At 50.6% G+C, this 111,970-nt stretch overlaps 1 protein-coding gene across 4 annotated transcripts; it reads left to right on the forward strand.

Annotated features, from left to right (window-relative positions):
* Nucleotides 1–1,222: 1,222 nt before the first annotated feature.
* Nucleotides 1,223–107,917, forward strand: LOC138822712 (peroxisome proliferator-activated receptor gamma). 4 transcript variants are annotated; one of them, XM_070015588.1, is made up of 9 exons: nt 1,249–1,325; nt 9,172–9,217; nt 20,171–20,254; nt 70,646–70,873; nt 72,216–72,385; nt 75,979–76,117; nt 84,155–84,354; nt 93,703–94,153; nt 107,464–107,917. In XM_070015588.1, exons 4-9 carry the CDS (start codon nt 70,654–70,656, stop codon nt 107,709–107,711), a joined length of 1,428 nt encoding a protein of 475 aa, XP_069871689.1. In that variant the 5' UTR covers nt 1,249–1,325; nt 9,172–9,217; nt 20,171–20,254; nt 70,646–70,653; the 3' UTR covers nt 107,712–107,917. The 4 variants fall into 4 exon arrangements, with proteins under 4 accessions (XP_069871688.1, XP_069871689.1, XP_069871690.1 ...); XM_070015587.1 differs by lacking the exon at nt 9,172–9,217 and having other exon boundaries at nt 1,223–1,325; XM_070015589.1 differs by lacking the exons at nt 1,249–1,325; nt 9,172–9,217; nt 20,171–20,254 and adding an exon at nt 22,950–23,107.
* Nucleotides 107,918–111,970: the final 4,053 nt, after the last annotated feature.

Raw genomic sequence — 111,970 nt, forward strand, 5'->3', positions numbered from 1 at the left:
GGGTGCATTGTGTGCATGTATGTGTGTGGTGTGAGTGTATATGTGGACACACGCATGTGTGTGCATGTGTGTATATGTGCACTGTGCACATGTGAGTGCATGTATGTGTGTGGGTGTGAGTGTATATGTGCACACGTGCATAATATGTATATATGTGTGCATGTGTGTATATGTGCATATGTGCATGTGTGTGCATGTGTGCATGTGTGAGTGCATTGTGTATATGTGTGCATGTGTATGTGTGCATGTGCATGTGAGTGCATGTGTGAGTGCGTGTGTATATGGTGTGGGTGGGAGTGTATGTGTGTGCATGCGTGTATGTGCGTGTGTGCATGTATATGGTGTGTGTGCGTGGGGTGTGTGTGCACGTGAGTGCATGTGTGTCTTTCTCCCTTCCGTACTGGAGGGAAGGGGAGCGCGCCCTTGGCTGGAGGCCGCAAGCCCAGACCGGACGCTCGGGCGGGAGCCTGTGACACGAGAGGGGGAAGCGGGGCTCGCGCTCCTGGACGTCGGGGTCCCCGGGGGTCCCCGGGCCTCGAGCGGCAGGGCAAGGCCCGCTCTGAGCTGAAGGCCGCGCGGCCCCGGCCCCGGCGTGGGGAGCAGTGCGGGAGGCGGCGGCTCCGTGCTGCGCCCCGACGTGATGTCCACGCCGATGCGGGCCCGGCGCGGGGGACCGTGGGGTCCCCGAGGGGAAGCCGGGCGCCCCCGACGGGCTTCGCTACCTGAAGACGGCGTCACCTCGCGGCCGTCCCGGGCCCGGCCGCGCGCCCCGCCGCGGGTCCCTCCCCGGGAAACGGGGCCGGTTCGGGGCCGCCTCCCAGCGGCGGGCGCGGGGAGCGGAGCGGCCCCGGCGGGCCCCGCGCCCTCCCGGCCCGGCGCTCGGGGCCGGAGCCGCCGCCCGGGGCGCTCGGGCCGCCCGCGGGGTCCCCGGGGCCGCCGCCGCCGCCGGTCAGAGCCGACGGGACCCCGGGCCGGGCGCACCGGGCTGGAGGACGGGGCCGGGCGTCCGGGGCGGGCGCGGGGCTGCGGCCCGGCGGGGGGCGGGGGAGGGCCGGCCGGCGTCACGTGGCGCCCGGGGCCGGGCGCGGGACCCCGCGGGGCCGGCGCGGAGGCGGGCGCGCGGCAGGGCGGCGGGGCGGCGGGGCGCCGGGTGCTGGGCGCCCGGTGCTCGGGGGAGGAGCCGAGGTGAGGAGGCCGAGCTGGGAGTCACCGCGCCGCGCGCCGCTTTTATATAAGGCCGGGCGCTAGGTACGGCGGGGCCTTCGCCGCGCGCAGCCCCGGCCGAGCCGCCCCGCGCCGCCCCGCGCCGCCCGCTCCGAGGCGAGGTGAGTGTGCGGCCGGCCCCGCGCCGCCCCGCGCCGCGCGCGCTCCGCCCCGCCCCGGGCCGGCGTCGGGGTTCCCGGGGCCCGGGACTGACGGGAGGGGCGCGGGACGAGGCTGTCCGCGGGGGGCGCGGCGCGGCGTCCCCGCGGCGGGTCGGGGCCGGGTGCGAGGTGACGCGGGGCCAGCCATCCCCGCGGCGGGCGGCGGGCGGCGGGCGGCGGGCGGCGGGCGGCGTCCCGGGCCGCGGGCATCAGGTGCGCCCGGCCCCGCCGCGCCCCGCGCCCCCCCGCGCGGCGGGAACCTCCCGCCCCGAGCCCTGGGCACTCGGGCTGTTTATCTCTCGGGACTGGGGGGTGGGGGGTCCGCGCTCGAGTCACTTTGGGGGGCAGTAGTAGTTCCGTCCCGTCCGTCCCTCGGTCCGCGGAGCGAAGGTGCGCCCCGTGCCCCGCGCCCCGCGCCCGCCCGCCCCGGGCTCGCCGCGCGCCCCGCCGTGCCCGCGGCCCCGGGTTCGAGTCCTGCCGGGACCCGACCGGTCCTTTGCTGATCACTGCCCTGGCCGCGGGAAGACCTGAGGCCGGGCCCGGGGGGTGGGGGGCGCTGCATCCCATCATCTGCTCCCCGGAGGGAACGCGCGACACCGGGGGACCCCGGCCGCGCTGGTATTCCTGTCTAGTTGTGGAAAACCTCTTGGCGTGGAAGGGCGCGTTTCCTAGCTCTGGTAGAAGTTGCCAGAAAGCGGGGCCACTGGGGAGCGGGGCCGGCCGGAGACGTTTTACATCCCAGAGAATGTCCTCCCCTTTTTATTCTTATTGTTCCTGCAAAATGCGCGCCGCCCGCCCCGTCCCGGCCGGCCCGGCCTCGGTCTGAAGACCGGTCCCCTCCATCACCCTGCGGGGACCGGCTTCCCGCAGGCTCGGGTCCCAACGCTGGATCCTGACATCCCTGAGACATTTGACGTTCACCCGGAGTGAGAGCTGGGCGCGGGGATTAGGAAAGTAGAAACTGATTGTTTTTAAGCAGCGAGCGGTCTGCATCTAAACCAATGTTTTCTCTTTTCTATAATTCTCTGAACACAAGGATGTTAACCTTTTAATTAGCCTTCATTGTCAAGATAGCTGTGGGTGTGGAAGTTGTGTAAAAGGATAACGCATTTTATTTTTAAGTCATAAAATGCTCAAGAACAGGCGGCTTTGCAGGGTAGGGGGAAAAAGTACATTAAGATAACATTTCCAAACGTTTAGTGTATTCTGGCCCCTAGTTTCACTTCTTTTCTAAGACCCCTGTCTGTGTTCCTAGTATATCTGACAGAACATAGTCATCCTAATCCTGGGATATTTTACTGAACTCATTCACTTGAGCCATACTGGTCGCAAGGTGTGGCAGAGGTACTGGGAATTCAGATTCCACTAAGCAAACACCAGCTGTAGAGGATTTTTTTTTTAAATTGCTAGTCAAGAAAACTTGATTTAAGTCATCAATCTGTAAGTGTAAACACATGCTTCTGTACAAAAGTGTGGAGCTGAATACCCTGCTTTTCTTAGTTTTATGTGGCAGATTTCTCCATGATCTGTTCCTTAATTCTCAACACCTCTAAGCAATGTAAGAGCTGCGACTTTGACCAATGGCAAAGGTCCTTTGACACTGATCTAAACAGACCCCATGAAAACCAGGGCCATCTACAGACACATATCTTCCAGGCTTCCAGCCTCTGGGTCTATCACTCTAGCTTGGAAGCATACAAGATCAAAAATATTAATTTTAAGATTATTTTCTCTCTTCCTGGAGGTGTTTTGTTTAAGTCGCGTATTTTCTCACAGCAGAAAGGTAGGCTTCCGAGAGTAATGCAGTATAGGTTTTAAATCGTAACAACGTGTCATGTTTTAACTTTTATTTGCTTTCACCAGAATTTGACTCAAATATTGGCTGTTTGTGGTGGCTGGGGGGGGGAGGAGGGAGAGAGTGGATTTTTTATGATAGATGTTAAGAAAGTACCACTGATAATAGTGTCTGCTTAAACTGTTACGTTAAGAAACAAGTTTATGTGTTCTGTAATTTCTCTTCAACCATAAATGTGCATCCATGAACATGTATGTCAGTGTTTCATTGCGAGTGTGAACGCTTGCGGTTGTTTGGCCGCGTGCATTCTTCCAGCGGGGAACACGGTGCTCACCTTTGTCACCTTTGGTTTCCTGGTTTGTGAGGTGGGAAAAACCATGCAGTTATTATCCTTTGCTTTTTTTGGGATGACTTTAAGACATTATCAGCTTCAATGATAAGAGCTTGGCCCTGAATTGAATTGAGCTACTATTCTAAAGATCGTGTGACACTGCTGTTTCCCCTAAAGCTCCCTTGGAGGAGAATCCTGTTCTCAGGGTGACAGTGCCCCGGCCGCCCTGTGTCAACACTGCCGCCCTGTGTCACCAGTTCATGAAGCCTTTCCTACTTCATGGTGACTTTGAGCAAAAATCAGTCAGTTGTCGGTCTTCTGTCTTTCACAAGCATGATGTGGGCACATCGACATGAATGTGTCTGAATGGTGCAGATGGTGCTCTTATTGAATAAAGCCGAGATCTTGGTGCATTTTTTACAGTGCACCATAAAAGATGACTCTCTGCTGTCCAGGAGCGAGTGTGCTTTACAGCCCGGCCTACGGTCCTTCTTTCGCACAGCGCTCTTCCTGGGCCCAAAGCCCTTGACTGGCGCCTGCTGATTCCAGTCAGCTCCCTTCCTTTCCACGGGCCCTGGCCCACAGCTGTTTTCTAGGGACTTGAAAAGTTCATGTGTCTTCTGCTCCCCATTCACTAATATGAAGTGGACAACCTCAGTTCCCCGAGCATTTTGTCCAAATAACACATGGGATTTCCTCCTTAGGAGCTGGGAGGTGACTGGGCGTTGTTCTTGAGATGGGGTCGGGAGCTCTGTACAGGCCGCAGGGCCTTGGACAGGGTGCGAGGCCTGTGCTGCCCTTGAATCCCTGGGCCTGCGCCACGGGGTGGAGCTGGCAGCCCCTCGGCTCTGGAACCGGGAGCTGCCAAGCCCACGCAGGGGCCAAGGGGAGAGGATGGGGAGGCCAAGGCCAGGGAAGGTGAAGCCAGGCTGGTGGGTGGCCAGGGTCTCCCCCTTCCTTGGGGGTGGGGAGCACCCCCTCAGCTACTTCCTTTTGGGGGAACCTCATGCCATGGGGTTCTTCTCCAGACATCATCAATCCCTGCAGTTTCCTTCAAGGACAGCAGAGCTTTTCAGACCTCCATGGATCCTGTTGGTCAGTTTCATCACATATCTGTTTAGGAAACATTTGCATTGATCTTTTTTTAATTTTAATTTTTAAAATCACATGTCTATTTCTGTTCATTATGTCTTGGGTGGTGGGGGTCACCGCCCAGACCTCGCACTGACCAAGTACCCCATGTTCTACCGTGCTGCCGGCCTGCTGGTCAGGCTCTGTGTTGCGGAGTTGTTCCCGGGTGCTGTGCGGTTTCACCCCGGTGCTGTGTGGTTTGAGGCAAGGGCAGGGTAGCCATGGCCGTGGTTCATTGCTTCACTTTTTTCTTTTAAAGCGACCTCAGTTTTTGTGCTCACCTGGCCTCTGGAGGGTCAGGTGCGCTGAGAAAGACCATCTGGCGAAGAAGAGTTCAGATTCAGATTAGCATAAGCCCGGCTGCTGCTGATAAGGAGGCAATGGGGGGTGGGGGAGATTCCCGGAGGAGATGGCCCGGGTCCTGGGCTCTGGCGGGTGTAGCACGGGGTGTAGCTGGTTACTGGGCCCTGGAACCAAGGTTGGTTTGGCTTTGCCTCTGTGGCTCTTTGCAATTCTTGGGCTGCTTGCAGCCCTTTAAAGCAGCCACTCGGTCGGCCCATGTCCTCTCCTCCCTGAGGAACTGCAGGAGCGGGGGAGCTCTGCCCCGCAGTTGGGGGGGGTGCGGTTACACAGCCCTTAGGACCCAGGGTGCTGAGGACACCTCACACTGAGGGCATGAGGTCAGCGAAGCTCTGGGAACACGACTTCTTTTCTTCACCTTGACCCAGCCCCTGGGGCCTCCATCCCACCTCCCCGTCACTGTCATCCAAAGGGCTACGAGTCTACCTCTGTAACACCGGACTCCCCACCGCGCCATCAGCAAAAACCTGAGAGTTGAATACTGGAGACAAAGCCTTTAAAAATAATCATAAAGGCCTTATTCCTTTAAGGAACACAGTCTCCGTCTTTGATCATTAGGAAATAGTGGGAAAAGAGGGGAAAATAAATTTAAAGTAACATTTCTCCCCATTTCCCCATGAAGCAAGTATGACAGCATATATGTGCAGTCTTTTTTTTCTCCTCCCCCCCAAATCAAGACAATATGCAAATGTTAGTCAAACTATTTAAGACCCCCAAAGGAAAAACAAGCCATTTGGAAATAGAAGTTAAGAGTTATAGGCTAGTCGATAGCTCTGTCTGTGTGTGTGTATGTGTGTGTGCGCGTGCCTGAGTGTGTGTGTGTGTGTGTGTGTGTGTGTGTGTGTGTGTGTGTGTGTGTGTGTGTGTGTATGTTTTATCAGTTGTGGGGCTTGAACTCAGGGCCTGGGTGCTATCTCTAGCTCTCTGCCCACAGCTAATGCTCTACTACTTTGAGCCACTGCTCCACCTCCCGTGTTTGAGTGGTTAATTAGAAATAAGAGTCTCACAGGGACTTCTCAACCCCAGGCTGGCTTCAAATTGTGATCCTCAGATCTCAGCTTCCTAAGTAGCTAGGATTATGACAGATGTGAGCCACCAGTGCCAGGCCTGGTAGATAGTTTATTTATTCAAGTACCACTTCACCAAGGCCCTTATTATCTGTGATGTTAGCCCGGCGGTGCTCAGGAGTGCATGCAGATGGAAATGAGAGGGTCTTCTCAGTCATTTCACCAAACAAAAAAAGTGTCTCCAATAACTCTAAAGCAGTGCTTAATCCCTTCACAGATCCATAGATCATAGAATTGTAGACAGGTGGGTTTTTTTCCCTTTTCTTTTACCTGAAAATAGGGCATGCCAGTATATATCTGTTGCCAATACATGCATAGGAGCCACCCAGAAAGCAAGCTCCTTCATCCCGTGACTCAGCTGGCTGGTAGTACTTAACAGATAAGCACCGGCTACCCTTGTGCCCGGTGACTAAGCTCATTTGCCATTCAGTTCTCTGCAGGAAGCTGCTGGTCTGCTGGTCTCTGCAGCTCAAGCAGAGATCCCAGGCTCGCCTGCTGAATGCTGTCCTTTCTCTGGCAGTTGATAATTACTGGTGTAAACAAGTTTTTGATTGCTTGGAAAAGTATACCCATATAAATTCTTTCCCTTGTTTTATACACTGGATAAGGTTTATAAAAGAGAGAGTAAACATATGAATGATATAAATGTAAGTGAAGTCGAAACTTCAAAAAATTATTTGCATATGTCAATATAATCCAGAAGAAGGAAGAAAATGCCCAGGCAGGCATTTGGCAGTGTGCGATTAGTGCATGTTTTCCCAAAGCATTTGGAGCTAGTTAGAGACATCCTGGTTTTATTTAAAGGCAATATAATATTTTTAAACTTTGTGTTCAACAAGGTTCAAATTTGTTGGCTTTTTAGGCCTGGGGAAGTTCAATGTCTGAGAACCACAGACAAATCAGTTTCTAGGTGCCATTCATCTGAGTTCTACGTGTTTGTGGTACGGCGTGCTGGTGTTTTGTTTTGTTTTTTAAGAATTAGGAAGTAGTCTGATGTGAGAGCTCTCGGAGTGTGGTGCTAGCCCCTGCTGTCCCAGCATCCTTTGGGAATTTGCTAGAAATGCCCCCACCTCAGGCCCACTGGGAGAGGACTCAGAGGATGGAGTCTCGTGGTCTTGGGTTCAGGGGTTCTGGTGTAGGGGACTGCTTTGGAATCCCAGAGAGTTTGGGGAGCCATTGTCAAGGCAATTAGTGTGGATTCTGTTTAGCAGGCCAACCCTGGTCTGTGGTTGCTGAATTTCTTCCCACCCATTCAATCTCTTGGGGCCACACTGCAAAACCACCCAACTGGCTCATCGTTTTATGACTTAGAAAAATCCAAGGCTGCCGTCCACAGGCTCCTGTGGGGCCAGCAGCTGGCTCATCCCGTGTCAGCCTCGGTGGTGCGTTTAGTCTTCTGTGGTCCTTAGGATTCCAGAGTCCCCATGCCAATGGCGATGGGGGATGGCTCAGAGCAAGGGTCTGAATGAGATGGGTTTTGAAGATGCCATTTATAAAGCTGGAATCCTGCTTAATAGAGGCATGATGTAGGCAGGTATGGTGGCTCCTGTCTGTAATCTGGGGACAGAGATCGGGAGCTCAGTGGTTCAAAGCCAACAAAAAGTTCCCAAAGTCATATCTCAGCGAATGAGCTGAGCGAGGTGGTGTGTGCCTGCAGGCCCAGCACTGTATAGTCAGAGATAAGTCCCTGACCAAAGCTCAAGACCCTGTCAGGAAAATAATTAAAGCAAAAAGGACTGAGGCCAAGGCTCAAGTGCCCTGTGCCTGTCTAGCAAGTCCCAAGGCCCCGAGTTCAATCCCCAGTACTGCTGCGAAAAAAAAGTAAAAAAAAAAAAAATTCTTTAAGTAGATTATATACCTTTCCTAGTGACGGCTGATAGGTTTTTATTTCCCCCCCTTGTCTAAAATTTTCTAATTTAGGGATTGGAGCTGAGGGTACAGCTGGGGGACAAAGCCCTAGCTTAACTCCTACTCACCTTTAAAAAAAAATCATGGATTAAGGAATCCGTATTCCTATATCTCTGATGTCACCAAGATTGCGCCTGCATAGAAAAGATTGGGCAATCTTATTGCAATATGTCCATGTACTCTGGTGCTACACCCCCACTTCTGGGACAGTTTCCAAAGGGCTGGAGGATATCGGAAAAAGGCATGTGCACAGCGACTTTCATTTAAAAAAAAAAAAAAAAAGACTTCGTGATAAGAAACCTCTATGTGAGCCAGGTATAGTAGTCTACACCTGTAATCTCAGTACCCAAGAGGCTGAGACCACAGGATCCCATGAGTTTGACCGCGTCAGCCTAGGCTACAAAGCAGAATCCTGTCTCAAAAACCAAAGGACTCCACCTTGGGCAATTACATAAATACTCCACCGTCAGAGACCGGTTAAATAAATTATCATGTATCACTCTGTGGGATGTTATACAATGTCTGTGATAACTTAGAAAACTACTAGCAACGCTGAAAGAATTAGGTGGGAAAAAAAGGAGGATTATAATGTATGTGTAGTATTGATTGTGACTTTTTTAAAAGGCATCTGGAGGAAATATACAAAATAGTAACAGTTAGATTCAAGTAGCCGGATACAGAGGGCTTTGTATTTTGTTCTTTCTTTCTTTCTTTTTTTTGAACTCTAGCCAGTGTTACATAAGTTACTTTTGTAATTAAAACATGCATGTATAGCTTTAATTTTTTTTAACTAAACATGAAGACTCTACAGAAGGAAAGTGTAAAGTCATGACCTGACATCTTTCCATTCTACCCAACCTTTATTTTGTACTTGACTTTGTTTCACATAATGGATTTGCCTGACTTTTTGCCTATTGGGGAAGGAAAGAAAACCTTAAAAACCCATCCTTCCCCTCACCCCCTCCAGCCTTTTTACGCCCAGCCACTTGTTAGTTAGGTTTGGTTTTGTTCTTCCCTAGGGCCTGTGATCTGTTTGACCTTTAGTACACACACTGGCATATAGAGCTCTTAAAAATGCTTCCTGAGTTACTTTCCTTTAAAGCCCTCTTCTTTTAATTTTTTTCTTTAAAAATATACATGTATCATACCCAGGATTTTTCCCCCCTATAATTAGTTGGCCTCATGATAGTTATTTGTTTTTCCAACTCCTGACAGGATTTGAACCTGCAATAAAGACTTCCCACCCACAGGAGAACGTCAGGTGAGCATCGTCCCTCACACTGTGTGGGGGTGGTTTGGAAAATAGTAGATTTAAATTAGGAAGTGATTAGGGGGTCTCCCCAAATCTGTGCGAACTGTGTAGAGTTGCCTATAGATTTCCTCGTCAACTGAGGACAGCATCGACCCTCACATTAGTTCTCTCTCCACTTATTTTCTTTGCATTGTTCTAGAAATCCCAGTGGGAAAATTAACAGCATTTGCCTTTGACCTAGGTTGGAGATTACGTTTTTCCCACTGCTTTCTTGGGCTTGCTTTTGTGACACTTTTGTGTCAGACTTATGTCTTAGTATCTTCTCTAGCTTGGCTTTTTTTTTTTTAAGGCCTTCAGATATTTTGTATCAGAGACATTGCCTCTTTCTTCTCTCTTCTGTCTGCCTCGTTGATGGCAGAGTTTCTGAGAGTTTAGTCCTTAGTATAAGATAATGCAGAGGACAACTCACAAAAGTGCTTCTAGTAAGATGATCATTCAAAGAACAAATGTAAACTCAATGCTTTTTATTTCTTTTTGGGGGGAGGGGCAGTTTCTTGGGACCAAACCTTAGGCCACAGATCACAAACGTTGGAGTCGTATCTGCAGGCCTGCACCCGTGTGAAAAGATTATTTGAGAACCAGGTTCTCAATGCCATTCCCAGGCTCTGTGTCCAGGAATCATCTGCCATTGCAGTTTTGTGTTGAACTTGACAAAATACTACGTTACTGACCACTTAGACATTGGTTCTGGTCGTGAATGGTGGAGAGAGAGGAAGGGGGTCTGGAGGAATTTCTATGAAATGAAGTGGATGAGTTTTCTCCCTCGGACAGGGCCTGGGGTGGATGTCAGCAGACTTTCAGATTTGGTGCTTTACGCCCGTTTGTTTACGTTATTGCACAAACTCCACGCTGAGTGAGTGGCCACTGGCAGTGTAGCACTGTGAATCCTCACCCAGGAACCAAAATCTGCCCATGGAGAACACAGCTGTGTAAGGGGGGGGGGTGGAGCTTCTAAGTCAGGAGAAGACAGCATCTCCCCGGGCCGGCCGAGCGGAGCCCGTGACCGAGCAACTGCACAGTGCAGCTGGGCACAATGAGCACATGTATTTACACCAACACTCAAGGCCGCCTGTTTGGATGCTTGCTGGTCCCCAAAATACACAACACGCAGATCACTGGGTTTAACTTTTTTTTTTTTTAATATAAAATCTGGCTGGTTTTCCTGGTGAATGCACTTTGGGTTGGAAACCACGAGCTTTTAACTCTGTTAAAAAAAAGCAAGCTGGTTTTCTTCTTAGCCTGGATAAAGCAGAATGCGAAGCCGGGTCCTCCCTGAGTTGCGGTCTCACGTCCGCTGTCTTCTGAAGGATGCACACGGGTTTGGAGATGGCTCGGTGTCTTGTGTTTTCTCAGTGTGGACATTTGTACCCTGTGGGCCGGGCGCCAGTGTGGCACGGCTGGCCACGCCCTGCCCCGGCCCTGCCCACTCCCCTCCCTCCCCCAAGGCCCCGCAGCACAGGGGCAGGTGCACAGTGCGGGTTTCCCACGGGGTCAGGGGAATCCCTGTCTCTTCCCTAAACTGCCCCCTGTAGTGCAAACTTACCTCTTAGATCCTGTTTCTACGACAGTCAGTCATATAGATCAATACCAGAAGAAATCCCCATCGTGCAGTTCTGAACCCGGGGCTTGGAGAGAAGGAAGAATGTTAATGATAGACTTGGGCCCGGCCGTGCTGGTCAGACGAACAGGTTTTCCGGCCCCTCACAGGCCCTCCGCAGCATCTGAGCGACTTCTGCTAAGTCCTCAGGCGGAGAAGAGTGGAGAGCTGGCACGGCATGGGGCGTGACGCGACGCACTCTCCGCGTGTGAAGTAGAAGGGGCTCCCTTTCCGTTTCCGTCGTGCGAGGTAAAACCCCTATGCTTTCACCCGCTCACTGATGCTTTCTGTGGATGACAAACACTGTCATCATCATTATTTTAACAGCTCATCTTTTCCAAGGACGAAACAGACTGATGTGGAAGAGCAAAGCGGATAAATGAGCCTCTTCCCTGCCCTGTGACGCCATGCCTCCCCCCCCCCCCGCCCCGCTGTGCCCGCTAGACGTGGGGGGGACCCTTCTCCCTCGGAGAGAAGGTAGCAGGGGAAGGGAGAGAGGGCTGGGCTGCGGGCTTTGCTCCTTTGATTATTGAGACTTCCTTTTCCTTAACGTGTAACCCCCTTCGCGCACTGCAGGGCACAGGAACGAAAAACATCTGTTCGGGCAAGTTCTAGGCTCAGAATGGGAAGCCGTGCTCTTTAGGTAGGAGCCTGGAACCTACATGAGTCCAAAGGGACACAAGTGAAAATGGGCTCAGGGCCAGGCAAGGCAGACTGCAGATTTCAAGGAGAATAAGATCCACGGCCGGGTGGGAAGGACAGGAAGAGAGAGCCTCGTACCCAAGACCTCAGGAGCTCAGACTACGACATTTAAGGATCTACAGAGGGCTGGGCGTTGGTGGCTCACACCTGTAATCTTGGCTACTCAGGAGGCTGAGATCTAAGGATTGTGGTTGGAAGCCAGCCTGGGCAGGAAAGGCCGGGAGATTCTTCTTTCCAATAAAATACTCAGAAAAGGCTGGAAGTGGTGCTGTGGCTCAAGTGGTAAAGCACTAGCTTTGAGCACAAAGAGGCCCAGGGACAGCACCCAGGCCCTGAGTTCAAGCCCCGGCATTGACAAAAAAAGAAAGAAAGAAAGAAAGTAGGAACCAGAGCTTGATTCTGTTGGTGTGAAATATCCTGAGCAAGTATTCCATGCAGATTGGGGGGGGGGGGCGGGGAAGCAGAAGCAGTGCCTGCTGGGAGCCTGCTGGGAGCCTGGGATTTCAAGATGGTTTGAAAACTTTGCAGAGGGCCCAAGTTTGCTAGGTGCTGGCTCAGCCCCGGCTTGCACATCCGTCAGATCTGATTGTCGTACATTGCACACATGTAGTGAATTCCTCATGCTGCCCTCCATAAACATGCACAACTGTTACATGTCAATTAAGAATAAAAGTAAATAAAATCAAAACTGGATATCACTTAAAAAAACTTTAAAAGTTCTGCCAATGGCTATAATCTTAACAGTAATCTTAACTACTCAGGAGACTGAGGTCCAGAGGATCTAAGTTCAAAGCTAGCCTGAGCAGAAAAATCCACAAGATTTCCATTTCTAGCTGGGCACCAGTGGCTCATGCCTATAATTCTTGTTACTGAAGAGTCTGAGAGCTGAGGACTGAAGTTCAAAGCCAGCCTAGGCAGGAAAGTCCATGAGACTCTTATTTCCAACTAACCACCAAAAAAGCCAGAAGTGAAGGAATGGCTCAAGTGGTAGAGTGCTGACCTTGAAGGAAAAAGCTCAGGAACTGTGCCCAGCCCTGAGCTCAAGCCCCAGGACTGACAACTCTCTCTCTCTCTCTCTCTCTCTCTCTCTCTCTCTCTCTCTCTCTCTCTCTCTCTCTCTCTCTCTCTCTCTCTCTCTCTCTCTCTCTCTCTCTGTCTCTCTCTCTCACACACACACACCTCTCTCTCTCTCTCTCTCTCTCTCTCACACACACACACACACACACACACACACACAGAGACTCCATCTCAAAAATAACCAACCAAAAAGCCAGGCTGAGGTGTGGCTTAAGAGATAGAAAACCTGCTGGCCAAGCAAACTTGAGGTCTTGTGTTAAAACCCCAGTATCTGAAAATAAACAAATGACAAATACTATTTATTCCCAGCTTGAGATAGTCAAAGAGGAAGGGAAAACCATTCCCAGTGTAATGAAGTAAGTCGTGTGGAAGGGTGGTAGGAGAGGCAGAGCTATGTTGGTGATGGAGGTTTGGAGACGGAGGTTTGGAGGTAGAGGCTTGGCTGGATGATAATGGATCCGGAATGCAGGGGGAGGAGAATTCCAGGTCTTCAGACCAGGGAGACGATTTCACCAGATTGTCCTGGCTGGCAGAGGTCTGTGGAGAAAGCAGCCTGGAAGTGGTTGCAGAACCTGTCCAGGGGGTGCAGAGGCCCTGCTGGCCCGCTGGGCAGCAGACAGGGTGATACCTTGCCTAGGGGTTCAGGTGTGATGGCTGCTGTGGCTTTGGCGTTGGCGACTTCCTGGCACAAGCAAGTGCACGGTCAAGTGCGTGATTTTGGCCTTTCATAAATGTCTCCAGAGTGGACTGAGAAGAAAGCTTCTCCCCCAGAGGGCTGCAGTGTCCAGCATGGATGGAGACATGGGGAGCTGTGTCCTGGGGGGGGCACGCTCACTCACCGTAGGGGCCCTTCGCCGTGTCACCCACTGTGCCGGACACACCCTGCGGCAGTGTGCAGGAGCCTGGCTTGGCTGGAGACGCCCACTCCCACAGAGGCCGAGGCCTGCGGGGGGGGCGCCTCCTGCAGCCTGCACCCACCGCCCCCCGCTTCCTTCACGACTCGCCATCTCACCGGAGCCTACGCTTCCGATCACTGTCATCAGTGTCTGTAATCACACCCATGTAAACGTGTGTGCACAAATCAGACTTTAGCCATCCCCTAACAGCTCCAGGATTTCTGTGCTTTTGCCTTTTGGGGGTCCCCGAGAAGCAGATCCAGGGCCTCCTGCAGGCCAAGCCCGCGTCGGGCCTCGGAGCCACGCCCCACGCCCCCTACTTCCTCAGCTCTTTTTAGAGAAACTACTATTTTCCATCACCTCCCGAGCGAGAGCCGTTTGCTTCCTTCCAATTTTAATATTTATAGAAAGTTCCCCTTGCACGTGACATGTGTCATAAGTCATGTAAATTTCTGCCGAGGTGTTACGCAAACCGCAGAAGTGCTGACCCTCAGTCCTTCGGCTCTGTGATGTAACGGCGTGATTGAACAAGACCTGGCGCGCCCGCCCACGCCAGCGTGTCTCTGGGCGCCATTTTGATGTGGGTAAAAGTTTAAGGGATTTGAATTATGCCACTGATTCGATGCCTGTGGTTACAGATGTCACACACTAGCGTTTGGACATACCACAGATCAACTGCCCTTCCTAGAAACTGGACCATCCAGACGCTCTTAGGCGGAGAAATTCTGGAATGTTCTTCAAAGAAGGGGCATTCTTTTTGTAAGGATTGTTGTAGTGTTTCAGGTGAAGGAAAATGTTATCCACAGAAAAAGAAAAAAATTCATTTCGTCTCAAGCCTAATAGAATATTTGACTTAAAGTAGCCTGCCTCATTCTAGTGATTAAACAGTGTATCCACATTGTTAGCCATGAGTGGAACATTGCTGTGTCTTGCTCCGGGCAGGCATGGTGTACCTGTGCAGTGGGCCTTCGGTGGACATGGTGTTGTTTGGAGATGTGAGGAGATGGTGCAAATCAAGGGAGGGAGTGTGGTTAAGTGGGAAGCGGGGGGGGTGGGGGGGGAGGAAGGTGACTAGCAAAGAGAGTTTAGAGACTAGCAAAGGTAGTTTCTGATGTAGCTCAGTGGCAAAGCGCTTGCCTAGCAAGTATAATGTCCTGGGTTTGATCTCCAGTACCAAAAAAAAAAGACAAAAAAAATACAGTTATATATATATATTTTTTTTTTAACCCAAACTATAGGTAGTTCTTACGTGTAATTACCACTGTGCACAATTTTTGGTGAAACATCTTTGATGTCTTCATTTCTACACAATGACAATAATGGCTAACTCGGATCTTGAATATTAAAAAAAAGGGGGTTTTATTTTTGGTTTTGGTTTTTTGTCAGAGCAGGGGCCTGTTGCTCACACCTGTAATCTTCGCTATTTAGAAGGCTGAGATCTGAGGATCATGGTTCAAGGCCAACCTGGACAAGAAAGTCTTGGGACTCTTAATTTCCAATTAACCACCACAAAAGCTGGAAGTGGAGCTGTGGCTCAAGTGATAGTTCACCAACCTTGAGGGGGGAAAAGCTCAGAGGGCTCAGGCCCCAGGACCAGCACAGGCGCAAAATACTTCTTTCCTCACAGTTGAGCCTCTGTCCCCCCCTTCCCCTCCCAGCCTGCTTTCCTCTCTCCTTCCTCCTCCTCTTCCCTTGGCTATCATTCCTACATTCTCTTCCCCTCCTGTCTGTGCCTGGTGCTTCCTAAACTCTGGGTTTTTTTTCCCTTTCTTTTCCTTTCCTGATGGAGCTCTTCTTTATTCTTGGCTTCTCAGCGGCTACCATGTCTCTCTCTGGCTAAACTTTCAATGCAAGAAATCCCATGTGTTTTCATCTGCTGACCAAACGAGCCATGGAGGGGATGTTTTTATTCTGGAAGGAACGTGAGCTCGCTCTCAGACGAAGCCCTGTTTGGTGGGAATCATTTATGATGGGTGTTGTGAGCGCCCTTGGGCCATGGATCCTCAACTGGCAGAAGGGGCGGAAGGCCTGGCAAAACCACAGCAAGTGCTGAGCCACCGACCTCCCCTTCTGCCCTCCTACCCGGCCCGGGACCCCGGCGGTGTGCCCTGCCCGCCCGGGTACAAGCGGCAGAATGCCGGGCCCCTTCTCAAGAACGCTGCTAACAACTAGCAGATGTCTAGCAAATCACTGTTGCGCCCCTACTTCCTATCGCCCCGCTCATTCTGCCTCCTAATCCTCAATAGCTTGCATAACTTGCTGGAATATTGTCACTTACTAGGGTTGTTAGTTAACAACGGATGCACTAATAGAACTGCATGCTTTCGTGGTGAGAGAATGCTTTCTTCCCATTCATTCTACCCTCTGGTCTGTTCTGCTGTGACACCCTTAGCTGGTGTCACTTAACTGTCTTCCTAAAGGACTTTCGTAATTAACTCAAGAGGCAGCTAGTGGTAGCTTGGGAACATAGTTTCTTTGTACTTTTCTGCATTAGTTTCTAGTAAAAGCACCCTGCATCCTTGAGAGTACCTTATTCGTCCTCAGCCGTGCACACACAGAATATATCCTAAGAGTCAGATGAAGGGAAAGGAAGGGAGAGGCAGGTGACAAACCAAGTTCTAAATGCAGTGTAAGCCCGGCTACTTTGTCTTGCGCAAGAGGCTAATTTTCCCAGAGTTTTCCATTCCCCAGATAACAATTGGGTCTACACAAGTGTAACCACGAGCAGATGTAACACAGGTTAGAACTAAACTCTGCAGCTCTGTTTTGTGTCTGGTCAACAGTGAGCGGTCCATAGTAACATGAGAGCCCAGCGCCTTCGTGCAGCCCATAGCCAGGCAGACCAGCCCGCTGCAGCTCCAGTGCCCCTTCAGAGCCAATCCACAAACAAAGCCAGAGTCCGCAGTGCCGAGACGCCTTGAGGCTGTGGTCTGTGTGGTCCCCATGCCTCGAGGGCCTCAGGGGCCCAGCTGTGCTGACAGTGCATGTGGTGCCTGAAACAGCCCAGCATGGAAGCATCAGCATCACAGAAACTGGCAGCGCAGAGAAGCAAGAGCAGGAGAGCCAGGAACACAATGGGGGGGGGGGCAGCGAAAAATCAAGGCGTCTAATGGCTTTAGACAATGTGTAGCTTGCTCTGGAAGGTGGGAAGGAAGACAGGTCGCAAAACCAGGGCAGAATGGGTGAAAGTGAAAAAGTGGAAAGTTTGAGACGAACCGAGTTAGGCAGACTGTTGGCGCTGGTTTTGATTCAGTGACAGGGCTTTCAGACGTACAGGGCTAATGTACTTTGTTAATCTCCAGAAATGAGCCATATATGCAAATGTATTTTCTGCCGAAACCTTTTCTGTTGGAAAAGGAACTTGTTATTTATAGACTGTACTTGGGAAATATCACTGGCACTATTTCGCAATGAACACTGTATTGGTGAAAAGTTCCAGATATTCTTGTTGCTAAAATGGTTTCGATTTTTAAAGACATACTGTCAAGAGTAAATGTGAATCCTTTTCCAAGGGCCTGGGGCACTATGGAGTAGAACCCAGGGCCTGGAGCTTGTAAAGCAAATTCTACCCCTGAACTATGTTCCTGCAACTCCACTGAGTACTCTGTGTGTGTGTGTGTGTGTGTGTGTGTGTGTGTGTGTACGCATGTGTGTGTGTGTGTGTGTGTGTGTGTGAGATAGTCATGTCACTTGTGCTGTGACATGTTTTCATAGATTTCTGATATTAAAAGTCCTTTGCCCTTCTCAGATAAATCCAACCTGATTTATGGTAGCGTGTTCATTTACTGTTGATTTCTTTCCTTAAGTATTTTTTTCTTGGATCTAAGTCAATATTGATAAGTAGGACTGATATTTTTCTGTGTTTTGGTCTGATTTTCATGTCACTATTATACTTTGGGAAACAGGTCATTCTATTTCTTTTACTCAGAAAGTTTGTATAATAAGAAAAGTATCTTTTCTGTGGAAATTCAGAAAACCCCCACTATGGGGTTACTATGGATAAATGTAAATAATTTCTTTTTTTATGGCAGTGCTGGGTTTGAATCCAGGCCTGTTCAGGACAGGGCAGTGCTCTACCAGTGCAGTACACCCCTAGCCCTTTGGGGAGTAACTTTTTTTATATTTCCATTTTGAATTATTTCTTATATTTCTTGAATCACTGTTTACCATGATTCCATCCCAGGCAAATTAATCTGAGTAACTACTGAGTAACTCAGTAACTGTGGGAGTCTGACCTCAGATTTGACATAGTTGAATGAGAAGCCAGAACAGCCCTGTGCCAGGTGGTGGGTTTTGTTTGAGTGGAGAACATTATTACCTTAAGCCCAGACTTGGGCTCCCAGGGACCCCGAGGGAGGTAGATCTGAAGAGGGTTAGCAGTGGAGAATGAGGAGCGCTGCAAGCCTCAGAAAAGGGGCTTTTTTCCTATCCTGGGATTTTCGATTTTAGGTATTTGGCCTGCCCTTCCTTGACGGACGGAACGGTTGTGAGTGTGGCCCTGGTGTGGGTGAGAGCGGGGACGGGACGGGAAGCGGGAGGAGAGGGAGGCTGCGGGAATCTCATTTTCTGTTGGAGCCAATTCTTGGAGATGCGAGCTAGGAGTTTCCACACAATCCTCACGCCCCTACAGTCTGCTTCTCTATGAATGTATTACAGAGAGCAAATGTCAGGGAGGGCTAGCGTGCCTTCACCTGAACCTGGAGTCCGTATTCTTCACAGGTTTCCAGTGGTGATTTCATTCAAACCTTTGTCTATGGGTACTGTTTTCTTTTGCGTTCACCTGTCGGAACCCTTTTGGTGGTTGCCTTAGATGCTCAGAGCATGCCCCCCCGCCCCCCGGCAGTGTCGTGCCTTGCATGTGGTTTCTGACACGGTTTTGGTGTGCGTGTGTCTTTCCCTTCCACGGACAAACAGTTTGTGCACATTGCTGTGGACAGCCAGAAAACCAAGCACACAGGCAGAAAGCCCTGACCAAGCGGGCCCCTCCAGCTCGCAGCCTCTCGTGTTAGCAATAGCAACGTGGGGGCCCCTGCGTCCGCAGTCTCAGGTAGCAGAATCATTTCTGTAAGTCCCAACTGTTCTAGAAGGCACAGAAATAGAGAACACACGACTGGAGTGCTGGGGTGGGAGGGCGGGGTGTCGGGGCTGCGTGCCAGGCTCCGGAGAAGGCCTTTGGCGGGGAGGCCGCTTCGTCTCGTGGCAAGCTCTGTCCCCGAGCCTTTGGGCACCACTCACCCGCAGGCTGCTTCCCGGCCTGCCCGCCGCGACTCCTCCGTGAGTCTCACCGTGTGGCTCACCGCCTCTCCAACCAGCTAGCATGGAAGGAGATGAAGGTTTTTTGTTTTGTTTTGTTTTGTTTTTTTGGTCCGGTCATGGGGCCTGAACTCTGGGCCTGGGCGCTGTCCCTCAGCTCTTCAGCTCAAGGCTAGCGCTCTACCACTTGAGCCACAGCGCCACTTCCGGGTTTTTTCTTTTTGCTTATGTGGTGCTGAGGAATCGAACCCAGGGCCTCACGCATGCAAGGCAAGCGCTCTACCACTGAGCCACCTTCCCAGCCCAAAGTGGAGGTTTTTTTTGTTTGTTTTTTTTTTTGAGTCCGGTCATGGGGCCTGAACTCTGGGCCTGGGCGCTGTCCCTCAGCTCTTCCGCTCAAGGATAGAGCTCTATCACTTGAGCCACAGCACCACTTCTGGCTTTTTTCTTATGTGGTGCCGAGGAATGGAACCCAGGGTCTCATGCATGCAAGGCAAGCGCTCTACCACTGAGCCACCTTCCCAGCCCCTGGAGATGAAGTTTTGTTTCAACACATATCAACACTGCAGTGTGTAACTTTTATTAAGTGTCTACCTTGAGTCAGGTGACTCGCACCTCTAATCCTAGCCATTCAGGAAGCAGAGAGTGGGAGACTTTGATTTGAGGTCACCCTAGGGATTAAGGCAGTCAGACCTCGTCTCAACCGCTCACTGGTCATGGTGGGGCAGCCTGTTGTTTCTAGCTACGTGGGAAAAACGAATAGGCGGATCACAGTCTAGGCTGGCTGGGATATAAACAGGAGAGAGCCTGTTTTATAAAGGGCTGAAGGCCTGACTCATATGCACAAGGCCCCAAGTTCAACCCCCAGTACCACTAAAAACCTTTCTTATTCTGTGTGTGTGTGTGTGTGTGTGTGTGTGTGTGTGTGTGTGTGTGTGTGTTTTAGGAAATGCAACCCAGGGCCCTTCTGCAATGCTAATCAGGTATTCTATTACTGAACTATACTCACAGTGATCAGATCTTTGATGTTACTAACCCCTTTAAGATCTAGTTTTTCCTAAGTCTGCACAATAATGTAGGTATTGTTATTAATTTGACTTATAAGATGGATGAAATTTAAAAAAAAAAAAAAGCTTTGCCTCATGTCAGTGACCCAAGTGGGAAGTTAATCTAATACATGCTCCTTCCATGAAATAATTCTGAGAAGACTCTCCAGCCTTGCATGAGTTATCATGAGTCATTTGGGCAAATAATCGGGATGAAATCCAACAGAGAAAATAAATTTATTTGTGCATGTACATTCTGGCAGCCTGGGTTATCCAAGGATTCTGAATATTGCGTGTATATTGAAAATCTTGTTTCTTTTCCATTGTTCAGCTCTGAAAAAGACGCCAACTGCGAATCACAGATCAACAACAAGAAAGCCATTCTATTCCCTGGAATAAGAATCACCTATTAACGGTAGGTAAATCAAAGTTATTATACTACATTTCTATTTAAAAGTATCTTCATTGGATTTTATGGTACAGTTTCTTAGGGGGCTTTTATTTTTTCCTGTCCTGACACTTTCTCTATGTAATTTGCTAATCAGCTGGAGTTCATGGAGTCATATTTGTCTAAGACAAAACAAAGATAGGAAAATGACCTAGACATGGAGAAATAACACACATCCTGAAAAAAATAAGTCTCGACTAAGTCTTGTGCATTCCTTTTGTTTTCGTACCCAAGGACTAATGGCAAATACATTCCTTCAGGTTCTTGTGATTGTTAGAATGAAATTGATCAAAATGACTATGGCTGCCTGGTCTCTGTAGGCCGTACATGCAGGATCTATGGCCAGGAAGTGACAGGTGAGTTTCACAGTATATAAGAAGAGTTCCATCCTGGAGGGGCGTTGCTGGGGAAGCTTGTACCCAGGCCGAAACTGCTGCTTCCTGAGACGCCATCTCAGAGGCCAGCTGGGGGCAAGGGCCCGGGAAGTCCACCGCTGAGAATGTAAACCTTTGGCCCCTGATCCCAGAGCTGTGTCACAGATCCCCACTGTGTCCGGGAAAGGCAGGGAGACACCAGTCACTCTTTGACATGGCTTGGGGACTACTGAGCGCCGTCAGTAAGGAAAGTCACAGAGTGGCTCATTTTCCTAAAACCACAGATAAAGAGATTCTGCAGCACTGAAAGAGGAATAACAGAAATGAATGCAGAGCGTGCACAAGTGTGCACAGATGTGCACGCAGTAAGGTGCCCAGGGAGGGATCCTGCCCCATCCCCGAGAGGCAGGGCCGAGAAGCAGGGCCCTCCCGATGACAAAGCAAAGCCAGACTGGTGGTTGTAAGGATATACTCAAGGGAGACAGATGAAGCCGGAAGAGCTCTCAGAGACCAGAGCTAGGACAACCTGACAACAGCACAGCTAACCAGCGGGGCACCAAGGGCACACACCTGGCATCCTGGCTACTCAGGAGGCTTAGATCTGAGAATGGCAGTTTGAAGCCAGCCGGGGCAAGAAAGTCCATGAGACTCTGTTCTCCAATAAACCACCAAAAGCCAGAAGTGGAGCTGTGGCTCGAGTAGTAGACCAGTAGTCTAAAGCTCAAAGATAGAACCCAGGCCAGAGTTCACAACTGACAAAAAGAAAAAAAAAATAACAAACTAACCAATATGATGGGATTATAAGTTTTCCAAATGAAATGTATCTATAAAGTTCAGACTGAGGCAAATAAATGAATGAATGAGTAGATAAACAAAGGTAGGGAGGAGAAAAACTCTTCTTTCGCAGAAAACTTAATAAACAGAAGAGGAACTCAGAAAACAGAATTGTCGGAGACCCAGAGCCACGCACGTGGCAGGCAGGATCCGCCCATCAATACTGAAATTAGAGGGCGGAGGAAAGTAAGAGACTTCCAGGGTATTTCCCCCAATGTGTCTTTGTTACAAAAGGGAAGAAACCTGGCAGACACCACCATGAAACCAGGCCACCAAGGTCAGCATCATGGTAACGAGATGTTTGAAAAGGCACCGCTGGCCTCTGCTGACATCCAGTGTGTGACTCTTGGGGCTAAGGGCCCCATCTCTGCTGTCTCTGTAACTCTGCGATCAGCCGTGTCTCATTCCAGAGGCAGTGGTGGTTGGGTATTTCGGCTGTGATGCTGGGGATAGCACCAGGGCCTGGTGGGGTCTTGATCACTGGTCCTCAGAGAAGGAATTCTCTTAAACTCACGGGAGGTGTGGTCCCTCCCTTGCCCCTGAATATTTCCCGAGCCCTTGTCCTTTGCCTCCTGGTCCTGGAGGTTGAACCTGGGGCCCCGGACATGCTAAGTGGGTGCTGGACCTCTGAGCCACACCGCTCCCCTTGACTTCTCTTCGCACACGCTGTTCCGCAGCCCGCTCTGCGCCCATCTGGCCTCCATGCGGCCATCAGCTATGTCCTATCCCAGCCTCTTGCCCAACCCCAGGGTGTGGGCAGGCACGTGGGGGTCAGGTGGAGCTCAGTGGTGGTGCATTTGCCTGGCACGTGGACCCCACCCACGCTGGTGGGCGGCCAGCTCCATCAGGCCCTGCCGCCGTGGGTCCCACCTTCTAGCAAAGATTTTAATTGGTGATCAATGGGATGCAGATGCTCAAACCACAACCGTGCGGGTGGTGGGATCCCACCGAGACACCCCCCCCCATCCACAGGCCGTTCCCCGGGGCACACTTTCCCCCAGAACTCAGTCAGTGGTCTTACATTTTCGTGGTGAGAGGGAAGGAAACAGTCATGGCGTGGGAGGCAGAAGGTGTGGGAAATTCCAGGAGGACAGGCAGGGCCGAGGGGACTTGGAGGCTTTAGGGGAAATCGATTTCAGCGGCCGGCGTGCTTACAATCCAATCTTAGAAACATTAGAAAGTTCAATGTTGGAAACACCTAAAGGTATTAGAGTTAGAAAGACTTGCCTAGCTCGCTCAAGGCCTCAGAATCAACAAAAAAGGGGAAGGGAAGGAGAGGGCAGGGCAGGGCAGGGCCGAGCTCTTAAAAGGGTGAGTATGTACTTCCACATCAGAATATGAGTGTCACAAACCCAGTTGTCTTGGCATAAGTAAACAATCCGTGTTTGGAATGTGACCCTGAATGTTTGGCGACTCTCCCGTGTGTTCGTCCGGGCTAGCGTGCTGCGTGGCCCTGGTGTGCATGCAAGGCAGGGGCGCAGGTCCACACAAGGCAATCAGCTTCCCAGAGGCAGAAGGCGGATGGTAACTGCAGAGGCTGGCCAAGGCGTGGAGACATAGGGGTGTTGTTACTGGCTTGTACGACCTGTGAGCGTCTCCGGGCTGCTTCAAGGTGAACGAATGAATGACGTGGTACATGTTGTCTTGTGTCTATGTTGCTTACAATACAAAGAAAAAGAATAATAGAAAAAGGACTGAGGTCTCTGGCAGCTTTAAATCTAGAGCCGATTCTCCGACATCGCTGGTCAGCTAGCGTGCGCACTGCCCGGTGGCCTCACCGGGAAGGGACAGGGCAGGGGCGCAGCAGGGCGGGTGGCTGCCCGGGTCACCTGCAGGGTTAATTTGTAACTAAGACCAATGACTCCGTAAAAGGAAGCAGAGCCACAGGAAACGCGTTCACTGATGGAAGGGAGAAAAGGGCCGAGATAAAAGAGCTCTGAACTTGCTTGATCCTGGTGGTTTTATGACAGGTGAATTACTAATAGGACACCCCATCTTTATCCTTTGTGTGCTCACTGGGGGGGGGGGCATCAGGCCCGCCTTCTGCTCCAAGCTCTCTGCCCTGCGCATTCACGAGGAAGCCTGGGCACAGATTTTACCTTAGAACTTGGGCTTCTGGGCTTGTTTTGGAGATGGGCCTCTTCCCCACCCCCAAGCCCCCACCCCCACCCCAGGCCTTTGCAGATGTGGAGTTCCTGGGCCTTACACGAATCTCTTCTGAAATAGTTTTCTTACTAAAAAGTTGGAGAAAGATGTTTAAGAAGGAGCGCAGCCACACGGCTCCGCCCGCAGTTTCTCCCGGCCCTGGGTGAGCGGATGCCCTGGCTCCTGGCTGCTGGTGGGGCGGCGGGCAGCGCCGCAGGGAGGCCTGGCCTCAGTTTCCCTGTTCCGGCCTGGCGGACACGGCGGCCCACACGTTCCTCTGTGTTGGTGACTTGCTCAGCCAGGCTTTAGGGGGTTCTACTCTTGTTTCCTAGCTGGAGATCGAATCCAGGCCCTCCTGCTTGCTAGGCAAGTGTTCTTCCACTTGAGCCATGCCCCCAGGGCTTTGGTTTTATATTTGTCTTTAAGAGCGGGTCTTATTAACTTTCTCTGGCCTGGCCTTGAGCTTCACATCCCTCTCTGAGAGCCAGGTACCTGTGGCTCACACCTGTCATCCCAGCTATTCAGGAGGCTGAGATCTGAGGATCACAGTTCAAAGCCAGCCTGGGTAGGAAAGTCTGTGTGAGATTCTTCTCTCCAATGAACCACCAGAAATGCCGAACTACAACTGTGGCTCAGGTTGTAGAGTGCTAAGCTTGCGTGGTAAAAGCTAAGGGACAGTGCCCAGTTCAAGACCAGTACCATAACACACACCGCCTTTCTCTTCTCTGCCTCCTCAGTTGCTGGAATGAGAGAGGTGCACCACCATACACAGCCAGGTTTGGATTTTGTATTTGTTTTCAGCTTGTTTGTTCTTTTGCTGTTCTGTGCTGTGGATATCTTGAGGCAGCTCATTTGTTTACTTGTAAAAATTGTTTTCTTCAGATAAATCTCCAGCAGAGGAATTTGTTAGTGAAAGTGCTTGAGCAATTATATTACTCTTGCTTTATTAGTTTTTATGACACTGAATTGGCCTGGGGCTATATTAGTAGCAAATGAACTAAACATACAAAACAGCAATGCGTTTAAATGCCTTCTGTTAATTTAAAATGAATCCTTGGCTTGTGCCCATCTGTCTGTCTGTCTGTCTGTCCATCCGTCTGTCTCTGTAGTAAGGGGAGGGAGGAGAACTTCATCCATCTGAGGATCAGTGAACACAGAAAATGTGGGTGGCTTACTGCTATGAAGTTTTTAAAAGACAACTTTCTAGCAAGGAAGCGTCACATAATTTCCTGAGAGGATGCAAGTTGAAATAAAATATGAAGACAGATTATACTGCAGGGCGCTCAGGACTCTTAAATCCTGTGTTGTGAATTAAGAGGAAGGAATAATGGCTTTTAAAATATAGTTTTTTTTTTTTAAGTAGGTCTTAGCCAGACTCTGGTGGCTCACGCCTGTCATCCTAGCTACTCAGGAGGCTGAGATCTGAGTTCAAAGCCACATGGGCAGGAAAGGCCCTGAGACTCTTATCTCCAATAAACCACCAGAAAACTGGAAGTGGTACCATAGCTCAAGTGGTAGAGGGCTAGTCTTGAACTGAATTGCTAAGGGACAGCGCCCAGGCCCAGAGTTCAAATCCCACGACCAAAAAAAAAAAAAAAAAAAAAAGGAGGACTTCATATAGATGGTTATAAGTCTAGTTTTTTTTTTAATTGTGAAAATACCGTACAGAGGGGTTGCAGTTACGTGAGCAAGGGAATGAGTGCATTTCTTATCAAGCATTGTTGCCTCCTCCTAAGTCTAGTTTTAAAATATTTTCTACAAGGCAGCACACGCCTTGTAGTGTAGTGTGCGTGGGGCTGACACAGAAAGGGCAGAGCTCCTGTCTGTTTAAAAAAAAAAAAAAAAAAGCTTTAAGTCAGCTATTTTGGGGGCTTAAGAGCGGAGTTTCGTGGTAGAGCATTTGCCGAGCGCGCGTGAAGTTCTGAGGTGATTAATCCCTTGAAACAATTCAAGTATTTTAAACTTTGTGCGTTAAATATTAGAGGTCATGATTTTAGAATGAAGCTAGTATAGTAGATGAGGAAGTTTGTGGTGAAAATGTATCACAACATGACGGAGGAAGACGGTAAATGATGCATGGCACTTTGAACCTGACCTGTTGAATGGCAACCGCTTGGTACAACCCCTTAAAGATAATAATAATACAATAAAAAGCTAAAACCGGAAACCTTTCAAAAAACGTCTTGAGCTAGGAGAAGCATTGTGGGTGAAACACTTTGCTTTTTCCTTTGGGCAAGGCGGTGGTGGAGTTTCAGCCTCATCATTATATCATCTGCCTTGTTCCTTTTCTCATGCCTGAGCTATGTAGCCTCGCTAGAGCATGCTGGGTAAATTGGCCACTTCCAGTAACTTCTGTGTTGCCCGTACTGTGTCTGAATTTGAACGCGTCTACATGGCGAGGCTTGGCGCTCAGAAGCCGCTCTGCTTCCTTGGAGAGGGAGGAAGGCCTGGTCGGCTTTCATTTTCGCTGTTTTAGTTTTAGTTTTGGTTTGGTTTGTTTCCTTTTGGTTTTTGGTTTTTAGGTGTTTGTTGGTTTTTTTTTTTTTTTTCCCTTTCAGCTCATGAACTCCTTGTTCTCCAGATCCTGTGATCTGAAGTCATTTAAATGAATTGGTATTTTTAAGCTTTTACACTCTCGGTGGGCAGGACATAGGAAATGTACGTGACGTAAACATCTGTGGTAATCTTTCGGAGTCATGAGACGAGGTCTCTGGTACAAGAAACAATTAGGAATAAATTTCAGGGAAATGCCAGAGCAGCACAGACTTGAGTTTTCTTTTGTTCGCGAGCGCGTGGCTTTCCTTTTCAAGCCCGGAACGCCTGGCCTGCTGTCCTCACGCCCGGGATCCACAGCCCCGGGTCGCCCACTGTGACTCGTCATTGCTATGTTCCTTATCTGCGAAGGAAGTGCGGCAGCTCCCACGGGGGAAATACCGCGCTAACTCCATCCTAAAATAAGAAATCTAAGGGAAAGGTCACATCCTAATAACTTGTGCAAACCGAAATTCCCAGGGAGCTCAGAAATCATCCTGGAGGAACAGAGCGCGAACAACGCGTTACTGGCCGTCCTCCGGGCCGGCCTGACACCGAAGCACCTTTGTACACGGAAGAAACCACTGGGGGAGAATGTACTTGACAAGGCCTCGTTTTTTGCTAGTAGTCAGTTGGGAATCTCCAGAGAAAGGCAGAATGGCTAGTAGACCACAGTAAGCTCTGCTTGTTGCTTCCACCGGAATATAAGAAAGTGTGACAATCAATGTATGTGACAACAAGACGTATTTCCTTACTACGATAAGAGAGGTTTGACGTTCAGCTTTATGCTGATAAGGACGTCTGGTTAGACTTTGAAAGAACCGGAACCACAGAACTCCAGAGAACTTCACTCTTTGGGGAGTCAGGCCTCTTGGTTGGGTGTCTCCTGTGAGTTAGCCTGCTCTTAACAACTTCAGGCCTCTGAGCACCGGTGGCTCACGCCTGCCAGTAACCCTAGCAATCGGGCAGGCTGAGATCTGAGGATCAAAGTTCAAAGCCAGCCTGGGCAAGAAAGTCCATGAGACTCTTATCTCCGATTAATCTCTTTAAAAAGCCAGAAGTGGGGCTGTGGCTCAGGTGGTAGAACACTACCCTTGAGGGGGAAAAAAATAAGCTCATGGACAGCACCTAGGCTGGAATTCAAGCCCCAGGACAGGCACACACACACACACACTCACACACACACACACACACACTCACACTCACACACACACACTCACACACACACTCACACACACTCACACACACACACTCACACACACTCACACACACACTCACACACACACTCACACACACACTCACACACACTCACACACACACACACACACACACACACACACACAAAACACCACCAAAAACCCAAAACAACAACAACAAAAAATGTCAGGACTATTTCCTTGTCTGTTTATCATGAGGATCAAATGAAAACAAATGCATAAAGGGCTTGGAAACATTTTACAGCATTGAGTGTCTTTGTGACAGCACCGCGATCATTGGCTTTACTTTTAAAATTCTTTTTCCAGTGAAGGAATCAGAATAGAGCAATGTTGGGGATTCCTGCTGTGGTCCCCAGGTCCCCGGCCTCCCCAGCCCTCACTGGGCAAAATCCAGGCCATTCTTGCAAGGATGCAGGGGAAGGAAATGACCCAGCACGAGCAGAGAGACCATGCGTTTACCCCGGTGCATTTACCACAAGAACTGGTGTTTCCAGCATGTGCGCAGCTCACTTTGAGATGTGCTGTGTTTTTAGAGAAACAGGTGTTGGTATTCCTGAATCTGCATAATGATTACACACTAAAGTTGACCAGAATGTGGTTTTTGTCTTTTGAACTACTGGTATTTACGTCCTTTGTGATAATAACATGTTTTTCAAATCATTCCTGCTGTTGTTGGCCAGGGTGAGAGCGCACTGAGTGATTGCTGACCTAGCTGTCCAAGGTACCTGGTTCCATCCCCAGCACCATAAAACACAAAACAAAAGAAAAAAACAAAGCCCCCAAAATAAACCCAACCACTTCATGCCCTACCTCCCAGGACCCAGTCTGTAGCAAGAGCTGTTTCTTGTAACTGCTTAGATAAGTCTGTAAGTATTTAGATATACCTGTATTATTTTTTTCACCTTTAGACTCTACCATACATATAGCATATAACAAAATTAAGTATAGTCTATTTTGGTTTGGAGGGGGGAATGTCGCTTCTACTTTCCATGTGTGAGGCCCTGGGTCCAATCTCCCCCCTAAGAAAAGTCCAGAACACCCAAAATAACAACAACGAGATACTAAAGAAAAGTAAAACGAAGCAGTTTCCTTGCTTGCTGGCCTTCTGCCCGCCTGCTCAGGAGAAGCCCCATGTGCACAGCGTGTGCTCTGTGTAAGAGTGTGGGCTTACAGACATGAGAACCTCGCCCCCCGCCCTCCCCCCACCCCCGCCATCCACACCTCCCTGAAGACCAGCTGGCCTGGACAGTAGCCGCTGGTACATGGCCAGGACTTGACTTCCCCCAGGTGATAGGAGGAAGTGGGGGAGGTCCTTGCCAAGCCCGGCTCTTCTAGGTGAGCAGATTTTCCTTAGTCCACGTCTGCGTCAGCTTCACTCAGTCTCCATCCCTCGCCCGAGCCTTCCCCATCATCCTTACACAGAGATCCTCATCCCAGACGTCAGATATCTATTGCTGCCGCCGGCTCCAAGCATTTCACACACAGGGGACTTCACCCCGGCTACAATCTTGGAGGATTTTGTTGTTGTTGCAAACACTGGAATTAAATCCATACCAAAAATACTTGGGTCCCTCCCTGGTGCTCTTTAAGGGTATAAGGTGTGAGAGTGAGGGCTAGCAGTTCACAGCCATTGATGGCTTTAACTTGATATAGCACCCGAAGGCAGGGCGCGGTCAGTCTCTAGCCCTGGGATTCTTTCTTTCTTTGAGTTTTTATTTGTGTTATTTATTAAAGGCATTTAAAAAAAAAATCTAGCCAAGCAAGCAATTTTGTGTTGTTTATTAGAGTCAACATCATTTTTCTATCTACTTTTATGTCTGTAGATAGAAAAAGACGAGACCCTTCGGCCAGTCCCTCCACAGATCACACTTATTGTACTCAGAAAATATCCTAGAAAAGTAAAATCAACATGGCCAATAAGTAATGACTTCACTGTCCCTCTTCTAGCTCCACATTTTCCACAGGTAGACAAAGTGGTCACCTAAGGACCACCCTTTCTTAATGTTTTAGCCATTGCAGACTAGAGCAACCTCGATCTTTTCTGAAGATATACTAATTCCATGGCTTTCTACATCAAAGGAAAACTGTTGCCTTCAGAGGTACCAAGGAAGTTTTGAGAACCTAATTCTATAAACAAAAATTTGTGGTTATTTATCTTTCTTCCCTTAATAAAAATTTCAAGGCAAACAAGCATGGTGGCTCACACCTGTAAATCTCAGCATTTGGGAGGCTGAGGGGAAAGGATCATGAATTTAAGGCCACGCAGAACTACACAGTGAATTAGAAGCCAATCTGCATTGCATAGCATGATGTCTCAAAGAAAACAAAAAACACACAATAACACTTACTTGGTAATCATGTACATATGCTATTGTGGGTTTTTTTGTTGTTGTTTGTTTTTGTTTTTTGGGGTTTCTTTTGTTGGTCGTGGGGCTTGAACTCTGGGCCTGGGCGCTGTCCCTCAGCTCTTCAGCTCAAGGCAAGTGCTCTACCACTTGAGCCACAGCCCCACTTCCAGTTTTCTAGTGGTTTATTGGAGATAAGAGTCTCATGGACTTTCGTGCCCGACTGGCTTTAAACCATGATCCTCAGATCTCAGCCTCCTGAGTAGCTAGGATTATAGGCGTGAGCCACTGGTGCCCGGCTTACTGTGTTGTTTTGAAAGCAAGAATACTTTCATTAGGTAATAGTTACCCAGGAAATATTTATTAGGTGAATGGAAGTTGATTTAAAAGTAAAATACAGGGCTGGGAAGGTGGCTCAGTGGTAGAGTGCTTGCCTCACATACATGAGGCCCTGGGTTCAATTCCTCAACACCACATAAGCAGAAAAAAGCCTGAAGTGGCACTGTGTCTCAAGTGGTAGAGCGCTAGCCTTGAGCTGAAGAGCTGAGGGACAGCGCCCAGGCCCAGAGTTCAAGTCCCATGACAAACAGCAACAGAAATTGCCAAGAATATTTTCTCTTTTTTAATAAAAAGAAACCATGTTTTGTATAGTTAGTGGGGAGATGATCTAGAAACTCCATTTCTGAACAAACTTAGTCATGCTGCTGCTGAGAGAAAACCCAAAACCGCAAAGCCCACCCCCAGTTTAGCAAGCTTTCCCCAGCCCTGTGACAGGCCTGTCCCCAGCCAGCACCAGCGTGTCCGCTCCCTGCGCCCGGGTGTGGCGGGCAGAGGCTGGAAAGCTGGGCAGGACAGAGCCACCCAGAGCGCCCTCCCTCACAGGCATCCGCCCAGGTGAGCTGAGCGCTGGAGGAGATGGATTTCGATTTACCGCAGGCCTAGAGCCAGCGCGTAACTTCCACGCGCTGCGGGTGGAGACCCGGCTCTGCCTCACGGGGTGAACGGAGACACGTGACTGCAGGAAGATGGGTCCAAATACATGTTTTGTTTCATTTGTTTTGTTTTTATTTTTGTCTCCTTGGTACTGCTTTGAAATTTGGGGAAAATTCAGATTCTCAGAAATGGTTGCTTCTTAGGTAGAAGCTAAAAAAAGAAAAAAGAAATACGGGGCCGGCCCGTCAGGCACCTGGCACAGCTGGGCTTGCTCGGGGTTGTGGGCGCTCTGGAGAGACAGCGGCCGGGCTGAGGGCGTGGGCCGCCCCGGGAAGAACACGGCGGGAGACGGACCGTTAACCATTCCTCCTCCAAGGTCCCCTCAACTTTGTCTCTTTTTTTTTTGCCAGTCCTGGGGCTTGAACTCAGGGCCTGGCACTGTCCCTGAGCTTCTTTTGCTCAAGACTAATGCTTTACCACTTGAGCCACAGCATCGCTTCCAGCTTTTTCTGTGTGTGTGTGTGTGTGTGTGTGTGTGTGTGTGTGTGTGTGTGTGTGTGTGTCACTAAGGAATCGAACCCAGGGCCTCATGCATGCTAGGCAACCACTCTACCACTGAGCCACCTTCCCAGCCCAACTTTGTTTTTGTGTTTCAAAATATAGAATGTCACAGAATCTTCTTTCAAGGGTGACCGTTTCTGCCGGACACCAGTGGCTCACATCTGTAATCTTGGCTACTCAGGAGGCTGAGATGTGAGGATCGCAGTTGGAAGCCAGCCTGGGGAGGAAAGTCAATGCGACTCTTATTTCTAATAAACTACTCAGAAAAAGCCAGAACTAGAGCTGTGGCTCAAGTGGGAGAGCACTTAATCTTGAGCAAAAAGAAGCCCAGAGACAGCCCCCAGGCCCTGAGTTCAAACACTGGGACAGGAGCCACAAAGCGACAGTGTCTGCGGGTAGAAGCTCCCGGGCAAGCCGGCCTGCGCAGACAGCACAGAGTGACGAGAACTCGGGGGACAGGGGAAGGAGGGCGCAGGTGTCACCCCCAATATTCACAGCCTTCTGCTCAGGCAGAGTGTGAACCAGATAGACTCTGTCCCAGCCCTGGGGTGACCACTGAGGCCCCCCAGCCAAGAAGTCCACGTTCATTTCTGTGCAGATCGGTTTGGCCCACGGACCCAGTATTCCTGCAAGAAGAGAAGAAGAAGAGCGGGGTGCAAGGCAGGGGTGCCCTCTCCCCTCCACACAGGGTTTCAGCCCAAGAGACAGCAAAGCCACAATCCCAAAGACAGGCCTGACCCGGGGGAGGGGGCCGAGGAGCTGCCCCCCAGAGGCAGAGCGCTGGCCGTGAGCTGAATTGCTGAGGGACAGCGCCCAGGCCCAGAGTTCAGGCCCCACAACCAACAACGACAACAGGAATTGCCAAGAACACTTCCTCCAGCGTGGGGAGAGCCCTCACGCTTCCCAGGACCCTGAATTCCATTTGGATCAGTTCTCAGAGCTATCAGTTCCCACCACGAAGGTGTTAACATCCCAGGGGGTTCAGCCCGAACGGCCTTTGATTCTGCTACAATCACTGGGTCTGAGCTCAGCCAGCAAAACACCCAGGTCGGACCATAGTGATAGGACAGGCTGGTAGGACGGGCACCACAGGGCACCGGAGACATCATCTTCACTTTTGCGCGTGAGCGCGCTGTGTGGAGCAGCACCGCGGTCACCTTCTGCCTCTGGTCAACCTTCAATCCCTCACCACCTCCACTCCCAAGGGCTCCAAGGGATGAGAGGCAATTAGCGTATTGAGATCTGTAGTGCAGTTGTTTTTCAAGTACTCCTTGAGACTTTTAACACTTCCCACCAAGGATATTAATCATCAGCCCGAGCTGCTGTGGAGGAAAAATCTATGCTGCATGTTAGAGAGAAATCACCTCTGAGGGCCTCTGAAATCCTAGAACAAAATAAGCAGGTGTAGTAGGTGCTTAGTTACACACTTGTTAGTGCTAATTAATTCTTTCTCCTTTCTCCCTCCCCCCCCCTCTCCCATTTTCTCCCCCCCCCCCTTTTTCTCTCTCTTCTCCTCTCATACTGGGCCTTACCTTTGCTAGAAGGTACTGTACCACTTGTGCTACATCCTTAGCCTGTGTGTGTGTGTGTGTGTGTGTGTGTGTGTGTGTGTGTGACTTTTTGAGATCAGGGCCTAGCTTTATGCTGGGACTGGCCTGAACTGTGATCCTCCTATTTGTGTTTCCATTCATAGCAGGGATGAGGGGCATACAACTCCACATCCATCAAGATGGATGGGCTTCCCCTTCCTCACCCAGGCTGCCTCAAACCGCAATCCCTGACTTTTGCCTCCCAGGTAGCTACCTTTGCGGGCTGGAGCCCCGCCCCCCCCCCCCCCCCCCCGCTGTGCTCACTGCTTTTGTGATGTTGGCAATGGAATCTGGGCCTTGCGCAGCTCAGCCTGCAGTCCCCTCCCCCTCCCCCTCCCGGGCCCTATCACCTGCCGATCCCCTGCAAGAGTGTACATTTTGTATCTCTATTAGATCATCGGTAGAGTAACAGTTTAGATGGCCAACCAGCAAATAACAAATCACTTTTTAAACTGTAGCAAGAATACATTTAAGGTGAAAGCAACCATTTTAACTAAATTCGTTGACAATAATTACATTGGCCCTCTCTCCATCCTCAGCCCCCAGCCTGCAACAGGACGCCCACCCCGCGCTAACTCACTCCGCCCCGCGTTGCCTGCTGCCACCTCTGTTCTGTTTTGGGCCTCTTGAATTTGCTTATTCAAATTATTTCATGTATGGAGGGGTCATGGAAGATTTTATTTCTCAGTGTCTCAAGGTTCATCCATCTTATGGTGAGGGTCAGAATGTTGTTCTTTTCTCTGACTAAATAGTATTCCACTCTGTGTACATCAGCAGTACGGTATGTTGTGCATCCTCCCGTCTGTCCACGGGCAGTTAGGTGCTTTGCCCTTTGCTTATGCTACTGACGCTGCGCTGACGATGCGTGTTCAAGCCCCTGGGTGAGGCTGATTGATGCTCCCTGGGCTTGTGCTGAGGAGCAGAATTGCTGGGTCCCATGTGTGCGTTCAGTTCCCAAGGTTGTGTCATTGGCAAAGAAAAGAGGTTGACTTTAACTCAGTCACTGGTGGGGCTCTGAAGGGGATCTCCCCACAGAGACTGGCACCGCAGAGGCAAGGGGAGGGAGGGCCAGGCCTGTGCTTCTATAACAGCAGAGGAGACGCGCTGAGAGCGGCCCTGTCCCTTCTGAGGGCACCGCCCCCAATGGCCTCACCACCTACCGCCAGGCCCCACCCCCTGACAGGCCCCACCCCCTGCCAGGCCCCACCCCCTGACAGGCCCCACCCCCTGACAGGCCCCACCCCCTGCCAGGCCCCACCCCCTGCCAGGCCCTGCCTCTCACCAGGTGCTACCTCCGCATGAGCCACGCCTCCCACAGGCCCTGCCTTCCCACCAAGCCCCACCTCCTGAAGGGCCACGCCTCCCACTAGACCCGGCCTTCTGAAGGGCCACCTCCTCCTAACCTCACCACACTGGGGTTGGTTCTTCCCAGGCACGGATCTCGGGGGAACGAGCCACATCCAAGCGAAAGCAGATGCCAATCCTGTTGGTTTCATTTATATTTTATTCTACTTACGTTGTGGACAAGATCTTGCTGTGTAGCCCAGGCCAGCCTGGAACTTGCCATCCTCCTGCCCCACCCCTCTTGTGTGCTGAGATTACAGGTGTGGACCACACAGCCCAGCTGATGTTTTACTTTTTCCAGTCACCGCCAAGCCTGCACTGTTCTGCAGCAGATCCCTGTGGATAGGCATCAGCATCTTGGCACCAATTTATTTGTTTATTTGTTTTTGTCAGTCCTGGGGCTTGAACTTGCCAGGGCAAAAATTGCAGAGACCCCCCTCCCATCTCAACCAAGAAACCAGGGGCAGTGGAGCACATCTGTGGTCCCATCTGTGGGAGAATGACCCTCATCCAGGCCAAGCCGAGCCAAACAAAATTGGAGATGCTAAATAAACTAAAGCAAAAAAGGGTTGCGGAACACACACACACACACACACACACACACACACACACACACACACACACACACACACACACACACACACACACACACACACACACACACACACACACACACACACACACACACACACACACACACACACACACACACACACACACACACACACACACACACACACACACACACACACACACACACACACACACCATCAGACTGATCCGCTTCTACTCCTTTTCCTTCTGCCAAGAGGACCAGGGAAGTGACTTGTCCCGGGATGACACATCAAGTCAAAGCCTGCCCTAAAACTCCTACTCAGGACTCCATTGGGGGTTCTTTTTGTGGCACCGTAGACCACATCACAGTCCGGGATCCTGTGATCCTGTCCCCAGGCAAGGAGAAGGAGCAGGCCCGCACCACAACAGCGCCTAGACCTTCTGGGAGAGGATATAGTTAGTTACAGACGGAGTCAGCCATGATGTGGTTACAGACCCAGCCAGCCTGGGGGAGGCTCTGCCCTGGGGAAGCCTTAGAGCCCGATTTGCATCTTCAGGCCCAGGGGCACGGCCAGGCCTGAGCCCTAAGAAGGTGTGAGTGGAGGGCCCAGGGCTTGCATAACAATGGGGCTCAGCCATTGTGCCTGGGAGCTCTGGCTGGAGCTCACCGCACCGCTCACAGGTGGCCTGGTGACTTAGTCTGAAGGTTACACACCGACAGGACAGGGGTGGGGACACCGTGGGGACTGGGTGCCAGCGGAGCTGTGACCCCGGCTGTGGGTCAGGCTAAGGACCTGGACCTCAAGTCCCTCAACCTGCTGACAGCGATGGTTATACGCGCAGGACTGTCAGATCGTGAATTACATTTCTGATCGTGATGGTCGCCTCCATTTCCTTGGGCAGCAGCTAGCGGGAGGAAGCGGGGCGCTGGCGTGACACACAGCTCTCGAGGGGTTCTCAGTGCCGTGTGTGGGGCGCGGTGCTGGGAGCCGAGGAACTCAGGGCTCCGGCGGTCCACACCGGCCCTGTTCTGAGTAAAATTAAAATGGTTTGCAGACAGGGACAGCCGGAGCCCTTTGCCTTGGTGCTCGCGTGCGGGCTTTCTCAGCACGCGTGGGCTCGGGGTTTTGTGGTGGTTGTCTTTTAACGCGGGGTTTTGTGGTGGTTGTCTCTAACATAGGGTAGGGTGAAATAAAATAGGAATGGAGTTCAGATTGCCCCACGGATGTATCCGGGTCTTTTAAACAGCAGAGGCTTCTGAGCCCGGAGCTTTAGAAAGCGCTGGAGAGCACTTTAGAAGCTGCTTTCTAAGACTGCCTCCACTTTTTCTTGTTTGCTCTGCTTTGCTTTTTGAGGCTGGCTGTTGCTATGTAGGAAGGCGGGCCTTGAACTCACAGTCTTGCCTGACAGCCTCTGAATGCTGGGATGACAGGGGAGAGCTACCACGCCCAGCTAAATCGCTCTACCTGCCCTTGTCTTCTTTGCCACTGGTCCGTTCATTCTCAAGGTGGACATGGGCTGTGGCCCGCCTGTGGGAAGCGTCTTCACTTCACAGATGGCTGTGCAGTCCTGGGAAGAGCCGAGCCTCCAGGCCTCCTGCCTGACAGGGTTTGGGTTCCTGTGGGATGAAGAAGCAGAGGACGTGTGTGGTGTGTGTGTGTGGGGGGGGATGGCTGGAGGAAGGAAGTTGCTTCCCTGGCGGCCTGTGCATGTGGAAGCAACTTCACGGCTCTCCCTAAGACTCGTGTTGCACATTCACACGCTCTGAGGGTAGAGTTTTGGCTCTCTGGCATTAGATCCACCACTGGCCAGCACCAGTATAACCCTAGCTGTTCGGGAGGCGGAGGCCCTAGAGGATCATAGACGGAGGCTAGCCTGGATAGAAAAGTCCCAAGACTCCATTCTCCAATTAGCCAGCCAAAAGCTTGGCTGGAGGTGTGGTTCAAGTGATAGAGCAGCAGCCATGAGCAAGCAAACTGAGTAAGAGAGCAAGACTCTGAGTTCAAGGCACTGCACACACCCAAACAGAGGGTGATGGTTTCAGACAGCATGAGGTCTGCGCACACACACGCGCGCGCGAGCACACACACACACACACAAACACACACACACACACTCCTCCAGGCTCCCGACAGACAGCTGAGTAGCGGCCATCGTGACCAGTGTGTGATCCGTGTCATCGCAGCAGGGTGCTGGGGTTACGTGACAGGAAGAAGCTGCAGGGTTTGTGGAGCAAATTCTTAGACGGGAGGCGTGGCTCAAGTGGTCAAGCTACTGCCTGGCCAGTGTGAGGCCCTGGGTTCCACGCTCAGAATCAACACCTTAAAAACATTTTAATACATTTGTTTTCAACATGATAAGAGAGTTGTGTTTTGTCTCCCTCCCCCCCCCCCAATCCCTGTGTGGGTACTGGGACTTGAATTCAGGGCCTGGGTGCTGCCTCTGAGCTTGTTTCTTTCCTCCTCCTCCTCTTCCTCCTCTTCCTCTTCCTCCTCCTCCTCTTCCTCCTCCTCCTCCTCTTCCTCCTCCTCCTCTTCCTCCTCCTCCTCCTCTTCCTCCTCCTCCTTCTCCTCTTCCTCCTCCTCCTCTTCCTCCTCATGTTTTTTGCTCAAGGCTAACACTCTATCACTTACTTCTGGTTTTCTGGTGGTTCATTGGAGATATGACTCTCACGGACTTTCCCGCCTGGGCTGGCATTGATCCCCAATCCTCAGCTCTCAGCCTCCTGAGTAGCAAGGATTACAGGGTGAGCCACTAGCACCTGGCTTGATATGAGAAACATTTTAACTGGAATTCCTCCCACGGCAGCGGGGCAGGTCAGGGTGTCCTCTGCACGGCGGTTTCATCAGGAGACATAGTTTGGGGTCACTGACATCATGCGGATGGCAGTTTCTCAAAATGACTAGCATGACAGATATTCACCAGGACACAGGTAAGAGCCACGTGAAACGCTGGGCCTAAACCTGGTCTGATCCACCTAAGTCAGAACACTGTGCCGGGCTGCCCATGGTAGTAATACCAAAGTCAATCTTTTTTTTTTTCTTTTTTTGTGCTCCTGGTGCTTGAACTTGGGGCCCAGGCTCTGAGTTTTGCTTCTTTTGCTCAAGGTTAGTATGCTAGCCCTTGAGCCTCAGCTCTACTTGCAGATTTTTTCTTTTTCTTTTTCTTTTTTTTTTGGTGGCTAATTGGAAATAAGACTCTTACAGACTTTCCTGCCCAGGCTGGCTTCAAACCATGATCCTCAGATCTCAGCCTCCCGTGTAGCTAGGATTACAGACATGAGCAGTCTGGGGGTAAGAGAATGTTTAAACAGTGTGTGTGTGTGTGTGTGTGTGTGTGTGTGTGTGTGTGTGTGTGTGTGTGTGTGTGTGTGTGTGTGTGTGTGTGTGTGTGTGTGTTGCTCACATTATTTCTGTGTGAACGCTGCATGTTGAACCCAGGGCTTCGCAGACACACTAACCAAGCCACACCCCAGGCCCCAAGCTGTTTCAATTCACCTTCGCAAAGATCCTACTTTCCAGATGGGGAAACTGAGGCTTGCCTAGCTCACACAACACCGCAACACAATATTGGGATTCAAGCTTAGATGTGTCTCCTTTCAGAGGCATGGGTCTTGATGCTAGTGTCTTTGTCCATCGCTGGAAGCGAAGACACGGGAGTCTTCTTAATGTGCCCGCTGGCTGGGCCATTGGTGTGTTCACACTCCCCTTCCCGGCCCTGCCAGGCCCACATGCCCTCTGCGTCTCTGCGTGCATTCATTCTGCCACCTCTCAGCTCCTGGGCCATCAGGCCTGTGGCGGCTGTGGCTCTGAAGGGAGCCTCACACTCCAGCGGCCCCAGCTCCCCAAACCGGCCCTCCTGACATGCCTGGAGACCAGAGTGGCCTCCCGGCTGTCCCTAGGCCTCGGCCCTCAGCCCTCCACCAGCCGCTGCCTTTTGACATCTCTGCTGGAGTCGGCCGGTTCTCCTCCCAATCATGAGTCATTGCTTCACTGTTCACCTCTTTGTAGTTTGTTTCTTCAGCGAGATTACAGATTCCTTCGGGGCAGCCTTCTGCAGCCCTGGCTTTCCCACACTGTCTTGTAAATAGCCAAGGGTTTGGGTTTGGTTTTCTTTTGAGACCTGGGTCTGATCAGCCCAAACTTCTCTCCCATCCTGGGTGTGGGCAGGCGCTCCTGAGCCGCAGGTACCTTGGCCGCCATCTGGCCTTTTTTTAAAAAAAAAAACAAATATCTGTTGATTGGAGTTGCTTATTTCTGAGTGCTGATTTTCCTTCCTGGTCCAGTGATATGGGTCAGATTGCGCAGTGCCCTTGACCGTGAGCCTTCAGTCAGTGGAAATCACTTCTGCCCTTCCTAAGAGAAAAGCCACAGTGCAGGCAAGTACTGCGAGGACTCTGCTGGCTTGTGGGGGTGTTTCTGATTCTGTTATAATTGGGTGGCCCATCGCCCTGTCCCAGAGCTTCCCAGCAAACCCTCTGAGCTCTAGCTGTTTGGTCTCTTTTACCTCTGGTCCCACCATGTGGCTCTCCACAGTTGACTGTTTTTGTTTGCTCTTTTTAGTTCAAATTATTTTCTTCTTCAGTTTATTCTCAAACCTGAGTCCTCTTCCCCCTGCCTCTTCCCTACTGACAATTGAATTTCTCTCTCTCTCTTTCTCCCTCCCTCTACCCCCATTTCTTTCTTTCTTCTTTCTCTCTTTCTTTCTTCTTTCTCTCTCCCTTCCTTCCTTCTCTTTCTTCTTTCTCTTTCTCTCTTTCTTCTTTCTTTCTCTCTCTCTTCTATCTCTCTTTCTCTCTTTCTTCTTTCTTTCTCTCTTTCTCTCTCTTTCTTCTTTCTTTTTCTCTTTCTTTCTTCTTTCTTTCCTTTCTTTCTTTTTTTCTCTCTCTCTTCTTTCTTTCTCTCTCTCTTTCTTTCTTTCTTCCTTTCTTTCTCTCTCTCTTTCTTCTTTCTCTTTCTTTCTTTCTTTCTTTCTTTCTTTCTTTCTTTCTTTCTTTCTTTCTTTCTTTCTTTCTTTCTTTCTTTCATCAGAGTCTTGCTATGTCCCCCAAACTGGCTTCAAACTCTCAGTCCTTCTACCTCAGCCTCCCGAGTGCTGGGATTACAGGTATGCACTTTCATGCCCAGGTTCATAAATCTTAGTTTTATGAATGATCTCAGATTAAAATGGTGCAAGCGGCCATTGGACTAGCCAAACCTGATGGATTCTGATGTGAAGATGCATGGGCTCATCAGACAACAAAGGTGGTTAGAATAGAATTACTGTTAGTTTGCTTTCAAGGTAGTTTAATCCGTTTATTTGACATTTCAGATTATCATTAGAAATTGGACATTGCGCTGGTTTTATTTATTATTTTTGTTCTGCAGTCATTGCGCCAGATTGAATCATTTGGCTAGCTGAGGCTTTACGGTTCAAATTTGCCGAGTGCTAGGATTATTTCCTGAATTCAGCCATCCCAGGGTTGCGCCCGAGTTGATGTTTCAGTGGATGGAGGTCGTCACACCAGCCTTGTTTTACTGTCTCTGTGCTATGTTGATCTTTTTTTTTTTTTTTTTTACATTGTGGTAAGGATCATTATTTCACCTGGCGTTTGGAGAGCGAGCCCTGTGTGGTCCTGTGTCTCCCCTCTGGGAAACCTCGGGATGCATGGATTGACTATTGTTATTTCTGTGGAAAGATATTGAAATGAGATTTGTAATCCGAAAGGGCCTGGCTTACTTTCTTCACCACATCTGGTGGCTCGGAGGCGGCCACATGCAATCGCTACTGCGGGAGCCCGGGGCAAAACCTGTGCAATGCTCCCCACCCCCTCCTCTTCACCACCGCCCCGCGTGACTCGCCCCCCAAACGGCAGAGGAAGAGAGAAGGAGGGAGAAAGCTCAGCCCCGCACCGCTCAACACAGAGTTCTAAAGAAAAAAAAACCAGGGCTTGGGTAGAGGAAGGCCTGTGTTCATGAGCTGACCCTCCTGAGTGGAAGGCAGTACGCAAAAACAAACAAGCAAGCAAGGTGACTTGGCCTCGTTGGCAGCTGCCAGTTCCAAAGAGCCTGCAGCCTCCGCCCGCCCGCTCCAAGCCTTGCTTCATCCCGAGGTGCAATGACCTCTTTTGCCTGGGACCGGCGCCTGCCCCAGCCTTGAGCTGTTCTAGCCCCACCGTTCCCCTGCCCTGGTCTCGCCCTTTAAAAGTGTCCCAGACTTGAAGCGACAAAGCCTGTGGCTCCTTTCATCCCTTCAGCTCAGTGAGGGTGAGAAACCATGAGATTCATTTACAGTGAAGGGTTGGGGAGACGCTGATCAAGGTGCATGGTACTTGTAATCGGACATGTTGAGTTGAATCCCCTCCCTACAACTGCTCGAAGGTAATACTGAAACAAAGAAAAATCAGTGAATGTTTTTAAAAAGTATAAAAGGGTCTGTTTGGGTTTAGGGGGTTGAGATGTGAGGAACCCCAGGGACGTGCTCATCAGAGCCCTCAGTGATGGAGAGGCCAGACGTGGGGCGCAGACCTGCAATCCCAGCTTCCTCACGAGGCTGGGGCAGCGAGAGTTAGCTGCTTGAGCCTTGAAGTTTGTAGAATAATGAATTGATGACTAAGATGCAGGTTGAGCTGGAAATTGTTTTGTGAACCCAGCCTGGCTATCTGAGGATGCCGGGGATTCCGGAGGAGCTCAGAGTGGTTCAGAACGAGAGCAAGGCTGAAGCGCACGCGCGGCCTCCCGCGCTGAGCACAGCTCGGCTCGCCCCCTCTGCGCTGGTGGTGGTCAGCGTCCCTGGGACTTCCCGAGACCCGCAGCCCGGCGGGAGGCGGGCCTCCTCTGGACAGGGTCTCCGTCCCAGAGCCTCCAGATGGACCCATCATAGCGTTTCAAAATCCTTAGTTGTTGTACAGGATCTTGTTTTCTTTACAGTGGTTTTGGGTGACTATGAGAACAGTAGCTGTTATTGCAAAGTCCATCCAAACATAGAGAGCAAAAGAGGGTTACTTACAACCCCACTGCCCTGAAATCGCTAGCATGGAGGTGGTCTGGTGCTCTCCAACACACACACACACACACACACACACACACACACACACACACACATTTTATTTACTTGTTTCATCTTTTTTCACTGTGATGGATCCTAGGGTCTTGCACATGCTAGGCAAAGACTCTACCACTCAGCTGATTATAGGCCTGTGTGTGTGTGTGTGTAAAATGATCACAGTAAGCCTATACAGAGTTAGACTGCTTCTATTTAGGGCCAAGCATGGATAATAATGAGCCCTCAGCAGTGAAGTGTCAGAGACCATCAAATCTATTCTGGTCCCCGTCTCTGCTGGAAGATTGGGCTCTAGAGCAGAGCTGCTATGACTCACCCCAGACCCCATCCGAGGGTCGGCCTAACCACGTGGGGACCGCACGGGGGCCGGGGCCTGGCTGTCTTCCCTGTACCACTTCGCTCTTTGTCAGGAAAGCCTTTCCTTCCACCCCAGGCAGTTGTGACTCCCACCCCTAAATGAGAGGTTGGGGGTGTCATTACCACACACTCATCAATGGAAAAGTCTGATTTAGAAAACAGAGGTTCTGCATCTCCATTTTAGCAGAAGTCTTATTAAAAATTGACAAAGGCCCAGTGCGGTTGTCAGCAATGAATGAGCGCGGCCGAGACGTTCTTAGTCCCGTTCTCAGTCTGCTCGCGGACCTTGCAGCTCAGCCCTGTCGCTCCCCGGCTGTGTGCTTCCCCTGCCTCACCACGGTCTGAATTCACAGAATGAGACGGTAGAGCATCCTCCAAGCCAGTTTTAGCAATTTTCCTATAGCTCTATCTCACTGTTCCTTGATTAAACTGCACCTTCGAGGAAGAATTTTTACAGTTCCCAATACGCACATACTTTTTATTGTAATGTGACTTAAATGCGTGTGCCAATTAGCTGTAAATTTGTGGCTGTGATTGAAGCTCTTATAAATCGACAGAGCTAAGAGACATGCAGTGGTAATGTCTAAGAGCTTGGCCATGCTGTGGAAGGGTGGATATAGACATCGCTGCTCGTGCATGCTCCTCAGGGCCTTCTGCCCAGCCGCCCGGGCAGCCACACATCCGCCGGCATGGCCCTCGGCACCCTCCAGCCAGCCATTCACACGGGAATCATCACCACTGTCCTCCTGCTTCCCGGACAGGGGAAAAGCCGGAGCTAGCCCCCATGAGATCATCCGCAGGGGTGAACCGTCCAGATTACCGAAAAAGTTCTAGTGTGTCATCAGCACAAAAGGAAGATTGAAAACACAGAACAGGGGTGCGATATCAGAAATATAGAAGTGGGAACTCTGTCAGACATCCGTGTCCCCGAGTGCCTGGATAGCAAGGCGAACCAGATGACTGGACAGTGGTGAAATGGACTACTGGACACTCTGAAACCCTGCGTGTGCCCTGTGCCTGGCAGGGGGGAGAGCGGGCCCACGGCCGAGCCGCAGCGAGGGGCTGTCCGGGCAGTGGGGGGCCTCACTGGGCTGTGAAAAGGTCGCGGAGCTCAAGCCCTGTTGCCTAAAGTTCACCGAATTGTCCGCTGGAAGTGTGCACTAGTCCCTGGGAAAGCTACTTGGGAAAAGCTGTAGGATTTCCTAAGAGTATTTATGTATTCCTTGCTTAACTCTGGATGGAGGAAAACCATTGTTTTGTTGGAACCAGAGAAGAAATCTAGTCATTCATGTGTCATGGAGTAGCTTTGATGTTGTCGTCGCTCAGAGAAGGCTGTGTGCCAGCCACTTAACCTTTGTGCCTCAGTTTGCCCAGGTAGAAACAAAGACGGAGGGGGGTTATAGTGTTCTCAAGACTTTCTTGCACAAATGGAAAAATCTTACCCTAACTCGGCCATTTTCTGTGCGCCCCGCTCTCTCCTCGCCCACCTCCCATTCTCCCCATTTCTCCTCAGGCCCCCTTTATCCCTGCCTGCCTCGTGGCTTTCCCCATTCACCCCAGCCACCACAACTTCCTGACCTTCCTGCACAGGTGTTTTAGGTGCATAGCTCCCGCCATGTTGGTGTGGAAGTTCCCAGCCATCTCCGGAGGCCTCTCCTCCTCTGAGCCTCCCTGGAGGGCCTCCCACGGGTAGCAACATGCTCCCGCCGGCGGTACATGGCAAAACAATGGAGCAGACAATGGTACCTCCTCTGATTGCACGAGCCTGGTCATTGTTTCCTCTCCTGCCTGAGGAAGAGGTTGAGCTCTCTGGCTCCCCGTAAAGATTCTGGCTCCCAAGTAACAAACAATGAAGCAATCCGGCCGCCTTCCCCCTCATCTCCGTGAGTAGGATCCTTGTCAGCTTGCCCGGAGTGGCTGGAGGCTGTTGGAGCTGCTCCTCCGTCTGTGTGCAACAGATAACAATGAAAACAGAATCGGGGAGGACTGGTTAAGACCCAATTTTATTTTTATTGTGGGGTCAGGGGTGGGGGGAGGGGTTGACCTGAGCGACTCATTTCTTGTCCTTAGCACCTTCCTTCCTATTGCTGAGTACATTCTGAGTCGAGAACCGTGAGCTTCAGCCGTCCTCTGTCTGGAGTCAGGGACTCACCACAACCGGGCTGGCGTCCCGCATAACATGGGAAGAGCGAGTTCCAGCTGGGAGTCCCCACCGGTTACAATCTGAAGACACCTGCTCGTGGAAACTCTGGGAACAAAAAAAAAAAACAAAAACAGAAGCATCCGTTTAAGGAGTGCGGGGTGGGTGGGTCTGGAAATAAGATGAAATGAATAAGGACTGAGTAGCCAAAGATAAGCCAGGGGTGTGCACGTGTCACGCTGTGGCGGTCACAGGAGAAAACAAAACGAAATAAAGTCCTCTCAAAACAACTGGGGGAAAGAGTCATTCAGATGGGTTTTTATCCTGTGAACATCCAGTGAAGACAGGCTTGTCCCTCACCGCCCAAGTGTGGTATGGAATGAGACGTGAATCTTCCTTTCCCGTCGGAATCACATAGCCTTAGGTCGCAAAGGAAGTTCCTCCCGAAAAATGCCAGCTCATAAATGTAGGAATGCTGGAAGCAGAGGAACTTCATCTCATGAACTCAAAAATACTGATTCAGGGAAATCATGATGAAGTTTACTAATAAATACCGTAGTAAAACGGGGTATTTAGGCCAGATCCCTTAGCTGACATTACAGGCATGAACCACCATACCTACTTTATTTGTTGAAATGGGGAGTGCCTAACTTTTTTCCAGGCTAACTTTCAACACCATATTCCCTATTTCTTCCTCCCGAGTAGATGAGATTACAGGTGTGAGCCACTGTGCCTGGTCCACAGTATTCTTCATAGTTGGCCTGTTTCCACTTACATCTAGTCCAGGATTACGAAATGTATTTGGTTATGTGTCTTTCAAATGTTTTTAAAATCTAGCCCAAATTCCCTTCCCGGAGCCGCACTGGCCCCTTAATTTTAAAGCCTCAGACCGATCAGGTCAACAAGTCTGTATGTAGAGCCAGAACGTGCCGGTGATTTTCTTGTGGTGTCATTTGGCTCGCTTCTTCACCCCACGTTTCTCGTACACCAGGTACCACAGCTGACCCAGGCTTCAAGCTGGATGTTTCCCGAGAGACGTGGGAAGGCTTCTCCCACGGCTTGCCCAGCCGGAAGGCTCAGCATATGGCTTCTATGCACCTCTAATCTAGAGCAGGCCGGCCCCCTCTCCTGTGTGGCCTCATTTCTCTCCTGGCAACCAGAAAAGAATCCGTGCGCTGTTACGTGGGCATTGGAAGCAAAAGAAAGAAGAGGGAGGCATTGGGGGGTGTGGTGACGTGGTGGCAGATCACCTGCCCAGCAGGCAGGCGGCCTGAAGTTCAAACCCCAGCACTGCCAAAATAAAAGGCTGTCGGGGGCAGCTGTGGAAATGTGAATAAGGCTGAGGTGGTGTTGAATGAAAGCATAATAGAAAGAGGCAGGTAGTTGAGTTTAAAAGGCAAAATACTGCTAGTAAACACCCCATGGCGAGCTGATTTAGAATGTAAATACTGCTAATGTGTGCACGTAGGTTATAGGATGGTGTGGATGATACAGGTCAGGAAAAACCTGCCCGTGATTTCCTTCTACTTGATGGCCGCTCTTAAGATTTTATTAGTTGGTTTTGATCAAGGATTTTGGTTTTGATGGTAAGAAAGAGTTCATAACAGGATTTCGAGAGTCCGTTTCCATCACGCCTGCATCTCAGGATTCCTTGTTTCGATGAGAAACATTGTGTTGGTGATGGAGCTAGAATTCAAACCCAGGCCTGACGCTTCACCGTTCTGACTACAGACGCTGGCAACACTATGCGGCCCGGCCCAGCCCAGCCACCAAATGGTTCCATGGTTTCCCCCGGCAATGGCAGGGATGGAACCAGGCCTCACGTGTGAGGCAGGTGCTCTGGCCCTGAGCTCAGCTCCCGGGCTCCACGTGGAAGCGGGGTGCAGTGGGGGGCCACATTTTCCCTTCTGCTTCAGTGAATCGCCCACCATGGTTCTGAGCTTCTAAGGGACTAAGCACCATGCACATCCAGGGCACTTATTTTCATTCTACTGTTACTAGCAGGACGTGGACATTGTTTTCGGATAATGGTGACAGTGTGCCAGGAACGTGGCAGCCGTGTGGATTTGCCACGGCACCCATGAGCCACGGCACAGAGAGTGCTTGCGTGCTGATAGACGTTTGTCATGAGCGGTCGCCTGACATGATTGAGCTGGGCCTGAATTCAGGCATTTATGTATTTATTGCCTTATTTTAATGAGATGGAGCCTAGGCTAGATTGGAACTAGGAATCACCAAACTTGATTTGCTGCTAAAACTCTGCCACTATCTGGTAATGCCATTTCTTTCCTCTGGAACCCATTTTCCTTACATGAAAAATCAGGAGTTCAAGCCAGACATTAGTGGCTCCTATCTGTCATCCTAGCTACTCAGGAGGCTGAGATCTGAGGATCATGGTTCGAAGCCAGCAGGAATGTCTGTGAGACTCTTATCTCCAAGTAACCACCAAAAAGCCCAAAGTGAAGCTATAGCTCAAGTGGTAGAGTGCTTACAATCAGCAAAAAAATAAAAAAAAAAAGCTCCACATAACTGATCTTGAAAAAGTAATTGATAGCTAGGTGCCAGTGGCTCACACCTGTAATCCTAACTACTCAGGAGGCTGAGATCTGAGGGTTGTGATTCAAAGCCGACCTGGGCAGGAAAGTCCAGGAGACTCTTATCCCCAATTAACCACAAGAAAACCAGAAGTGGTGCTGTGGCTTCAGTGGTAGAGCACTCGCCTTGAGCTGAAGAGCTGAGGGACAGCGCACAGGCCCAGAGTTCAAGCCCCAGGACCAACCAAAAAAAAAAAAAAAAAAGAAAGAAATTGATAAAATCTGAAAACCGGTGCTGTTAGATCATTAGGATTTCCCATAGCACAAACCTGCACTGATAGGGTGGCTCATGGTATTTGATCATGCTAGAACCCAGTTCCTGGGCTACTTCAGAGATGAACATGTGGAGACACGTTAGCATAGCTTAGGGAGGATGTCTCTGGTTCAAAGGTGTTCAGTTAATACTACAAAGTAGCTGGACAGGTTAGACTTTCTGTGGTATTGCAAAAGTTAACTTTGGAAGGAAACGGGGAAGAAAAGGAAGTGTTCAGTTGTTTTTTTTCTGCTGGAGGCTTGCTTTTAATTTTAGGCTGTTGGCCATTGTTTTCCTATAGGAAAAAAAAAAAAGCACTGTAACTGGGGACTGGAGCATGACTAGCCCAATGTGTATAACTTCCACCAACCCTTACACTCACCACAGGCCTGCTATTAAATAGCTTCATTAGAATCCAAAAGGATCTCAGTCAGGATTTTTCGGAGGCAGAACTGGGCGTGGTGGCCCATTCCCTGTCACTTGGAGGCTGAGGCAGAAGAATCAGTTCAGGTGTCTGGTCTGTAGAGTGAGGCTCCAGGCCCATAAACCAAGGGTCAGGGAAGGCCCTGTGTTTGCGTACGCGCACACACACACACACACACACACACACACGCACGCACACGCACGCACACACACGCACACGCGCACACACACACGCGCGCACACACACACACACACACACACGGAATTGTTCTGAGGTAGGAAGATCCTTGAGCCATTCAAGACCTGCCTGAGCAACACAGAGGGGCTGAGGTCTTCTCTCAAAAGCGAAGTCAGTGGATGCTGGGGAGAAGAGCAGAGTGAGTGTGTTTGGTTTTGTTTATGGCAAAACTACACATATTGACAACAGGAGTTATTGGCTCTAGGTGGGGAGCCATGAGCAATTTTAATGTGAAAGTTATTATTAGCTTGTTTTTCTGTTTCCTAACTTGCTTACAAGTTGTGGTTTGTATCTCTAGATGGAATAATAAATTTAAGTAAACCTTTAAAAAATAGAATTATTAGCTGGGTACCAGTGGCTCATGCCTATAATCCTAACTACGCAAGAGGCTGAGTTCTGAGGATCACGGTTCAAAGCCAGCCTGGGCAGGAAGGTCCGTGAGCCTCTTAACTCCAATTAACCACCAGAAAACCAGAAGTGGCACTGTGGCTCAAGTGGTTGAGGGCTAACCTTGACCTGAAGAGCTGAGGGACAGCGCCCAGGCCCAGAGTTCAGGCCCATGACCACCATCACCAACAACAACAAAATAGAAGTGTTACATTTCAGAGAGAGGCCTTTTCCTTCTAGAGACGAGCAGTATGCTCTCTGTGATCACGTCCTGCCAGGCCTCTGGTTCAGTGTCCCAGACACTTTTTTTTTTTCCGGTTATGAGGCTTGAACTCTGGGCCTGGGCGCTAACCCTCAGCTCTTCAGCTCAAGGTGAGCGCACTATGGCTTGAGCCACAGCGCCACTTCCCCCAGACCCTTTGTACTGTGGTTCAAGTGCCTCTGCTGTCTTCACCTAGTGGGCTGTACCTCCCAAGTAACTGGAATTACAGGCATACCTCGCCATGCCCTGCAAGACCTTTTAAAAAACATCTCACATACACATCTACTGGAGCCACTGACTTCCGGGTGATGCATTATTTCCTTGAGTCCTTTTACTTTCAATCAAGACAATGCGGTTATTTGGCATATTGATTGCATCTTAAAAAGGTGAGTTAGGTCCTGCCTTTCCAGAGGCCTCCCCCGCCCCAGCGGCCTGGGCGTCTCCCTCTGTGGGAATGTCCGAATGCGGGGTTCAGGAGTGTCTGTTCCCAGAGGCCTGGGCCTGTTGGCCTCCCCGGTGACTGCGGTGAAGAAACCCCAGGCTGATGCAACCAGTGCTGGGAGGACTGGCGGCCCGGCTTCTGCGGTGCAGGGGGCTGCAGCTGTCCCCTGCAAGGCCAGGAGGAGCTGGGGACGTCTCCGGGACGTCCGGATATTCCTTGGAAACGCGGGGTCATGTTGGAATGGGGAGAAAATGGGTGCCCTGATCAATTTACTAGACCTCTGAGTTCCTCCCTGAGCAATACGCGTGACAGAAATGCGGCAAGCCACTATTCTTTCGTCACCCCCACGGTCAACAGAAACCATCCACAAGACCTCAGTGCCCGCCAGCCGGCCGGAGGACAGGGCCGGGGTCTTAGCTGAGCTCTGGGAGTCCAGAGAGGCAGGTGCACTCTAGGAGCTCCTGAACACTGAGGAGTTAGCTTACAATGCTAGCAGCATCGACGGCATTGAATAAAGCCACGGATAAAGTGAGGTTACAGCAAGAAAACAAAATGCTGGCCAGGCCTTTCTATACCCACACAAATATGACTGCCTTTGCACAAAAGCAAGCAGCCAAAGCAACGTTAAAGATCTAGGGTCAGGCATGGTGGTGTGCTGCCTGTAATCCCAGCTATGTGGAGGGATAAGGAAGAGGATCAAGGTCTGAGGCTGGTCCCTACGCTAACAGCACTCTGGAAAAAAACGACGAAGAAGGTGGCAGGCCTTGGCTCAAGCGGTCGCCAGCGTAGCTAGCGTGGTAGCGCTGCTTCCTCTATTGTTGTTGAATTGTTCGCAGCGCTTGCCACTCTCACACTCCTCTAAGCTCACTCACATTTAGGCATTTGGGCGCCGAGTAAAATTCCCATTCATCTGGCCAAAAGCAGATTCCGTCAACCAGAGCTGAACACAAAGATTCAAAGAGTGGTCGTTTGCAGCACGGACCTGTCACAGGCCTGGGAAAGAGTTGAAATAGTCTCTCCATCCTCTTCACCCTTCCTCCTGCTCACGGTGCCAGAGACCCCAGCCCCGGCCCAGGGCCTCGGTGTTCAAGGAGAGGTGCTGGTCACCCCCACAGTGCACAAAGCCCAGCGCCCCTCAACAGAAAGCAAGTTCCATTCGGGGCACAGAACTTATGGGGAGGTGGTCTTTGTATTTTTCTGCTTTAATTCCTGGCATCTTTTTCCTTGTCTGATTGTTTTCAGAGACAAGAGTCTCCCCATGGGGCCTAGGCCGCCTTCAAACTCTGGCCTCTCTGCCTCCTGGGTGTTGGGTTGTCCCCCCGTGTCCCCGCGTGGGTGGGGGACAGTCCCGATCCCTTCCCCTCCTTCTCACTCTGCAGCTGGGCCTCGAGCTGTCGTTCACCGAGTGAATTTCTGCCAGGCACTGGGAAGTCCGTGCCAAGCCCTTCTGTGAGTGCTGTTCACCACGCTGCACCCGGGGCTGGGTCTAAGGAAGGTCTCATCTCATGGATGGGACACTCACTGGAGGCCTGTCATCCTAGCTACTCAGGAGGCTGAGATCTGAGGATCGAGGGTTGCAGTCAGCTGGGGCAGGAAATTGCAAGCAACTTTCCTCTAAGTAACCACTAAAAAAGCTGGAGGTGAAGCTATGTCTCTGAGCACCAGCCTGGAGCACAAGAGCTCAGGGACAATGTCCAGGCCCTGAGTTCAAGCCCCAGGATTGGCACCAATAAATAAATAAATAAAAATACTGGGCCACTGGGAACCTTAAGACCCTGGAGATGGGGACATTCTGGTCCCTGTCAGAACTGGGCGGTCTGGGGGATGGTGCACTGTCTCTGAGTATCGATTTTAAGAAAGTATTTTATTTCTGATATCAGGACATGGTTGCTGGCCTTCAAAGTTCAGTGCACTCATTGAGGATAACGCTGATGGCTGCCTAGCACATTCACCTCCGGGCCTGTGGTCACACTTGGCACTTGCCAGGTGTTTGGTGAATGAGTCGATGGTGGGCGGATGAATGGATAAATAAAATTAATAAGGAGATGCGTAATTAGATAGCGATGAGCCTGGCAGTGATCTTGTTGTTGGTATGAACACTCTATTTCTTTTCTGGCTCTTTCTCTCCTCTCTTCTCCTCTTCTTCCTTGTGCCAGTCCTGGCTTGAACTCAGGGCCTGAGCTCTGTCCCTGAGCTGTTTTGCTCAAAACTAACACTCTACTCATTGAACTGCAGCTCCACTTCTGGGGTTTTTTGTTTTGTGTTGTTTGTTTGTTTTTGGTGCTTAATTGGAGATAAAGAGTTTTACAGACCTCCTGCCCAGGCTGACTTTGAACCGTGATCCTCAGGTCTCAGCCTCCTAATTTAGCAAGGCTTACAGGCAGGCGTGAGCCACCAGTCCCCCCTCCCCCCCCCCCTTCAGTGTGATGGGACAAAAGATTATCACTAGCAGTAATTGTGTATAAACAGTAGTTACTGTGAGCTGTTAGTAACTGGGGTGTTTGTGTGGCGTGGCGGTGGCCTTGCCCCGGAGTTGTCTGATCCCGCTTCCTGCCCTGCCCTGTTTATCAAAACTGCCACCCTTGTTTATCAGCTACTTTTGAACTCTGTGAGATAAGGACACCTCCATCTCAGGCTGGGATCACATCTCTAGCACCTGGTATCTTCCTCACCTACTACTTCATGGCCAACAAGTATTTGTTGAACAAACAAATAATATACCATGAGCAGGAAAGCCTTTCTTTCCAGCAAAAATAGTCCAGGCCAGGGAGAGCAGGGAGAAGACAGCTGTGGTGGTAAGACAGCACATTCGCGCTGGTGGAGTGTTACTGTTCACGGGAAGTCCGTGCGTGAGTAACGGAAGCACGGATAGAGCGGCAGAGGCGCAGCCTGTAATACAGCCTTGCACAAGCTGAATGGTGACGGATGATAATGAAGAGAGAGAAAAAACAGAGAGGACTGGAGCTGTGTCTCAGGTGGGAGAGCGCCATGTGTGCGGGCACACCCCCTCCCCCCAAAAAAAGATGGAACCCCAAGAGAAAAAGAGATAAGAGAGCAGCAGAAAATGGGCAGAGCCCAAGAATGTGTGCTGGCAGGACGGTTGGCCGCCCGGGGCCTGTGTGTCCCATGCTGTACCGGAGTCAGGTGTCTGGCCTCTGCACATGGGCGTGACACACGCGCACTGCGTCCTCTGTGGGGCACAAGCCACTGAGAACACTGCCCAACACCGCCACGGCGGCTTGGGACACGGGTCGGCGTAGCTCGAGGTGGAACGGGACTTCAGGATTGTTCGGTTCCCTGGAAAAGCAAAGTGGACTTGACTGGAGTGACTGATTTTGACCCGTGAGGTCTACGGAGGGTCTTGGATTCCCGCACACGTGTGGACGCCGTGTCCCGTCTGCGGCCACAGCCGGGGCAGTGGCTTTGGACCCCGAGCTGGGTGGCCGGGCACGGTGGGGAGGCGGACGTCCTCTCTGGAGGGTGTGAGCTGTGTTATTACTAGCGTAAGTTCTGCACCCCGAGCATTGCCGCCATCGTTCGGAACGCCCAGACACTCACACTAACGGGGTTACCTTAGTAGGGGTTTCCAGGGCTGAGAAACGCCATCTGCGTTTCATCCTGCGCCGTGGCTCCCGACGGGGCGGGCGGCCTCTCCCCAAAGCTGGTGTTAGACCAGCAGGGTTTGCAGTGGTTCCGATTTGGGGGGCCCAGCAGGATGTGTGCCACGGGAGGATCTGCCCCCCACACACTGCCCTCCACGAGAACCCACAGGCCACGGCGGCAGCACCAGGCCACGCGGCCACCAGACCGGCTCCTCCCGCATGGGCAGTTTGGCACAGGCCACGCCACTCCTCGCCAAAAAGGGCAAAGGGCTCGGAGGAGAAGCCAGCGTTTTCCTGATTACAAAACCGACCGCCGCCCCGCCAGCCGCGGGACGGGCCCTTTTTTTTTTTTTTTTTTTTCTGGTAATGCATTTTTCTTCTGAGAGAGAACTCCATTTTTTTCATCCTGCATTAGGATCATAGCATTTCTCGCTTAAATCCCAAGTGTGGAAACATGACTAAAGGTGCAATGAGGGATGGCCTAGAACACAGAAACTTCAGCAGCCCTCGCTTCCCTCCCGTCCCCGGAGCCATCTCGTGTCACTATTTTAATTTCTAGACCATCCAAGGGGTGAATTTAAAAACAAATCCTGGCTTACACCGTAGCAGCTGCAGGTGTACGAATACATTGTTGAACCCCAGAGTTTTCTTCAGCTGATGTGACAGGAGTTTCAGCCAGGGAAGGACACCCAAGAAAAACCTGGGCCAGAGAAGTGTTATCTGGTGTTTCCTAAGATTGAGAATTTTCCATCCAAGAAGCAAGTGTGTTTGACGGCACCACGGTCAAAGCCCCGCACAGCCTCTCCCCGGTTCCCGAGCCGCCCCTCGCCGCCGCCGCGGCCTCCAGCGAGGCAGTGAAGCAATGCTTTCCTTGTAATGTACCAAGTCTTGCCAAAGCAGCGAGCGCCGTGATGACACCCCGTTTTGTCACAGCTGGCCCGGGCTCAGGCCGGTGCCAGCCAACTCCAGCCAGTCCTTTCTGAGCATATTCCCACTTCTCCCAAATATTTGGAAACGGGTGTCTTGACTCATTGGTGGATTCACAAGGGCTCTTTTTTTTTTTTTTTCCTTCCACGGGATTGCTCTTTTGCAAGAAATCGACCGAACAAGTGTAAATGAGAGCAAATCCTGGTCCGTGCTGCCATGGGTGAGACTGTGGGAGGGTCTCCCGTGGACCCGGAGGGCGATCGCTTCGCTGACACCCTGCCTGTGGCCACCTCCTCTCAAGGTGACTCTTGTCCATTCTGATGCTCTGTGCGCTTGCGTGGGGTGGGGTGGGGGTGCGGTGTGGGGAGGGCCCACTACGCTTATACACACATTCAGGACCTTCACCTCACCCATATTTCCTCTCTGGGCATGGACTCTTCCCTGGGTTTTCAGCATGAAAGTTATAACTCGGCTAGCCGAATGCTTCCGCGTATTTTTGAATACCCAAAGGATCCATCGTGTACACCCCCATCCTCACCCCCTTCTGTCTTGTATTTTTGGTCTTTCTTGTAGAGGTTGGTTGTTTGGTTTTGTTGGTCGTGGGCCTGAACTCGGCCTGGGCGCTGTCCCTCAGCTTTTCAGCTCAAGGCTAGCACTCTACCACTTGAGCCACAGCACCACTTCTGGCTTTTTCTGCTTATATGGTGCTGAGGAATCGAACCCAGGGCCTCATGCAAGCAAGGCAAGCGCTCTACCACTGAGCCACCTTCCCAGCCCCTCTCGTAGAAGCTTTTAATCCCTCACAGTCTGGTTCTTCCTCTTAGAGCGTTCTCAGTGCTTCTTTCTCCCCTAGAGTGCAAGGACCGCTTCTGTTCCTTCTTCAGACTGTTTAGGGTCCCTTAAGCACAGCCCCTAGTGCACTGTAGAAGAATACACCGGGAAGGCCTTGGAGCATGTGTATTCCAAGCGCGTCGCTTTGCACCTGGCTAGGTTGAATGCGTGCTGCATGAGTGTGTGTTCCGGTTTGTCAGGTGCAAACAGGAACCATGATCCTCCATGTTTCACAGCCACCACGGGACCCTGCGTTCTTCCTGTAGCCCTTCCCGCTGGAGGTCTCGTCCAGCACAACTTTTGCTTCATGCTCTTTCATGCTTATTCCTCTATGACTATGTCTCTCTCTCTCTCTCCTTCTCCCCCTCTCTCCCTCCCTGTCTCTCTCTCTCTCCCTCTCTCTCTCTCTTCAGAGATTGCATGAAAAAAATAGCTTATGTTAACTTGAACAACTTTTGTTTCACCCTCTTGCTGCTAATGCAGTAAAATGAAGTCCCTTAGTGTTTGAAATGAATGGCTCTTCACCTTCTCATTTTCCCAGCAGACTGAAGTTTTGAGTTTTCTTTTCAAAACTAAAGGAAGCGTGCATCTCCAGGCACCGCTGTTTTTTGTGATGGTTTTGTGTGTGTGTGCGTGGTGCAGGGGGTGAGACCCAGGACCAGGTTGGTGCCAGGCAGGTGCCAAAGCACCGAGCTCACTCGATGTATGTTTCCAGTCTCAGGGCTTCTTTTTTTGGGGGGGAGGTCCGGTCGTGGGGCCTGAACTCTGGGCCTGGGCACTGTCCCTCAGCTCTTCAGCTCAAGGCTAGCCTCTACCACTTGAGCCACAGCGCCACTTCCAGTTTTTTTCTTATGTGGTGCTGAGGAATTGAACCCAGGGTCTCATGCATGCAAGGCAAGCGCTCTACCACTGAGCCACCTTCCTAGCCCTCTCTGGTCTTCTTAACCTGGAGACTCACTGCGCTCTAGTCTGTAAGTGCTGGCCTCCTGTTTTCCTTTAAGCCATCAAAATAAATCTTTCTTTAGTTATTACTTTGAGCTGGCCTTGGGGAAAATGTCCCAGCTATACTGTCAAACAGCTCTTGAGTCAAAATTTGTTTTGTCTCTTTGAAAAGAACATGCCTCGAATGCAACACAGCAGATATTTTAGGTCAACTGAGGGGCAAACACTGCTTACAGTCAGGGTAAGGTGTATGACTCAAGCTCGTTTTAATTCTACACCAATCTTCTCCTTTTATGAGAAGAAATTCCCCTCGGTGTAATATTTTCCCGCCAAGACAAGAACCTGGACCACCTTTCACTTACATGGTACAGCATAGGATTCTTTGTCAAGTATTGTGGTGCATGCTTGTAATCTCAGATATTTGGGGAGGTTGAGGTGAGAGGATCACTTGTGTCCAGACGTTTGGAGCCAGGCCAGGCAGCATGGTGAGAGCGTATCTCTTTATATAGATTAGCAGCCACCACGTTGCATGTTTGTAACAATAATTTAACTCTTGTCTTGCATGTGCTCTGACTCCCTCTCACTCATAAACGTTGGGGTTTGTTGTTGTCAGGATTTTGCATTTCTAAAGGCTAGGAACCCATGTTTCTTATGTCTGGTGTAGATGACCACTAAGTGTTTGCTCCCTTCCTGCCCAAACACACAGAGAAACTGGAGAATGCTGAGGTCTTTATGATTGCCATTAGCTTTCCAAGGCCAGCCCAGATGAAATGCTGGTGGAGTCTTGTATCTGGCCTGCTTGGGGGTTTGGGTTCAAGAACTCCCTCCCTCTTCCCCAGTTGGAGTTAGCTTCCCAGGTGTCCAGCCCAGCATCCTGTCTGTGAGGCCAGCTGTCCTCCGCTCCCCTGACCCTCGCCTGGCCACTCTTCTCCCCAGCCCCATCGATCCTGAGGCCCCCTTTTCTTTTTTCCATCAAGAGCTCTGTGAGCAATCCCAAGCTGCCCTGTCCATGCTGGCTGTGAACCACGTCCACAGGCACCGCTGGCTCGATGGAGAGGGCGCCCCCGGCCTGGGCACATCCAGTGCCAGACGCGGCCCTGTGTGCATTCTGTACTGTTCCGCTCTTGCAGCACACGCTGGGAGATGACGACACGCTAGCCCTCTGGAGTCTGTTGAGCAATGGGCAGTGGGCCTTGGAGACACACTGAGGGCTGCCATCCACGCCGACGTGGGAGCCCTCCCGAGACAGCCCCATGACCCGCGTGATGGGGGCGGAGGGGGCTGGGAGGCAAGGCAGCCCTGTGCTCAGAAACCCATGTGCACCCTTCCAGATGCTCTCAGCGAGCCAGCGCTGCCCACGACCCTGCCCCAGGAGCGTGTGCGTGCGTGATTCCTCACGGGTGCTGGGCATGCTCATGCGTACGCACAAACACCACAGATCGTGAGGGTTCGCTGTTTGTGTGTGTGTGTTCCTTGGTGCCGGGGAAGTTTCTCCTTGTCTCCACTCAGCAGGACTGCTCATGCTGCTAGTCTAGCCGTCATCCTCACTTGAAAATGGACCACAGAGTTTGTCCAGCGCGTGCACACCTCCTTGTCTGCCCACGAGGCTGCGTCCTCACAGATCAGACGCCGTCGGGTAGAACTTTGGTTCCACCAACTTGCCCCAAGTTGCTTTTCTGTTCCTTTCAATGCAGTTTGGCCCATGTGCTTTATTTGGAGGCACAGAAATCACACGTCGCCCGTAACAATGGCACTGTGGCTCTGACAACCCGGAATTCAGATCTCGTGGCTCTCTGCGTACACCGTGTTTTAGACCCCTGTGATGGATAGTTGAGCAGGGAGTTTGCCAGCACCAGGTGGACGTTCCAGTCCATGCTGAGTGGCACTGGTGGCTGCCATTGGGAGGCAGAGGTTACAGTCAGCTGTGAGACTCACCAGGGAACTGCCCCTCCTTATCTTGGCTGGGTTTGCCGTGTGGCCTCCTAGCTGACGTTCGGGACCCGAAACTCCCTCCCACCCGGGAAACACTGACCGTAGTCACCTCCCCGAAATCCCTCTGTGCCCATCTTCCGATATTCGCGGAGCACCTGTTTGCCAGTCACCATGGCCATCACCTCTGCTCGAGTCAGACGTATTTCACCTCACCGCCCACCAAACCCCAGGAATTGCCCGGCTCTATGCAGACACATCTCATTGCCCAAGAACAAGCCACAGGCCCTCCTGCCATCCAGCGTCCTGTCCGGGACGGCTCCTCCTCTTCCCTACACCTTCGGCTCCTCCTGCCGTCCCAGGCGGCACCCAGCGCACGCTGCTCCGCCGCCAGCACCCGTCTGAAAACCTGCTGCGACTCTGTCACCTTCTCTATCCTCCTGGCTTCTGCCGCCCTGAGCCAAGCCGCCATCTCTGGCATGAAGTCCAGGCCCCTGATGGGCTTCTCTGCACTGCCCTTGGTCTCCCCTCAGGGCTTATGGGCTGTCACACACAGGCAAGCGAGGGCTGTCCCTCACGCCAAGCCCTCGGTGGCTGCCCCGTGTTTTTTCTGTCCCCCCCCCTTCTCCCCCCCGTCCCCTCACCCTGCATCCCAGACACACCCCTCACCCCTGTGCCTCGATGTCTCTCCTGCTCCTCTCCTCTTCCTCTGATGTCCTCTCCCCACGCACACCTTCAGCCCCTCAGATCTTTGCTCTGATCTGAAGTCCCCTGAGAACCACCCTGTTGATTCTCTCTCCTCCTTCTGAAGCGTGGCCCGAATGCTACTGTGCCCCGTCAGCTCTTGATTGGTGGAGTAACGAACGCTGCTATATACAGCTCTCCGCTGGGGGCCCGAGGGGGACAGGTGCCTGGCAGCTGGTGATTCTGTCCACTCACACTGTAAAATGCAAGCGAGCGCCTCTAACCTTCCCAGGAACGCTTCGCACAATATCTAGAGCTTGCCTGATGGAGACACGTTGCTCATCATAGTTCCAGAAGAAAGAAACCAACTTCCAACGACTGGTCTTGGCCACGAGCCAGCGACTCACCTAAACAACCACACAGGAATGGCGGGAACCCTTCGTTTCATTTAGCTGCTGCTCCAGGAGAAAGCAAAATCTGGTTGCTTTATTGCTTTTGTTATTTTCCTTCACGTCGGGCAAGTACATGTGCAGCATGAGGCAGTGGACGCTCTGGCACTGAGGTCCTCCACTTCAACTCAACCTCCCCTCTGCGGTGCAAGGCAAGTCCCAGACCTGCTGTGCACGTTGTCCCACAAGTTCTGTTCCTCTGCTTCTTTCCTGGTGTTTTTGAAATAGGATCTGGCCAGGTAACCCAAGCTGGCCTCAAACACTCGATCCTCCTGCTTTAGTCTCCCCCATGCAGGGATTAAGACGTGTGCCACGGCACCTGGCCGGTGCAAGTTTTCTTAGTGGATTAAAAGATGATGCAAATGAATGTTAAAAGTGTCAGCGCGCCAGGGGAGGGCCAGGTCGACCTAAAGCATCTGGGCCATTTCCAAAGAAACCTATTACCAGGGATAAAACCACATCTCTAGCCACAATTATTGACCTGAGAGAATCCAGTCTAACTCATCAGTATAAGTCTGATAGCAGCTTTGATGGTATGCATTTCGTTATGACTTATCAGGCAAGGTCAGGTAACACAGGGCATGCTGGGTGGTAGGGACAGGCACTTGATGTTTGATCTTTGCCAAAGAGCTGAGAAGCTGTGTGTGTGTGTGTGTGTGTGTGTGTGTGTGTGTGTGTGTGTGTGTGTGTGTGTGTGTGTGTGTGTGTGTGTGTGTGTGTGTGTGTGTGTGTGTGTGTGTGTGTGTGTGTGTGTGTGTGTGTGTGTGTGTGTGTGTGTGTACATTTTCCTTCGAATGCCATTAGTCGCAATCAGTCCCAATCACCCCTCTGGCTCCACATAATTCATATCCCATCTCTACCAGAAAGTTACCCCCGATTATTCCAGAGCACACCCCCCCTCCCCCAGCTTGTAGAGCACAGTTTGCCTCTGTCATCAGTTTGTTCTCAGTTCTTCCCTTCACCTTGTGCATCTTTAACCTTGGCAAACGTCTCAAGGTCGTTTCTTTCTTTCCTTGCATGGGGTGTTGGGTGATTGATTATCTTGACCTGAGATGGTTTGGGTTTTATGTTACTAATTGAACATTCACTGAGCTTAAGATCTTGGCAAAGAATAATGCCAACTAAAACTAAAACACGGAAAGGTTTTGGGGGGGGAACCAAATCTGTTGTGAAATAGAATAGTAACTTTCCTAAAGAGAAAAATTTATATAACGATATGAAGCAAAAATTAATTAATTAGCATAAACTTAATAGTTTGAATGGACTAAACGCATCAACTTTCTTTCTTGTTAAATGGAATATCTCAAAACACAACTGGTCCTGGCCTAGTAATTTCCTGAACATGAGACTCCAATAGTTTTGGGGGGAGAAACATTTCCTGCATTGTTTAAAAGCATGGTATTCTCAAAACTGGTCTTCCTTCCTTAAAGCCAAGACTACCAGTTCTCAGCAAGAAGGTAACTTTACTCAGTCCTCTCGAAGGATACAACGAATCTTTATCACTTATATATTATCTAGAGCACCCTGGTGAGGTATATGTTTAACAATAATCCTGCAAGGAAGCGAGTAAGAAAAAGAGTTTGTACGTTAAGACTAATTTCATGATTGTTTTATAACTTCCAATTGAGCAGTTCTTAAAGCAGCGTCCTAAAATTCTTGAGCAATTCACACACTGAAAGAGTTGCTGGTTTCTTTGGTTGATCTGCAGGTTTTATGCCATCATTCCCCAACCCCAGGACTCTTGTGCAACATTCTTGTTTACCCTTTTTATTGAAGTATAACATACTTAAAGAAAAGTATCTAAAATACTCTTACAAACATTCCTGTGCAAGCTCAGTGCTGTGGCTCACACCTATAATCCTAGATACTCATGAGACAGAGATCAGGAAGATTACAGTTCAGGCAAGCCTAGGCAAGCGTTCCCAAGACCCTATCTCAACCAATTTAAAGAAAAACTGACATGGTGATAGCAGCTGTCATGCAAGCCACATCGAAAACATAGATAGGAGGACCATGGTCCAGGCTTGCTCGGACATAAATTTGAGATTCTACTTAAAAACTAACAAATGTGAAAAAACTGGGGGTGGTATGGCTTAAGTGGTAGAACACCTACGTAGCCAAGTACAAGGCCCTGAGTTCAAACCCCAGCACTGCGAACAACAGCTACAGAACATACTTGTGTTGTTAGCACCTAGAGAAGCAGAACAGCATGTGTGTCCTACAAGCTCTCTGACTGTTGCCCTTCTATGCACATTTTATTTGGGGGACATAGGAAATGTTGTGTTCTAGGAGATGTTGGTAAATGATTGTGAGCATGGTTGTGTCTGTCTATACTTGCACCAACAAGACAGAAGTAGTCCGACAACTCTACATCCATGATCTATAGATCTATCTATAGAGACAGATAATCTCCTGTTGAAGATGCTTTGCCTGAGGTTGATGTCTATTTTTCTTTTTTTTGAGGGGGGTGGGGTCCGGTCGTGGGGCCTGAACTCTGGGCCTGGGCGCTGTCCCTCAGCTCTTCAGCTCAAGGCTAGCGCTCTACCACTTGAGCCACAGCACCACTTCTGGCTTTTTTCTTTTTGCTTATGTGGTGCTGAGGAATCGAACCCAGGGCCTCATGTATGCAAGGCAAGCGCTCTACCACTGAGCCACCTTCCCAGCCCCGTGTCTATTTTTCTTTTAAAGCTTCCTGACTCTGTATTTTGAGTCCGTGTGGGGCCTGGTTTGGGCGTGTGCTTGAAGGGAGAGGTCGGGTCGTTCCCATGGGAATCTCCCAGTCCCCACTCTGTTTCCTGAAGAACCGCCCTTTCTCAACTGCCCTGCAGTTGCATCTCTTGTCGCCAGCCAGGCAACCTTGCATGTGTGGGGTCGATTCTGGACTTGCTTTTCTGTTGCAGTGATCTCTCTTTCTATCTTTGTACCAATTAACATATTGTATGAATTACAGCAGCTTTGTGATTGGCTTCCGTAGCTGATGTGTGGGACCTCCAGTGTGTTCTTAAATTCTGTCTTGGCTGTTCTTAGCTCTGGGATCTTTCATATAAATTGTAGACTCAGCATGTCTGTTTCCACACAGATGTACTGGAAGTTTTGGTAGGAATTGTTCTTTTTTTTTGGCTAGTCCTGGGGCTTGAACTCAGGGCCTGGGTGCTGTCCCTGAGCAACTTTTTTGCTCAAGGCTAGCGCTCTACCAGTTGAGCCACAACTGTACTTTTGGCTTTTTCTGTGATTAATTGAAGAGTCTCACAGACATTCCTGCCTGGACTGGCTTCAAGCTGTGATCCTCAGATCTCAGCCTCCTGAGTAGCTAGGATTACAGGCGTGAGCCACTGGCACCTGGCTAGAATTGTTCTCTCTGGGAAAGCCCAGTGAAGAGTCACAGACTGGCATTGTTCAGTCTCCATCAACATGGGCTAACTTTCCTTTATTTAGCTAGTCTTTAATTTTTTTTCTATTATATTTTTGAGTGTTTAATAAAGATGTTTCCTACATATTTTGTTAGATTTTTTCCCCCTAGTTATTTGACATTTTCAATACGATTACAAAAAATAATTCTTAATTTTCTATTTGTTGCTGACGTACAGGAATAGAGCTTGTTCCCAGACAGAGACCTTGTGTCTGGCAACTCTACTAAGTTCTCTTAATAACCGTACGGGGTGGTGTCGATGTTTTAGAAATACACTCACATCATGTCATCCATGAGTGCTGTTAGTTTTATTCCCCCTTTTCCAGCCCTGTGTGCCTTTGTTCCCTTGATACGTGATGGAAGCAGAGCTCTGGTTCAGGGTTGGAGAGAAGTAATGGCGGCTGGTTATCTTTCTCACATCCGTGCTGACCCTCAGAAAGAAAACTTCAAATATTTCAAATATTGTTTGTTTGTGGATGTTCTTTTCCTTTTCCTTTTTTCATGAGAATTTTTTTTGTCTTGTCCTTCCCAACGATCAAATTACAACCCCCCCCCCCCCCAGTACTGGAGTTTAAACTCAGGGCTCTAAGCGTATTAAGCAAGTACTCTACCACTGGAGTCATGCTTTAGGTTTTTGTTTCAGTTTTAGACTTTTGTCCCAGAGGCCAGCCTCGGGCTAGAATCCTCCTCCTCTGCCCCTTGCATAGCTGGGATGACATGCAGTCACAAGCCCCGCTTGTTGATTGAGATGAGGGTCTCGATAACTTTCTGCTCCTGCTAGCCTCAAACCATAATAATCCTCCCAACTTCAGCCTCCCAAGTAGCTGGGATTACAGGATTCCCACATCTGGTTTGTTGGGGCTAATCTTTATTAGATTAATAAAATCCTCTGTCTTTCCTAGTGAAGAGTTCTTTAAAATCACAAATGAATGTTGAACTCTTATCAAGCGATTTTACGCAGCGTTTCATAATACTCAAGAAGAAGACAGAACACAGAACATCCGTCACTTGAATTGTGATGTATTTTAAGGTCCTGGCTAATAGAGCCAGTGGAAGTCTGCAAATCCGCCCCATCACCACCAGTGAATTGGCTGCATCTGTTTTGACACTTTGGCTCTGTTTGTTTGGTCTGACAGCATTGCCTTCTTGGGAAGGGTTCCTGGAGCAGTGAGCTCAACATAAAAGAGCCCAGATCATCGCCTCCTTTTGTCAGACTAAGCAGCTCAAGTAGGACAATGGCTTTCCCTGCAGATAATACGCACTAATAGAACAGCTCTGGTCGTGAATGTTTCTTCCAGCAGGTTGGGCTGGTTGGAGGTGGGCAGGAAGAAAGCGGGTCAGTGGCTCCCTCCTTTCTGAAAATTACACCTTCCCCCAGATAATTCCTCCACGTTTTCCCCCATCTCCATTCCCCGATCTGCAAAGCCAGACCCAGATGTGCAGGGGAAGCTGGACGAGGGAGACAGACCAGTTTCTTTTTCTCCTCTGAACACTCCCCTTCTTCTTCTTCCTCTGTCCGTCCCCCTCCCCCGCCCCCTTGCCACACCCTCCTCCTTCCTCCTTTATGTCTAAGAGCAGTGTGTTGGCTCACAGGAAAGTGGAGGCCATGCTCCAAAGATTTCCCATCATCCTCCTCTCACCCACCCCCAGCCATCACCGGCCGGCAGCCAGGGCGGTAGATGGAGCTCCATCACTAATTGCTTGCTTTAGGAGCAGTTGTTTGGTCCTTGTTCATTCTTACTGATGCTTACATAGATGATGATGATGTCATTAGCAAGGATTTCTTATTTCATCCTTCCTACTCCACATGCCTTTCGTTTCCTGCTCTTTTACATTAGCTGGAACATCCTGCCTATTTCTGGTCTTGGCAGAAAAACTTGACTTTCTGCTCATTCGTGCAATGGTAACTCTGCAGTGCTGTGTCTTCCCATTTTCTGAGTGTTTTTGGTTTGGTTTGGGCGGAGGTCTCTGGTTTTGTCGTTTGTAGAGGAGACATTAAGACAAGATCTCGTGCCAGGCCAGCCTGGAGCTCACAATCCTCTTGCTCTAGCCTCCCAAGTGTGGGTGACAGGTATGAACTCGCACACCTGACTCACTGAGCATCCTAAATGATCAATGGATGTTAGATTCTTCTTTTTGTGTAGGATTCCCTTTGTTTTCTTCTTCAGTGTACTGATGTGATGGATTATTTGACTTCAAGATATCAAACTAGCTTTGCATACCTAGGAAAAATCTAGCTGATTTTTGGTCATGGTGTAGAATTATTTTTATGTATTACTGTCTTCAATTTGTTCATATGTTGTTGAGCATTTTGTGTCTATAAAAGGTGTATCATGAGAGTTTTTTTTTCACGTAATGTCTGTGTCTTGTTTTGGTGTTAGAATAGCATTGGTGTCATAGAATGGGAAATTATTCTAGTTACTTCTATCTTCCAAATGAGATAATGAAGAATTGTTTAAAAAAAAAACATTCTTCCTTTAACGGTTTGGTATCATTGACCCGTCAGTGCATCTTTGCCTGGTGCCTCCTATTTTATAAGGTTATTAATTACTGACTCAATTTCTTTAATAGATGCAGGCTGGTTCAGATTGTTTAGGGTGTGCGTGGCAGGGGTTCACTTTAGCAGTTTGTCTTTCAAGGAACAGATCCATTTTGTCTAGGCCGTTGAATTTCTGGGCATAGAATTGCTGATACTGTCCCTTTATTATCTTCACGTATGTGGGTGTGCGTGCCACGTGTGTGCTAAGGAGTTAACGCCAGGCCTCACACCTGCCAAGCTCACACCCCACCACTGAGGTGTGAGGTCGTGTTGCTCTCTCATTCGCCTCCTGAATGAACACGATCTGCGCTCCTGCACGGGGCACCGGGCAGCGTGGGGGCTCCGCCTCCCGGCTGCAGACACAGAGATGCCCCTCAGACACGCCAGGGCAGTCCTAGCAGAGGAACAGGGTTTGAGCTGCTGTGAATGCTGGGGGAGGAGGACACGAGTCTGCAGAAGTGATTGGTTTGGGTGAAGGTGTGATCCCGTCCTCCTCCCTTCTCCAGGGTCCTCAGGACTGGCTTCAGGCAGCTCCCAAGATTACAAATGTGGCCCATTGGAGAGCAGCGGGACGGTAGGTGAGCCCTGTCTCCGAGGCTTCAGGGCCAAGTCTCCTGTGAGGCTCTGTTGACCGGGGCTGGAAAGCAGGCCGAGTCCCTGGTTTATCAGCAGGGGACAGAGGGATGTGCGATGTGCTTCAACCCAGCGGGTGCCGTCAGCAGGAAATCACAAACACTGGGCTCGATTTTTAACATAGTGTTAGAAGGCAGAAGAATGAAAACAGATTTTCTTGTATTGAAGACACAAATGACACGCCAAAGAGTTGATTTCTAAATCTTGTCTTAGTTCCTGGTGTCCAATATAAGGAGCCATATACGCAGAAAAACCACCACGGAATTCAACCCCGGCTCTAAAACCATTTACCCCCTATTACCAATTTACTCGGTCTGACATTGGATAAATCATTCCATTCTTTCTGTCTAACTTTTTAACTCTGTTAGGTCATGTTAGGATCATTTTGTCTGTAATTATATATACTGTGTCATATGCATAAAATCATGTGGATAGTGGGTGTAAGATACACACCTGGCGTAGAGTGGAAATGTTGGTCTATTGGTTTCGTAACTTCCATGGTTACTGCTGAGAAGTTCGAAGTCTTTCTGATTCATCAGCATTTATGTGGATTCTTTTTCCTTCCTGGAGGTTTTGGGATAGTTTCTCTAGAAAACAATGCACAGTGATTTATTCAGAAATCGTTGCTTCTTTGGGCTTTGTCATCTGTCCAAACGCAAATCCCCGGCCTTGGCCAATCTGAAGTTAAAGGACTGCTTTCAAGGACACGCGGTAAAAGGCGCTGTGCCGAGGATCCTAACTTTATGTGTAGAAAAATGGAAGAAAAGGAAACAGTGACCCAGGACAGAGCCTGTGTGAGACACCGAGACGGCGTGGTCTCGGTGCTCACGGCAGCGCATGTGCCCCAGTGAATCACAGCCACGCGGGTCAAGTCTGGCAAGGCCAGGCACGGCTGAGCGCATTTCCTGAGTGCACTGGACCACCGGAGTGTCATTGGCACAGGCGGAACCCATACAGGCCATGGCAGGTAACATGCAGGCTTTCCTGGTATGGAAGAGCAGCGAGGCCCTGGAACTGGAGGAGAGAAGCCTTGTTCTCTCCTCCTCCAGGGGTCTTTAAAACAGGACATGTGTTTTAGGCGTGGTCCTGCTGGAACAATGGGCTTCGCTGGCCTCTTCCTCTTCCTGTCCCTTGTGGTGGTGCGGGAGGCTCTGGGGTACCTTTGTAGGGGTCCAGTGTGCTGGCTTTGAACTGAAACGTGCAAAAATTGCTCCTAGTGTTTATTGAGAATGTACTGAGTGTCTGGACCTGTGCCAGCTCTCTGCCGTCTCAGGCAGTCTTGGTAAGAGCTGGATGATGTAGGCAACGTGATTGCTTCACCATTGGGGAGTTAGGTGTAGAGAGATGACAGAATAGCGACCAGTAGATTGAACCTAGGACATCTGACGTGACACTTGCTCCTTCCTTCTTGACCATTAATATTCCTGATGGCAACCTGCAATAGGATAGCTATAGATGTATCTATTATAGAAAAACATAGACCTGTACAGTGCTGGCTGCCTTAGCCTCTTCAAGACTATTCCTAGCATGAAGGTGTATGTGGCTCACGGGTTACTGTGAGCCCAAGGGCTTTCATCCTCAGCACTGCAAAAGGAAGGAAGGAAGGAAGGAAGGAAGGAAGGAAGGAAGGAAGGAAGGAAGGAAGGAAGGAAAAGGAAGGAAGGAAGGAAGGAAAAGGAAGGAAGGGAGGAGGGAGGGAGGGAGGGAGGGAGGAAAGGAGAACAAGAAAGAGAAAGAAAGAGAAAAGAAGAAAGAAAGAAAAGGAAAAAATGTTTCTTAAATTCAGAGCCTATTATTTTTGGGTTTCGTAAATGTTTCAGTTCATCCTGAGTTGATTTGCAGGGGGTCAAACACAAATGCTGCTGCAGATCTCTTTCCTCTGCATTAAATTCTGTTCTGTTTTTCCGTCTGGTAAGTAGTTTCCTGGCACCTCCGCTTGCTAACATCATGGCATAGGACTGGGAGCCTGGCTCAGGTGAGGCCTGAGCTCCAACCCTAGAACTGCTCTCCCACCCCCAAAATCATGCTTTAATCATGACTGCTTAATCTTGTGCTCTTTCTCTCTGTGCCTCTCGCTGACTCTGTCTCTGTCTGTCTGTCTGTCTCTCTCTGTTAGGGTTTATATCAAGGATGAAGTCACACTCCAAGCTATTCTACTGGAGGTTTTTCTTTTCTGAAGGGACAACAGAAAACCCCAAAGGTAGACCCTCTGTTTCTGAGGCTGCTGTTTACAATTCAGTGTCTCTGTTGACCCATTTCCATACCCCGAGTAATAATGCCTATCAGGTTAGAGAAGTTACTTTACTCTTGCATGAAATCGATCACATTTTCTTTGAAAGGCATTATACTTCGGAGTTTTGTGAAAAGTGGGCTGGCTTCATTCTAATGGCGTTTAAAGCCAAGTTTGAAACACACATTCCTGTCCTTGCTCACAAGATGGACTCCAGACCCCCCCTTCCTCCCACCCCACCCCCCCCGCCTCCCCCCCACCCCCAGGAACCCTACTGAGGGTTGGGAAATGGCTGGATCTGCCCTGAGGCAACACAACTTGCTCTCACCCGGCTGGAAGTGAAGCCGCTCGCTTATTCCCGAGAAAGGGCTGTTGTTCATGCAAATATTTTGTTCATTTGTTCTTTCATGGGTAATTGCACGGAGTAACAGAAAACACCTCTTCCACTGACGGCTTGGCAGCCACAGAAGCTTGTGTTTTCTCAAGACAGAATGAGAAGCAGGTTTCCTGGACCCATCTCTAAGTCAAAATAAAATACAGCGTCCAGGGAGCCACAGCCTCCCTGTAACGCCGGTGCGTCATCTCGCTGGGGCCGGAGCGGCTCAGGGTGGAGGACAGGGAGAAGTCCTGCGGGATTGGAGCACCATGTTTTCCCAAAAATGAAAAGCCAGCTGCTCTTCTTTCTTATTCTGTCCTTGCCACTTAGAAAAACAAAAAGAAGAAGAAGAAGAAAACATGGGCCGGGGGTGTTAGCTCAGTGCCCGGCATGTGTGAAGCTCTGGGTGCAATCTCCAGCATCACACACAAAAAGATAAAGCAGGGGGAAATGTACAGGCCCCTAATCATCCTCTTGTAATCAACTAAAAAGAAAGGAAAAATGAATATTCGTTGTTGAGAGGAAAGGGTTACAGATCATACCGCATTAGATTTATAATTCTGGAGATTATTATCCTTTGAGGAGCATAAGCCTTTGCAACACTGAACCATGGAGAAAGTATCTTCAATTTTCATCGGGGGGAAAAAAATGAGCAGTTAGTCTACATGTGTCTATAAAATACCATCACTGGACTAGCCAGCGCCCGGGAAAGCACCACCGTGCAGAGCCGGCAAGATGGAGAAGCTGCAGTCCTCTTCTCCCAGGCTGGAACTCGAATGGCGGAGCCTTCGTCCAAGTCAGCACATGGCGGGAGGTGGAGGAGAGCCACCAGGAGTGCCTGGAGACCCAGAGCTTTGTGGAGACCAGAGCACGGGCTGGGCTCTGACACATAGGGAGCGGGGTGCCTAGAGCAAGTGCTAGGCGGAGGAACACGCGTGGACCCGAGGAGTGGACCGAGGACACAGACAGGGGCCGGTATCCTGGGCAAACTGCACGGCGGGTTGACAGCTGTCTGTGCCGATCACCGGGATGAGGCCTGGGGTCACCAGGGGAAAATCAGCAGACAGGGCGAAGCCGGGCCACCTTCCAGGGCCTGCGGTGCCAACACAGGCATGGTCATTTATTCTCAAGTGTGGGTTGAGGGTTTTTTGTGCTTTTGTTCTTGCCAGTCCCAGGGCTAGAACTCAGGGCCTTGCACCTGCCAGTCAGGCACCCTACCACTAAGCCAAGGCCCGGGCCCTGACACGGTCATTTATTAAAGAGGCTGTTCTGAAATAGAGGACCATAAAACCACAGCCCTCCCTGGGGAGCGAGGGGTGGACGGGGCACTTGGGACACATGGGGGGGGGTGAATGGCTCTGTGTTCCATGGTGGACAAGGGACGCCATCCGTGCCCATCCACATCTGCAAGGCAAACAACTACAGAACGTAATGTCACGCCTGTCATCTTAGCGATTCAGGAGGCTGAGATCTGAGGATCCCGGTTCAAAGCCAGCCCAGGCAGGGAAGTCTGTGAGACTCTTATCTCCAATAAACCACCAGAAAACCAGAAGTAACGCTGTGGCTCAAGTGGTAGAGTGCTAGCCTTGAACTGAAGAGCTGAGGGACAGCGCCCAGGCCGAGTTCAAGCCCCTCGACCAACAACAACAACAACAAAATACCTGCATAAATCTGTATTGCTACAGATCCTAGTCACTAGCCGGAAGTCACTTAGTGAGGCTTTGCAGTCAGTTGTCGGGAGAGATGGCTGGACAGTGCCTGGCAGCCAGGCCCACCGTCCAGACACGTGGCAGCGTGAGGATGGTGCAGGCCACGTGCAGTCACTAGTGATGCCCAGGCGAAGCCCGCCAGGCTGAGACCGCAGCGTGGATGTGTGGCGTGGGTTGAGTGGGGGTAGATGAATTTTGAGACAGAGGACAGAGCCTGATGGCTTCCCCTTTTCCCCCTCTGCCCCCCCCCCAGGACACAGACATTTTCTGGGTGTCACTGAGCTCCCGGAGGGGCAGGGGTCCCTCAGCTATCACCGCCCACATTCCTGGCCACCATGGGCAGGTTTTGTAGTGCCTGCAGATAACATGAGTTTGTTTGGGAGCTAACAGCGCGGACATTCCCGGGTGGGAACACGGGCAGGGTCCCAGGAGTCACGGAGCGCATTCACAGAACTCCGCTCCTTCCTTAGAGAAGCACTTTGTTTTTCTTACGAAGACCACAACTGAAGTCTCCGGCCTCGTGCAGGCGCTAGCCGGGGAGAGCAAACTCCTGGGAGCTGGGCTCTCTGGGAAAAGACAGGAGGCCGATTCCCAGGTAGGCCTGGAAGAGCCGCCCGCCCTTCCTCCCCGGCCTCCATCCGCCAGAGGATGGCTGACAGCAGGCTTTCTGCCCTGGTCTAGAACTTGAACCTCCTGCCCCGGGCTTGGGAATCTCTGGAACTTGGATGGGCAGCTCATTTCTTTCTCTCCTGAGGTAGCAGTCCTGGATTCCGCCTAGCTCTGCACTCAGGTTTCTGAGCAAAGAATCCACATTTATCACACTTTCTGGCTGCTTTGTTGGCGCACTGTGGATACGAGGGAACTGGGCTCAGAGAATCCGAGCCAGGAGGTAACAGTGCGTGGGAGCTTCAACGGTCCGCTCCCCTGTGGCTCACAAGCTCTCAGTAGATGCTTGCCACCCAAACTGGCCAGGTTTTATTTCATGTACTGTGATGACAAAAGTCAACGTAAAATAACGTACGCGGCTCGTGGCGCCGGAGCCGCCGCCGGCCGCAGTGGTTATTCTGCACTTTAGAAACCATGTGTTCCCCACTTTGTCTTCTGTATTGTTTCTTGTTTCCATCTCGCTTTGTTTTGTTGTGTTGGGGGGGGGGTGGAAATGGGTGGAAATTAGTACTGAGTAAAATCTGTTTTGTTTTGTTTGGCAGTGCTAGGGTTGAACTCAGGGCTTGGTGGAAAGAAATTTCAAGTAAATAAAAGCAACTAACTTGGCCTATCTTTAGAGAGTGTGAGGGGTAGAGATGTAGGCAGGACAGGTAGAAGAACATCACACACACACACACACACGCACACACACAACAGGATCTCTCCTGGGTTAGCCAGGGTAGGGGTTGGCTTTTCACCCAGCTGGGGTGGTGCTCAGAAGGGTGGCTGCCTTATCAAAGACTTGGCTTCCTGTGCGTGCAGTCGTGAGCGAGTGCCCTGTCCCTCAGCACCTGACTTCAGGCTCCATTTCTTTGCTTCCATTTCAGAAATCGCCATGGTTGACACCGAGATGCCTTTCTGGCCCACCAGCTTCGGGATTGGCTCGGTGGACCTCTCTGGGATGGACGAGCACCCCCACGCCTTCGACATCAAACCCTTCACCACCGTGGACTTCTCCAGCATCTCCAATCCACACTACGAGGACACCCCATTCGCCAGAGCCGACCCCATGGTGGCGGATTATAAATACGACCTGAAGCTGCAGGAATACCAAAGTATGAGGTTGATGTCCACCTTTGAGGCCGCTCGGGCTGGGGGTGACCCCATTCCAGGCTCCTGGAATGTGAGCCCCAGAGATCCACGCATGTCCTTCATCTATCCATCCTTGATTATCAGTCATAGTCCAAATGGGAAGATGGCCTGTTCCTATCTTCCTTTCCCTTTCTCCTCCTTGCTTGCTTGCTTTTTTTCCCCTAGGTCTGGAACCGGGACTTGAACTTGGTACCTACATCTGCTTTCGCAGTGGCCAGTGCTCCACCAACTGAGCCACGCCTCCAGCCCATGCTTGCTGCCCCTTTAAGAGTTTAAGAGTCCATCATCCGAACTTTGAATTCTTTTGACCTCTTATAATTTAACAAGTAATCATTGTAAGTTACCTTACGTAGCTTTTTTTTTTTTTTTTGGTCAGTCATGGAGCTTGAACTCTGAGCCTGGACACTGTCCCTCAGCTCTTCAGCTCAAGGCAAGCGTTCTACCACTTGAGCCACAGCGCCACTTCTACCTTACATAACTTATCACCGCTAAGTGACTATTACTGTAAGGGTTTTCTTTTTTTTCTTCTAATCTGTAGTTTGTGGCATTTATGCTGAAACCTACTTTCCTGGCACAAATTTACATTGTATTCTTGATAAATCTTCATGCCACTAACCAACATCAAAACATCAGACTCAAGAAAAACTAGGGCTGCACTTTTCATGATAAAGGACAACTTCCGTAGCGCTGCTTCCTTGATTCATATCTGGCTGTGGGTGGTTTTCCAAAGCCACCAGTCTTTCATTGTCAACCATTCATCGCCTGATCATAAGCATGAACTTTCTGTATTTCTAGTTCTTTCTTTTCTTTTTCTTAGATAAATAGTGTACGCGGTCATATTTATCTGTGTGGTTTTCAGTTGGAGCCTAATACGGAAATGTAATCAACCTGAACCTAACCAGTAAATGTAGTACCAGCTTTCCGTAGGTTTCTCCTGCTCCTTATCAGAGATGGTGTTTTACACACCACCTCTTTCCACTCAGCCTCGAGTCCTGCTGTTTGGGCACCTTCGAGGTAGGTTCCCCATGACCTTCCACAGCCAGGCCCTTCTGTGTTTCTCTTGCAAGAGTGACTGCAAAATGCTTCTTTAAAAAATGCAGCGTTTGGATGAAATATGTAATTGATGCTGCAATGCCAGGCTCAGTGCAGCCCATCTCCCAGCCAAACGGCTTCTTCATTGCTCCAAACCCCGGTGCTGTCTAGTGAAGCATCCGGGGCTCACCCGTAAGGAGGCTTGGGGATGCTATGCTCGGTTCTTCACTGTTCATGTCCCTGGTAATCATCTGATGTTTTCCCCGGGCACAGGTGCCATCAAAGTGGAGCCGGCCTCCCCGCCTTACTACTCTGAGAAGACGCAGCTGTACAACCGGCCCCACGAGGAACCTTCCAGCTCCCTCATGGCCATCGAGTGCCGCGTGTGTGGAGATAAAGCTTCCGGCTTTCACTACGGAGTCCATGCGTGTGAGGGGTGCAAGGTAAAAAAGAATTCACCCCAGAATCCGCCCCAGCACGGGCCTGGCTCACGCTCAGTCCAGGGAGCCCAGATCAGATGGTCGCATTCTTTTTCCTTCTGGTTAAACTCCTTCCAGGGGTACCATGTGTGAAAACCTAAGAAACACAGGTGCAAGTAGCACTGCTCCACCCCTGTTCCTGTCCCCATGCTGCTCCTTTGAGGTGTGCGCGCCCAGCCCTGGTGTCTTGCAGGTTTGGGTCGGGGCGGGGGGGGGAGGGGAGTGTTGTTTTAAATGATTTGTGCCAGGAATCATTGCAAGACTGTCAGGGATGCGTGAGGCCCGGATGTTGGTTTCCTGGTTTCACTTCACCCTTACGAATGGGCTTATTTACGACGCTGTTACAGATGTAGGAACTGTGAGTTAAGGACTGGGAGTGCAGCTCTGTCAATAGTAGAGCACTCACCTGGCACGCGCAAGGCCCAGGTTTGATCCCGAGCACTGCCAGACAAAATGCACAAACAGAAAAACAGGTTAGAATGCAGAGATAGAGACTAAACACTCCCTAAAACCTGCCAAACGCACGTAAGCCCAGGCCCAGCTTCTTCTGTTGAGATGGAGACGCGTAGACTTTTTGGCTGGGCTGCCTGAAGCCATAACCCTTCTGGCCTCTGCCTCAGCCAACGGGAAGGGCAGGCACTGCACCCGGGTGTTGGTTGCGGGAGGGAGGGAGGGAGTCTCACCAACATTTAGTAGCCAGCACTGCAGGAGTGAGCTGCTGGTGCCGGGCTGGTTGATGGCTTTCTTGATACAGCATTGCCAAAAAGTGTGGGGCTTCTTCACATGATAAAGGAAGGTGTGTGTGTGTGTGTGTGTGTGTGTGTGTGTGTGTGTGTGTGTGTGTGTGTGTGTGTGTGTGTGTGTGTGTGTGTGTGTGTGTGTGTGTGTGTGTGTGTGTGTGTGTGTGTGTGTGTGTGTGTGTGTGTGTGTGTGTGTGTGTGTGTGTGTGTGTGTGTGTGTGTGTGTGTGTGTGTGTGTGTGTGTGTGTCCCCTCTGGTCTCACCTTTAACCACCGCAGTCAGATTAAATTCCATTTTCTTATCCCCCAGCAGGGGGACTGAATGTTAACATGTGAACCCTTCGGGGCCACAATCAAACCGTGACAATCCCATTGTTAACCTCTGCTGAAAGACGGTTTAGGACCCACAAAAGGCACAGTGGTCTGCTGCGTAGTCTGCAGGACCTTATCCCAGTCGAATGGGCTTTCGTGAGTTCCCGGCTGCATCCCGTAGCTTATGGACTCAGCCCGTACAGACCACACACGGAGAAGCTGGAGTGGGCCCAGCACGCGGCTTTTAATCTCAGTGTAAGATAAATGTCAATCTGCTACCTCGTGGCACATGAAATTTTGTTTAAAATAAAGCAATTGGAAAACATTGTGAAACAGACACAAACAACCAAAGCCAGAAGTCACCTTGTCACACAGGCGTGAAGAGCTAAGGACAAATGATGCGTGCCCATGCCACCAGCTCTGACTCCCTGGTAACCTGAAGATAAGCTGTTGGGAGAAAAAGAAAAAAGAAAAACAGGTTGAAAAATGCACTTCATGGGCTGGGATGTAGCTCAGTGGCAAAGCGCTTGCCTAGCAAGTGCAGTGTCCTGTGTTCGATCCCCAGTACCAAAAAAGAAAAGACAAAAAAATACAGTTAAGAAAAAAACCCAAACAGAAAAATGCACTTCATTTTATTGGCTCTGGAATAGTAAAGGGAAGTATTCATTTGAATCCCAGAACTGAGTTAAAAAAAAAAAAAAGTGAAGTCAAGATTTAGAAAATGTGTCTGGTGCGAGGTGCTGGTGGCTCACGCCTGTCATCCTAACTACTCAGGCAGCTGAGATCTGAGGATCACAGGTTCAAAGCCAGCCTGGGCAGGAATGTCTGTGAAACTCTTATCTCCAATGAACCACCAGAAAACCGGAAGTGGCGCTGTGGCTCAAGTGGTAGAGCACTGGCCTTGAGCTGAATAGCTGAGGGACAGCGCCCAGGCCCAGAGTTCAGGCCCCACAACCAACCAAAAAAAAAAAAAAATAGTGGAGAATAAGTGAAAAGAAATCCGTACCCAGGCACGCTGCAGAGAACGAGGCAGCACCGCGGAGAGCTCACCTTCAAAGCAGGGACAGGTTACCCAGTAGCAACCATGGAAGCACAAGGCAAGGAAATGCAGAGCCCTGAGAGAAAATAGAGTGCCTTTGGTCTCCCACACACAAAGGTGAAATGAACATATTTGCAGGTTATTCTAAAACAATGAAAAATACACTTCAAGGGAAGTAAGCCATTAGAGAAGGTATTTGTAACAACTACAACACAACAGATTATGAATTCTGGAAAAAATCAAAATACATACCCATGGTAGAACCAAGACTAAGCCATTGCTTTGTGTACCAAACAGGACCAGAGCAGTTTGAATAGATGAAGAACTGAGTTTGGAAAGTGGAGGTGTGGCTCAAGTGTTAAGAGTAGTAGCCCTGAGCAAAAATCTCAGAGACAATGCCTTGAGTTCAAGCCCCAAGGTCATACCCCCCAAAAAAACTAAATTTTACAAAGATGAATACAATGGAAGTGGATAAGAATACTATAAACCCCAAAAACGGAGCAGGAAGACATTTCTAGTTTAAAAACTGTTTCAGACTCGGTGCCAGTGGCTCACACCTGTAATTCTAGCTACTCAAGAGGCTGAGATCTGAGGCAGGAAAGTCTGGGCAGGAAAGTCTGTGAGACTCGATCTCCAATTAACCATCAGAAAACCAGAAGTAGAGCTCTGACTCAAAGTGGTAGAGCACTAGCCTTGAGTAAAATTGTTCAGGGACAGCACCCAGGCCCTAAGTTCAAGCCCCATGACTGACAAAAAAAAAAATCCTTCTTCGGTTCTATCCAAAAGCCAGAGGAAATTTAGCAGACTTGTCAGCCCCAAACAGCCTTGTTTGTCATCTTGCAAGAGTAGAACTTCTGGGGACTTGTGCATGGCTTCTCACGTTATGTCCTATTATCTCTTTCTGTCTGCAGGCTTTCAATGACAAAAAATAATACTAATAATAAATGAAACAAACTCTGCCGGAAATTATGCAACCGAGAGAATTTTTCTTTAAAAAAAAATCCACATGTGGATTTTTATTGGCCCCAATCATATTTTAGAATGAAATGATTATAACTTTGCCAAGCTGCTGAGCACAATTATAAAGGCCGGGGCATGCAGTTGGAACGACTCTCGGAGAGACTGAACTGATTACATGGTGTTTTATTTGCATTTCATTAAATCCAGAGCCCTTCTTAGAGCATGCTGAAAACCGAAGCGCGTGCCAAGGTACACGAAATGACACCAGTTGGACGTGGTCAGCGTTTGAGTGCTGGACAGGGACCCTCGAGGTCCCTCAGGGCTTTGGCTTGTAGCAAAGAAACCTGAGTTGGAGAAGGCTAGGGACTTGTCATAGCCCGAGAACATGGCGTGGCAGTCCCCTCCCCCGCCCCGCAGGCCAGGGCTCAGGGAGCCGGGAGCCGTAGGTGAGCGCTACCTTTGTGGATCACGAAGACATAAAGTTTGCTTTTCGGTGTGTCTCTGCAGGGGTTCTTCCGAAGGACTATCCGGTTGAAGCTTATTTACGACAGGTGTGACCTCAACTGTCGGATCCACAAAAAGAGTAGGAATAAATGTCAGTACTGTCGGTTCCAGAAGTGCCTTGCCGTGGGGATGTCGCACAACGGTAGGTGCCCGGGGGCCCTGCAGCTCAGCGCGCGGGCGGTGGTGGGAGAGGGCAGCCGCCCCACGGGATGCCAGTTTGCAGAACCTGACGCTGCCCAGGCAGGCCTCGTTCAGATCAGGGACCTGAAGCTTTCAGTATGGTGTGTGCGTCCGGCACGTGCAATGCTGAGGGAAGAGACTGGAAAGCCACGGGGAACTAGTGTTCGCAAGCCAGTAGAGCGGTAATGGCGATGTGTCTGGTGTTGCTCTAATAGCTACAAAGAGAAGTGTGTGTGTGTGTGTGTGTGTGTGTGTGTGTGTGTTGGGTATTGTGTGTGTATGTGTACTTTCTAAGACAACTCTGGCTATTTCTGGGTATAGGGTTTTACGTGGCATAGAGGACTTTGATTTGTGCCCTTTTGCACACACTAATGTGCACTGCCCATGAGTGCAGAAAATGGACGCACTTGGAGAAAGGAGAAAGAAAATACCCGTGCAATACAATCCCAGTGTGATAGGCAAACTTGAATCTAAATTCAAGGTTCCAGGACTGCAGCCGGTCAGTGGTAGCTTGTGGTAGGCCCTGGGTTCCATCTTCCACCAACACACACACATACTCACACACACGCTCACACACACGCTCACATACACGCTCACACAAATCAAGCCCATCCATTTCCAAGAAATAATGCGGAAGACCTGAGAAAACACATGTTTTCAGAAAATGCAGTGCTAACTCGGGAAAATCACAGAAGATACGCTTACTCAAAGAATTAATTCTTCATTACCATTTGGTTCTGATTGGTTGACTCACCCCCAAGACCAATTTCAGCTGTAACTTGATAGTATTATTTTTGTCAAGGATTAGTCAATTCTTTGAAACATCATTATGGCTCAAGTGACCAAGTTAATTCAGAATTTTATTTCCTTGGATATTTAATTCCCCCCTCCTCCTTTCTTCCTTTCTCTTTTTCTACCTTCTCCTTCCTTCTTTCTTTCATATTTGATATTAAACATAGGTCTTGAGCCTACTAAGCATATGGCTGTACAACAGAACTGCAGCCCAGCTGTGATTCTGGGTTTTTTTCTCCTTTCTTCTTCACTCTCTCCAAATTAATCTGGTAAGAAGAATAGTCTTAGAACTGAGGCTTCAGCCGGGCACTGGTGGCTCACGCCTGTAATCCTAGCTACTCAGGAGGCTGAGGTCTGAGGATCACGGTTCAAAGCCAGCCCGGGCAGGAGAGACCGTGAGACTCCTATCTCCAATAAACCACCAGAAAACTGGAAGTGGCGCTGTAGCTCAAGTGGTAGAGCGCTCGCCTTGAGCTGAAGAGCTGAGGGACAGTGCCCAGGCCCAGAGTTCAAAGCCCCACGGCCCACAAAAAAAAAAAAAAAAAAAAAAAAAAAAAAAAAGAACTGAGGCTTCATCCCTCCTGACTCTAATGTATCTGGAAAAAAAAATATTTTTGTTCCACCATACAGATGTTTGGTTTTCATAGTGGAAACCACCAAGATACTTGGCAATCAATCCCTAATTGGTGACCCTTTAAAAATAGTTTACAGAATTCAAGTTGTTAATATGGGTCAGTTCCTTAAGGACAAGAATGTATTCTGAATAGAGCTATCAACAGGCCTGGTGGTCAGGCTGGGGACTGGGTCCAACTTCTCTCGACATTTGACTACATCTGCTTTGTAGCACACTGTACAACTGCAGTCATTGATTGCAAAAGAATTTGCTGGTTTAATTCCACCCATTTCCTTTTTATATCAAGCCTCATAAAACATCAGGGCACGTTTTCAAGCCAAGGGCTATATTTTAGGTGATGCAATCAAGTTGCAATGAATTTATTTCATCTTTATGAAGAAATCATTGACTTCGAGGTCATTATCATTGAGATATCCTGAGAAAGCATGCCAGCTCTGCTTTTAGTGCTATTTATTTCTTGCCTGTTAAAAATTGTCACTTTGCTGGGTGCTGGTGGCTCATGCCTGTAATCCTAGCTACTCAGAAGACTGAAATCTGAGGATCGCGGTTCAAAGCCAGCCCAGGCAGGAAAGCCCCTGAGATTCTTGTCTCCAATAAACCATCAGAAAACCAGAAGAGGTGCTATGGCTCAAGTGGTAGAGCGCTCGCCTTGAGCTGAAGAGCTGAGAGACAGCGCCCAGGCCCAGAGTTCAAGCCCCATGACTGACCAAAAAAAAAGAAAAAAAATTGTCACTTCACACGTTCATGTGAAATATAATTCCTAGTACCAAAAGACACTGCACACATAGAATATACTTGGTGTGAAATATATTTCCTGTTGTGTGCCAGGAAGCGTATAAATTAATATGAACATAAAATATATCTCTTATTGCTTAGTATGTATGGGCTAATATTATTTAAATCTCAGCCTACAGGCTGGGGGTGAGCATGCCCGAGCCCTGGCTTCCAGCCCCAGCCCAAAAAAAGAAAAGCAAAAGAAAGTCCACCTATGTGACAGCCATGGTTTTCTCCTTCCAGAATTATCTCAGAGCCCTATCACAAACTTGATAAGGTCATCTTTGACCTTATTTGACGATTCAGTTATTTTGTTGAGGTAGCGGGACATGGAAGTACTCCGAACTTGTAAAGGCCAAAAGAGAATTAAATACCAGGGCCTTGCACAGTTAAGGGGCTCAGCACTTAACTGGCCCCAGGTCCCTCCAGGGTTTTTATGGCAGTCTGTGTGCTGTTTCTAAACACCGTCCATAAAGCCGGGCACCGGTGGCTCACACCTGTCATCCTAGCTACTCAGGAGGCTGAGATCTGAGGATCACGGTTCAAAGCCAGCCCAGACAGGAAAGTCCATGAAACTCTTATCTCCAATAAACCACCAGAAAACTGGAAGTGGCGCTGTGGCTCAAGCAGTAGAGCACTCGCCTTGAGCTGACAACGCTCAGGCCCAGAGTTCAAGCTCCATGACCAACAACAACAACAACAAAAAAGAACACCATCCACAGATGCCTGGCACCCAGCAGGGGAACTCAGCCACTGGCAAGGCTTCTAGGTGGTTGCCATAACTTTAAATTCTATGTCTTTGGCAGGTGGGAGTCGACAGTAATTGCTGCTCCCATGCCTCCTGAATTATGGCATTGAGTGCCGTCCCCAAATCAGCACCCAGCCCTGTTCAGCGTGCATAAGAAGGAATTCACATCTCCTCTGGCCCAAAAATTTACCAATTTCTGTGTTACTTTTTTTGCTTTGTTTTCTGAGACCAGGTCTCCCTCAGGGCTATTGCCCAGTCTAGCCTTGCATTCGCAATCCTCTTATCTCAGACTGCTAAGAGCTGAGATTACAGATTGCCCACTTCTGGGTTATTTTTACTTCTTCTCCTTGGCATCTGCTGAGCCCATTCTGTGAACTTGGTGTCTCCCTTAGCCACACACTTGCACCTTAGAAGAATTCTAAAGTAATGTTCAAAGAACACTAAGAGCTGGGAAATACTGCTGGAAAGCTAATGAAATTAATGATCGCCAAGTCTTTCAATGCCAAAAGTTCTACTAGAAAGCCAGGTGCCTCATGGTTCACACCTCTAATCCTAGCTACTCAGGAGGCTGAGATTTGAGGACTGCAGTTCAAAGCCAGCTTGAGCAAGAAAATCCATGAGATACTTACCTCCACTAATCTACCCAAAAAGCCAGAAGTAGAGATGTGGCTCAAGTAGTAGAGTACCAGCCTCAAGCAAAAGAAGCTCAGGGACAGAGCTCAGGCTGAGTTCAAACCCTGGGACTGGCGCGCACACACACACACACACACACACACACACACACAAACACACACACACACACATACACACACACACACACACACACACACACACACACACGTTGTACTAGAAGCATTGCTTGCATGATAAAATGCCTGCCTAGCAAGTATGAGGCCCTGTGTTCAAACCCTACTACTGCCAAAATTTTTTTTTTAATCAATAAATAAGTTGGAAATTCTATAATTCTTCCTAATCAAGCAACCCGAGACACTGAAGTTTTCACTTTTCATCCAGCTACTACAATCTTCCCAAATATGTAGGCTTCTGGTAAGGTGGCTGCCTAAAATGTTGAGTGTGTCTGTATGTGTGTGTGCGCGTGTGCATACGTGTGTGTGTGTGTGTGTTTGCACACTAATACTGGGGCTCAAACTCAGGCCTTGCATTCTTGATTAGCTGGGTACGCTGGTGCTTTACATTTGAGCCACAGTCCCACATTCAGCTTTTTGGGTGTTTAGTTGGAAATAAGAGTCTCCCAGATTTGTCTGCCCAGGCTGGCTTCAAACTATGGCCCTCAGATCTCAGCCTCCTGAGTAGCTAGCTGAGTTGCCTAAATTTAAAAGCTTCATCCTGTATGTGTTAGTGCCTTCGAGGTGTATTTACACATCCAGGCTCTGATCGGCTGGCCCGTGATTTAAGGCTGTTGGTTGGATGTGAGCGTCATGATATAGCAGTGAGCATAAAGCCCTCAGTTCAAACCGCAGGATGACCAAAGCAGAAAGATCCGGAGCGCAGCCCCATGGGGCGGGCAGAAGGGGGAGAGGGGTCAGCCTTTCTCTTGTTCTCAGGCTCTGCAAACCCATCCCCGGTCAGAATCAACTTAGGTCATTCTTTCTTTTCTGTTGAGCTATTATTTTGAAAGTCTGCTTTGATCTATCTTCACAAGTAAATAGCGACTATCTGTCCTGTGCCCTACAGTCCAGTTAAGGTAGATATTTTGAAAACAAGTCAACTGTTTCTTGGAGCCATACCCAGACCCGGGTTCAATATCCGGGGTCTTTAATGATTTCATGTGCTTCAATGTTGTGTCTACTAAATAAGCAGCTGAGTCTGTCAGAGCCTCGACGAGTGTTTGTTTTGCATCACGTTCCTTTAGGCATTGTGTGAGTGCATGTTTATACATTGCATGAAGTAGGCATTTAGAGCTTGTATCAAGCTAATATATCTTCACCAGAATCTGCTGCCCCTAATGAAACCTAGTCTTCCTGACGGGATCCTATCAAGTCATTTAACAGCTTTGCTGTTGCTTTTTAACCAAGATACAGGCTCTGTCCCACCCCCCAGGGGATCAATTAGCCCACTAATAACCAAATGTCAGCCTTCTGGAGGTCTAGACAGGATGGGTTGGCTTTACAGAAGTCTGCTCCCAGGTACTGAGTGTTACAGACATTCCTAGAATTTTAGAGCTAAACTTAGAGCCGAAAGAAGGAACCTCTACCCCATGCTGAGGACCAGAGACATGAAGTAACTTTCTGGAAACCACAGAGCTGGTTGGTTACCAAACGGACAGTAGAAAGCCAGGGACAAGTGCTCGCTGGCCCTGTGACTCGGTGATGGGGGACGGGTGTGGGGGGTGGGGGCGGGATTCTGTCGGCAGAAGGATCAACTGCACACCATGGACTGTGCATGGTGTACGGGCATCCTGCAGTCAGTATTTCTGTTTCCAGTCTAAAACTGCACCTCTTCCCTGTCTGAGCTCTGACCTCTGCCTCCACCACCTTCCCTGTTTTGATTCTCCAACTCTGCACCCCAGAGGCAGGAAATGGGCCGAGTGTGGGCTGGTTCCAAGCAAGACAAGACGCTTAATTTGGAACACCAGATGGAGAGGTAGAGCGAGAAGACAGCCTAGATTTCGGGTTCTGGATCTGTGAGTTTGGCGGCGTGACCACAGAGGCCTGGCCCGCGCCCGTGGGGGTCTCACCCTGGCCAGATGTGTGCTTCCAAAGCAAAGAAGCCCAGTTGGCTTTTGACCCTTAAAAAAAAATACAAGCCAGGCCCCGGTAGCTCATGCCTGTCATCCGAGCTACTCAGGAGGGTGAGATCTGAGGATCACAGTTCAAAGCCAGGAAAGTCCGTGAGACTTTAATCTCCAATTAACCACCAAAAAGCTGCAAGTGGAGAGTCCTCAGGTGGCAGGGCGCTAGGCTTGATCAGTGAAGCTCAAGGACCGAGCCAAGGCCCTGAGTTCAATCTTCAGGACCAGCACACACACAAAAATTTAATAAAAATAAAATAAAAATGTTTGTTTCCTCCCTGGCTTCAGATTTATGTATATTGTTTGGCAACTTGAGCCCACTAAACAAGATTCATTTTTCACCCCTTTCCTGAGCCTCAGAGGTGTAAAAATACTACCCCGCCTGTGTAACTAGTAGCACTGAAAGTTAATGAACCCTGAATTGTAGTGCAGTCACTTAACCCTACAGATAATTTGTTCAGGAGACAGCCTTGCAGGCGAAACTTCCATGAGGGAGCGTTTATTCAGATTCTAGCAGAAGGATTTTGCGTTCATGTCTCCTAATTCAAAAGTCATCTCTAAAGTTACTTGTTGGCTGTTTTTGTTAAGCATAAGAGAGCAAGTCTATCCATATCTTGGGCCATTTAAGTTTGCTAGTTTGCTTGTCCACAAGAGAGAGAAAAAAGAAAAACACAGCCTTTCTCGGCATATAACGTTCGCCGTACGCTTCTGCAGCTTAGGACCGAATCTGGCCACCAATCGTGGCTGATTCTGGCCCACGTCTGCCTCACCTTCTGATAATTCTGAGTTTTCCCCCCAACTTTTGCACCAGGATGGGCAGGCACCCCTGACATAGCCCCCACCCTCCTCCTCCTCCATTGTTCAGAGAGCTGCTGGGGGTGGAGGAAGCTGGGGTCCAGTCAGAAACACTCCCCCCCCCCCGCCAGGAGACTGCAGGCTGGGGGGAGGGCCGCGCGAGGATGGGGAGATGAGCCATGAGCACCAGCCTCCCTGTCCTGCACAACTGCGAAGGAGAGGACGGGGAAGAGCGAGGAGGAAGCTGGAACAGACCGAACCAAAGCCAGGCGATGATGTAGAGATTTCTGCTGTGAGGGGTGGTGTGCCGAGGAGAGAGTTCCTGAAATACCCACAGAGCAGCTAGTTCAATGGAAAGGCTCCTGAAAGAGTCTCTCTCCCTTCTAACTCCAAGCCAGGCCAGACAATCACTGCAAAGTTTATTTCGGCTCCACTGAGGTGGATTTCCGAATCTGAGGCTCAGCGGTCCCACTCAGTGTTTTCTCTGGGAAATCTCAGATAAAAGGCAGTGGTCTGGTGGTCCCCGCCTGTAATCCCAGCCCGCTGGAGGCTTGGGGGGGCTACTTGACACAGGTGATGGGAAAGGGGGAGGAGCAGAGCCACTCATTCTTTTCCGGGGGGCCCTCTGGGGTCTTGTGCATGCAGGTGACTGCTCCACCGCTAAGGTAACCAATCATTTCCCTGCCCACGGCTCCTCTTTGCTCCTTCCCTCTTCTTTCCCTCTGCTTCCGCACTTCCTTCCCCCACAAAGAAGCCAAAAATGTGTGGGCTATGGTCTTTCTGAGAAGCATCATTAAGTGTTCGTTCTGGAGAGTCGGGCGGGGGTGGGGAGGGCCGCAGCCCGAGCCTGGCTCCTCTCCACTGAATGGAAGAGTTGCCTGGCCTAGTAAGTGGAGTAAAATGCCACCCCTGCACCCCTGTAACCGGGGTGAAGCGGATCAGATGCAGCCTGAGAACCAAACCCCGTGCTGGTTTTGCTCCCCATGCCGCACCGTGCCTGTGTAACTCATGAAACACATGGCTAGTTCTTCTTCTGGTCTGTCCAGCCATGTGTCACGAGACTCCAAGATACACCAGACCTTGTTCAATGGTGGAATGAGTAGGTAGTGGGCAAAGCAAAGGCAGCGCAGTGTGAACATCGCTGCCACTGAAGCGATGCGATGAGCAGCGTGGAAGGAATCGTTCCCTGTACTTGAAAGCCTCCTAAAGAACGTGACATTTGAATTGGGTCTTGAGGGATGAATAGGAGTTTGTCTCAATGATTGCATGTGTAAATAAACATATCTTCCCCTCCAGACATTACAACTTTTCGTTAAGGAAGGGAACCATTTAATTTTTGCATATCATCTGTGCTGTCATGAAATAAGGTGGTAGACAGAAACCTAGCCTGGGGGGGGAGGGAGTAGGGGGCAGTGGAGATAGGCGAAGCGGGGCTGGGCTGAAGCTTCGGGAGCTGTGGTCATTCACTGACGCATCCGCATCCTGTCGTCCTCTGCCTCCACAGCTATCAGGTTCGGGCGGATGCCACAGGCCGAGAAGGAGAAGCTGTTGGCTGAGATCTCCAGTGATATGGACCAGCTGAACCCAGAGTCTGCTGATCTCCGCGCCCTGGCCAAGCATCTGTATGACTCATACATAAAGTCCTTCCCGCTGACCAAGGCCAAGGCAAGGGCCATCTTGACAGGAAAGACCACGGACAAATCAGTTAGTTCTCTTCTGCTGTCTTGCGGGGGGGGGGGGGGGTTGTGGAGGGGGAGGGGAAAGGGTTCATCGCGTTTCAGCCATCAGGCTGGGTCCGAAATGCAGGACATGGCTTCAGATGGGATTCGTTAGCATTGTTTTTAGAAAGGAGCAAGTTGTTCGTGCTGCCATGAAATCTTTGACACTAAAACGAGAATGCACGGGAAGTGTGGTTCAAAGTGGAAGAGCACTAACCTTGAGTGAAAACGCTCAGGGACAGCACCCAAGCCCTGAGTTCAAGTCTCAGGATCAACTCCCCCCCAAAAAACACACACATACACACACACAATAAGAGAATGCACTTTCATGAATGCACACGGAGCTGGCACGCTCCTGCCTGCTGTCAGAGTCTAGCCCTTTTGTTTTCTAAGCAGGAAAATAACTGAGCAGGACCACAGGGGCTCATCCAGGAAGCCAGCAGGAGCCGGGACCAGGTTTGGAAAGGTGTTGCCCATCTCCCGCAAAGTTTATCCCATACAGCTGTACTTGGCTGTATAGCCTTTCTTTCCTGGTCACGCGTGGTCTTTCTTTCTGGGGAGCCAGGGGCTGACCCAGTGTGTCTCCGCAGGGATCTCAGCTGCTAGGGCCACCGCAGAGGTATTTTAGTAGAGGTTGAGGTGTTGGAGTTGGCATCAGGGCCCCGGGCCTGTTAGACCTGTGCACTACGCCACCTGTATCCCCAGCTTTCGACTGCTTTTTACAATGCATGCAGTTTCCGGCACTCAGAAGGGCTTTAAGAGTTCCTGAGTTAAGTTTTCCAGGAAGCAGAGCTCTTGTCTGACAGGAGGCTGAGCACACAGCTTATACTCATTAAAAGGAATGAAATTGTGCAGCGCTAGTGGCTCATGCCTATAATCCTAGCTACTTAGGAAGCTCATGGTTCAAAGCCAGCCTTGAGAAGGAAAGTCTATAAGACTCTTATCTCTAACTAACCACCAGAAAACTGGAAGTGGCCCTGTGGCTCAAGTGGTAGAGTGCTGGCCTTGAGCAAAAGAGCTGAGGGACAGTGCCCAGGCCCTGAGTTCAAGCCCCAAGACTGACAGAGAGAGAGAGAGAGCGAGAGAGAGAGAGAGAGAGAGAGAGAGAGAGAGAGAGAGGGAAACTGTCCCTGGCTTCTGGTCCCCATTCTGCCATCAGCTGACGGACAGTGATGGCTGCAGGGTCTGACCCTCAGTTGATGGTGCGTGTGCAGGCAGAGCTGTGGGGAGCATCATCAAAGCCCTGACCCCATCCCATCCCTCAAGCCCTGCACACAGGTGCAGATCGCCAAGGGACTCCCCCCTTCCCCTCCCCCCCACGACAGCCTGTGTGTAAATTTCCACACACTCAGGTACATTTTAGGAGATGATCATTGCTTTTCAGTATATTTTGATGACTATCTTTAAGTCATTTTTCCTTCTAACTAAGCTATTTAGGAGGAGTTAAGTCCGCAAAGCGATTCTGTAGTCAAGAGCAGCTTAGGAAAGTCGAGTTTCCAACTCACAACAGAGATTGTTGATTGTTGATTTGAGGCCACGGTAACACCTGGGCCTTGGCCGCACTGTTTCAAAACGGCTCTGTGCATTCTTTGCATTCAAGCCACAGGGCCATCTCAGGGTGCCGGTTATTTATTACGATCCTCCTCTTACAGGCAGGGAAGCCTGGGTCTAGAAAGGTCAGACCTTTTGCCCTTGGGACCCGCCGGTGGCAGGCCTGGGGAAGAACAAGGGCGTAGCACAGGTGTGTTACACCTGGCACAGTGTGTCCCTGGGACCCACGGTCCCCCACGCCCTCTCCCAGCCAGCACTGAAGACCCCTGGGACCCACGATCCCCCACGCCCTCTCCCAGCCAGCACTAAAGACCCCTGGGACCCACGGTCCCCCACGCCCTCTCCCAGCCAGCACTGAAGACCCCTCGGTCCCACGGTCCCCCACGCCCCCTCCCAGCCGTGCGTGGGACCGCCCCACGGGGTCCCCCACACCCCTCCCAGCCGTGCATGGACCGCAGCGGCTCCGCGTACCGGCCGGCACAGCACACTCACTACTCATGGTCTAGGCACTTTCTTTCTCGTGTTGTTTGGGTCGTGAGTCACGGTGACCAGGCAGGACTAGGGGTCACAGGGGAGTGCGGACCTGTAATTTGTTTCATTCTCAGATAGGGAAGTCAAGGGAAGTGAACACCTAAAGCAGATGGAGGCCGTTGCTAGGAGCGATCTAGAGGAGGGCCTGGGGGGGGGTGCTGACCGGAAGGAGGCTGTAGCACAGCTCACCGCCCTGGGCCTGAGCCCTCTCCCTTTCCCTCACCGAGTCCTCCCCTCCGGCGCACACCTGCCAGCTCAGCCCGCCAGCCCTGGGGGTTTCACGGTGTCTGAACACTAGGAAGAAGGCAAGGGACCAAAGAAAGGCCAAGAAGAGTCGAGAAGTTAAATGTCCGACTCACCCCCATCTTTGTTCTGAAATAGGCAAGTCAAATCACTTTAAGATCGCATCCCCGTTGATGTGCCAGCTCTAAATCCTGGAGTGAAAAAATAAGATCACTGGAGGCTCTTTCTGGAATAAATTGCTATGACATTATTTTAAGAGAAAAGGCAAAAAAGCAAAAAGAAAACTTGATTTTAAGCTTCTCAAGGTTTCAGAGGGCAAGCGTCTGCCAGGCCCCCCCGCTGCGGGCCCACAGGAACTCAAACTGTATTTGTTTAATTGAATGAAAAACTGTTGGCAATGCCCTTTGAAATTCTGGCCTTTCAACAGACGCCTTCTCACTAAGTCAGAATTTGCTCACCAAACTGGACATCCTCAGTTGATCTAGATAGTGGCAGATTTGCCTCTGGTTAGGGTCTGGAACAAGAAACAAGACATTGAGCCAAATTCAAATAATCCACTCGCTGATTACACGAAACTGAGATCAAATTGTTCGGTGCTCTTCTTTTCTCCTTATCTTGCAAAATCAAATTAAGCACCAGTGGAAAGAAATAATTCAGAGTAGGAATATGGGAGGGGGGAGGGGGGAAACCCAAAATGTTATTTCCAATGAGATTTGCTCTTTATCATTGCGGTCATATTATTCATTAGATAGTATCTATCTCTGAGCTGTTCTGCTATCTCTTGGCTGGGGCTCTAGAGACTTAAGATTTGTGTTGATAGGCACAGTTTTGCTGAAGTTTTGGCTTTCCCCAGAGGTTAGGGATGTGAGAAGCACTGGGCTGTGGGGCTTCTCGTGGGGCTGTGGGCGGGGGGGCCCGCTTCGGACCCACTGTACACCTCCTTTGGCTGGTCTCTGTAGCTTTGCTCAGGCCAAGCCCCGGGGGTGGGCCCTCAGTGGAGAGAATGACCAATTACCCAGGGCCTTGGAACAAGGAAATGACTGGACTGAAGAGGCCATTCTTAAATTTTATCTCACTGTTCATTTAACCTTAACCTACCAGGGGACGCACCAGCTGCCTCCTCCCCGGCTTGTGCCTCTGGGCCAGGGAGCTAAGTAAGATTCTCCCTCCCGGCCTCCACTTCCTTCTTCTGTATCTGATTTCCTAGGGCCGTCTGCAGCTTTCAGAACAGACAACACAGTAAGCCCCAGCTCTCCTCCTCCTCTTATCAACTTCACTCTCACCCCGGCTTTTCATCTTCCTGCTTAGCAGAATGAGAGCTGGGGCCTTGGGCTTCGGGACTGGTCAGGACCCCTCGTCCTTTTCAGCACTGTCAGGGTAGAGGTGGCGGTCACCATCACCTCCCCCCCCAGGCATTTGTCCAGCCGCAGCCCCTGTCTGCAGAGCCCTTCTCAGCCCCAGCGGCCGCCCCAGTGCTGGACCCTGGCCCTCCGTTTCCTGAAGGCAGCTTCATAGCTGAATGGGACTCGTGCAGTGATCACTCTGGGCGTGTCGCGGTCACGTGACCCCGTGCTTGTTGATGGAAATAAACAGGATGGTTTAAAAAAAATCATAAAACCATTCTCACTGCCATGGTTCGTCATAAAACAATAAATAGAAAGGGAAAGAAAAAAAACCCCTTCATGCGCTTGCCAGCTCTTCACTCCGTATCTCAGCGATGGCGGAGACCTGGCTGCGCTCTCTCCCCGTGAATGAGAAATAAAACGTTTTATTTGGCGTCTGTTGGACTTTAGACTCCCAGCATCGTCGTGTTTATGGTGGGACACGTGGAGGCACTGCCCCACCATTGACGGGGGCCAGCTGGGGCCCTCAGCGGAGTGGCCATTCCCAACCGTGTGTGAAATAGGAGCTAGCCGGGCAGGAGAGCCGCCTGGTGCATTTAGACATTGCAAAGAGACCTGTCTGCGAAGCAGAAGGGGTTCTCCCTCTCTTCTTGGAGCCCAAGTGAGGTGGCCTTTGCTGAGAGGAAAACCACTGGCGGGAGCCCAGAGAAAAGAGGCCCACAGGAGAGGGACACGCGTGGGAGCGGAGTAGCTTCCCGTGGCTGATGGGACGTTCGGCTCCTGGGAGCAGCCATTGTTGGATCAGCATTAATCAGTTCTTCCAATGCCAATAGCATAGGTGAGGCGTACTCGAACTAGTGGTGTTCTTTCAAGAATAAGCACAGCATTCTGGGACAGGAGAGAGCGCTCCGTAGTAGAGCGTTTGTCCAACATGTGTGCAGCTCTGGGTTTCATCCCTAGCACCTAATAACAACAATGACAATAACTGATACAGTTCAGGAGGAAAGTGCTTGGTTTCTTGTTTGCTTTTCCCCCTCTCCTGTGGTTGAACTCAGCCAATGCCTTTGTTTATCCACTGAATTACTGGCTGGCAAAGATGATTTTTTTTAAGCTGTGGTTATGTGCTTGTTCACTTGAGTGTGAATAATTCTTGTTAGGCTTTCATTTGTTTGTCTTAAATCTCTAAAACCATGTGGGGAAACAATTCCATCTGACAATCCTTCAGACTTCAGCACTCGGCTGGCAGTGCGCGGGGACGGTGGATCCGCACAGAAGAGCTTTGCTCTCCGGGCCCCCATGCCTTCTTGGAAGGGAAGAAGCAGAGAAGCCATGTGGAAAGGGCGGAAAGGCCGGGGGAGGGGGCGGGGACGGGAGCGGTGCTGGTTCTAGGTCAGGGCTTGCTCTCAAGCACTATTCCACCTCAGCAAGACTCCTCGCTTCAGCTCATCCAGACTTAGCACTGAAGCGTGATTTCTACCAATCCCACAGCTTTCGACTAGGGTGGGGTAGGAACCACGGGGCTGGGGGTACCAAACCAGGGAGCTTGGCATTACTGGTCACCTACAGGATCTGGAGAAAGAGAACTGGGGGGTGAGCAGGTGAGGAGAGGAGTCAGAAGGCTAAGGAGGAAGGAGGAAACAGACGGGATTGGCCCTGAGAACGAATCCCACTCCTGGAGAACCTGAATGCCGAGACGCCCGGCCATGAGGGGGACATGCTCCCCGGCTAGTTTTGTCTCTGACAAGTTTCCAGGTGAAGGTTTTCAAAGGGTACGGGTGACGCGTGTGCACGAGCGTACACACACCAAGAAATCATACGGAGCAACCTGGGCTTCATTAACCAACCGTTCCCATTTGTCTCCTGTAGCTCACCATTCCATTATTTGAAAGGAGCTTTAAACTTAGAGTCTTTGACCTAATCCTTTCTATAACTCAGATATTAAAATGCTGATCTCATTGGACTCCTAGAGTTCAGTGGTAGAGAACAAGGTTAACCTCCACGAAGTCAGGGGGCAACAGTGGTGTCTTTAATAGGGAAGGAAGGAAGGAAGGGAGGGAGGGAGGGAGGGAGGGAGGGAAGGAGCGAGGGAAGGAAGGAAGAAGGGAGGGAGGGAGGGAGGGAAGGAAGGAAGGAGGGAGGGAGAAGGGAGGGAGGGAGGGAGGGAGGGAGAGGAAAAGAGACAGGGAAGGAGGGAGGGAAGGTGAGAGAGAAGGAGGAGGGAAGGAACTTTTCTTGTTCTCTCTTATTTACCTCTAAGCCCATTTTGCCATCATCTCTATGTTTCATATAGAAGGAACGCCATAGATTTATAATGAAGTTTAATCCTCCATAGACCCTGATTACCATGCTGGCTTTGGTATGTGGAACTACTTTTTTAATCAAAGTATATCAAAATAAAATTAGATCTCATGGCTCTCTCCAAGAAAAGCTGGTTTCCCTCTACAGCCACCTTTGGCTTCCCTGGAAGAACGCTGTGTGTCGCTGCCCCTTTCTGCACCCATTCTTGTCTTGTCCTGCCCTTCCCGAGAGACACAGTGTCACAGCAGCACAGTGGCCGTGGGCAGAGTCCCCCTGTGCCAAAGAAGCTTAGGCTCCGAGACCCCTTTCAAGACCACAGAGCCCTGCCCTACTTGGGGAAGCCGCCCGCTCTTTTGCTCCTTCTTCTTCATCATCATCATCGTCGTCATCATCATCATTATCATCTTCTTCATCATCATCATTTTTCTTAGCCAAGGCCCCTAGCAGTATGTGCACTTCAGGACCCACAAAACCTGCATCCACCCCCGGGGTATGTTCTGCTTGTGAATACGCTTGCTTTCCTGTGAGAAAGGATGCGCATCTAACCTTTGGATGCTGCATCAGCAAATATCCTCCTTGTTAGCCCCCCCTTGTTAGCGGGAGAAGTGTTTAAAAAAAAGTCAAGGCAAACTTGGAGGACGGCCCTTCCATCTCCAACGACAACTCGCCACGCACTGCCCTGGCTTTGTAAGAGATACAGAAACTTCACCGCAGCAGTGCAGAGCAGTATTGAAGGCAGCATTTAAGTATTTTTAAGGCAGAAGACTGTACCAAGAGAGCCCTACTGAGCAGGACAGTGACCTAACCAGCAAGCTGCACCTTCTTGCTCGGTTTGGGAAACAAAAGCGGCTGGGGCAGCGGCCTGTGGCAGGGACTGTGGGCTGCCTGCGGGGGAGGGGGCGTCACCCGTGCAGAGTGACAATTGACAAAGGCACCCAAAGGTGGAAAGGAAGAATCCACAGCGAAACCCACACTATCAGATGTGACTAACACAAATTCTTATCTGCTGTTCATTTGCATGCCGTATACCCAGAATTCATCGGCCAGTTCAGAACTTCTTTTTTTTTTTTTCCAGAAATTCTGAAAGTTTTCTTTTCTTCTCTTCTCCCTCCTTGCCCCCCCCCCACCAACCTCAAAAAAAAAAAAAAAAAAAAAGCAAAGCTGGACTGGCGTGGCATGTTGGTGAGAGGGCCACCTTCTTTCCCTGTCCTTCACTGTTTACTGCCAGGAAATCCTGACCAACATTGATTGCCAAGGGGTTAAAGTCACATTGTTGTTAAATTGGGAGAGAAAATTAGCAGGATTTTTGTGCCCTGTGTTCAACTATCCCGGAGTTTCAAAAACAGGAACCTGGGGCTTCATATGAGGGGACAGGGGAAGCAGCGGGGAAGCGTCACGCGGGTGAGGAACGGGGCAGCGTTCCAGATAAACTGCTTACTTGGAAGTGAGAGGCTATGGTGCGTGTGCTCTGTGCCAAGAATCTGCATGGTTGAGCAGAAGTCATCGGGACTGGGGGGCGGGCGCCGGCCTGGGAGCCGGCCTGGGTTCTGTTTGTTTACTTGTCTGTCCGTCTCCCTTCAACAATACAAGTCTGGAAAGCGAGAGAGGGATGGGATCAAAATGTACTCCAAAGCGTGCTCCAGGCAGGCTGGAAGAGCTCGGGCCCACTGGCACACCTGCCTGGGGTCCTCACGCCGGTCCTTTGGGGCTCGGTTGAAGTGCGTCTGGGGGTCGGGAAGTGTGTGCATGCTGGGAAACCTGCTCAGCCTCTGAGAGTCTGTGGTTTGCTGGGCACAGTGCAGGCGTGGGGAACTGGGGGGGACCTGGGCCTGGCCCAGTTCTCCACGTGTCAGGTTGCTCTAACCTCTCACCTCAGCCCTGCTGCCCTAACGAACGTTACTCACCCTCAGAGCACATGCATGTGCACAGGCGTGCGTGTGTGCACTGGCACACGTCTGCACGTGCAGCCCTGCCGAGCCCACGCACATGAACATGGGGCCATGGCTCCTCAATAAAAGCAACTAGAATTTCCTCTAGAGGAGAGAAGGAAGGCCCCAGGTGTATCCACTTCCTTGAGACCTAGACAGGGTAAACGACTTTGGCCCATCGCACCTACACACCTCCTTTGCCTGTGTGCGTGTGTGCGTGTGTGCGTGTGTGTGTGTGTGTGTGTGTGTGTGTGTGTGTGTGTGTGTGTGTATGCCAGTACCAAGGCTTGGACTCAGGGTCTTGTGAGCTCTCATAGCTGGTGCTTTACCACCTGACCCAGGCTTCCTGCCCACCTTTGTTGCTCATTCACTGGAGATAAAAGGATTCCTTGGACTTTTCTACCCAGACTGGCTTCAAACTGTGATCCTCAGATCTCAGGCCCCTGAGTAGCTAGGATTACCTGCGATTACAAGTATACAGCACACGGCTGTACACGTCCTTGAATAGGATGGAGGGTTGACTCTTTCAGAGTATGGTATGTTTGATGTGTGTGGAATATTAACCTCTCTCTTCCAGAGTGTGGCTGGTTCTACTCAAGCAAGTGAGAGGGAGAGAACTTCACTACCAACACAATTTGTTTTTGAAAACCACCTATTGCAAACCCGAGTAATTGGTGCATATATTTTATTGCCTGGCTGACTCATAAGGACAGTATTTAACAAATAAAAATAAGTTCAGGGTTTGGTATAATGTGGTAAAGTGCTTGTCTAGCATCCTTGAGACTCCTGGGTTCAATCCCCAGCACCACAAATAGTAATGAAAGTTCCAAACTACTTTTATTTTGTGGCTTTTTTTTGTAGTGTTTACCCACAGGCCCTTCTATGACTGCCTTTCCTGAAACAGATGGCTTTCAGAGCATTAAAAAAAGAATTAGACATTTTCTTGGCTCAAGATCTGTAATCTGCTTTCAGGGTGACTTTTATGGTGAAGTATATTTTATGTGCACACTGCATTTCATTTGCAGTCTGAGTAGATTGAATCTAAAACTGCAAGGTGGCTTGTATGTTCGAGTGAGTCTTTTCAGTCCTTGAGTTGCTGAAATGATTATTTTCTTCACTGAAAGAAGTCTAAATGAGTGTGTTGCTGAAAGTCGAGCTCCAAACAACAGAATCTGCATTGTCTTAAAAATGACATAGACATCTTTTAGGTAAAGGGTTAAGCATACCTGTGGAAAGAAACAGCCCAAAAAAAGAAAAGAAAAAGAAACAGCCCAAACCAATGCGCCATGTTTGGTCCTAGAATGAGAAGAATGTTCTCATGCTCGACCGTCCTTGTTCTACTTTAAAGGTGTGAGTGAGCCGAGCAAATGTGTGTAGGAGAGAAACAGATGCACCTGTGCCATTCCCAACTCAGCCACGTTTCCCCTTTCTCCTCTGCAGCCCTACGTCATTTACGACATGAACTCCTTAATGATGGGGGAAGACAAAATCAAGTTCAAGCTCATTACCCCCCTGCAGGAGCCGAGCAAGGAGGTAGCCATCCGCATCTTCCAAGGCTCTCAGTTCCGCTCCGTGGAGGCCGTGCAGGAGATCACGGAGTACGCCAAGAGCATCCCTGGTTTTGTAAACCTTGACTTGAACGACCAAGTAACTCTGCTCAAATACGGCGTCCATGAGATCATCTACACCATGCTGGCCTCCCTGATGAACAAGGACGGAGTGCTCATCTCCGAGGGCCAAGGCTTCATGACCAGGGAGTTCCTCAAGAGCCTGCGCAAGCCCTTCGGTGACTTTATGGAGCCCAAGTTCGAGTTTGCTGTGAAGTTCAATGCACTGGAATTAGATGACAGTGACTTGGCCATCTTCATCGCCGTCATCATCCTCAGCGGAGGTAAGCGGTCCATCCTCCGATTGTCCTGGAAGCGGGTGGGATGCAGGTGGGCTGCTGGCCATCTTTGCATTTGCGCCGCCCTAACTGGACTTCTCTGGCACAACATGCTAACAAGTATTGCCACGACCCACACAGAACCCCATCCATAGGTTTCTGCCAAAGGAACGCTGGGGGAAGTTCTCCCCAGGCTCATTTCTTCTCTCCCTCGTGGTATTCCCTCCCCCCAACCCTGGCTGATATCTGCCCCCTTTTCATTTTTCTTCGAGCTCTTTTTCCTTTCCTTCTCCAAGAAAGCCAATGTAACCTTGAGTTCCTTGAAGTCTTGATGTGGAGCGCTTAGCTTTCCCTGGTGGTCTGTGCAGCATGGAGAAGGCACCGCTAAGCATCTGGGTCCCCTTGGGCTCCCATCCCTCCACCAGCTCTGAACTGTGGTCCCACATCAGGGAGGGAGGTGCGTGTGTCAGCTGACCTCTGCCTCTTTGCACGAGAGCCCTCCCCTCTCTCTCCTGTCTCCTCGCCCTTCCCCCCCCCCAAGCCAGGAATAAGCTGAATGATTTGGCAGTTTGTAGAAATGTTAACCTTGCAAGTACATGATCTAATTCACTAAGCCAGCGCCAAAAGTCAGGCTCCATACCAGCCATTACTTCCATTTGCCACGCTCACGTGTCTAAATAGCATCAGAGGAAGTTTTGCTCTCATCCTTGAATACAGGGTTTGAAATGGTGGGGTCTCATGTTGAAATTGACTTCTGGTGAGCTTTTGCTGTGGACTCTGCCCTGTGCTTCTGTTTGTGGAAATTGGCTTGTGATGGGAGGGGAGAAGCAAGTATTGACTAGTCAAGAGATAGTTCCATAAATAACGTGATGGGATTTAATTTCATGTTTCAATGACTGGGTCTAAGTCATCCTGGTTTATGAAAGTTAAAAATGGTGCCATTGAAATGCAGATACTGTATAAACAACTTCCTTTTAGCCATAAACTGTCTTTATAATAGCCAAAAGTCCCACAGAGTGGACTGCTCTGTGTGTGTGTGTGTTTGTGTGTGTGTGTGTGTGTGTGTGTGTGTGTGTATTATGGTGTGGATGCTGGTTCTCAGAGTCTGGGCACTGTCCCTGAGCTTTTTGCTCAAGGCCAGTACTTTATTACTTGAACCACAACCTCACTTCTGGCTTTTTGGTGGTTAACTGGAGATAATCTCAGAAACTTCCCAGCCCAGGCTGGCTTTCAACCAGGATTCTCAGATCTCAGCCTCCTGAGGAGCTAGGATTGCAGGCAGGAGCCATGGGCGCCCAGCCATAAATGCCTTTTATCTGTACTTATAATGAAAAGAGAAAAAAAAAAACCACCCTGTGAAATATTTCTAAAAACGATTTGCCATCGACCGATTCCTACATCTTCAAAGCCAGAACCTTCCTAGCCAACGTTTGCTTTTGTAGATGAAGTCTAAACATAGAGACAGATAAGAAAGAACGGACTGGAGGCCGTGTTTGCTCAGCTCACAGGGATGCAGGCCTCGTCTTTACTCAGAGAAGCTGATGAGGTGCAGGCCAGGGAAAGAGATGCCCGATCGTGGTGGCCCATGGAGCGCCATGTCCACTCGGATCTCATCAGCAGATGCTGAGATCCACAGCCTACCCTGGGCCTTTTCCCAAGAAGCCATGATTGTCCACTTTTTTTTTCTTATCCTAGAAATTCAGAAAGGGAAAACCTTCATGTATGTAAGAGGCTCTGCTCCAGAAAATGAATTTCTGCGATGCATAGCATGACTTATCTTCCATTTGCTGGGAAGTAAGTCTATGGTTGTTTGAGTGGCTTCAGGAAGTTCCTCTGAGAATCACACTGGAGTTCTACGGTGGCGGAGGTGGGAGCTGTGGGACAGGAGGGTGGGGGGCTGGGACACTCGGAGTGGGGGGGTCCTTCGATTTTTAGATGAAAGTCATGATTTGACCAACTCAGTGTTTGCTGGGGAAATTGGCATCGCTCCCCTAAGCTGGGTGTTGTTCAACTGCACCCTTCGAAACAACTCATTTGACCTGGCCTCAGATCTGACCTGTGTCGCTCCCCCCCCCCCCCCCCCCGCACACACACACCAGGCACCCATTAGCTCCCAAAGGCAGCTTGTCGAGAAAGATAACCTCGTTGGTTCTGAAGTGCTCTCCTCATTCTGCTCTGAGCTTTGGGTGGGGGAGGGAGGAGGGCCGCGAGGATTCAACTACAGCAAAGAACAAGAGCGCTGCACACCCTCAGCCGGCACCCGTGACTATGGTCTGCGCGTGCGCAGTGCACCCAATGTGCCCCCTGCCTTTATCATCACCCCCTGGGACAGAGGGGAGACTTCAGCATTTGGCTGAGGTCTAATAACTAGGGAGCCCGGAACCAGGATGAAAGCTAGGTGTCCTCACAGCCACGGGCGCTGCCCCGTCCCCTCTGCCTTCCCTCTCCCGTCCTCCCCCCCTCCCCACCACCCTCCCAGCCTGTGGGGGAGACTCAGGGAACCACCTCCAGCAAGAGGATGTGTGCAGCTGGCGCCACGGCCTTGCGCCAGCCCCTAGCCGGCGGGGCCCGACTCTGCCCAGCGGCCAGTGCCAAGCGCAGAGCTCAGGAAAGCTGACAAACCAACCCCAGGGTAGGCCGAGCGGCAGGGACCCCCCCCCCCCCCCGCAAGCGTGCGGTGCCGAAGTAAAGAAAAGTGGAGGCCAGGTCCAGCTGGAACCCTGCGGCAGGAAAGGGCTCTTCTCGTTAATTCAAAACAGTTTGGAATCCATTTCAGCTCTCCCTTAACTTCCAAGACGCGAGGGAGGAAGCTCCCTGGATTTTACAGTGTATTTTTCGCGGCACGCGGCCATGGCCGTCTGAATGACTGAGAGGCCGCGTGTCACCGTCACCGTGGCTGCCGCCGACGGCCAGTCGCCACGCCCGCCCCTCTGGAGGCTGGCTCGCGGCACCCATCACCGCCACAGTCCTCCTTCTTTGCCCCAGCCCCTGTCCGAGGTGGTTCTGGAAAGTTCTGGAAGGTGTTGCATGAGGCCAGCCCTCTGAAGGTCCCTGGGGGCTCAGCCACGGACCATGACCACATTGTGGGTGCGAGGATGGGCCTGCTTGTTCACTTGCTAGAATTAAAGCAGAATGATGTCCAGAATACATGAATACATTCTTCTTGGAAGAATACTAGAAATCTCGTGATCACGGCTACCATTTGTGGATCAGGTCACTGAGCCCCTAGATGGGGAAATCAGAAATGTATAGAGATGATGGCACCTGCCCAAGGTTGTAGAGTGACTAATTGATGAGATGCAAGTTCAGACCCAGGCGTCTGGGACTTCAAAGTCAATGCCCCTGTGCCCAACACTGAGCATGGTGCCGGGGGGGGGGCTCACGTGCCCCCAGTTCAAGCCCCAGTACTGGAAAAAAAAATCAACCATTAGATTCTACCTTGCCTCTATGTGCAGTGGTTCACACCAGTAATCCCAGCTACCCAGATGGTTGAGATCTGGAGGATCCTGGTTTGATACCTGCCTGGACAGAAATGTTTGCTAGACCCAATCTCCAAAATAACCAGCACAAAGCAGGACTGGGGGTGTGATTCAAATGGTTGAGTGCCAGCCAAGCAGGCACATACCCTAAGTTCAAATCCCAATGTACCCCAAAAAATAAAAGGTTCAGGTTATGGTTTGGGTATATCGCTCATTAATCTTGTCTTCACGGACTTAAGTCCTTTGGCTTTGAACTGTGCTGGGCCCAGGGCCAGCAACAAGGCCCAACGCTGCTGATGGGGTTCTTGACTCAGCCAGCCAGCCAGCACCTGGACCAAATCCAGGACACAGTGGCGTTGTTTGCAGAACTCTCCATGAAAATGAGCGGTAAACTTTAAATAGCTAAGTAAACACATTGCCACCTAATCAGATACCATCTCATACCAGGTCCTGAGTAAATAAGAGGCTGCAGGAAAGGGTAGAGGTGGACACTTAGGACTGCTGACACCGTCCACCGAGTGCGTTCATCTCATCCTGCCTGGACAGACCACCCAGGAGCATGGCCGTGGACTGCCAGCCCTCTGTCCTTATCCCCCTGCTCCCAGCTCTAAAATGCCAAGTGACAGTCTTCTGTGTCCCCGCTGCTGCTGCTGCGTGCCCAGGCCGCGCGTGCTCAGCCCAGTGGCTCATGATGGTGTTGGGGAAGCCCAGCTCAGGGACTCAGCTCACCCGGCCTGTGGCCCGGCCTCCTTGGGCATTCAAGAAGAAATCAGAAAGATTGGAAAACATAGGCAATAAGCCAGCATGTGTGTGTATGTGTGTGTGCACGTGTGTGCGTGCATGCATGTGCGTGCTTGCGTGTGCGTGTGCTTGCCTGCCCGCACACACGTGCTCAGTGCCGGGGATTGAACCCAGGCCTCCTGTGTGCTGAGCACGTGCTTCTCACCCAGTTCCTGCCCAGTCCCCACCCCAGCCTCCCCCCACCACACACACAGCTAAATATTGAACTTCCTGCTCCACACAGTGCTGGGTGCCAGACCTCGGGCCCAGCCTCTGTGAGGCCGGTGGCTTTTTCTGACTCCTCCCGAGATACTGGGAATAAGCACCGCCCTCTGACTTCTCTTGGGCAGGACAAGTAGGGTGATGGCAGGGGTGAGATGGGGGAACCCCAGCCTGAGGCGTAGGGAGGAAGAGAGTCCACAGGGTTCTGCGCAGTGACTCACTCGGAATCATCTAGAAATGTCTCATTCATAACCTTATGCGCTGGGTATGACTGGGGAGGGGTACGTGTATGAGCTCTCCACTGATACCCCAATACTAAAACCTAGGGAGCCAGGATGGGGGGGTGATGCGCCTGGAGTCATCTGACAGATGGGGACATGTGTGTACCCCCAAAAGAGAGCGACTGCATGCGCAGGCCTTGTCCCTGACAGAGCATAGAAAGTGCCGGCTCTGCCTGCCCTGGCCCTCCCCCGGGGCTCCTCTGGGTGAGCCAGCAAACCCTGGAGTTGGGGCACAGACACCCTAAGATGGAAAGCCAAACTGCCCAGTCACCATCCCGCACCCTCCCGCCGCTCGCTGTTCAGAGCACTTTAAGGTTAGGGCTCTGGTTACACTCTGGGTGACCCCAGGCTGCCCTTCATGGAAGGGCCTCATTCGCTGGTCCCCTGCAGGGGAGGACGGAGGCCCCAGGGTGCCCACATCAGGCCTGGGCTTCCGGGAGGCAGGGCTGGGTGGCGGAGCTCTGGGATGAGCTGATGGGGGTCCAGCGCCCCCCCACCCCCCCTGCGGCTCCTGAGCCCTGCGATTGTGGATAATCACTCACCCCCCCGGCCTTCCTTCACTTATCCATGCCAGTGCAGTACCAGTGTGCGGCCTCTGGCGCCCGGCCTAGGACGCGGTGTTCAGCGCGAGGTAAATGCCGATTTCTGCCCTCCCTGCCAGGGCCATAGAATGGGCAGTAGCCCCAATCCCGGCTGCCAGTCAAAGGGCTGGAAATTCCACCAGGCGCTCTCCTGACCCTCCCCCCTCCTCAGTGTAAGGCCCCTGGGGAGACGCTAATCCCTTTATCAGGCAGCACTTGAAGGGGATTAGTTGTGGATTGAGAACAAACCCACTGGGGGAGAGATTCTGGGGGAGGAGGTGTAAAACCACTGCTTGCCCCCCACCAAGGATGCGGCCTGGGCTGGGCTGGAGGCCCGTGGGGTACCTGCTCCGACTCCGGTGCCTCTGGGGCGGGGTGTGCATGGAGTTCCGTTCTCTACCCCAGGTTCCCCCTCCAGGGGAAAGAGAAGCGCTGGGAGGGGGTGCCAGGCATGGTGCCCCGCCTCTGTTTGCCCAGTCTGGCCTAGGCCCCCTGCCCCGGGCTTTCCCCTCGGCTCCCCCTTCCCTAGCTCAGCATAGCAGAGCTTTAAGCTCTGTGGTGTCCCGTCGACCCTTCTCTTCCCACTTCCTTCGGCGTCCTCCAGCTCTAGCCCCGTTCATTTCCAGTCTGGATCTAGCCAGTTCTGGGCGCGGAAGGAGCAGGTGGGTCAGGAAGGGGGTCTGCAGGCTACAGGCCCTGAGAAAATGGAACGCTGAGTGACTACAACAGCCAGGCCCTCACCCTGAGGGCCGGGACGGAGGGACACCAGCACTTCCCAGGGCTGGGTCCTGGGTTGTACTTTGGGAGATGGGGTCAACTAATGTGGACCCGCCCCTGCGTGCGCAGATACAAAATGATTGGCTGGGTTTGGTTTCATGGTGGTGTTCCCCTCCCACTGTCTTAGCTAAATTCTTTATAACTATACATAGTTGTTATCAGACACAGACAGAGAACGCTTTGATTCCCGTGTGGCCATTGCCAAATAGGGGAAGTGTGGGGTGTTTACCTGAGTCACTGCGAGAGGCCAGACCACCAATAACAGAGCTGTGTGCATCATGTGCACGCTCATGCATGCTGTGTACATGCACATGCTTGCACACGCGCACACACCACACGTGCACACACACACACACACACACACACACACACACACACACACACACACCACGCATACAGAGTCTCTGCACAGCCTTGGCCAGAGCCTTGGGCCTCTCTCAGTCCTCCTCAAACCTCCCTGGGTACTTCTCAGGCCTCAGCATAGGGCAGGCTCACCCTGCTAGTGCTCCTAATAAATCCTCCTCAAGGATCAGAAAGGAGGGGGGCAAAAAATCTACAAGAGCTGAGAAAGAAAGAAAAGGCTGAAAATAAAAGAGAGCAATGAAGGGAGGAAGAGCAGCAGCAATAGAAAGATACACACACACAAAGCCAAGAGAATGGAGCATGAACGGCCATGCTCTGTAGATTAGCTCTTTAATCCTCAGGACAGCATGGGGAGTTCAATCGCTCATTCTCCTTTATGCTCACCTGTGCTGTGGCTGTTGTTCTGACGCTCCAGAGCCCTGTGCATGCTTGGCAGGCACCCTGCCTCCAAGCCACACCCCCCAACCCCTCATTGAAGATGGAGTCTTGCCTTCCTGTTTTCTGGTCTGAAGCAGTACTCTCGCCTGAGCCTTGCAAGTAGCTGGGGCTATAGCTCCAGCCACTGCACCACCATGCCTAGCCAAACTCCATTTTTATTTTATTTCTTTTAATGAGAGAAAACTGAAATACAGAGACGTGAAGGGACTTGCCCAAAGCTAGCCCAGGAGTAGGTTGCCATGTTGGGATCCCAGATACCTCTGTAGACCAGTGCCACTTGCCACTGGTTGAACATCCAAGTCACCTGGAGCTTTTGCAGCTCTTGAAGGCTGGGTGATAGTGGCTCACACCTGTAATCCTCGCTATTCAGGAGGCTGAGATCTGAGGATGGCGGTTTGAAGCCAGCCTGAGCAGGAAAGCCTCAAAGACTCTTAACTCCAATTAACCACCCAAGAGCCAGAATTTGGTGCTGTGGCTCAACCTTTAGGGCACCAGCCTGGAGCAAAAGAAGCTCAGGTGCAGTGCCCAGATCCTGAGTTCAAGCCCCAGGACTAGCAGGTCACACCCCAGTCTTAGGGACAGGACCCACACATGCGATTGTGTTTGTTCTCCCCAGATTGTGACGATCGATCGCATGGCAGGCCCAGCTCAGTGCAGCCTGCAGCCTGCAGAGAACTTGGGCGGAAGGTTCCTTCCTAGAGGAAGGCTGGGGCAAGAACTGCTGTGGCCAGGTCACTTCGGTCTCTTTGCTGTCCTCACCCTCTGTCCAAAGCTCACCATGATTCTGACCATCAGATGGGGAAATCCCCCCTTCCCCTCCAGAGGCCCTAGCCTTATTTCTCTAAGAAAGTAGTAACTTTTGTGAGTACCACGGCTTTGCTTGTTTTTGTTTGGTGACTGTTCTTGTGACACAGTAAAGGGCCATACAATGAGGGAAAGGAGAGAGGAAGCGTAAAAGGAAGCTCAACTGCAATTGAGTGCTGACTGGTGGTAGCCCCTCTTCCTGCTCCGTTCACTCCAAACCTGCACTGACTTCCTTCGTGGGTTATAGGCCATCCCCGCCGCCCGGACAAACAGACTTTCTCTTCTACACACAGTAGGTGAAGTCCGCCTCAGGTCAGGCTATATCAAGGCCAGTGGGGAAGGAGGAGAAAGGCCAGGATGGTGGCTCTCAGAGCAGAGACAAAATGAGCCCTGTTGGGGGTGCTTCCTCCCCTCTCCATCAGGGGAGTCCGTTGTAGTGAGCTGGGAAGCCTGACGCAACCTGGCGCTTGCAATGGCCTGCCTGCCCCAGTGGGCAGGTCCAGGGTGGGGAGTGAGGCCGCATTTCAGATAAGCTGAACACTCAACGCAGAACCAGATCTGGGCAAGATAGAAGCTTTGGAGACCTGCTCAGAACCAGCAGCTCACCCTAATCAATCCCAGGGCTATGCCAAGGAGACCAGAAAGGTTTATTTCCCAATTCTTCACAGCCAGGGGAGTCAGGAAGGAGTCATTGACTCCAGCCTCCCAGCGCGCATGAGTCAACAGGCGCCGCCCCCAGAGGGCTGCTGGGCTGCCTGGCCTTGACCTCGGCGGCTGCAGGCTCTCCTCCTACCTGGGAAAGGTGCAGGGAGAAGGTGGGCCGCCCTGCTTGCAGGGGCGTAGAGGGGGAGAGGACGCAGGGCCGCGCTGGTGTGGAGAAGGAGCGTGGAGAGGGAAGCGGGAAGGAAGGGCGGCCTGGAGAGGGGGCCTCTGCCCTTGACCTGACACCTTTGAGGCCTGGTTTTCGGCGTTGATCTGAACTAAGCCATTTGTTCTCAATGTTCATCTATAAGCCTGTTAATACACTTTTCCAATCCAATTCCTGAGGGCCCCCCCCCCCCCCGCCCACTGCGTACTAGAGGGAGTACATAAATTGAATTTGGGAATGCGGGATTTTGAGGGAGCTCGTCTGTGCACAGAGCCTGCACTCGGTGGAGCCCTGAGTGGCAGCGCCCCGATCTGGAGCTGGGGGAGGATCAGGAAGGAGGATCCTATCTCCTGCACTCCCTCCTTCCCCGAATGTGCTCCCTCACCGCCCAGGCTCCGTCGGGGGATGGTGGGAATGGTCCACAAATGATCTAACTTGTCACTAGAGAGAAAATAGCCCGAATCTGTGGCCCCGGCGTCTCAGCCCCTCAGCCAAACATCATCCATCACATCATAAACGCTCACTTGCCAAAGAGGGGGTTGAAAATCCAAACCAGATCCTCTCCCTGTTCTCCAGCGCACTGCACCATGGGGCCAAGTTTCCAGCGAGCACAGTCATTGCCGTGGGGGCGTGGGGGGTCGGAGTCTGATAAGGGAGACCTCCTAGATTTCACATGATGACTTTGGCAGCATTCACCACCCCCCCCACCATCCCGGGGCTGCTTAAAAGACAGGGCAAGGAGCAGAGGCCAGGGGAGCCGGGCACCCACTTCCCACCTGGTGGGCCTGGCCCCACCAGCACGAACTCACAGGGCCACCGACCGGCCTTTGAAATCACCAGCATGGTGTGGGGGAGGGGGTAGGTTAAGCTAGGGACCACGGGAATCCAGCTTTCCCTGAACCCCCAGTGGGTCCTTCCTGGGAAAGGTGCCGGGCTGGAGCTGCAGGCCAGGCCTACACATTTTGTTTCCTTCTCATCATCTGACTTTTTTTATTCTTTTGCTGATGATTCCAAAATTAAATGCTGAAATGTTTAAAAAAGAAAAAGAAAGATACTTCATTTGACCCATGGAGGTCGGGGGAGAAGTCAGAGGAGGGGGGGGAGAAATCAGAGCAAATGCAGTAATGAAGTTAGTTTAGGGGTGTGTGGAGCTCTGAAAATCCACCCCCCCCGCCCCCCCACCCCCTGGGACCCTCGGGCTTCTCTGTGGCTCTCCTGAGCCTGGCCTCGTGACTAAAGATGACAGGCGTGTGCGCCCTGCAGTCCACCCGAGACTTCCCCGCGGCTTTGCCTCCAGGCCTGACAATTGGGCTTTTCCAGGCAGGGCGCTTGGCCAGACTAAGCTTGTCTCTCTAACTCATCCAGCCAAAGGCTTCCTCTGGGTCCCGGTGGCTCAGGACACAGCCTCTGCTCCCACGCCTGTACTAGCCAACAGGGGAGGGAGGCAGGGAGGCAGGGAGTCCGAGCCTGCGGGCTTCCATCCTGACTACAGCTTTGCTCTCCACAAAACTCACCCTTTCCTCTGAGACTTCATTCCTTCTCCATCCCCCCCCACCTTTGTGAACAGTGAGAGGACAAAGTCAGGTTTCCTCAGACCCCTCGCTCGCTCCTTAAGTAGACTCCAGCATGGTTACGATTGGGGTGTTTATCGCATCCCTCCATCAGAAGAAGGAGATGGGGAGGAGACGGGAGAAGAGGAAGGAGCCAAGGTGGATGGAACACAGACCCAGGTTCGAAACCATGCCTGTGGCCACCGTGCAAAAGGAAAACAGGGAAGCAGGCATCATGCAAGAGGTCACTGAGGAGCTTGGAACAGAAGTACCTCAAAACGATAGATAGACACAGAGCGCCAGCCAGGGCGAGAAGAGCTCCCAGGGATACTTAAAGTAAGGCAGAGAGAACTGTGTGGAGAAGGGGAAGGAAGGGGGAGGGAGAGCCACAGGGGGGAGCTAATCCTTGAAGTCAAAGCAGGCCCCCACAGGCCTTCAGGAGGAAACCTAACACTCCTAACTTCACGCAGCCCAGCCCTTAAGCACCAAATCCAAAACTCTTTGCTTGTATAACTCAGATTAAAGATGAAATAACAAGATTTGTAAGAGGCTATTTAGATGGAGCAAGGAGCGATGGATTTATCAAAGCCCGGCAGTGTTCTTCAGAGGAAAGACCTGGAGCCCCCAGTGCATTGATTTAGGAAGCAGGACACCCCAAAGCGAAAGAGCTACCTTCCACCTTTCTGGAGTTCCTGAACTAAGAATTTAGTAAAAGGCGAAAGATTTATACGATCTGAAGAGAAACCAGAGTATTGAACTAAGAATTTAGGAAGGGGGAAAAAAAACCTAAAACTTGTTTCTTATTTTATGTTTTTAGGAGAGTTATATAAATTGGAAGCAAAATACAATTCTCTAAAGTTGATTGATAAAATCAAAAGATCTATTTTTTAAGAAAGAAAAATAATATGACCATCAGACTTTTAAATGAGAAAACACACAATTAAAAAGCATTAAAGCCAGGCGCCAGTGGCACACGCGTGTAATCCCAACTACTCAGAAGGCTGAGATCTAAGGATCACAATTTGAAGCCAGCCGAGGAAGGAGAAGTCCATAAGATTCTTCTCTCCAATTCATCACCAATAAAGCTGGACATGGAGCTGTGACTCAAGTGGTAGAGTTCTAGCCGTAAGCAAAAGAAAAAAAAAGCTCAGAGATAGCACTCAGGTCCAGGCTGGCACACACACAGAAAGCAAAGGTAGGGGCAGAAGGATTTTGAGTTCAAGACTAGCCCAGGAAAAAACAGCAGGAACAAAAACAAAATAAACCTACCCAAAGTACACTGCATGGAATCATCACAATGAAACACCCATGTGCTATCAAAGCATACTAGTAAGAAGCTCAAAAAAGAAGTAAATAAATAAATAAAAATGACAGTGGTGGATTGCTTCCTAGTAAGTGCAAGGCCCTGGGTTCAGGCTACAGTAGCATTAAAAATAAAATATCCAGGCACTGGTGGCTCACACCTGTCATCCTAGGTACTCAGGAGGCTGAGATCTGAGGATCATGGTTCAAAGTCAGCCCAGGCAGGAAAGTCCATGAGACTCTTATTTCCAATTAACCGGAAGTAGCGCTGTGACTCAAGTAGTAGAGGCTCACCTTGAGCTGAAGAGCTCAGGGACAGTGCCCAGGCCCAGAGTTCAGGCCCCGCAACCGACATAAAAACAAATAAATGAATAACTTTAAAAAATTTCAAAACAATATAGATAGATAGATCTCCTTAAGCTAAGGGACATAAATAATAGATTCTTGATGATAAAAGAAAATATCATATACAACTTTATTCCAGTATAAATTACAAAAATTCCCAGGACTCAGGAGGCTGAAGAAGGATCTCAGCATTCAAGGCTGGCCTGGCCTATATAGAAAGATCTGTCCTCAAAGTGCCAAGATAATAATTTACTACTCCAAGTTTATAGGATTTGGGGAGCCTGAATGGATCTGAATCCATGGAAGGAAAATGAGAGGTAGTGCAGGGTTTATCGCAAGGTGAGATGGTACTGCAGAGGAATTCCAAGAAACGCACAAGGAGCAGGTGGCGAGCCCGGAGAATTGGAGCAGGACCGTCCAGCTCCGGTACACACAGCTAGTTAATACTTCCACCAGCAAAAGATGCCACAGAAATAGAGCCCTCTGGACCAACAGCAGCTACAAAATAGAAAAACCCTAAATGAAATATTAACAAATGAGTACCAAGGTACCAGGAAACCGATGGCTACACCTCACTCTGCTAGGTTTTAAGATAAAGCCGTATCTCTTCAGATACCCTATCTCTCTCATGAGAGAAATGTTAAAAGCCTTTGATAAAATTCAACCAACAACTCCTCTCTAAAACAAATTGAAAACTTTAGAATTCTTGGAAAGCCAGGAGTGAACCCTATTTACCATAATCTCTAGCAAACAGCAGTACTGGGGGTAAACAATTGGAAAGGTTTCCTTCCACAGGAGGCGTGAAACTCGTGTCACGCCAGTGTGGTGGGACCTGCGTACGTCCCAGCTACTGGGGAAGATGAGGAAAGAGGATGGCGGAGGATCCTTGGAGCCCAGCAGTTCAGAGCCAGAGAGCCTGAACAACGCCGTGTGTGTGTTTATGCATGTACGCGTGTGCGCATGCACCCATGAATGCTTGCATGCGTGTGTAGAGATCGGTGAACACTACCTGCAGTCTCCCCACTTAGAAGAAATCACTGTTAACATATTGGCTGGGACAGGAGTCCTTCCAAACCATAGCAGTCTTTAAAAACTACTTTATTGTATTGAAAGTGCAATATTCTATATTGAGAGAGAGAGAAAAAAAAAAAGACAAAGCCATTTTAAAAAAAAGTGTCTTTGTCAGTTCATCCCACCGACGAGCTGGAGTTGGAGGTAGACTCACCGAGGACAGGCTGGCCCTGGAGTGTGGAGCACCAGCCACAGAGTCAGTCCCAGAGGGAGCACTGAGACTCTTGCCTTCAGTTCTGTCCCCCAACTTTTTACCTGTTTGTGGCTCTCACCCCACCTCCTCGCTGTGTTTGTGAAGCAGAGCAGAGGGCAGGTATAGCCCAGTGGTATCGGCCTGCCTGCGCCCAGCAGGTGCAAAGGCCCTGGGCGCCACACACAGGTGTGCGACCTGGAGCCGCCCAGGCCCACAGAGCACCCGACTGACCCTCCTGTTGTGGTTTCCGATTTTCCCCCAGACCGGCCGGGCCTGCTGAACGTGAAGCCTATTGAGGACATCCAGGACAGCCTGCTGCAGGCGCTGGAGCTGCAGCTGAAGCTGAACCACCCCGAGTCCTCCCAGCTGTTTGCCAAGCTGCTGCAGAAAATGACGGACCTCAGACAGATCGTCACGGAGCACGTGCAGCTGCTGCACGTCATCAAGAAGACGGAGACGGACATGAGCCTCCACCCACTGCTGCAGGAGATCTACAAGGACCTGTACTAGCCCGCAGGAGGCTGGGCTGGGCAACAACGCCCCACTTCCACTTGCACTATTATCTCCAGCCAAAACAAATCCGACACCTAAGAAATTTACTGTGAACAAAAGCATTAAAAGCGGAAGGTTTTAGAATATGATCTATTTTATGCATATTGTTTATAAAGATACCTTTACAATTTACTTTTAATATTAAAAATTACCATGCTATGAAACTGAGGAGAGTCTTGGAAAACTGTGTCTGGTGTGTTTCTCCCCCCCCAACCCCCTACCCCACATCCTGCCCTCCCCAGGGGCTTCTTTTGGTTCCTTCCTCCCTTCTTTCTTGGCCATTTAAAAAAATATGAATGGAAGCTGGGCGCCAGTGGCTCACGCCTGTCATCCTAGCTACTCAGGAGGCTGAGATCTGAGGATCACGGTTCAAAGCCAACCTGGGCAGGAAAGTCCGAGAGACTCTGATCTCCAATAAACCACTCAGAAAACCAGAAGTGGTGCAGTGGCTCAAGTGGTAGAGCACTTGCCTGGAGCTGAAGAGCTGAGGGACAGCGCCCAGGCCCAGAGTTCAAGTCCCACAACCCCCCCCCCAAAAAAAATATATATGGATATATATATATATATGAATGGAACTACTGATAGACTTTGTTCTCTATGAATTATTTTCTTTCTTTACTCACAACTTTTATAAACTCCCTGTCTGCCTTAATCACAACTAAGAGAGGGAAGGAAACTTTAGACCAAAGGGGCTCAAGCAGAGTTTGACGGTCATTTGTACTGTTGGGCTTGCCGAGACTTCCATCCTTTCCCGCAGTGCTGAGGTTCCTCCTCACCACCGGCAGCCTGTCGGTGCACAGCCCGCGGTGCCCGTGGGCTTGTTCCCAAGGTGTGGAGTTGAGGTCCCTGATAAAAACGCATGCATTAGCCTGACACTTCCTGGGTGCTTCAATGAACAGTCTTCTTTTTTCTTTTTCTTTTTATCAGTCCTGGGGCTTGAACTCAGGACCCCAGTGCTATCTCTAAGCTTCTTTTTGCTCAAGGCTAGCGCTCTACCACTTGAGCCACAGCACCACTTCTGGCTTTATCTGAGTAGTTTATTAGAGATAAGAGTCTCTCGGACTTCCCTGCCTGAACTGACTTCAAGCACTGATCCTCAGATCTCAGCCTCTGAGTAGCTAGGATGACAAGTGTGAGCCACCGGCACCTGGGCACTGCTGGGAGCTCTGGGTTTAAGAAATGGCATCTGCAAGAGAGAACTGGCAACTGAATCCTGGAGAAAGCGAGTCTTTCTTCAGACAGATTCGCACGTGGTCGGCACCGTGTGCGGGTGAATGGCTCAGCCCTTGGGCGCCGGGGAGCTCGAGGACATGAAAGCCCTGGGGAGTGAGTGGCCAGGACGGAGTTGCAGCCGGGTGGGCGGGTGGGCGAGGTAGGTGTTGTGGGACTGAAGCCGGGCATTCTGGAGAAGTGCCCCGGGAGGAGAGCGGCAGTCTCTGTTGGCCGAGGGCAGCCTCGCTGTCCCGCTCAGCCTCCCTGAGAACCCTGGCCCGGAGATCCCCTCCTAAACCCAAGGACTTGCACAGTGCACGCCTCCCCACCCGGGAGAGAAATGTCCCCGCAGGCAGGGACCTTCTCACTACAATCAACAGTGTTGCAAAGCCAGCCAGTTCACAAGCAGGACGCCGTCCGGTCAGGTCTCCCACGAGAGTCCTATACCACCAGACGCCTTCCTCCACCTGCACTGACCACGGTGATTTCTCCTAACTTTTTTTTTTTAAGCCTTTTACCACCTTTACCCAGAAGAACATAACCTTACCCTTCAGGCTTTTCAGCCAAAACATCAAGAGAGATCTTTGTGGTGGTGGCGGTGGTTTTTTAATCCTCCAACGTATCTGCAAAGAGTCCGCGTGAGTCTTGATCACAGCCTTGGGGATGTAGACGCCCAAACCACCTCAGAACCTGGGCCTTGCGGCAGCAAAGCCTTGTGGGAGTCAGAGACCTGAGCCGTAGTCTAAGTGACAGCCAACCATTTGTTTGGAAGGAAGGTACCACATTCGGCCTGCCAGATGATGTTGGCTGTTTCCTGCCTTGAGGCGGGTTATGAACACATCTGGGTGGCTGACTCTGGGCTTTGCAGCCTTGGTTCCAGGGAGATGGAAAAGCAGAGGAGCAGACTGGGCCCAGGTAGCACCTCTGAAGGCCCCCCTTGTTTACAAGGTTCGCACACAAAAAGCCTTTCAGCTTTTGCCTGATCTCCATTCCCACCAGCAATCCCCAGCCATCCAAGCCTTTCCACACTCTGTAGCTGGCCTTGCCAACCACTGACAGAGAAGGGGGGAGAGGAAGAGGGATGGGGGGGGCGCTCTTTGGCACTGCTGGTTAGCATTAAATAGCTTTTAAATCCTGGCAGCTCTCACATTCCCCTCTTCCTAACTTCTTCCCTGTGGCTTGGATGATCATTTGCTAAATATTTTACAACACATTATATTCAGCTCCAAAGCTCCCGCGCCTGCCCCCCCCCCACCCCCAGCCCAGCCCGGCAGGATTCACAAGTTAATCAACACGGGTCTCCTCCGTTAATCAGAGGACTTGCCCTGAACGCACGCACACACACACACACACACACACACACACACACACACACACACTTGGGGAGTTGTGTTAACAAAATAGGAAGAAACGTAATGTTGGCCACAATTCAAAAAAAAAAGAATTCCAAAGCTCACTGGACGAGTCCTTGCCCCAGTCTGTGAGGGGACTGAGGGGCAACCAGGGACCTGCAAAGATACCGCGGCCCACACCCCAGTTCTCCAGCCAGGATGGAGACCTGGGCTGACCTGAGTTTCTGGCTTCTGTTTTTAAAGCTGAGGACCTGGGGCAGGACAGCAGGGGGCGGGGGGAGCGAGAGGAGGTCAGTTGATATCACCGGGCCAGTCCCCAGTGAGAGGTCTGGGGACAGAAAACAAAGTGCTGGCCACATTAGTGCCACTGAGGGAAAGAACACAAGGAGGGTCCTGATTCACTTAGTTACTACTAGATTCCAGCGACTTTCTGGGCTTCTCCAAGGCCCCCAAAGGGAAGTTCTTTGTGTGGATCAGGCCCTGATTTGCCTGCTATCTTCTGTGAACCGTGTGACCCTGATAAAGGATGGTGATGGATGAGAGGGGCTGGAAAGGGGTGGGGAAATACGCCTGGAGAGCTGGGGTTGAGATGGGGCTCCAAGATCATAGTCTGATCCCACCATGATCATCCGCATCGCTTCCTTGCTTCTCACTCACTGGAAGTTTGCAGTTGTGAGAGCAAAAGGCCAAGATATGTGTTCTTTCACTAGGTAGACACTTCCTTATTTCTTTTCCATCACTTCTGCTTCATCATTCATCATCATCATCATCATCATTATCATTATCATTATTATTACTATTGGGTTGGTCATGGAGCTTGAACTCAGGACTTAGGCACTGTCCCTGAGCTTTGCTGCTCAAGGCTAATGCTCTACCACTTGAGCCACAGCTCTGCTTCCAGTTTTTGGGGGGTGGTTAATTGGAAATAAGCGTCTCTCAGATTTTCTCCTCAAGCTGACGGAATCATGATCCTCAGATCTCAGCCTCCTGAGTAGCGAGGATTACAGGCATGAGCTGCAGGTGCCCGGCTTGCTCCTGCTTCTTACGTGGTCACTTGCTGTCTCTGCGTGGCTGTCACTGTTATTTGCGTATCCTCCTCACTTCGCTGCAACCGTACTGTTTCCCCTCCATGCAGCATGTACTGGTAGTCCCAGAGGCTCAGGAAGCTGAGAGAGGAAGCATCCTCGAGTTTGGGAGTTCAAGTACAGCCTGGACAAAATAGCAAAAGCCCATGTCAAAAATAACTACCTATGGGGGTTGAAGTCATGGCTCAGGTGTATAGAGTGCCAGCCAGTGAGCAGAAGCATCACATACTAAGTTCAACCCCTGGTCCCAGACTGAAATAAGAAGAATGACAACATAAAATGGCAAGATTGGGCCGGGAAGGTGGCTCAGTGGTAGAGCACTTGCCTTGCATGCATGAGGCCCTGGGTTCGATTCCTCAGCACCACATAAGCAGAAAAAAAAAGCTGGAAGTGGCGCTGTGGCTCAAGTGGTAGAGCGCTAGCCTTGAGCTGAAGAGCTGAGGGACAGCGCCCAGGCCAGGCCCCACGACTGGACACCAAAAAAACAACAAAAAATGGCAAGATCTTGAGTTCAACACACACGGCCAGCGTGTAGTGTCACCCCGTGATGGAGCACGCAGTCTGGGTG

This window comes from Dipodomys merriami, unplaced genomic scaffold (assembly GCF_024711535.1).
Source record: "Dipodomys merriami isolate MVZ:Mamm:240054 unplaced genomic scaffold, mDipMer1.0.p SCAF_114, whole genome shotgun sequence".
NCBI classification, from domain to species: Eukaryota; Metazoa; Chordata; class Mammalia; order Rodentia; family Heteromyidae; genus Dipodomys; species Dipodomys merriami.

Coding starts and splice junctions, on each gene's coding strand:
- LOC138822712 (XM_070015586.1), top strand. CDS start 53,599: ATGGGTGAGACTGTGGGAGGGTCTCCCGTGGACCCGGAGGGCGATCGC. Junction 72,386..75,978: donor ATGCGTGTGAGGGGTGCAAG/GTAAAAAAGAAT, acceptor GTGTCTCTGCAG/GGGTTCTTCCGAAGGACTAT. Junction 94,154..107,463: donor CGTCATCATCCTCAGCGGAG/GTAAGCGGTCCA, acceptor ATTTTCCCCCAG/ACCGGCCGGGCCTGCTGAAC.